Source organism: Rhinolophus sinicus, linkage group LG01, assembly GCF_036562045.2.
Source record: "Rhinolophus sinicus isolate RSC01 linkage group LG01, ASM3656204v1, whole genome shotgun sequence".
NCBI classification, from domain to species: domain Eukaryota; kingdom Metazoa; phylum Chordata; class Mammalia; order Chiroptera; family Rhinolophidae; genus Rhinolophus; species Rhinolophus sinicus.
The window spans coordinates 111,790,721-111,928,351 of record NC_133751.1 but is presented as its reverse complement, the minus strand read 5'-3'; the positions used below and the strand labels follow the sequence as shown (position 1 = coordinate 111,928,351).

At 43.0% G+C, this 137,631-nt stretch overlaps 1 protein-coding gene, 2 long non-coding RNA genes and 1 pseudogene across 17 annotated transcripts in view; 3 read left to right on the top strand and 1 right to left on the bottom strand.

Moving 5' to 3' along the window:
* Positions 1–26,247: 26,247 nt before the first annotated feature.
* Positions 26,248–102,510, bottom strand: LOC109438113 (uncharacterized). 10 transcript variants are annotated; one of them, XR_012497265.1, is made up of 5 exons: positions 101,953–102,510; positions 86,566–86,598; positions 71,594–71,819; positions 31,078–31,224; positions 26,248–29,940 (listed from the first exon to the last, which is right to left on the bottom strand). It is a non-coding gene; the product is annotated as an uncharacterized LOC109438113 (long non-coding RNA). The 10 variants fall into 10 exon arrangements; XR_012497262.1 differs by lacking the exon at positions 71,594–71,819 and having other exon boundaries at positions 26,249–29,940; XR_012497261.1 differs by lacking the exon at positions 71,594–71,819 and having other exon boundaries at positions 26,249–29,940; positions 31,107–31,224.
* On the top strand, positions 42,161–44,271 carry LOC109438106 (frizzled-5; annotated as a pseudogene).
* On the top strand, positions 53,089–79,726 carry LOC141572114 (uncharacterized). Its single transcript, XR_012497276.1, has 3 exons — positions 53,089–53,366; positions 71,730–71,804; positions 79,676–79,726. It is a non-coding gene; the product is annotated as an uncharacterized LOC141572114 (long non-coding RNA).
* Positions 102,511–117,306: 14,796 nt separating the features above from the next.
* LOC109438110 (uncharacterized) overlaps positions 117,307–137,631 on the top strand; it is a 33,347-nt gene continuing 13,022 nt past the window's right edge. The window contains exons 1-5 of one of the 6 annotated variants that reach the window (XM_019717719.2): positions 117,307–117,439; positions 119,075–119,167; positions 119,718–119,774; positions 124,770–124,896; positions 125,183–125,278. In XM_019717719.2, coding sequence (XP_019573278.1) covers positions 119,105–119,167; positions 119,718–119,774; positions 124,770–124,896; positions 125,183–125,278 — 343 coding nt within the window. In that variant the 5' untranslated portion in view covers positions 117,307–117,439; positions 119,075–119,104. The other 5 variants (XM_019717720.2, XM_074334836.1, XM_019717723.2 and 2 more) reach the window with 5 other exon arrangements.

Here is a 137,631-nt window from a genome sequence, read left to right as displayed (position 1 = left end):
AAATAGCCACACACTCTTCACTGACGATGTCATATTAAAATATTTTTATATATCTACATTTGACTGATATATTTAGAACTGATACTTTCTTATTTGGGTGAAAGTAATACAGTTGCTTAAAATTCTGATGCCATCACTGACCATCCTAAGAAACTCAGGGTAATAAAAAAAAAGTAATTTGTATTTATGTTAATTTTATGGCTTCAATGGAACTTTTAATAGTTAACTTTCTTTTTAAACTGTAAATTATTTTTTCAGTTTTATTGAGGTATCATGGCATATAAAACTATGTAAGTTTAAATTGTACACTGTGATCATTTGATACACATATATATTGTGAAATTATTACCACTATAAGGTTAGTGAACACATCCATGACCTCACATAGTTACCATTTCTTGTTTGTGTGGTGAGAACATTTACAATCTACTAAATTTCAATATTGAAAATAATCAAATGTCAATTTCTTTTTATTCACAGAGTAGTCGTTAATAGTAATTATTTTCTTTGTTTTTTTTCATCATGTGCATGGTATCATATTTTCGTGGGTTCTTTTTTCAGGACTCGTTAAGATATTAATGTCACAGGATAATTGTTACTATGATATTTGATTAAATTTCTTTACACACACACAAAAAAAAAATCAGACCAGTTAGTGTGAATTTCCCTTAGAAGGCTCAGTCCAATCTTTATAACACTCTATGTGGAAATATGCCCAAATACACATACAGACACTCAAGAAGATTTAACAAACTTTTCAGAGCAATGAGAATACCTGGTACATTTTCAAAACATACACTTAATGAGTTTTAGTACAACTGATTTGTAATTTCTTTTCCCATTTTAAATCCATATACTTTCTAACTTCTGTCACTTTCCAACTTTCTATATTCCTCACTCCAGTTGTTACTTTATATTCTACAAATACTAACTTTTGTTCTTATCATTCGCAGTGAATGGTGGTGTCTCCTCACTGTGTTTTGTTTTGAAAGACCAATCCTCAGATTCCTATAAACACAGGAATGCAGCTTTCTGTCATACTGTGCAAACATTTTGTAATGTCTCTGTCTACTCATTCAGGCTGTCCTGACAGCAGCTCTGGCTCTTAATGTAAAATTCCCCTGGGGGCGATTTCAATGTACGCTCATCTTCACTGGCAACAAGGCAGTGGCTCTCATCTTAGTACAGCAGAAGGCTTGGGGTGTATCAATGACCTCCAGAGGGACTCCTTGGGCATCACAGCCAGGTAAGGCCTATCCCATGTCTTTATTATGGCATACTTCTTTTCAAACTTTTGATAGTGAACAAAAATAAAAAATACACAACATATCTTTCCTCTCTCTCTCTCTCTCTCTACCGCTATCTCTATCCCTCTTTATCTCTAATTTGCCTCTCTTTTTCTGTCTCTCTACCATAGACAATGAACTATTTATGAAATACTTGAGTTTATGTTAAATCTAGAAAATTGCTTCTCTAAATTCTTTTCAGGTTTTCCACAATGGTGATATTTTACATAACTTTAGTACAATATCAGTGCTAGAAAATTGGGTTCAGTACATGTGTGTAATCCTTTCTGCTATTTGATCACTGGTTTGTGTAACCACTACCACAGTTTCAATACAGAACCATTCCATCACCACAAAGATCTCCCTCATGCTGTCCCTCTCTTCTCCTCACGATACGTAACTCCTAGAACGCTGATTTGTTTTCCATCACTGTAATTTTGTCCTATCAAGAATTTTATATAAATGGACTCATGCAATGTGTGGTCTTTAGAAACTGGCTCTTTACTTAGCATTACACTTTCAAGATCCATCTAAGTTGTTGCACGTAGCAAAAGTTTGCTTGTTTATAGCTGAGTAGTATCTCATGGTACACATATACCCAAGTTTGCTTGACCATTCATTTTTTGAAGGACATTTTCGGTCTTTCCAGTTTGGGGAACATGCAAAAATGTTGTCATATGCATGTTTTTGTATAAATATAAGCTTTAATTTCTCTATGATAAAATCCCTCAGTGCAATTACTGTGTCATATGATAAATGTATGTCAAACAATGTTTTAGAGAGACTGTACCATTTTACAATCCCATCAAGAATATATGAGAAGAACAGATTCTGTGCATTACCACCATTATGTGTACTCTTAGTATTATTTATATTGTTCTTGTCAGTGTGTAGTGATAGCTCACTGTGGTCTAATTTGCATTTTGCTAAAGCAACTGATATGAAACCTTTTTTTATGTGTTCATTTATTTGCCTTCCATATATTTTCCCTGGAGAAATGTATGTTCATGTTTATTGTCCATTTTCTAATTTGGGTTGTTTGTTTTTCTATCATTCAGTTTTGAGAGTTTCCTTATAAATTCTAGATATAAGTCTTTGTCAAATACGTGGTTTGCAAATACATTTCCTAGTTGAGACCTTGCATTTTCATCCTCTTAAACAACCTATTTGCAGAGCAAAATATTATAATTCTCATGAAGTCCAATGTGTCATTTTTTCTCACGGACAAAGCTCATGAAACTGGCACGTTTACCAGAATGCCATGTCAAGTGATGTATAAAATAATAACAATAGGGAGTTCCGGAAAAATGGCGGAGTGAGGTGAGCCTCTGTAAAGCTCCCCTGGAATTTACAAAGAATCGAACAACAAAAACTCCACAAAGGACTCCCTGCACAGCAGACAGGCAAGACGAAGAGGCCCACTACCGACTGAAATCACCTACAGGTGGGAGATTCGCGCGCGCGAGCGGGGGGAGGAGGAAAGTGAGAAGCGGGCGGAGACGCAGCTCCGCGGGCGCAGGACTCAGACCCAGCTCAGTGCGCCGAGCTCGCTGCTTCCCGGAACTACCGCAGCTGCGGGAGATCGGACTGCTAGGGCTCCGCCAGGGCTCCACAGGGCTGAGGGGACAGCATATAACACGGCTGAACCCAACGCTCACGGCAGAGACCTCGGAGAAAAGACTGAGGGAAAAAGGCTGAAAACGGTGGTTTAAGCCCGCACTGCCGAGCAGAGAACGGAGCCTTAGGCACTGAGACTAGCCGCCCCCTCCCTCCCCTCTCAGAGCTCGCCCCGCCCCCACCTGCCCGGTGCTAGAAGCGAAACAGTAGCAGTGTCAGATCAAAACAACAGAAAATTTGCTATATTTGAGAACTGTGGCCCACAAACACAAATCCACAGCCCAACTAGTTCCGGCAAAGGGAAGAGAGCTGTGGAAGCAGGACAGGCTGTGGTGGTGGTCGCTGCCATTGCTCTGGGCCACCTCTCACAGCTCACCCCGCCCCTGGCCCCACCTATCTGGGCGGTTCCCTGCAGGAGTAAACAGAACTGCTGAACAAAAGAAAGACCTCTTCCTATCAACTTGTTGCAGAAGTCACTCCTGTAGATGTCTAGGAAGAGAAATAGTAAACCAGTAATCGCCATGAGTAACCAAGGCAACAAGATAGCTCAGAAAGAAAGTGAAAAATCTCCAGAAAAGGCACTTAAATATACAGAAATATGTGACTTAAATGACAGAGAATTCAAGGCTGCAGTTCTGAAAAACTCAACGAGATACAAGAAAACACAGATAGGCAGTTAAATGAACTCAGAAACTCAATTAAAGAACAGTATGAGCATTTTACGAAAGAGATTGAAATTTTAAAAAGAACCAAATAGAATTTCTGGAGATTAAGAACTCAATAGAAGAAATTAAGAATGAAATAACCAGCTTAGGTAGTAGAGTTGACCAGATGGAGGAAAGAATCAGTGACATCGAAGATAGAAACCTGGAAATGACACAGATAGAAGAAGAAAGAGTCTTGAGACTTAAAAGAAATGAAAAAACTCTGCAAGAACTTTCTGACTCCATCAGAAAGAGCAATATAAGAATAATGGGCATACCAGCAGGAGAAGAAAGAGAGAAGGGAACAGAGAATATATTCAAACAAATTGTCGATGAGAACTTCCCAAATTTGTGGACAGAACTGGACCCTCGAATCCAAGAAGCAAATAGAACACCTAGTTACCTCAATCCCAACAGGCCTTCTCCAAGGCACATTGTATTGAAGCTGTCTAAAATCAACGACAAAGAAAGAATCCTCAAGGCAGCCAGGGAAAAGAAGACGGTAACTTACAAAAGAAAGCCCATTAGATTATCATCAGATTTTTCAGCAGAAACTCTACAAGCCAGGAGGGAGTGGAACCAAATATTCAAACTATTGAAAGAGAGAAATCATGAGCCAAGAATAATATATCCAGCAAAGATATCCTTTAGATATGAAGGAGGAATAAAGACCTTTCCAGACATACAGAAGCTGAGGGAATTTTCTAATACACGACCTGCACTACAAGAAATACTAAAGGAGGCTATTCGACCACCATCAACAGGGACAATTTGTGGCAACCAAAACTCAAAAAGGGGGAGAATAAAGGCCTGAACCGGAATATGGGAATGGAGAAAGTAAGCGTGCTGAAGAAAATGGAATACTCTAAATATCAAACTTACTTTTACATAAACTTAAGGGTAACCACTCAAAAAAAATCCAGAACTGAAATATATACTGAAATAAAAGAAGAAACAGAGGGAAACATCATAGAATACCACCACACAGAAATAATAGACAACAACAAAAAGGCAAAGAAACAATGGAGACACAGCCTTACCAGAAAACTAAAGATAGAATGACAGGAAATTCTCACATATCAATAATCACCCTAAATGTAAATGGACTGAACTCACCAATAAAAAGGCACAGAGTAGCAGATTGGATCAAAAAACTAAACCCAACCATATGCTGTCTCCAAGAGACACATCTCAGCTACAAGGACAAGCATAGACTCAAAGTGAAAGGGTGGAAATTGACACTCCAAGCAAATGGTGCCCAGAGAAAATCAGGTGTAGCCATAATGATATCAGATGAAACAGACTTCAAGGTGAAAAAGATAACAAGAGACAAAGATGGACATTTCATAATGGTGAATACACCAAGCAACTACTAACAGAACTAAAGGGAGAAATTGACCAAAACACAATTATACTAGGGGACTTAAATACATCATTGACAGCTATGGATAGATCATCCAAACAGAAAATAAATAACGAAATAGTAGCCCTAAATGACACATTAGATGAAATGGACATAATTGACATTTATAGAGCACTTCATCCTAAAACATCAGACTACACATTCTTTTCTAGTGTACATGGAACATTCTCAAGGATAGACCATATATTGGGACATAAAATCAGTCTCAACAAATTTAAAAAGATTGAAATCATACCATGCATATTCTCTGATCACAAGGCTTTGAAATTGGATATCAACTGTAAAAAGAAAGCGGGAAAAAACACAAATACATGGAGACTAAACAACATACTTTTAAAGAAGGACTGGGTCAAAGAAGAAATTAGAGGAGAGATCAAAAGATACATAGAAACAAATGACAATGAAAATACATCCTACCAAAATTTTTGGGATGCAGCGAAAGCAGTTTTAAGAGGGAAATTTATCTCATTACAGGCCTATCTCAAGAAACAAGAAAATTCCCAAATAAATAACCTCATGTTACACCTTAAAGAACTAGAAAAAGAAGAACAGGTAAAACCCAAGGTCAGCAGAAGAAAGGAAATAACAAAAATTAGAGCAGAAATAAATGAAATAGAGAACAGAAAGACAATAGAAAAAATTAATGTGACAAAGAGCTGGTTCTTTGAGAAGATTAACAAAATTGACAAACCCTTGGCTAGACTTACTAAGATAAAAAGATTGAATCAGTCATCCAAAACCTTCCCAAAAGCAAAAGTCCGGGACCAGATGGCTTCACTAGTGAATTCTACCAAACCTTCAAAGAGGATCTAATACCAATTCTGCACAAACTCTTCCAAAAAATTGAAGAAGAAACAGTACTCCCCAACACATTTTATGAGGCCAACATTACCCTGATACCAAAACCTGGTAAAGACAGCACAAAAAAAGAAAACTACAGACCAATATCTCTGATGAATACCGATGCAAAAATCCTAAATAAAATTCTAGCAAATCGAATACAACAATGCATTAAAAAGATTATTCATCACGACCAAGTGGGGTTCATCCCCGGGGCACAAGGATGGTTCAACATACGCAAATCCATCAATGTGATACATCATATAAACAAAATAAAGGACAAAAATCATATGATTATATCAATTGATGCAGAAAAAGCATTTGACAAGATACAACATCCATTTATGATTAAAACACTTAATAAAATAGGTATAGAAGGAAAATACCTTAACATAATAAAAGCCATATATGACAAGCCCTCTGCTAATCTCATAATTAATGGAGAAAGACTGAAGCCCTTTGCTCTACGTTCAGGAACACGACAGGGATGTCCCCTATCACCTCTGCTTTTCAACATCGTGTTGGAAGTCCTTGCCAGAGCAATCAGGCAAGAGAAAGAAATCAAAGGCATCCAAATTGGGAATGAAGAAGTTAAATTATCACTCTTTGCAGATGACATGATGCTATATATAGAAAACCCTAAAGACTCCACCAAAAAGCTATTAGAAACAATCAACGAATACAGTAAAGTTGCTGGCTACAAAATCAACGCACAAAAGTCCATTGCCTTCCTATATACCAACAATGAAATCTCAGCAATTCCTTTTACAATTGCATCAAAAAGAATAAAATACCTAGGAATAAACTTAACCAAGGATGTGAAAGACCTATATGCTGAAAACTATAAGACTTTTCTGAAAGAAATTGAAGAAGACACAAAGAAATGGAAAGACATTCCGTGCTCATGGATTGGAAGAATCAACATAGTTAAAATGGCCATATTACCCAAAGCAATATACAGATTCAATGCAATCCCCATCAAAATCCCAATGGCATATTTTAAAGAATTTGAACCACAAATCATCAGATTTGTTTGGAACCACAAAAGACCCCGAATAGCCAAAGCAATCTTAAGAAAAAAGAACTATAATGGAGGTATCACACTTCCTGACTTTGGCTTGTACTACAGGGCCACAATAATCAAAACAGCATGGTATTGGCAGAAAAACAGACATATAGACCAATGGAATAGAATTGAGAACCCAGAAATAAAACCACATAAATATGGACAGATAATTTTTGACAAAGAAGCTAAAATCATACAATGGAGCAAAGACAGCCTCTTCAATAAATGGAGCTGGGAGAATTGGATAGCCACGTGCAAAAGAATGAAACTGGACTGCTATTTGTCACCATGTACCAAAATTAATTCAAAATGGATCAAAGACTTAAGCATAAGACCTGACACAATAAACTGCATAGAAGAAAACATAGGTACTAAACTTATGGACCTTGGGTTCAAAGAGCATTTTATGAATTTGACTCCAAAGGCAATGGAAGTAAAAGCTAAAATAAACAAATGGGACTATATGAAACTTAAAAGCTTCTGCACAGCAAAAGAAACCATTGACAAAATAAAGAGGCCACCAACTGAATGGGAGAAGATTTTTGCAAACAGTGCCTCCGATAAGGGGCTAGTATCCAGAATATACAAGGAACTCATGCAACTGAACAACAAAAAAACAAACAACCCAATTGAAAAATGGGCAGAGGACTTGAAGAGACATTTCTCCAAAGAGGACATACAAATGGCAAATAGACATATGCGAGATGAGGGTAAGGGGGATCGAATATATGGTGATGGAAGGAGAACTGACTCTGGGTGATGAACACACAACGGGATTTATAGATGATGTAATACAGAATTGTACACCTGAAATCTATGTAATTTTACTAACAACTGTCACCTCAATAAATTTAATAAAAAAAAAAAAAAAAAAAAATTGAAAAAAAAAAAAAAAAAAAAAAAATAATAACAATAGCAAATCTTTATAGGCCAATTCTGTGTGTCGCATACTATTCTAAGCATTTATATATCTAAGTTAACTCTCGCAACACTACTATAAGTTAGAAATTCATACCATTCCATGTTATAAATAAAGAAAAAGAAGCACAGAGACATTAAAAATTGCACCAAAATCACACATCTAGTACATGCCATAGCTAGGATTTAAACCCCACAGTCTGACACCCAGCTTAGAGTGTAAGAAAGAAAGAAATTTTATTTATTGCAATGAAAAATATATGATGCAGAGTGCTAGAGAAATGACACTCTCATCCTTGTATTCTTTCTTTGTTAAGATAGCAACAGGGAAGCTAAGCCATAATCAGAAGGAATCTTGGGGAGCAAAGATGCGGCATATTTGCCAAATAGTTAAAATGTGTCAGTGGCACCTGAAGGATGCTGGACCAGGGTGCACAGTGCCCTAGTCACAGATTCAGTAGGCAGTAACAACATTAGTTTGAGACCAACCTTGTCTGAATGGTGTTTGTTTTCTTCATGTACAATGCCTGCATTATGGGTATAGACAGACCATATTGGCCTCAGATTACTTTCCGTACATTTTCTCATCATTGGGAAAATCTCAGATGGAAATGATATTTCTGTGATTTCTAAATAGCTAGGGGCAAGGATGACCATGTCAATATAAGGTTCATATGCTCTCCAACAAAGGAAAAGGATCCAAGCTCAGACAATTAAGTTCGTGAACTAATACTAGAGAAAGTGCTACATACCTCATTGCTGAATATCACGACTGTCACCTTCAAAGTACTCCCCTTGGGAAGCTATGCACTGACACCAGCGCCTAGTCCACCTTCAAAGCAATTTTAGAACTCTTTTTCTAGAATGTCCATCACAGCTGTCGTCATATTACCCTTGATGTCCTGAATGTCATCAAAATGTCTTTGTTTCAATATTTCCTTTATCTTTGGGTAAAGTAAGAAGTTATTGGGGGGCCAGATCAGGTGAGGAGAGAGGGTATTCTAATACAGTTATTTGTTTACTGGCTAAAAACTCCCTCAAAGACAGTGCTGTGTGAGCTGGTGCATTATCATGAAGCAAGAACCATGAATTGTTGGTGAAAAGTTCAGGTCGTCTAACTTTCTCACGCAGCCTTTTCAGCACTTCCAAATAGTAAACTTGGCTAACTGTTTGTCTAGTTGGTACACAATCATAATAAATAATCCCTCTGATATCAAAAAAAGATTAGCAACATTATTGCAACAAGTTCACAAACTAAATTGTAAGACCTTGTATTCTGAAGTTTAAATGATATTTTAATGTATTGGGTGGCACTCTCTACTTATGAAAGCAGGAAGTGTGGAAGTGAATATATTTTCAGTATGTTTGATTTTATTTTTTATACAAGCATAATTTTACATAGCTATTAAAGAATGACCACTTACATTTTTCTAATATTGTTTTCTTTCTGTTGGATTGCTTTCTCTCCTCAGCTCACTGCTCCCACAAGAAACCAGTTCTGAAAAAACTAGGTTCGGGGGGATGTCTGGTCAATATGGCAGAGCAGATTAACACTGTGTTTGTTTCCTCTCCCAAATACATCAATATTAGAACTATAATACAGAGCAACCATCATTGAGAATTATCCACTGTCTAGCTGAACTGAAGTCTCATCTTTAAGGACATACAGGAGAAGCTGCCTTGAGACTAGTAGGAGAAGGAGAATGCAAAACAGGCCATGCCCACATGCACCTGTGATCATTAAAAACTGGGAGGGATATTTCAGCTGTGGATGTTTACCCTGGATGAGGAGGGGTCCCAGCTCCTCATCAGGCTCAACAACCCAGGGTTCCAATGCCAGGGAGAGAAGTCCACATTTCTTCTGGCTGTGGAAACCAGCAAAGATTGTGGCTGGGTGATACGAGGGTAGGTCGAGTCCCAGAGAAGTTTCTTGAAGAGCTCATGCACAGACTTGCTCACTGACTCACTCCCTCTGAGCCCCAGCAATTGGGCAGCAGCTTGAAAAGTGCTGGAGACATATCTAGAGGAAGTAATTTGTCTGGTGTAAGGTGAGGTCTGCAGGGGCATCTTTCTCCCATGCAGAAGGGGTGGTAGAATCCAGGGTTTCTGTATTGATCCCTCCCCTCTCCCAGCTTGCAGACCAGGTGTCTGTCATATCTGAGACTCCATCAACCTGGCTAACACTGTTCCTCCACCCCACCCTGGAGATTCCGTGAGACCCCACCCCACCCTACCTTGCATGCATACCCAAACCATTTCCAGTGGCTTTTCCATACAAAAGGCCAGTTTTGGTTCATGCTGCAGAGTTTTCTAAAATCTGTCAAAGTGTCACATATCCCAAACAAGCAGCATCAGGCTTCAGCAGGTCCCATACCTCTTGCTGAGTAGTCCTAAGCCCAGCACTAGTTGCAGCTGTCTTTGGTTCGTGATTGTTCTCTCCAGGAAACTCTAAGGCCAATGCAGGTGGCTCCATTTATGGATTGCTTTGTGGCTCATGTCAGTAGGCCCTCACCAGGGCACCAGCTGTGGCTAAACTTGGCATGTAGCGTGACACCTCCCTGGAGGCCCCAGGCCTGGCATTACCAGTGGCTGCCTAGAGACCAAACCAGAGCATCACCAGATCTCTCCCAAGGATAACACACCCTAAGGGAATATTGGGCAGAGCCTTATTAATGTGAATCCTACTTCGTGGGATCATCCTCGAATAACAGCTTCTCCACTATACTCACTACCAGTTTTCACAATCAATCAGCCTGAAGTGAATCCCTCTCATTGATTTGAAAGAGCAACCAAGTCTCAACTACAACAGGAGGGCACACACAACCCACACCAGGGACACCTGGAGCACTCAGCTCAGGTGCCCCAGGAGACTGCACCACTGGAGCCACAGCACACCTACTACATAAGGCTAATCTGCTAAGACTGAAAGACAAACCAGCCCTACTTAATACATAGACACAAACACAGGGAGGCTGCCAAAATGGGGAGACAAGAAACATGTCCCAAATAAAAGAAGAGAACAAATCTCCAGAGAAAGAACTAAACAAAATGGAGACAAGCAATCTTCCTGACACAGAGTTCCAAACACTGATTATAAGGATGCTCAATGATTTCAGGAAGAACTTCAACAAAGAGATAGGAAACATAAAAATGATGAGTAAAAAAAAAAAAAAAAAAACATTAAAAAGAACCAGTCAGAAATGTAGACTACAATAGAGGGAATCAACAATAGATTACAGGAACCAGAGAATCAAATCAGTGATTTAGAAGATAAGGTAGCAAGAAACACCCAACCAGAACAGAAAAAAAAAAAAATATAAGGGGCCTCTGGGACTACATTTAGCATAACAACATTCATATCTTAGAAGTACAGGCAGGAGAACAGAGAGAGCAAAGCACTGAAATTTTATTTGAAACAATAATGATGGAAAACGCCCCTATACAGTGGACAAAATAGACATAAAAGCCCAGAAAGTGCAGAGAATCCCAAACAAAATGAAACCAAAAGATTCACACCAATACACACCATAATTCAAATGCCAAATGTTAAAGAGAAAGAAAGAATCTTAATAATAGCAGGAGAAAGACAACTAGTCACTTACAAGCGATCTCCCACAAGTCTGTCAGCTGATCTCAGCAGAAACATTGGAGACCAGATGGGGTTGGCACAACATATTCAAAGTGATGAAAATTAAGGACCTACAACCAAGGTCACTCTACCCAGCAGAACTGTCATTTAGAATTGAAGGAGAGCTAGAGCTTCCCAGAGAAGAAAAAGGTAAAGGAGTTCATCAAAACCAAGTCAGTATTACAAAGATTGTTAGAGGGACTTCTTTAAGATGGAAAAAAAAAAGGATTCGAAATATGAATAATAAAATTTATATATACGCATATATGTGTGTGTGTATATATATGTATATATATAATATATATGTGTATATATATATATTCAATTACTTTCAATGCAAATGAATTAAGTATTCCCATCAAAAGAGGGTGGTGGGGCCGGCCCGGTTCCTCAGGTGGTTAGAGCTCAATACTCCTAAATCCAAAAGCTGCTGGTTGGATTCCCACATGGGCCAGTGGGCTCTCAACCACAAGGTTGCAGGTTCAATTCCTCGAGTCCCGCAAGGGATGGTGGGCTCCGCCCCCTGCAACTAAGATTGAACATGACACCTTGAGCTGAGCTGCCTCCCGGAGGGTTCATTTGGTTGGAGCACAGGCTCTCAAACACAAGGTTGCCAGTTCGATTCCTCGACTCCCACAAGGGATGGTGGGCAGCGCCCCCTGCAACAAAGATTGAACACAACACGGGACCTTGAACTAAGCTGCTGCTGAGCTCCCAGATGGCTCAGTTGGTTGGAGCATGTCCTCTCAACCACAAGGTTGTCGGTTCGACTCCCACAAGGGATGGGGGGCTGTGCCCCCTGCAACCAGAAACGGCAACTGGACCTGGAGCTGAGCTGCGTCCTCCACAATTAAGACTGAAAGGACAACAACTTAAAGCTGAACGGCACCCTCCACAACTAAGATTAAAATGACAATAACTTGACTTGGGAAAAAAAGGCCTGGAAGTACACACTGTTCCCCAATAAAGTCCTGTTCCCCTTCCCCAGTAAAAACTCTAAAAAAAAAAAAAAGACAGGGTGGTGGCAGTTGCCGTCCTACTGCCTTGTCCACTATTTTGGGAGAGTACTCCTCATTTACTTTAATAAATCACCTGCTTACTTGGCTTTCTTTGCATGACCCATTTGGTATTTCCTGGAATTCCTTCCTGTGATGATACAAAAACCTTTCTTTTCTTGACTGGCCTCATCTGTAGCAACCAGGCAGGGATTATTCTTCCCTGATATCAAGACTGAACCTTTTGCCATACTAACAAAGCTGCAAGCCAATTTTCTCCTTTCCACTTTCTTTCTGAGGCTGTTCCCCCTGCCTCCATTCATTTTTACAACCGCTCTAGGAATTCCTTAGCTGCATTGCGGGCATGGGTCGGGCACTTAAAAGCCAGAAAGCTCCTGCTACTTGAAGTCTCCCATGACTGGATGAATAGGTCAGTTCAGGGTAGGGCACTCGGCATCCCTGCCGAGTGGAAGACAGTATCTGTGAACTGAGGTACACAGTTCCACACCATACAATAAACACACACACACACACACACACACACTGCAATTTCCAATGTTAAGGTTAGTATAGCCTCCCAGGAGCAGGTCCTCTCTCAACTTTATCTCCGCCTTCCCATATGTGAACAGGCACCATTCAGCTTCTTGCCTTGCCTTTGCAACTGAAAAATCACACTTACTTTGCTGATCTTTTCCCTTACTAGTGGGGCTCTGAATCTGTCTCACTTTTCCGCAGGCTCTCTGCAAGGACCTGCCCTTCATGCTGCCTATGGCTGGGACATAAGATGGGAAACTGTCCAGATTGACTGAGAGTTGTTCCAGGATTTGTGCCTGAGAAGCCAGGGGTGGCAGGGGTGGGGCACACTGGGTGGCTGAGTGCAAGACGGGGTTTATGAGACTTACTGACCCGGAAGACTCCAGCGGTGGGACACAGAGGAATCGAAGGGAGTTTCCTTGAGCCGCACCCAGCACTGGGGGACGCCTCTTCCTTTCAATAGCCACTGTGCTGGTCAGCTTGTATCAAGGCCAACTCACACACAGGGCCATGCTCCAGGGATGCATGCCCCTGTGGTGGCCTGGCGGGATGCTGTGGTGTCACCTGCTGTCACATGGACATTGAAGCATGGGAGACATGCCTGCGGGAAGGGGGGTGCACTGTCCCAGAGAGGGAAAGTCAGCTGGCAGGGCCTGTAGGCTGCTCTCAGTATGCAGCATAGGTGAAGGAAGGAGATGTTGACTGCCTGCCAGCTCATCTCCTGCTGGGCCACGAACCCCAAACCAAGGGAATCCAGACTATGGGCTTGTTTAATCCACCATTTAATTAACTGCCATGAGGTACACACCGGGACTGCCTGTAAGCAGAATGAGGTAAAGGATTTCCTCCACGAGGGGAGGAGGGAGCTCTCCTTTCCCCCGAAACCACATGGCCTGTTTGAAACTCATAGGCTCTGTTTTATCCAGGGGGGAATGGGACCTACAGAGGTCCTGGAACTCTAACAGTGCCAGGTCATAAAATCTGTCGAGTTGCTATGGAGTTCACTGAACCCTCGCCTCACCAATGAGGCAGCAAACCCAGCTTCCAGGGCTATAACCAACAGGTAGGGACTAAACTCCAGGGCACTGGAGCCGCTCAGGGTCACATGGCAACCGGCAATCACTCATAGCGGTGGTGAGGAAGGCCAACAGCAAGGGGCCTGGGAGGCTCAGGACACCTCCCACGTTTGTCAGACTCCCCAGGAGAGTCATACTCCCTGCAGGGCTCCACAGGGAGAGCCCCTAATCCCTTCTTTTCCTGTTTCTCTGGATTGCTCCTGAGGACCTGAAATGGGTAATAATCTCAGTTCCTAGAGACTCCCCTTTCGCTTGTGATCTTCATAACTGGACCACCTTAAAATACAGTATTACCGTGTTTCCCCGAAAATAAGACCTAGCCGGAAAATGAGCTCTAATGCGTCTTTTGGAGCAACAATTAACATAAGACCTGATTATATTATATTATATTATATTATATTATATTATATTATACCCGGTCTTATATTATAGTAAAATAAGACCAGGTCTGTGGGGACAGAGCCCCAAAGAGCAGTTTCCAGACTCTGGGCCTCATATGGAGGGGTGCTGGTTCAGGTGGTAGATGGCCGTCAGCTGTAACCACTGAGCCATTGGCCACTAATATAACTGCTGTGGCTACGGAGGACAGTAGAGGAGCAGAGTCGAGGAGAGTGGAGGAGAGTTGAGGAGAGTAGATGAACAGAGTCGAGGAGAGTGGAGGAGAGTCGTCGGTTGGTTGGCAGAAAAGCGGACAGCAGGTCGCATGTCCTGTGAACCCAGCCTCCAGTGAGACCATAGCGGTATGACTTCCCTACTTATGGCTCCGTGGGTGTTCCTTTTGGGCCTGGCCACATCCTGTGTTCTTATGTGGGGAGCGGGAGCAAAGACCCCACAGGCCGCCCTGCACGACACCTGTGTTCTTGTGCAGGGAGCGGGGGCAGAGACCCCGCATGACTCCCCAAACGACAAATGGCGCAGCGAGCAGGGTCCCCTGCATGACAAGGTCTTATATTAATTTTTGCTCCAAAAGACGCATTAGAGCTCATTGTCTGGCTAGGTCTTATTTTTGAGGAAACACGATAGAAAGAAAAAGCTTATTTTCTTTTGTAACACTGCCTGGCACTAGTATAAACTAAAAGAGGGCATAGCTTGACCTATAAATAGAAGCCTAAATTATAAAACCATCTTACAGTTAGATCCCTTCTGTAGAGGACAGAAAAGGTGGTCAGAAGTCCCATGTGTCCAAGCATCTATATACTTAAGAGGGAAGTCCAGAGCCTGTGGCCCTGTGAGCTGGCTCACTGCCATGTAGACCTCAGTCCTCCACCCGCTTACGTCCTCTGTCTCACTTTCACTCGGGCCACCTTTGGGATGCCCAGACTACGCAGGAAATTTTGGACCCTATTAGGACAACTGAGTCTGTCAAGGGACCCATCTGGGGAGCGCCCGGGATTTAGGGTCCAGGTGTCTGTCACCTCGTCCTTAAAGTGTCACTGGTCAGCATCCCCACTGTGAGTCACCAGTTTTGCAGTCTAGACTTCCTGTTTTCCTCCTCCCCATTTCCTACAATACATGCTGTACATCGAGCCCCCTGCAGACTTTGTAAAGAGGGTCAAGGGTCATTGTTGTCTTTGTTCAGGCGCTGAGAGGAGCTGCCTCTTATCAGTTTCCCAGGACTCGGGACTCTCTGGTTCCCTGAGTCCCTGTCAGACTATCAGCCCATTTAGTGCATTCTCCATCATTGCCTGGGAAGACGCCAAAGGGACCTGATGTTTAGAGAAGATTTTGTCCTTTATCATTAGTACTCCACGGGTCAATTTTGCTCAAACTTTGCTCTCCACAGTTTTCATCTGACCATTTGGGAAGAGGCCCTTTGGTACCAGGGATGATTCAATAAATTTTGGTGCTAAAAAGGGGAGACCCAGCTATCTGCTTGTCCTTTTATGATTGGACACCAACTCTATGTTCAGAAATTTGGCAAAAGTAAAAGTCTTAAGATTTTTCTAACTCTCAGTAACTTTCAAGGTCTTACAGAAAACCAGAAATGTAGACACAGCCACAACTGCTTGAGGCTGAGGTCATTGGAAAAAAAGGGGGTGGGGCAATGAGGGAGGAATTTTTAAAAAGAAACATGCCTAATCTCACAAGCCAGACACCCACCCATTTTCTCCAGTCTACTGAAAACTGTCAAGGTCAAATGGGAAATCGTAAGTCCTCTCTACAATTATTGGTAGTTCTCTTTATGTATATGATCTCTGATATCTGAGTTCGTTTGTGTTTTATATGTGACATAGAGCCTCTGCCTCCAGATGGTATTGCTAATTGCTTACTTATTGGTTGTTAGGAGAAATTAAGGTTCTGAGGGTTATAAAGTCTAATTTATACAAAAGAAAATGATGGGTGTTTTCAGGAAAGGAAGATATAGGTATGGAAGTACATTTCTAAAGGAATTGAAAGAATACAGTTTGTCCTAAGGTTGGTTATTTCTGAATGAGTAAGAAGAGACAAACTAAGAGAGACTAGGAAAGTTGTAGAAGGTTAGTGAAGGAAAGTCTTGAGGAAAAATTTTACATATATTTAAACTAAAGATTAAATGCTGAGTAAAGATTAAATGTGTGCTTCTCAATGTCAGATATAAGCCAGTGTAAAGAACGATTGAACCATTTTTACCAAAAACCTGGATAAGTGTAGGGTTAAATTCATCAAGCTTTACCTGATGTTTTCCCTCACCTGGTAAGGTGTTTTAGTAATTCTGACCCATTGTTACATATCTGATGAGAAGGCTCCAGTCCTATGGCAAGTCAGGGAATAAAGACATTTCAACGTCTTTAACAACCGAGACAGGGAAAACAGAAAAAAGGAACAGTGAGACCAGAGATGAGACCAGAGACAGGTGAGACTTGTGGCCTCAGTTACATACAGATCAAGGACCAAACCCCCTCAGGGCCACCCCGGCAGCCCCCGAGGAGCAACACCAGGTAAGGGAGCCTGCTTTGCATGTGCAAGCCCAGACCACTGGGGTAAGGAGTGCCCTAATCCTCCAAAAGAGCCGTGTGCCCTGTGCAAACGAAAAGGGCGCTGGAAAAGTGGTTGTCCCATTCCGAAGAAAGTAGGGACCAACTCCTTCCCTGCAAATGACAGTAATAAACTGATGGGGCCCAAGGTTTCCAATGCCTCCCAAGATTACTCTCCCCAGCAAGGCTATCATTTAAAATTGAAGGAGAGATAAAGTGCTTCCCAAAAAAGAAGCTAAACGAATTCATAACCACAAAGCCAGGACTGAAAGAAATGTTAAAAGGGCATATTGTTGGAGAAGAAAGATGAAAACTGACAAAGGAAGACCAGAAATGCAAATAACAAAGTGGCAATAAATACGTATCTATCAATAGTCACTTTAAATGTGAATGGATTAAATGCTCCAATCAAAAGACATAGGGTGGCTAAGTGGATGAGAAAACAAGACCCGTGCATATACTGTTTACAAGAGATTCATCTCAGATCAAAAGACACACACAGACTGAAAGTAAAGGGATGGAATAAGATATTTCAAACAAATGGAAACAAGAAAAAAGTTGGGGTAGAAATACTTATATTGGACAAAATAGACTTTAAAATGAAGACTATAATAAAAGACAAAGAAGGACATTACATAATAATAAAGGGATCAATCCAACAGGAGGACACAACCCTAGTAAACATCTATACACTCAACATAGGAGCACCTAAATATATGAAACAAATATTGACAGACATAACGGCAGAGATCAGGAGAAAGATAATCATACTGTGTTTCCCCAAAAATAAGACCTAGCTGGACAATCAGCTCTAATGTGCCTTTTGGAGAAAAATTAGTATAAGACTCAGTCTTATTTTACTATAATATAAGACTGGGTGGTATAATACGATACGATACGATACGATACGATACGATACGATATAATATAATATAATATAATATAATATAATATAATATAATATAATATAGCATAACATAGCATAGCATAGCATACCATAACATAACATAACATAATACCGGGTCTTATATTAATTTTTGCTACAAAAGACACATTAGAGCTGATTGTCCGGCTAGGTTTTATTTTCGGGGAAACACTGCTTTAGGGGATTTTAACAAACTGACACCAGCAGAAAGATCTTCCAGGGAAAAAAATCAACCCGGAAACACCCTAAATGTGTCTTAAATGACACAGTATACTAGAAGGATTTAATTGATATTTTTAGAGCATTTCACTCCAAAGCAGCAGAATATACATTCTCTTCAAGTACACATGGAACATTTTCCAAAATCGATCACATTTTAGCCCAAAAATTCTCAGTAAATTTAAGAAGATTGAAATCACATCAAGTGTCTTCTCTGACCACATTGCTATGAAAATAGAAATCAGTTACAAGAAAAAAACTGAAAAATACACAAACACATGGACACTGAATAACATGTTACTAAATAATGAATGGGTCAACAATGAGATCAAGGAAGAAATTGAATGATACCTAGAGACAAAGAAAAATGAAAACTCAATAACCTGAAATCTATGGGACACAGCGAAAGCAGTCCTAAGAAGGAAATTTATAGCAATGCAGGCAAACCTAAAGAAACAAGAAAAATATCAAATCAACAGTCTATCTTTACACCAAAGGGAACTGGAAAAAGAATAGCAAATAAGCCCAAAGAGAGTACAAGAAAGGACATATTAAAGATCAGAGTGGAAATAAATGAAATAGAGACCAAAAACAAAACAAAACAAAAACAAACAAACAAAAAACCCACAACCCCCCCCAACAATACAAAGGATCAATGAAACCAAGAACTGTTTTTTTGAAAAGATAAATTAAATTGACAAACCATTAACCAGACTCACCAAAAATAGAGAGAGGACCCAAATTAATAAAATCAGAAATGAAAGGGGAGTAGTGACTAAAGACACCACAGAAATACAAAAATTAAAAAAAAAAAAAATACTACAAGCAAATATACACCAACAAATTAGACAATCTGGAAGAAATGGATACATTTCTAGAAACATGCAATGTTCCAAGACTGAATCAAGAAGAAACAGAAAATCTGAACAGTCAGATTACTCTCAGTGAAATTGAATCAGTAATCAACAATCTCCCAACAAACAAAAGTTCTGGAACACATGGGTTCACAGATGAATTTTTCCAAACAGTCGAAGAAGAATTGACACCTATTTTCCTCAAACTATTTCCAAAAATCCAGGAGGGAAGCCTCCCAAACTCATTTTACGAGGCCACTATTACTGTGATCCCAAAACCAGACAAAGATATTACAAAAAAAGAAAATTGTAGATCGATATCCCTAATGAAAATACAAGTAACCCCCATATAACACGGTTGTTAGGTTCCTAAAAAAATGCCGCGTTATGTGAATCCGTGTTATACGAAACAAAGAACTAGTACCAAAAAGGGGGTTAGGTTCCAAAAATTTTAAAAATATACTATTATATTTTTATAATTAAGAGAAATGTCTTTATTAAAGCAATTTTCACCAAAAGTATAACATATTAATGTGTATTAAATAATGTTTTCTTCATCATCACTACTAAGCACCATTAACCGAGGGCATTTTCTTTCTGACAAGATATCTTCATCCTCTGAACTTAATACTCCATGAACAAAATGCATTTAAAATTCAAATATATTTTAAAATTCTGCAGTCACATCTGATATGACATCCATGCTCGAATGAAAAATTTCAAATAAGCTATCTTTTGCCCTTAAAACCTCTTATTACATTCCGTGTTCTTTGGGGATTTTCCTAATTTTGAATGAGATATTTTTTGCTCTTAAAAGCTCTTATTACGCTCCGTGTTTGGGGAGATTTCTCTAATTCTCAAACTATGTTAGAATGAAACCGTGTTCTAGGATGCCTTGTTGTTCGAGGGTTTTCCCCAATTCTCGAACTGTGTTAGAATGAACCCGTGTTATAGAAGTGCCATGTTATACGGGGGTTACATGTAGATGCAAAAATATTCAACAAAAATATTAGCAAACAGGGCGGCTGAATGGCTCAGTTGGTTAGAGCTTGAACTCTGAACAACAGGGTTGCTGGTTCGATTCCCACATGGGCCAGTGAGCTGCACCCTCCACAACTAGATTGAAGGACAACAACGTGGAGCTGATGGACCCTGGAGAAACACACTGATGTCCAATATTCCCCAATAAAATTAAAAATATATATATTAACAAACAGAATTCAGCAATACATTAAAAAGATCATACACTACAATCCAGTGCGATTCATTCCTGCTATGCAAGGTTGATTTAATATCCACAAATCAATTAATCTGATATGCCACATTAACAAAATGAAAAATAAAAATCACATGGCCATATCAATAGATGTAGAAAAAGCATTTGACAAAATCCAACAATCATTTATGATGAAAACTCTTAGCAAAATGGGAATAGAGGGATTGTATCTCAGCATAATAAAGGCCATATACAATAAACCCAGAGCTAACGTCATACTCAATGGGGAAAAGCTCAAAGCATTACCCTTAAAATCAGGAACAAGACAAAGTTTTCCCCCTTTCACTACTTGTATTCAATATAGTACTGGAAATTCTAGCCACAGCAATAGGCAAGAAAAAGAAATAAAAGGCATCCAAATTGAAAGAGCAAAGTAAAATTGTCATTATATGCAGATGACATGATACTATATATAGAGAACCCCAAAGATTTTACTAAAAAATTATTAGAACTAATAAATGAATTTAGTAAAGTAGCAGGATACAAAATTAACATTCAGAAATCAGTTGCCTTTGTATACACCTATAATGAACTTTCAGAAGGAGAAATTAAGAAAACAACCCCATTTACAATTGCCTCAAAAACAATAGAATACTTAGGAATAAATTTAACCAAGGAAATAAAAGACCTGTACTCAGAAAATTATAACACACTGAAGAGAGAAATTGAAGAAAACACAAATTAATAGAAATATATACCATGTTCATGGATGGGAAATAATTAATATAGTTGAAATATCCATACTAACTAAGGCAATATATAAATTCAATACAATCTCTATCAAATTACCAATGACATTTTTTTCACAGAACTAGAACAAATAATCCAAAAATTTATATGGAATCATTCAAGACCTCGAATAGCCATAGCAATCTTGAGAAACAAGAACAAAGTGGGAGGTATCATGCTACCTGACATCAAAACATATGACAAGGCTATAGTAGTCAAACAACATGGTATCGGTATAAAAACAGATACATACACCAGCAGAACAGAATAGAGAGCCCATGCCTATATGGTCATTTAATCTATGGCAACAGAAGCAACAATTTACATTGGGATAAAGGCAGTCTATTCAATAAATGATGCTGGGAAAACCGGACACATGTATGCAAAAAAATGAAACTGGACCACTTCCTCATGTCATTTACAAGAATAAATTCAAAATGGATTAAAGACGAGCAGGGCGCACTTTTTGAGTTCTCCGTCTGATCTTATCACAAACGGGAAGCTTATAACCCATCAAAGGACTCTCTGCTCATCACGCAGAACAGCGAAGAGACTCACGCAGGGATTACTTGCAGGTGGGGAAAATTGGGCGAGCAGGGGAAGAAGGAAGGGAGTGCAGTGGAGACGCACCGCACCTGCGGCGGTGGGGATGCGGGGTGGAATCGCGGTCCACACCTGTGCTGTGGGGACTTGGTGGCTGTAGAAATACAGCCCGCACCCTCGGGTTGTGGAAATCTGCCCAACACCTGTGCTTGAGAAAATCCAGCCCACACCCACGGCTACAGATACGCAGGAGATCCCAGGACGAAGGAGAGCGCGGAAGCCAGGAGATAGGCTCTTTGCCCTGCGTCCCACAGCGGACCTCTCCTGCTGTGGGGGCAGCATATCCAGCATTTGAGGCAATAACCTCAGCTGATACCTCCAGTTAAGCTTTAGGCCAGACAAAGGACACAAACTCAATACCTGGGCCCCTCTCCCCACTCTTCCGACCCTACCCCCGCCTTTCTAGAGACTTGATCTGGCCCCGGCACTAAGGAGCAGTGGCAGATTACAGAGGAGCCTTGGCGCTCGGGCTCTGAGAAGACTGGCGGGAGGCTCTGGCCCAGGGAGGAGGCTGAGAGGAGTGTGGTTTTTGCTGGCTAGGAGAGAGGGACTCCTCTGTCCCCAGCCACCACCATTTCTGGCCTGCGGGAAGGGTGTGACACAGCTGTGCTGAGAAAGAGAGGACCCTTCCTTCCGTCCCCAGCCCCCACCCTTTCTGGCCTGCCTAGGGCGGGGCAATTACATCCACGGAGGCACTCCCAGGGATCAGCAGTAAGCTGCAGACGCAGCTCCCAGCTTTCAGCAGCTGAGAAATCTCCCACCAGCCACACACACAAACAGGGAAGAGGTGCCCTAAGACTCAGGAGAATTGGACACAGGGCTGGTGATGCTACTCTCAGTGTGCATATGTGCAGGCAAGGGCAGAAACTGCACTGGCTTTGTAAAAACTACCGTCCAGAACCCTCAGCCCCACGCATCTAAAGCTGTAGTCCCAAAATCACTCTGGGCACCAGGTGACCGGCTCTACCTGCACAATACGCAGGGGACTCTGTGCTACAGCAGAGAACAACCTGGAGATTACTTGGTGGGCTTAAGCCACGACTGGCGCTGCTTTTTGTTCTGTTTTGAATTGTCTTTATATCTTTGACATCTTTGCCTGTGTTGAGTGGGGGTTGTCGGTTGTTTTTTACATGTGAATGTATTTGATTTTTTCTTTGTTGTTGTTGTTGTGCTTGGTGATGTGCTTTGTTCTGAAATTGCCCTACCAGGGCCCAGCTTAAGAGGCACGAGATTCAACATACCCAGAGGCCAACTCCAGACCAAACCAGAGTACTACCGGGTTTGACCTACCAGGGTGACACACCCAGGGGGGATTCTTTAAAGGCACAAGAGCCCATAGAGGCCAAAACACATCTAAACGGTCAACCCTCATGCAGCAGAACACCCTGCGGTGGGAAGAGCCAAGTCTCACAACTAGTCAGCCTAGGAGTTAACCCCATCTACTCACAAGCGAAAAGAAATTAAAGATCTTCTTTAACAGGGCAATATACACAACACAAGAGTCACTTTTGGAGCACACGCAGGGGAGAAGAACGAAGTAGTGCAAGTGAAATATAAAGGACACATATTACATACGAACCCAGCAAGAACTAAGAACTCCAGGGCATCTACCTAATACGTCGAAGCAAACATAGAGAGTCAGCCAGAATGAGGAAACAAAGAAACATATCCCAAATAAAAGAACAGAAGAAACCTCCAGAAATGGAACCAAATGAAGCAGAGGTAACCAAACTATCAGAGACAGAGTTCAGAACACTGATGATAAGAATATTTACAATAGTCAAGATATGGAAACAACCAAAATGATCATTGATAGAAAATTGGATTAAGAAACTAGTACATTTATACAATGAATTATTACTGGGGTATAAAAAAAGAATGAAATCTTACCATTAGCAACAATATGGATGGACATTGAGAATATTATGCTAAGTGAAATAAGTCAGACTGAGAAACACCAATGCCACATCATCTCACTTATATGTGGAATCTGAGGAACAGAATAAATGAGCAAACAAAACAGAAATAGACTCAGAGATATAGGAAAAAAACCTGTTGGCTGCTAGATGGAAGGGAGAGGGGATGGGATAGAACGTGAAAAGATTAGAAAATGCAAATTAGTAGACACAATATAGTCATGGGATATGAAATACAGAATGGGGAATCTAATCAACAATGCTGTAAAGATTATGTAAGGTGTCTGATGGGTACTGGACTTATCAAGGGAATCACTTCATAGACTGTGTAGATCCCTGACCAATGGACTCTACAACTGAAGCTGAAGTAGAATTATATTGTATGTTAACTATAAGAATATATATATATATATATATATATATATATATACACATATATATGTGTATATATATATTCACAGGAGGTGGAGTGTAGAATGAGGAAGATAGTTAATGATATTTTAACAGTTATATAAGAGGTCAGAGGGTAGTAGCTTGGGGGAAGGGGTTTTCACTTTGTGAGAGGTGTAAATGTCTATTATGTTGCTTCATAAACCTGAAATAAATAAATAAATAAATAAATAAATAAATAAATAAATAAATAGGAAACTCTGGTGTCCACAGGCAGGGACAATGCCCCTGTTTAGTAGGAAGCAGTTTCCAAAGACGGACCTTCATCCCAAATCCCTTGTAAGATTATAAAAACACAGATTTCTTGAGGGAAGAAGTTTACCATAGGCAGAAAGAACAGGGCAATGGGGAGATAGCAGGAGGAAAGGAAGATGTGAGGGGAAACACAGGAAAGAAAGGAGATGAGATCATTCTTAAGAAAAGGAATAGCTACAGCTAATTGTAAGGAATTATAATGCTATTACCATTGGGGGCAGGGAAAAATCTCTACCAGCTGTGTAGCCATGACAGTTCTCATGAGGGCCAAGTGAGGACAAGGTAATCCCACCACCCTATGGTAAGGCGTGGTCAGAGAGGACAGCGGGGACCTACCCCGGGAACACCTGGGACTCCACCCCTTAAGCTAGAGTATTTGGCGCTCTCATTTGAATAAAATCCTAAGACTTTGTTCTTCAGCACAGTCTCTCTTCTTCTGGGTCTGCTCACTCTCACGCTGTCCTGAGAGTGTACCTCACTCTTTTCTTTCTCTTAATAAATCTACTGCTTGTTCAGCTCTGTTTGCATTACTTGTTGTGTCCTGCACGACAAGAGCTGTGGGAAGCAAGAAGGGCAGCGAAGGGTTAAGAAAGACAGTAGCCAAGAATAAAGTGTAAAGGGGGGGGGGGCAAGGGACTCAAGCCTCAAGGGCTGAGCCCCAAATCAGGTCAACACATAGCTTTTTATTCCTTAAAAAATGAGGAAGTAAAGCTTGTTAATCTCAAGGTCTGTGAGTTCCGTGCCTGCTGGCTGTTTTCCCGAAAGTCCCCATTGTGCTCCAGCACATACTGTGCCTTCACACACACAGGCACAACCCCGGGGGATGGAGTCATTGTTCTGAAACCATCCATTGAAGGGGAGTGTGGGGACAGAGCCCCAGAAAGTAGTTTACAGGCTCTCGGCCTCACGTGGAAGGGGGCTGGCTCGGGTGGTAGATGGCCGTCGGCTGTGGCCGGTTAGCCAATTGGCCACTGGTATAACTGCTGCAGCTACGGAGGAGAGCCGAGGATTGCCGAGGAGCCAAGGAGAGCCGAGAAGAGAGGAAGAGAGTAGAGGAACAGAGCTGAGGAGAGTGGAGGAGAGTTGTCGGTCGGTGGGCGGAAAGGCAGACGGCATGTCACGCGTCCGGTGGGCCCAGCCTCCAGTGAGACCATAGTGGTATGACTCCCCTACCTATGGCTCCGTGGGTGTTCCTTTTTGGCCTCACCATATCCTGCGTTCTTGTGTGGGGAGCGGGAGCAGAGACCCTGCAGGCCGCCCGGCACGACAAATGGCTCAGCGAGCAGGGTCTCCCGCATGACAGGGAGTGACCAATATCATTCCACTGGGTCTCAGTTTGCTGAGACATCCCCTCAAGAAAACTTTACCAATATCTTTCCATCAGGCCTCAGGTTGCTGAGGCACTCCCTTGTGATATTCTGGGGCAGGTGCAGGAGAACAAAGGGTTCGGCAGCTGTAAGACAACAGTTACTTATTTGGTTTTGTCCTGAAATTCCTTCCTGCGGTGATATAAGAACCTTTTTCTTCAGTAAAAAACTCTTCTATTTCCTTGCAATTATCTTGTTGAAGATCCTTTGTTATTTTATTAAGAGGTAGAATAGCACAAGGCAAGCTCTCCGGAGTCTGGCTGCACACGAGGCCCCACCACCAGCCTTGTGGCTACTTTATCAAGTGAGTTAACCTCTCTCAGCACAGGGTACTGGTAGATGTTTAACAATCAGCTCTCTGGGGGGGAGGGGCTAAAATATAAGCCCTGATTTGTACACTTGTCAATTTCTGTGGTGTAAATATCCCCACCATAGCAGATTTCAAACTGCCAACCTAATACCATAAAATGGAGAGTTGGGGAAACAAGAATAGCAGCTCACTATAAGACAGTGTTTCTGCCATACAGATACGACAGACATCAATAACCTCTGAAGCACAGACGCTAATGAAATGCTTTTGATGATGAATTTTAAGTATTTATTACCTTTGTTTCTAATATAATTTATTTACTTATAATTTTGTGTAATCAAATTTTTAACAAGAGTCATGATTAACCACTAGGTTGCCGAATTCCTGGAAGTTTTACATTTAGCGCTGGCTCCTGCACACAGCAGTCTCTGAGTCTTACCTTTCTCACCTGTGAAATGGGAGGCATAAAAACAATAACGCTTAGTGGTGAGGATGAAAGAAGACCATACCTTGGAGCACACAGTAAAGATTCAGTGATGTACTTGGTCCAGTGAACATCAACTAAAGAGTTCCTCTCTCCCCCAGGCTGGGTAGAGAAAGCAGTGAATGGGGCCGGTATTGGATCTCTACATACAGGGGAAGCCAGTTTTAGAATTCCAGGGTAAGAAACAGTCAGAAGAGTATGAGCTCACCACCCCTAAGCCCAGGAATTGGAGGTGCTGTAATTAGTTTAACTCTTCCGTACTGATGGTCATTTAGGTTATTGCCAATATTTTGCAGGGAAAGTAAATGCTGCTATGAATAATTTTGTACACGTGTGCATATTTCTGTAGGATAAGTTTCTCAAACTAAAATTGCTAGAACAAAAGGCATGTTTATTTGTAGTTTTGAAATCTATTTTCAAATCACCCTCCTTGAGGAGCTATAACAATGTAAAGTTTGATAGTCATTACATTTAATGTTTTCAGAGTATTCCACTGAGTAGAAGAATCAGAATTGATTAACACATTCCCTTATTTTTGTAAGTTTAGGCTATCAATAGGGAAATCTCCTTCCAAAGTTCTATACACTGAGAACTTGATCCTCTGACTTATAAACCTTCTCAGCTCTCCATGGAACAACAGAAGCTCAAGCACCTAACTCTATGTACAACAATGTATTCCTTAAGCAAGTGTAAAACTAACATTTTTATAAATAAAATTGAACAACTAACAAAAGGATACAGCAGAGTTCAGTAGAAACAACTAAGATTTTAGGGTCAAAAGGCATAATTTTTCATCTTTCTCTTATAACCTGTGTGACTTTCAATAAGCCACTTAGACTTCCTGAGATATATTATAATTTAACCCTCTACAAATGTATCTATTAGTATATATTTTGACATGAGTGACAATGTATGAAAAATCCATTGAACTGAGTTGGTACCAGTTCAGGAACCATGTCTGAATACTGTTTCATCCCCCGTGTCCAGAGTAGTTCCTGGAATGCAGCATGTAATCAATACATAATGAATGAATGAACCATATTTCATCCTCTTGTCCAATGTCAGGTAATACACAACCAAGAAAACTTAAAGGTAGCTAAGGGAGAGCTCTTACAGGTACGTCAAACTCCCAGTCTGGAGTACTATCTCTCCATGTGATCAAAGATATCATGATTGTCCCCAGCTTTACTTTATTGCAAGTGAAGAGATGTTAGGAAGATGTCAGTCATCACCAGTGTGCAACAAACCACTCCTATCTAGTGGTGTAAACTAATGGGCGTGTTATTATGCTCATGGATGCTGTATATCAGCAATTGGGAGAGGGCACAGCAGGGATGGCTTGTCTCTGCTTCACAGCTGGGCCTCAGTTGGGACGACTTGAATATCTGGGGGTGACCCGAGGCAGGGGATGGGAATCATCTGGAAGTTTTTTTACTCTTATGTCAGACACCAGGCTTGGGCTCAGCTGGGACTATCAACTGGAGCATGTACATGTAGGATCCAACAAGGTATGTCCCAGGAAGGAACATTTCAAGAAAACTGGTGTTCCAAGAGAACCAGATGGAAGCTGCATGGCCTTTTGTGACCTCTCCATGGAGGTCCCGTAGCATCACTTCCAACATATTTTATTGATCAAAACTATCACTAGCACACTGAGAGTCAAGTGAGGGGCTTAGGACCTCCTACCTTCTTTCCCCCATGGGGAATGGCAAGATCACATTGCAGAAGAACACTTGGGATAGATTTGCAGCCATCTTGGAAAATACAATCTCCCAAGGAAGGGGTGGGGCATACAAAATTGCATGAACACGCAAACTAGTGGGAAAAAATGATAGATAAACAGATAATCACATAAAAATAAAATAAATCGCAAGGTAGTTATTTCTCTCTCTTTTAAATGCTTCCATAAGAATTATTTCCCCCCCTTTGATAACAGTCATCACATTTACATGTTTTCATTTATTTTCTGTCTTCTCACTAGACTGAAATCTCCATGCACCTAGTTCCCTGTGCCTAAAATATTACCAACTTCATAACAGGTACTTAATAAATACTTGTTGAATTTTTATCTTGATTAGATGTTGAATTGATAATATTTTGGAGATATTTGATTAAATAAATGTATTGGTAAAATTAAAAACATAATAATAAATATTCGTTGAAAGAGTGGATGAATAAAATGTTGTTCTCCAATAGTTGTGGAAAGGCTGTGGGAGTCCAGGCAGTAACAACTCAGTTTGAAAGAAATGACATTTAAGTGAGTCTTGAATGATTTAGAAGGATGAATAACAGTTTTCTGATGAAAAGGGTAGGGGATATATTTTTGTCCTTAAATCTCTTTCAGAGACTTCTGTTAGCTAAGTTTAAGTAGGCATAGCCTCATCGTAAGTCTATAGATGGCAGCAGTTATGATGTTTTGGGTTGCAAGTGACAGAAAACAGTGACTGAGCTGGCTTCAAAATAAGCATTGTATTGTATCACATCACAAGAAGTCTGGAGGGGGGCAGATCGGCCATCCTCAATGCCATCCTGCCTCAGTGTCAGCTCAGGTCTTTTATGGTTGCAGGATGGAACCCACAAGTAGTAAGCATCACATGCAGACAAACAATACCCAATTGAAACAACACTGTTTCTCCTTTTGAGTAAAAATGTTCCCATAAGCCCCTTGTCAGATTTACCTCACATTGGTGCACTCCGTTATTGGCTAGTTTCCAACGCACATGTGTAACCTAAATACTGATAAAAAAAAAAGGGAGCAACAGGATCAGGTGGGGCAGTCACAAGTTGCTTCTTGGGACTTGGACTGGAGCTCCTGCCTCGCCTGAAGCACATGGCTGTGCGGAAAATGGTTGATTCACAAACAAAACAAAACAAAAACCTGGGGTTCTGTTGGGAAGGAGAAAGGGGAGATGACTCTTGGGTAGGTAATCAACAGTGTTCACAGCATTAAGCTTTAAGAAGGTGATAGTTCTGTCTTCTTTGTAGATGACTTTCACCTAGCACTTTTGTCTATTTTCTTTTCTGTCTTTTGCTCATTTCCTTTCTCATTCTGCATTAGATTTATTCGTTGAATAAATCCCATGCTACATCAATGAAAAGGTGTGATGTATAGAGTACATGTATGAATCTAATTAATTAAAAGTACAGTGCTTAGATAGAGTTTAGTTTCAGGTAAAAACCTTGATCCAGATTCTTCTGTTACTCCCTGATCGCCTAGTCACACCCAGCTGTCTGTTACTCATACTGGGCTCTTAGGAGGTCTTGTGCTTCTACGTGTGCTGATGCCTCTGCCGTGAAAGACCTTCTTAGACTTCTCATCTGTAGTGGATACTGAATATTGCCTCTGCAGGCCTCTTTCCTTTATGAAGAGATTTGAAACCTCGAAACGACATTTCCCAGACTCCCTTGCAGTGAGGGTGTGGTTCTGAAATAAGTTCAGTCAAGCAGGCGTACTCCTTTGAGATTTGGCAGGCAGATGCAAGGAGAAGGCACCATTCTGCTGGGGTTGCTGCTGGAAAGCAAGATTTGAGAGGGAAGGTTAATAATAGCTGTTCAACGCTGCTGGCCTCAGTGTCCTGTTTCAGTGTCTAGTCATAAGTTTCATAGGTGTGAAGGGCAGTTGCAGCAGCAACACTATTCTGACTTTCGGAACATAGCTCCTGTAGTGGGCACTTGAACTCAGTATTCCCGGGGTAGGCCCCTCACTTCTGCCCCTCCAGACCTCCCATCAATTTTGTAAGATCCTGCTTCAGTTTCAGTATTAAATCATTCTCTGCTTGCAGACCACCCATGGTGGTTTCTGTTTCCTGTACTGAACCCTGAGTGACAGATCACCTAACTCGTATTCAGCCTTCCACGCACAGCTTGGGTCCTCCTTGAGCCACCAGGTTGGCCTAAGTGACTCCTCTGCACTCCGCTTGTGCCCTGCCTGTTAAGTCCACGCCTCATCATGTTTGCACCCCTGGTGCCAGTGCTTGGCTCACAGCATGTCCAGCATCAGTATTTATTGAACTGAAACGTCCTCTGCCAGGATACCAGGAAATCTAGCCTGAGGGGCATCCCAACTCAGATCAGGACTGCAAAGCCCAAAAACAAGTTGGCTCTACACTTATACTGGATTCTACATGAATTCAGAGCCCTCAGTTTTCACACACTTTATCCTACCCTGCACACACACAAGAGGCCACACAGAATTGAAGGTTTGACCTGGTCCTCAGGAAAGGGATGCTAAGGTACAAGGGAAGTTGTTCATCTCAAGGTTTACCATCTGGTGGTTCTCAGGGCCGTCTATTGCTGGGACTACAGTGGCCTATAATTGATGACAGCATACGGTTTGGAGTCAGAAAAATCCAGGTTGGAAGGTGTGTAATCTTGGCTCACAAGTTACCTAACTTATCTGAACCTCAGTTTCTTCATCTATAAAACAGGGAAGACAACATCAGTCTTACAAAACTCTTTGGGGTAAAAGAGAGTATATATGTAACATGCTAAGCACAGTACGTACACATTGGAAACGCTCCATGTCCATCACTTGCTGTTACAATGGTCGTCATTGTTGTTATCTATACCCACAATTCTGTAGCTTTACATAATTTTTCCTTCACCTCAGACTCCCATGGAATTAGACTAAAATACACTTCTCTAATACCTTCTCCCAAGGTGTTCCATTGTACATACTGATGTGATTAACGCTTTTTGCAGACGATCCAGCCAGGCCCAATCTGAGGCTGTACTGAGGAAATAACAAAACCAGCCGTGTCAGTGGTTGTCCACATGAGTTGAAAATCAGAATCTCCTGGAGAGTTAAAAACAAAACAGCACCAAAGCCATTATGGAAGGCAGTGTGGAGGTTCCTCAAAGAATTACGAATAGAATTGCCATATGACCCAGCAATCCCTCTCCTGGGTATCTACCCAAAAAATCTGAAAACATTTAGAGATAAATACACGTGTGCTCCAATGTTCATTGCAGCTTTGTTTACGGTGGCCAAGACATGGAAACAACCAAAATGTCCTTTGATAGATGAATGGATAAAGAAGTTGTGGTATAGATACACAATGGAATACTATTCGGCGGTAAGAAAAGATGATATAGGAACATTTGTGACAACATGGATGGATCTTGAGAGAGTAATGCTGAGCGAAATAAGTCAGACAGAAAAAGCAGAGAACCATGTGATTTCATTGATATGTGGTATATAAACCCAAAACAACAAAAGAACAAGACAAACAAATGAGAAATAGAAACTTATAGACACAGATAATAGTTTAGTGGTTGCCAGAGGGTAAGGGGGATGGGGGGTGGGGCGTGGGAGATGAGGGTAAGGGAGATCGAATATATGGTGATGGAAGGAGAACTGACTCTGGGTGATGAACACACAATGGGATTTATAGATGATGTAATATAGAATTGTACACCTGAAATCTATGTAATTTTACTAACAATTGTCACCCCAATAAATTTAATTTAAAAAATAAATAAATAAATAAATAAATAAACAAAACAAAACAAAACAGCACCAAACACAAATGAAACCAAACAACAATGTCTGGGGTCCTCAACCAGAGACGCTGACTTAATGGGGCCCGAGCACCAGTGTTTCTTAAAGCTCCCTGGGTGACTGTGACGTGCAGCTGAGCGCCACTGCTCAGTGTGGGAAAGAGGAGTACTTCCATTATCTCTGGGGGAAAAGAAAGCAGCTTTCACTTTTCTATACTCTCCCCGTGGTGGGGGAGCACAGAGGACTAAAAGATTATAGTGGGATTATTCCACTTCTGATGTGAAGAAGACATTCTCATTATGAACCTGGACAAATGACTCATCATGTGAACCCTCTGGTTGGTATATTGATTTCTTGGCTAGAGGTGTCTGATCTGATGAGGAGTAATCAGAAATGCTCTAGGAGCCAGTCTGGAAATACTTGTGAGGGATTCACTCTGGGTCGTGTGTGTCTTTCCTGTGCCAGCACTGGGCATGCTCATGGGCTGGTTGCCCATGTCCCATGAATGCACTTTGATCCAAGGCAAGTGAAAGGATCCCTGTTTTGGCATCAAATTTAGCTAATAATTAAGTATGAGAGATAGCTGGCCACAACTGGAGGTTTGCTTAGACATGAAGTATATCTAAAAATGTAAGTTTTATTTTTCATCTTTAACGTGATATACAAAAGGCAATATACAAGATTGGGAAAACAGAAAAATAGAATGGACCCTAGTAGAAACTAGTAATAATAAGACTTATACAGACTTACCAGCTACTAGATGTGACTCTAAACCCTTTACCATAGAAATTCATTTACCCCTCACTACATCTCCATGTGGTAGAAAACTATTTGTAACTCCATCTTACAGACAAGGAAAGAGGACCTGGAGCAATTAGGCGATTTGCCTGAGGTGGCACAGCTGGCTAGTAAAGGCAGAGCCAAGATTTGGACTCTTGCTGCATTTAACAGGGTACAGTCTACTCACCTAGAGCTCATAAGGTAAGCTGTATTCAAGGATTCAATGCCAGTTGCTAAAGTTTTTAAAGCTCATCTCAGTTGTCATTCATTCATCCATTTATTTCACGACTATTTCCTGAAGGCATCATACTGTCAGGCTTGATTATCAAGATATGGAAGGGGATACAAAAGACTACAACCCATTCATTCCTATTCTAGTATTGAACTCTTAAGGGTCTCAACAGGATAATACAAGTATAATCAACACAAGTCTAGTGAGATTAAAAATGCTCTAACTATTCCCCGATGACAGACTCTAAAACCAATACTGTAAAACTTTTGGAAGGTCACACGCTTACTGATGGTTAGCATTATTGTCTGTCTTTTCATCAATTAACAAACACATCTTGGACAATAATTTCAGTTAAATTTCATGAATTTGGCTTTGTAGAAACATGTTTAATAGAGCAGTATTGTCTTCAATCAGACTTTTGGTGTTTATCGGATGGATGGATGAATGGATGGAAGGCTAGATGAGTAAATTCAAAGACTACAATGCACAGCAATGTTCTAGGTGCTTAAATACATCTTAAAAGAATTTAGTGTTTTCTAAAACTATTTCTTATTTATGAATAAGAAATTATGACTCAGGAGAAAATTTTGATTTCTATCCTTTCCAGTGACAAATAAGTAATTAAGTAAGCAAGTCATTATGGTGTCCGTTTTATCTGATTGTTGTGAGGATTACATGAACTAATGGAAATGAATTATCTAGCACCCTTAATACATGTTAAACAGTCAGCATATTTTCAACTGCCTTTAAACTGAAATAATATATGTAAAAAGGCAAAACTTCAAGTGACACAAAAAACTATACAATGCAAAATAAGTCTCTTGTAGCATTTTCTACTATTATTACTTCTATTATTAGAGCTCTCCAAGCACAAGTAACATTTCTCTATTGGCTAAGAAGACAGAGGTTTATAGTCCAGTAGATAACATTGAGTTAGAACCAAGTGAAATACTGATACCGTGCTAAGGTCTGGATGCATGCCGCCTAAAAAATTTAAAACTGAGAGACATGGTTGGTGGGGGAAAAAAGCAGGTTTATTCAGAGTGCCAGCATTCTGGGAGGATGGCAGACTCCTGCCCAAAGGCCTTTGTCGTGCGGGGCGGCCTGCGGGGTCTCTGCTCCCGCTCCCCACACAAGAACGCAGGATATGGTGAGGCCAAAGAGGAAAACCCACGGAGCCATAGATGGGGGAGTCATACCACTATATTCTCGCTGGCGGCATCCGCCTTTCTGCAATCCGCTCTTTCTAGCCCAGCCACCATCTTCTTGCTAGCCCCCATTCTTCTCTCTTTTTGCTAGCGTAGCCACAGCAGTTATATTAGTGGTCAATGGCTCACTGGTTACAGCTGACGGCCAACTAGCCACAGCTGATGGCCATCCCATCACAGTTGATGGCCATTTACTACCTGAGCCAGCACCTGTCTATGTGAGGCCGAGAGCCTGGAAACTACTTTCTGGGGCTCTGCCCCCACACTCCACCCCTACAGGCTCTCGCCTCACAATCTATGTGACAAGCGTCTTCCGCGAGGGGCCCTGTGCGAGGAGCCTGGAGGTGCATGCAATATCCTGGACACAGCCAGACTCTCTGGGCACAGCCAGGGTTTCTCAGGGCACCACCAGTACTTCTGGGCATGGCCAGACTTCCTGGACTTCTTAGGGTACCACTAGTTTTCCCGGACACAGCCAGAGTTTCTCAGGTCACCACCAGTACGTCTGGGCACGGCCAGACTTCCTGGGCTTCTTAGGGTACCACCTGTCTTCCCAGACACAGCCAGGGTTTCTCAGGGCACCACCAGTACTTCTGGGCACGACCAGACTTCCTGGACTTCTTAGGGTACCACTAGTTTTCCCGGACACAGCCAGGGTTTCTCAGGGCACCACCAGTGCTTCTGGGCACAGCCAGACTTCCTGGACTCAGCCAGGGCTCTCAGGCCACTGCCACTCTCTGTGGGCACAGCCACACTTCCTGGACACAGCCAGGGCTCTCAGGGCACTGCCACTCTGTGGGGACAGAGCCCCAGAAAGCAGTTTCCAGGCTCTCGGCCTCACATAGACAGGTGCTGGCTCAGGTAGTAAATGGCCATCAACTATGATTGCATGGCCATCAGCTGTGGCTAGTTGGCCGTCAGCTGTAACCAGTGAGCCATTGGCCACTAATATAACTGCTGTGGCTGTGCTAGCAGAGAAGAGAGAAAGAATGGGGGCTAGCAAGAAGATGGCGGCTGGGCTGGCAAGCGTGGATGGCGGTTTGCGGACGGTGTGGATCCAGCCTCCAGTGAGAGTATAGTGCCGCCAGAGAGAATATAGTGGTATGACTCCCCTACCTATGGCTCCGTGGGTGTTCCTTTTTGGCCTCACCATATCCTGCGTTCTTGTATGGGGAGCGGGAGCAGAGACCCCGCAGGCCACCCTGCATGACAAATGGCGCAGCGAGCAGGGTCTCCCGCATGACACACTCTCTGTGGGCACAGCCACACTTCCTGGACACAGCCAGGGCCTCTCAGGGCACTGTCACTCTCTCTGGGCCTCTCGGGGTACCCTGCTGGAACAATAGCGACTCACAATCAAGGTGCTTACATATTCTCAATGGCGGCCAGTCAAGACACAAAAGCAAATATCCTCCAGTTCCACTACATGGTGGTATGTTCCCAATTAAACAGTTAAGCTGTCCATTAAATTAGGGATGGAAGGCAATTCCCCATAGTCCATAGTCGTTCGCCAGGGCTGTCCTGGGGGTGAGGGATGACCTTGACCTCACCCTCATCTCCCACGGAGGACTCAGCAAGCGTTTCCTCCTGGGACTATAAGTCCTGCATCCGGGCTGCCTCAGCAAGCACTTCCCAGCCCACAGGGCCGCAAAGACCTTTGCTTTCTCCGGCCTGTGCTGGTTGGGGAACCATCCACATCTTTCCACCTCTCCACGGGGCTCCATCTCTCCAGCAGCTGCATGACTTTTCCTGTGCTGGTGGGAGAACCGTCCACGTCCTCCCACACCTCCACGGGGGTCCAGCTCTCCGGCAGCTGCTCCTCCTGGTCTTCCTGAGATGAGTGTTCATACACACAAACTGCTCCACCGTCCTTTGGAGAGCTTTGGCCGGCACCATACCCTGCTCGCTGCACCATTTGTCGTGCGGGGCGGCCTGCGGGGTCTCTGCTCCCGCTCCCCACACAAGAACGCAGGATATGGTGAGGCCAAAAAGGAACACCCATGGAGCCATAGATGGGGGAGTCATACGACTATATTCTCGCTGGCGGCATCCGCCTTTCTGCAATCCCCTCTTTCTAGCCCAGCCACCATCTTCTTGCTAGCCCCCATTCTTCTCTCTTTTTGCTAGCGTAGCCACAGCAGTTATATTAGTGGTCAATGGCTCACTGGTTACAGATGACAGCCAAATAGCCACAGCTGATGGCGATCCCATCACAGTTGATGGCCATTTACTACCTGAGCCAGTACCTGTCTATGTGAGGCCGAGAGCCTGGAAACTACTTTCTCGGGCTCTGCCCCCAGAGCCTCCCCTCCATTCCTAGACCTGTGTGGGGACAGAGGCAGGAGCGCAGTTTCCAGGCTCTCAGCCTCACATGGAAAGGTGCTCATTCAGCTAGTAAACAGCCGTCAACTGTGATTGCATGGCCATCAGCTGTGGCTAGTTGGCCGTCAACTGTAACCAGTGAGCCATTGGCCACTAATATAACAGCTGTGGCTACGCTAGCAGAAAATGGGGGCTAGCAAGAAGATGCTGGGTGAGCTAGCAAGTGCAGATTGCAGTTAGCAGGGCAGATTGCAACTAGCAAATGGGGAGTCGGTCGGTTGGCAGAAAAGCAGACAGCAGGTTGCATGTCATGTGAATCCAGCCTCCAGTGAGACTGTGGTGGTGTGATTCCCCTACCTATGGCTCCGTGGGTGTTCCTTTTTAGTCTCACCCTATCCTGTGTTCTTATGTGGGGAGCGGGCCCAGAGACCCCCCAGGCCGCCCCACATGATAGCCTGTCAGAAGGTTTTATTAATATACAAGAATAACAAAGGATAGGGAGTCGGTCAGGTCGTCTGAGGGCTGACATGGATTCCTGGGGTCTGGTTTGTTTTAAGATGATGTTATCTCTAAACTCGGGGCTGGGGGCTCAGCCACCGGGACTTGAGGCTTTATGTGTATTCTGGTGTCTGGGAGCTTGAGGATTAAGAATTTGCCCTTTCCGGGTGAGTATTGTCTTAATTAAATGGATTAACGAGGTATGAGTCCTTTGCGAAAGGGAACAAAACAGAGTTCTTCAGTTAATCAGTGAGGGGAGAAATTAAGAGGGAATATCAGGGCGGCTATAACTGCAAACTAAGTTTAAGTACCAGTAGCTAGATAGAGAGCTATTTGGTAAGACAAGCTGCAAACGAGCTAAGTCTAATTGCATTATTGATTTACCAAATTTCACCCTTAAAATAACAACTGTATTCTGGGTAAATTCCAGCAGGAGTGATTAACATTCTCCAAGTTCAAAACATTTTGTTATTAGTCAAAACTTGTTCCATCATCGATAATACAGAAGTTGCATAAAGGGCACAGAGTGAGACAGCCCTCTCCTGGTACATTCACAGTCTGCAGGTATTTTCCACAGAGCGTTTCCCTTCCTTTTTGACTGTTATTCCAGGGCTTTTGAACTCCCACTACTCTCAACCCTGGGAACTTTGCCGACGCAGAGTGGCAAGTATCTCCAAAAAACAGGAGATAAAATAGGAACACCTGTAGGATTTCAGGGAATGAAAGATGTAATGTATTTGTAAAACATATTGATTACTAGTTTTGATGTTTGTGAAGCCATTGATATTTATTTTCACTTTTAACTCTGAGGCTGGCATTAATGCAGATATTCTTCAGTATTTCCCACAAAGCCTGTTGATGAGGGGAAGGGAGAGGGCTATTCTGCCACTTAGCCTCCCCGTCTGTACAAATGCGATCCAGGACACAAAAGCGACGATACCGGCGGCCTATCTCACCCCTTTAGTCCAGTTCTGAGTCCTGCCGGTCCCCTGGCCCTTCAGCATCCTTTTCGCTTTCTTTCAGAAGGAACAGATGGGGAGCAGGAAACAATTCAACCCCTCTTTTGTAAGCCTGTGAATGAATTTCAAGTATGCTAAACACCTGTCTTCCAACCTTAATAGAACACGAAGAAAAGCGGCACTTTTAGGACATTTAAAACTTGCCGCATGAAAACCCACCTGGAGAGCGCCACGGGGTGTCGTGACAGTCGAAGCGTCCAGCAGGTGCTCCTGCCAGACTGCTAGCTAGGTGGCCCAGCAGGCACTCGGCGGTGTGCAGGGGCGAGGCTAAGCAGCCAGCAGCCCCAGGGGGCCGGCGCTCTGCTCCTTACAGAGCCCAAAGCTGAGCGTTGCTTCTCTCCGAGGGGAACTGCCATGGATTTTCAATCTCCACTGATAAAGAACTAACCTCTCTGGAGACTTCCAAAGAGAAAGAAAATCTTTCTTGTCACAACCATATGATTTTCTCAGGAAATGCAAAAGTAAAGGTTGAGGGCAGGGAGATACCTGTTGTATTATGGGGGCGTGCTTAAAATTTTGCATGCGCTGGCCCAACTACCTGGGTTCAAATCCAGGTTTTGTCATTTGAGCGCCTACTATGTGCCAGGCTCTCTGAATACCGCAGGGAACAAGATGGTTCAGGTTGCGGTTTTCTTGGGGAACTATCATACCCTCGGTTACCTTGGTCAAGTTTCTAAACGTGTTTCTTCACCTGTAAGGAGTACCTGCCTCATTGAACTGTTGCAAGGATCTGAGATCTTGTATTAAAATGTAAACGATTCACGCTGTGTCTGGCACACAGTGAGGGCTCCGTAAGCATTCGCTGTTCTCTCTGGTCTCTCGAGATGAGCTCCCCTGGAATGAGGACAGCACAGAGGGGAGACAGGTGCCACGGTTAAGAATGATTGAGCTGTTCTTTTAAAGAAGCGCGGGCCTTTGTAAGGATTCTTAGCTGCGGAGAGGAGAACTGGTAGGGGCCCTAAGAGCAAAGGTTCGGAAGCTAGTACGTTACAGGAAAGTGAGTCCCGCAACCAAGGGCGCCAACAGAGAACTCTTTGGGATGTCCAGCTAGCGCTTCCCGCCCCGGGTGTCAGGAAAGCGTGATTAGCATTCGCTCCACCCCCGGCGCTTCCCGGCCTGCGATTGGCCGGCATTCCTCGGCTCCACGCTGGGGCGGGGCTGTGGGAGACAGGCGGAGAGGTGAAGCCGAGGGTTCAGTGGGGTCCGACGCGCGGAGTGCCTAGTGTGGTAACCCACCAGCCCAGCCCCAGACCTGGAACACTGCGTGGGCCCATGTCTCATGGCGGGCTTTAGTTGCAGCTGAACCCACGAAGAAGGGGAGGGCAGTGGGCCGGTGGCCATCAGCTCGCCACTGCTGCCGCTGTCGCCACCGAGCGCCCTCAAATGCAGCAGGAGTTGGGCGACCGGGTGTGAGTTTGCGGGGGATGCCCGAGCCGGTCGCGTCCCAGGAGCGCCCCCTGCGCCCCCAGGAGTCCCCTGGAGCGAGGAGCCCCCTGCAGGGGAGGAGGAGAGCAGCGGGCGGGAGGCGGCCGGTGTGTACCTTGCAGTCCCCGAGCTGTGAAGTGGCGGGTACCCCGGCCTCCACACACCGCCTTCCTCTCCGCTAGCTGCTGCAGGCGCACTCGCCCTTGGTCTGGCTCCGGGACCCCGGTGGAACGCACGGCCGTCCCCTTAGGAACGTGCCGGGAGGTGGGTGCGGACAAGGAAAGGGCGAGCGTGTTCAGGGGGCGACCCCCTTTCTGAAACTCCCCCACCTGGTGCCATGCGCCGCCACCACGGATACCAACCCCGCTGTGGGGGCAGAGCCCCAGAAAGCAGTTTCCAGGCTCTCGGCCTCACATAGACAGGTGCTGGCTCAGGTAGTAAATGGCCAACTGTGATTGCATGGCCATCAGCTGTGGCTAGTTGGCCGTCAGCTGTAACCAGTGAGCCATTGGCCACTAATATAACTGCTGTGGCTACGCTAGCAGACAGAGAGAAGGAGAGAAGAATGGGGGCTAGTAAGAAGATGGCGGCTGGGCTGGCAAGTGTGGATGGCGGTTTGCGGACAGTGTGGATCCAGCCTCCAGTGAGAGTATAGTGCCGCCAGAGAGAATATAGTGGTATGACTCCCCCATCTATGGCTCCGTGGGTGTTCCTTTTTGACCTCACCATATCACCATATCCTGCGTTCTTGTATGGGGAGCGGGAGCAGAGACCCCGCAGGCCGCCCCGCACGACAAATGGCGCAGCGAGCAGGGTCTCCCGCATGACAAATGGCGCAGCGAGCACGGTGTGGTGCCGGCCAAAGCTCTCCTAAGGACGGTGGAGCAGTTTGTGTGTATGAACACTCAGTCTCAGGAAGACCAGGAGAAGCAGCTGCCGGAGAGCTGGACCCCCGTGGAGGTGTGGGAGGACGTGGACGGTTCTCCCACTAGCACAGGAAAAGCCATGCAGCTGCTGGAGAGATGGAGCCCCGTGGAGAGGAGGAAAGATGTGGACGGTTCCCCAACCAGCACAGGCCGGAGAAAGCAAAGGTCGTTGCAGCCCTGTGGGCCGGGGAAGTTCCTGCTCAGGCAGCCCGGATGCAGGACTTATAGTCCCAGGAGGAAACGCTTGCTGAGTCCTCCATGGGAGATGAGGGTAAGGTCAAGGTCATCCCTCACCCCCAGGACAGCCCTGGTGAATGACTATGGACTATGGGGAATTGCCTTCCATCCTTAATTTAATGGACCGCTTGACTGTTTATTTGGGAACTGTTGTTAGTGGAACTGGGGGATATTTGCTTTTGTCTCTTGACTGGCCGCCATTGAGAATATGTAAGCACCTTGATTGTGAGTCGCTGTTGTTCCAGCAGGGTACCCTGAGAGGCACAGAGAGAGTGGCAGTGCCCTGAGAGCCCTGGCTGTGTCCAGGAAGTGTGGCTGTGCCCACAGAAAGTGGCAGTGCCCTGAGAGCCCTGGCTGTGTCCAGGAAGTCTGGCTGTGCCCAGAAGTACTGGTGGTACCCTGAGAAACCCTGGCTGTGTCCGGGAAGACAGGTGGTACCCTAAGAAGTCCAGGAAGTCTAGCCGTGCCCAGAAGCACTGGTGGTGCCCTGAGAAACCCTGGGTGTGTCCGGGAAGACAGGTGGTACCCTAAGAAGTCCAGGAAGTCTGGCCGTGCCCAGAAGTACTGGTGGTGCCCTGAGAAACCCTGGCTGTGCCCAGAGAGCCTAATTGTGTCCAGGATATGGCATTCACCCCCAGACTCCTCGCACAGGTCCCCTCGCGGAAGACGCTTGTCGCGTAGATTGTGAGGCGAGAGCCTGTAGGGGTGGAGTGTGGGGGCAGAGCCCCAGAAAGCAGTTTCCAGGCTCTCGGCCTCACATAGACAGGTGCTGGCTCAGGTAGTAAATGGCCAACTGTGATTGCATGGCCATCAGCTGTGGCTAGTTGGCCGTCAGCTGTAACCAGTGAGCCATTGGCCACTAATATAACTGCTGTGGCTACGCTAGCAGACAGAGAGAAGGAGAGAAGAATGGGGGCTAGTAAGAAGATGGCGGCTGGGCTGGCAAGTGTGGATGGCGGTTTGCGGGCAGTGTGGATCCAGCCTCCAGTGAGAGTATAGTGCCGCCAGAGAGAATATAGTGGTATGACTCCCCTACCTATGGCTCCGTGGGTGTTCCTTTTTGGCCTCACCATATCCTGCGTTCTTGTATGGGGAGCAGGAGCAGAGACCCCGCAGGCCGCCCCGCACGACAAATGGCGCAGCGAGCAGGGTCTCCCGCATGACACCCGCCTATCGCCAAACTTTCCGGCGCCATCTTGGCTCTGAGTCTCCTTTTTGAGCAGAGTGTGCCAGGGACGGGGGAACCAGTCTGGCTGGGGACATCTGCCTCTCTCGGGATTCAGGGACGTGGGAGCCCCGCGCCTTCACTTCTCCGGGTTCTTCCAGGCTCTTTGCCCTTTTATGGGGGGGGGGGCTAGCGCTAAGACCCATGGTCCAGCCTTTTAGAGTTTTAGAAGTGGCGGGAGAGAAGGGAGAGAGGTTAATCTAGAGGTCTGGTGAACGCTTGCGGGGGGGGGGGGGGGGGGGGGGGGAGTCAGCCGTGACTCCCCTCTGACTGAAAGTTGTTAGTTTTTCTTCTCCCCCTCACTTCTTTATAAAGAATAAGTTCCGTGCAGTCGGAATCCTCACGGCCCCTCCCGAGTCCTATCCTGCGAAATGCTGAGCGCTGCCTGCGAAGGGAGGCAGCGCCTTCAGAAACAGTTTATCTTTGAAGTGAGAAAGAAACCAACAAGTCGCCAGCCCCAGCGCCACAGGCAAGTCGGAGGAGAGGAAAACCCCACTTCGCTTTTCCCTTCTGGCCTCGGCCCAGTGCGGGCTGCAGGAGGCGAGGGGAGAGAGGGGGTCTTGGCTCCGCCTGACCCGTGGACGCCGGCCTTGCTGCTGCTGCTTCCCACGCAGCTGCATCCTCCATTGTGCCAGGAAATCTCGGTACCCATGTGCCGCTGCATCCGCTACGCCTGACAGACGCACATGCCCAACGAGTTTAACCACGACATGCGGGACAAGATGGGCCGGGAGGTGCACCAGTTCTGACCACAGGTGGAGATCCACTGCTCTCTGGGCTTGCTCTTTTTCCTTTGCTCAACGTACACGCCCATCTATCTGCCTGCCTGCCTCAAGCAAGGCCCTACCGTCCTGCCGCTGAGTGTGCCAGAGCGCCAAGGTGGGCTGCTCCCTGCTCTTGCCCCAGTAGAGCTTCGCGGACCACAGTTTAGGAGCGACCCCTCTCGGTGCTGGGCCGCTACACAGAGGGCCTGTGCATGGATTACAACTACAGCCAGGCCGCCGTTGCACCCCCAAGGGCCTTCCCTGCCAACCCATCCTCTCGGGTGCGCCAGCCCCAGGAGGAGAGGGGAGAAGGAGAGGGAGGAGGCAAGTGGGCCACGAGGACCCATCCATGTACAAGTGCCAAGAATCCTTCATACCCATCCTGAAGGAGTCGCACCCGCTGTACAACCAGTGCTACAAGCCAGATACCCAACTGCCAGGTTCCCTGCCACCAGCCCACCTGCTCCTCCCCGAGCGTGCCTTCACCACCTTCTGGATGGGCTTGTGGTCTGTGCTGTGCTTCATCTCCACCTCCACCACAGTAGTCACCTTTCTCATAGACATGGAATGCTTCTGCTACCCTGAGCGCCTCATCACCTTCCTTCCAGCCTTCTACTTTCTGGTGCTCCTGGTCGTGGGTCCTGCCAGTGTTTCCTGCAACTAGGAGCACAGCCATACTCACTAGGACGGTCCTGCGCTGTGCACTGTTGTCTTCCTTCTGGTCTACTTCTTGAGCATGGCCAGCTCCATGTGGTGGGTCACCTGTCGCTCACCTGGTTTTTGGCGGCTGGCATGAAGTGGGACGAGGCCATCATGGGGTATGTGCAGTACTTCCACTTGGCCGTGTGGCTCATCGCCAGGGTCAAATCCATCACCGCGCTGGCACTGAGCTCCGTGGATGGAGACCGGTGGCTGGCATCTGCTTCGTGGGCAACCAGAACCTGAACTCACTGCACGCCTTCGTGCTGGGCCCTCTGGTGCTCTAGCTGCAGGTGGGTGGGCACGCTCTTCCTCCTGGAGGGCTTTGAGTTGCTCTTCCACCTGCGCAGGGTCATCAAGCAGGGCTGCACTGAGACAGAACAGCTGGAGAAGCTCATGACCCGCATGGGCATCTTCACGCTGCTCTACACAGTCCCGCCAGCACAGTGGTGGCCTGCTCCCTGGAGGAGCGGCACTGTCGCAGAGCTGGGAGGCTGCACTCACCACCTGCGGGTCCAACACTGGCCCACCGCGCCCCAAGCTGGAGTACTGGGTACTCAAGTACTTCACGTGCCTCGTGGTCAGCATCATGTAGGGCGTCCGGCTTTGGTCCCACAAGATGGTAGAGTCCTGGCTATGCTCCAGTAGCTGCTGCTGCTGCGTGGTTCAACGGGCCACAAGAGCGGAGGTGGGAGGGTGGCCGGGGACTGTGCCGAAGCCAGAAGCCAGCGCAGTGCTCAGGGGCAGGATTGGGCCTCTGGACCCCCACCCCCACCCCCCTGCAACTACCTACCACAATCAGGTGTCCCCCATTGTCCCTGCATTAGGCAGCGGTGGAGGTATGGGCCTGGAGTGAGGTAGGGGTATTGTTTTGCTTAGTAGCTTTGCCTGCTGCACTTGTGTTTACCTTCCTGGTGCTGGTGCTTCCCCCAAACCCTCCCCCAACTTGGAGAGAGGGGAAAAGAGCCCTTTGAAGGGAGCAGCAGTCCCAGGACTTCTCAAGGGGACTCAGCTCATCTGTATTCTGTTTTGGGATTCTTGCTGCCTTTTTTAGGGGAAGGCTGTTTTTAATTTATGTGTATTTTTAAAAATTTTTGACTTTGTTGCGTTTTGGCAACAAAATTTACCTTTGCTTTGTGGTCTTCACAGTCTTTAGGTTGGCATTCTAATGAAGTTCCCCTTAGTTCAGGTTTCTTTGAACTGTGTGGTCTAAATTGGAAAAATGTATTTCCTATACTTGTCTCTTTAAAGAAGATGTAACCAGTGAAAATTTGGGTTGCTGTGACAGGGAAGTTGACAGCAGTGCTTCTTCAGCTTGTTTCTCCTTCCACTGCTTAAAGTGTCCAAGATGGTTTTTCCTGCTTATAGTCCTGCCTGAGGGGAAACTCCAAGTCACACCAAGTGGGGGGGGGGGGAGTATAATGGGGTAGGACCTCCGCATAGTGACAAGGTTAGGGCGTGTTGAGCGATTTTCTGTTTCTTCTTATTTCTTTAGCGAGCTTGGGTTTCTTTTCTGTGGTACTTGTAAGCACCCTCCTTCTTAATAGCACAAGCATTTGAATAAGTTAGAGGTGGCATCATACTGTCCGGTATCAACAGTTGGAGCAGTGAGGACCTATGGGGTGGCAATTGGTTAAGCTTGAATTCTAGATGGTTCAGATGGCAGTTCTGTGCCAGAGGAGTGAGTGGTACTTAATACTAGGTTTCAGTGATGCCAGTTTTTGTGTGTTTTTTTTTGTACAAAACAACTTGTGTTAGAATTTGGGTACACGTAAACCCAGTCCTGTTCTGGAAGTACTTAGTGATAGTTGCTAAAGGGAGCTGCTTTGTAGATTTAAGAACTATATGGCTATACTTCCAGTAATTATATAAATTTCCAACATTTATGGGCTCCACCCCTATCCCACCTCCTTTATCCTGTGAAACAGTCTTTTCCGCTTTTCTTATTCCGCCTCTCCTGGAGAGCTGTGATAAGAAACCTCCTCACCCTTGAATGAGGTGCTTGAAGTGGGGGAGGGAGGCTGGCTACCTGTGAGCAAACACAGGCAGCCATGAGCCAAAGTCCCTGGACTTTGGACTAGTAGTACAGCCAGATATTCAAAGGCAGCAAGACACTGTTCTGTGCAGTATCAGAAATGAGACCCGCAACTCATTTGCATAAGCTTTGGAAATTTGGATCAGTTAACTGCTATAGCAGGAGGAAAGCTGTTTCCCACACCACCACCTCAGTACATTTTTTCTCTCTTTTTCTGAGAAAGCTTATATATTGATGAGCGCCCGTGTACACACGCAAATGCACCCCCCACACATACACACTAACAAACACACTTCACTATTCAAAAATTCAGTTTGCTTTACTAATTTGTTTAACCACTCATTCATGAACAGTGTGAGGCCTTTACAGGGAAGGGGGTGACAGTGCTATGGCCACCAAAATGCCATTGACCAGGGTTGAGTGGTGACTAAATGTAGGAAGCTCAAATGGCAAAAGCAATTAAAATTTGAGAACGCCTCCTTAGGAAAACATCTAGGCATTTGTGCTTCATTTATACCAAAGTTAGAAAAGTAAGATTGAAGCCCAGGTCAATTTTTCCTTCATGGATATTAAGTAAACAAATACATAGTTCCCATAGTGAATTTAAACACTGCTGTGGAGAGAAGCTTGGTATTCTGGGTTTAAGGACGCTTAAAACCTGTTCACGGTTATAAAAATGTGCTGTTCTTACACTTATCTTCTGAATCAAAATGGACACTTCAGTGGACCCCACCAAATCTAGCACACATGGCCTAGAGAACTCTGCACATGATTCCTCTGTTACGGATACCAGGACCAGAAAGAACCCAAGCAGCACTCAGAGAGTTAGGAGAGTCAGCTTTATTACTCCTGCGGGCTCAGCGGGATCCTTCCCAAAGACTGAGCCCCTAGCAAGGTTTTGAGCAGGTTTTTATGGGTTGGGGACTTCCTGGAGTCCGGGAAGGGGTAGGTGTCATCTGGTGATTGGCTCGGGGTGTGGTTATGTGGAAGTGGGCAATGGCTTAGGCTGGGGACTTCTCTCTTTGCTCGGGCCACCATTTTAGGTCAGTTCCCCCATCATGTCCCCCCTGTTGACCAATCGTAAGTGGTAACAACTTGGAGATCATCACATTAGCTAAGAGGACGATAACCCCGCAGGGCAAGGATCCGGGCTGTAGCCCCACAGGTGACGGAGGTCTCTGTGAAACGTACGACAGCGTTAACTATGCATGGCCCGATGGTAGCAAGGAAGAGGATCGTGAGGAGTGGGCCGGCCAGGGGTAGGAGCCAAGAGGACCAGCAAAGGCTAGAAATCGTAGGAGTCCAATGACAGCGAAGACGGAGGCCGGGCAGACGACAGTGAGACTCATCCAGGCTGTTTCTTGAGGGTCAGACGGAGTTGACGGGCCGGGTCAGGTTGGGCGATCCAGGTGTCCTCCTCCAGCTGGGCTCTTTTAACCCAAGTGTGATGGATCTACGGAGCAATGCCTGAAACTTTCAGAGCAGTGGGAGTAATAAGTATGACAGTGTGAGGACGTGTCCACCGGGGTCGGAGGGGCTCGTGCTTCCAATCTTTGACCCAGACTTGGTCTCCCAGGATGAAGGAGTGTACTGGGGCCCCGAGAGAAATGGGGACCCTTTCCAGAATGTAAGCACGTACATCTGTGAGGACCTTGCCTAGCGCGGGCATCTGGTTTTGGAGGCTGGAGAACCCCAGCTGGCGAATGTCGCCAGGGAGGCTGATTAGCAGGGGAGTGGGCCTCCCGAACCTAATCTCGAAGGGAGAGAATCCAGATTTGCCAAGAGTGCAGCGCGCCTGAAGGACGGCTAGTGGTAGGAGGTCCACCCACCCTAGGGAGGTCTGGTGGAGTTTAGCTAATGTCTCCTTGATGGTACAGTTTATGCATTCAGCTTTCCCTGAGCTTTGTGGTCGGTATGCTGTATGGAGTCTCCAGTTGAGGCCCATGGCTCTGGTTACCATCTGGAGGAGTTCTGCTATGAAAGCTGGCCCATTGTCACCGTGGATAGAAAGTGGAATCCCGTAGCGGGGGATAATCTCCCTGAGGAGGGCCTTGGCTACTTCGTGGCTCTTCTCAGTCCGAGTGGGGAAGGCTTTGACCCACCCGGAGTAGGTACAGACCAGGACCAGCAAGTAATAAGTACTGTGGCAGTTTGTCGAGGTCCTCAAAAGGTGCGGTACCGCTTCTCTGAATCCTGGGAATGGGACTAGGGCCAGATTTTGGATTGTTCTTTGCACAAGTGAGGCAGAGTTCTCCGATTGACTTGCAAAGAGCTGACAGCCGGCTAATGTTGAAGATTTTGGCTAGGAGGCCTTCGAAAGCAGTTATTCTTAAGTGGGTTAACTTGTGATATTCAGCGGTTACTTGAGGACCTAGCAGGGCTGGGATGAAGAGTCTTCCGTCGGGCAATTGCCACCACCCTTGTAGCAATCTGGTGGCCCCTTCTGACTTTGCCCATCTGAGTTCTTCTTCTGTGTACCGTGGGAGAGATGTGGTGGTAGTGTTAGTGATCAACAGTAGTTCACTAGGGCTTCCCACCGCCGCTGATTTAGCCGTGGTGTCAGCGAGCTGGTTCCCGACTGCTGAGGGCTCGTTGCCTCTCTGGTGGCCCCGACAATGGATAACTGCAACCTGCTGGGGAAGCCAAATGGCTTGTAGGAGCTTAAGGATTTCTTGTTTATTTTTAATAGTTTTTCCCTCCGTGGTCAGAAGGCCTCTTTCTTTGTATATAGCCCCATGGATATGAACGATTGCAAAGGCATACCGAGAGTCGGTGTAGATGTTGACTTTTCGGCCCTCGGATAGAGTGAGGGCTCTTATTAGAGCCCATTGTTCTGCCCGTTGGGCCGACCATCCCAATACAAGTGCCCCTTCCTCGAGTACCTCATCTGTGGTAGTTACTGCATACCCTGCGTGACGTTTGCCGTCCCTTAGGAAGCTGCTGCATCAATATACGGAGTAAAGTCCCGGTTAGGATGTGGGCTGTACCGGAGGTCGGGTCTGGTGGTGTAGACCCCGTTGATAACTATACAGTCATGTTCCGGATCCCCTTCCTTGGTTGGCAGGAAAGTGGCTGGGTTCAGGGTGCGCACAGTTTCTAATGAGATCCGAGGGTTTTCCAGGAGTAGCCCTTGATACTGAAGCAGCCGTGCATTCGACAGCCATCTGGGCCCTTGACTGTTCATTAAGGTAGTGACCAAGTAGGGTACCTTAACTATGAGTCTCTGGCCTAAGGTGAGCTTATCTGCCTCTTTGATGAGTATCACAGTGGCTGCTAGGGCCCACAGCCATGGTGGCCAACCTGCTGCTACCAGATCTAGTTTCTTTGAGAGGTAGGCAATGGGACGGAGCCATGGTCCAACTGTTTGGGCCAGCAGTCCTAAGGCTATTTTGTCTTTTTCATGGACGAATAAGTGGAATGACCTCTCAGCATCAGGTAGCCTGAGGGCTGGGGCCTGTCCAAGTGAGCTCTTGAGCTGCTGGAAGGTGTGTTCTTGATCTTCTGTCCATAGCATGGGGACCTTTTCTTGACCAACTAGAGCCTCATATAAGGGCCGGGCTATTGCCAAAAAGCCAGGAATCCAGATCTGGCAGAAGCCGGCTGCCCCGAGAAACTCACGGAGCGCTCTCTGGTTGGTGGGCTGAGGGAGGGAAGTGATGACTTTCTTCTGCTCGGTGCTGAGGGCCCACTGTCCTTTGGAACAAAGCCCAAGTATCTTACTTGTTTTCTGCAGAGCTGGACTTTCTTCCAGGAGATTCTATACCCCGTCTTGGCTAAGTTGGACAGGAGTGCCCATGTCACGGTTTGGCAGTCGGTCTTGGTGGCACAGGCTAAGAGCAGATCATCCACATATTGCAATAGAGTGCAGTGGTATTCTTCTCGAGGGAAGGTGGCTAAATCTGAGGCTAGTGCTTCCGCGAAGAGGGTTGGGGAGATTTTGAAGCCCTGTGGGAGCCAAGTCCATGTCAGCTGGAGCTGCTGGCCGGTATCAGGTTTAGTCCACTCGAAGGCGAACAGTGATTGGCTCTGGGGCGCCAACTGAATGAAGAAGAATGCATCTTTCAGGTCCAGGCAGGTGAACCATCTGGCCTCCGGGGGCAGCTGACTGAGGAGAGTATACGGGTTTGGGACTACGGGGTGTAGGGAGCCTGTGGCTTGGTTAACCACTCTCAAATCTTGTACTGGCCGGTATTCTCCATTAGGCTTCCTTACCAGCAGGAGGGGCATATTCCATGGTTACTGGCACTCTACGAGTATCCCTGCTGCTCTGAGACGGGTGAGGTGTGTTTGAATCCCTGCCCGAGCTTCCCTGGAGATGGGGTATTGGCATAGCCGTTGGGATTGAAAAACTGGCGCCTTACATTTTGCTAGCCCAGGTGGGTTATCTTCAGCCCAAACCTCCGGGAAATCAGTAGCCTTCTGGGTTCTGTTCTACACTGCCGGTCCTGTAGAGCCTCCATTCTTCTTCCCTCGGGGTGGTGATAGACAGAATAAGTCCCTCTGATGGGGGCTGCAGTGACATGGTAGCTTGGCCTGATTGTTCAAAGGAGATTTGTGCCCCTAACTTGGTAAGGAGGTCCCGTCCCAGGAGCAGGATTGGGCAGTCTGGTAAGTAGAAGAACTCGTGCAACACGGTGTGTCCTCCTAATTTACAACTCCGAGCCTGGCAGAATGGTCGGCTCTTAGCTTGATCCCCGGCAGCTCCCGTTATGGTGACTGCGGTCCCCGAGCAGTGCCACCGGCGTGGTGACTACCGAGTGTTCTGCTCCAGTATCTACCGTAAAAGTCACTGTTTGGCCCCCTACATCTAAGTCAACCATGGGCTCTTGGGGCCTGAGTTCGAATGAGCCCGGTCTTCCTCAGTCTGACTCAACTCTCACTAATCCTATGAAGTCGGGCTCCGCGCTGGTTGGGTTGGGACCACAGGGAGGCCGAGGCTGGAAGCGGAGTGTCTGGAAGCGGTGGGGCTGCGCCAGCCGTTGGCTGTGGTGCATAGGGAGGTGGTGGCGGCTCTTCGTCGGGAGTCTCCCTGGTAAATGGTCTTAGTCATGTGTTTCTGGGCGTGGCCCCGTGGGTTCTGTGCAACGAGGACCCTGGACTGTCCCTTACTATTGGAACAGAACCGTACCCAAGGAGGAAGGGGTCGGGCTATTTCCAACCACGAGTCAATGTAAGGGAACTGGTCTGGATGTCCTGGGGTCCTGGTGACAACTATGTAGACTCGGCGAATCGTGGGGAGGTCAAGAGTGCCTTCTGACAGCCATCCCACGTCAAAACTTGGCCACTGTAGTTCACATTAGGTGCAGAGACGTCCGGGGGTCATTTTGACCCTGTAGTCACCTCCGAAACCTTTCCTGAAATTCTTTAACATGCAATCTAGAACCGTGGGCTTCCCCTGTTTCCCTCCCATGATGTTCGGTGTTGCATAGACAAGGGAAGGGTCTCAATTAGGTGCCCGCCTGTCCGTTTCCCTCGTGGGAACTTTGGCTACGTCTTGGCTAAGGTGTGCCCATATAAGCCCCGGGCTTGGTCGCACTCCGAGACTGCGAATCATCATTATGCCGTGGGACGCTACCACGGAAGCACAGGTTGGGGCTCACTCGAGCTCTGTAGCCGACAGGCCATGGATCCACACAGAGTCCCCTTCGGGACCAAGCACACACACACATTCATTCAGGGAGGAAAGACGCCCTCCCCCGGAATGGCCCTAACTGGAGTCCGAAGTGGGACTCAGCGGGAGGTGATCAGGCTCCCGTGGGTCGGGGCTCCAGGGTCTTACCGTGTCCAATGTCCTGGTTGACTGTCCGTCCTTTCTCTCTGCTGGGATCCAGCAGGGAGTCACGGGCTGGAGCCAGCGGGAGGTCACCAGTCCATGGCCTGCCGAAATCAGCAGGGTGCGTCTAGCCATGTCTCGGTTCTCCTGCCACCCTACGGCCCGCTCTCGCCCAAACCAGGGGCTCAAGGGGGCAGCGTGGTTGGGTTTCCCGGTCAGGGAACCAAGAATGTGACAGATACCGGGACTGGAAAGAACCCAAGCGGCACTCAGAGAGTTAGGAAAGTCAGCTTTATTACGCCGACGGGCTCAGTGGGATCCTTCCCAAAGACTGAGCCCCGAGCAAGGTTTTGAGCAGGTTTTTGTGGGTTGGGGACTTCCTGGAGTTGGGGAGGGGATAGGTGTCGTCTGGTGATTGACTTGGGGTGTGGCTTGGAGGGGGTTATGCGGAAGTGGGCTGGGGCTTAGGCTGGGGACCTCTCTCTTCGCTTGGGCCGCCATTTTAGGTCAGTTCCCCCATCACCTCTACTTATTCTGAAGCTTCTTCTCATATTCTTGAATAGTTCCCCTAAGGGCCAAATCCTCCTCTATTTTTCAAATGAGGAACTTTTCTGATCACTTTGGGGTCTTCCCTCATATACCCTGTTTCCCCGAAAATAAGACCTAGCCAGACAATCAGCTCTAATGCGTCTTTTGGAGCAAAAATTAATATAAGACCGGGTCTTATTTTCCTATCATATATCTTCCCAGAATGTACATAGATTGTTCTGCTGCCTTCAGTCACTGTGTCTAATCGGACTGTCCCCCTTCTGTCTTTCTCTTTGTGGTGGAATCTAGAAATGGTACACAGTGTATCTAAAAGTTGTAGAGTGAGTGGATGAAAGTGATTGAATTCTTCATTTAAAAAAATGATTTTTTCATTCTGGCAACATGGCAAAGCTAAAAACAACCACCAATTTACTTGAGAAAATAAGACAGTTTACACAGAGGATACTAAGCCAAGGACAGGCAATATAGGCCGTGCTTATTGGGGTCTACTATCAGAGCTGCCTCTTTGTTTGCAGTCTCTGTTCTCACCCTGCTATCCCTCTCCCTTCCCTGGAACATAAAGCCCACCTGTTTCCCTAATCTTACTAATATCCACTGCCCCACCCTTACCCAGAGGAGAGAAGCCAAAGCTATTCAATGTCATCCCCTATTTCCCCCTAGTTTGCATTTTTATTATGCAAACAATCCATACACTTGAAAATAATTATAAAATGAAAGATTGTGTAGTGCTTTGACTTCTCAGTGAATCAGTTGATGTGACCTTAGGAAGGCTTTTGAATTTATATTATTTCCCTCCTCACATTTTGAAGTTGTCTAAATTGGCTGAAAATCATTTTTCTTGGCGCCTTCTTGTTTATCCTTGCAATCCTTTGCTATATTTCCCCATGACGTGTGTGTGTGTGTGTGTGTGTGTGTGTGTGTGTGTGTGTAACTGTAACTGTGCATGTGGATGAGCTGAAATAATGTGCCCACAGCACTGTTTCCAAGTCAGTATTCATTAGGCTGTTTCCTCCTGGGTCAGGGCAGCACTAATCCTGCTACTTGCTGCCAGGAGCAAACCTCATGGATCCCACATGGAACCTTCATAACAGCATCTGTGATCTGAACTCTGTCCACTAAACACTGACATCAACTAGGCAGTTCGTTAGCAGAAGGATTTATTTGGGGAAAGAATAAAGGGCAAAGGTGCTGCCAGAATTAGAAACCGTGGCCCCTGGCGAGCCACATGCATATTTGACTGTGTGCCAAGATGGAGGATCTCTATATGGCAGTGAGCCAGGAAGTTAGAACCATAGAGTTTTATAAAGAGGAACTTAGGGCCTTAGAGTTTAAGGAGCCCAGCTCCGCCCACGGACCTCCCAGCCTGATCAGTTTCCTTCAGTCCCAGTTCATTCTTATCGCCTCTCAAGTGCACACTGGGAACCCCCGCTCCTCCCCCCAGCTAGGAAATGTAGTTATATGTTTTAATGAACTGCTCCCTCTGCTAAAGAGGCTTCTTCCACTTTTGTGCTCTACAGAACAACCAAGTGTTGTAGGAGGGACAAAGCTTTGAATAACTGCTTTCTAACACCGCCTGTGGCAAACAGGACAGAACACATGACAGATATGGGCAGGGCTGAGGGGCAGTGGCTGAGAATGGCCTGCTCCCTCCACAGGCCCTTGTCTCCAGACTCTTGTGGATGGAAAACGAGCCACATGTTAACCCTGACGAGCTCAGGAGACTGAAAATGACCACATAAGATGGCGTGAGTATAAAAAATTTCATAACTAAGTGGACGATAGCGGGAAGTCATATCTTCAGCCAAAAGTTTCCTTCATAAAGTTAATCTGTGCCTTTAAGTGGGCCTGTCTATTTTCTTTTTACACCTAAAATTACATCCTTGGAATGTCAGTAATCCCTTTTTCTGGACCAGAGCAGGAAAGTACAGAATCCCTGATTATTATTCTTTTCCTTTGATTAACATCTCTATGTGAACTATTAACTATCTTGTACCCACCAATGTAAAAGAAGTACCTGTCTCTCCAGTTTACTTTTATCTAATCCCAGAGATTTTCCCGCTTTGCTTTCTCCCACCCCCTTAATCAATCACCAATGGATTTCATGTAACCTTCCTCCTTTGATTCTATTGTATAAAATAAATTGCAAAATGGCTGTTTTCTGGAGCATTTTCTCAATCGTTGAGATTTTGCTTCCTGACAATCGTCAGTTTGGCTCAAATAAACTCTGAGAAGTTTTTCTTAGGCTGGATGTTTTTTGATGACATTACTTGGCGTAGTCAGGCAGGATTCCATCGGGCAGGATTCCAAAGAAGCCCACCTAGGGACACCTTGCGGACCCAGATTTGGTACTAGGTACCAGCAGGGGCCATTGTGCCCCATACGCTCTGTGCTTCACAGTGGGTGAACTTGGGTGAGTATTTCTTGGAATCCTGGACCTCCCTGATTTAAGGTCCTGACTTCATCTGAGCTTTTTTTTTTTTTTTTTTAATTCTCTAGGAGTCGTTAAAGATTAAAGGTAGAGATAATCCAGGTTAAGGACAAGAGTTAAGATAACTCAGAGACAGGAGAAAAAAAATGGGTGGCTGATTTTCATTTTGGCTTTTCAGTTTTGTTTACTGCGAATCTGAACAAAACTTTGCTGGATAAATGAGAGTCTGAACTTGTTCATCTATGAAGATAAGGGGCATTTGCTTCCTCCAGGTCAAATTTCAGGTATTCTCAGGTGACTAAGAATCTATGTGGAGGTGTTTGAGGGTATAGCAGCAAGAGGCTATGTTTTATGTGGCCACAGAATTTGGAGATTGTAATATTGGTCCTGATACAAGTGGGGTCTTAACAAAGCCATCAGTTAATTCCTCTATTATATCATGTAATTTAGCAACCCCTCCTTTCCCTGCTTTTGCTCTATTCTGGATATGCCATTTCCTTTTGATTACACTAGCTCCTTGTGCATGCCCTATTTTATGGGACACTGGGTCACTATTAACCCAGGTCATAATGGGAATACCGGGCCTTAACAGGATATCGTGTCCTATTGTGAGTTGTTCAGTTCCAGTTAGTGCCCAGTACACTGCTAAGAGCTTCTGTTCAAAGGGGGTGTAAGGTTGCCCGGCCTCTGGAAGCTTTCGTGACCAGAAACCGAGAGGCACCCTTTTCCCCGATTGCATCTGCCATAGGCTCCAGTTAGCGTATTGATCAGAGGCAGTTACATGCAACTCAATTGGTCCGTCTTGTGTGGGCCAAAGATCTGAAGCTGTTTGGATTGCCATTTTCACTTGTTCAAAAGACTTTCTTTTTCCCTGCATTCAAATTTGTATTTCTTCCTAGTAACTTTGTATAATGGCTATAAAATTATTCCCAGATGGGGAATGTGGGCTTGCTATTAGCCAAATAGCCCTATAAATTTCTGAGCTTCCTGTTTAGTCCTTGGGACTGGGAAATCTAAAAATTTCTGCCTAGCCTTTGGGAGGATTTCTCTATGTCCTTTGTTCCAATTAATTCCTAAAAATTTCACTTGTTCAGCTGGCCCTTGAATCTTGGCTGGATTAATTTCCCAGTCTTTGTTTCATATGCTGAATTAAATCTTCTAGAATGACCTGTATATGCTGTTCTAACATAACCTGTGTATGTCTATTAAAATACCATCAATGTAATGCGTGATCTGCACCTCTTCAGGCAGAGGAAACTCATCTAAATGTTCTGCAACAATCCGGTGACAGATCGTAGGGCTATGGAGATACTCTGCGGGAGACGAGTGAATGTATATTGTCTCCCATTCCATGTAAAGGCAAACTGAGGCCAAAACTTACTATCAATTGGAATAGTAAAGAATGCATTAGTCAAGTCAACAACAGCATACCAGTTGCCTGGGTATTTTTGGACACGTTCAATTAAAGTAATAGTATCGGGTACAGCAGCATATAAAGGCAGAGTGACTTTATTTACTCCCCTGTAATCTACAGTCATGCGCCAGGACCCATCTGTCTTTTTCACTGGCCAGACTGGACTATTCCAAGGAGAGGTGGTGGGCACCAAGACTCCACCTTTTACATAATTTTGTATTGTATCCTCAATTTCTTGTCCTCCAGGAATCCGATATTGTTTTAATGTCACAATTTTAATAGGTTCAGGTAATTCAACTGGAGTCATATGTAGGTGCCCCACAGTAACGGGCAGAACTTTAAGAGCCCTCACTGCAAATTAATATTTCCCATCTTCTAAATTTAGGGACATCCCTCTAAGCATGTCTATCCCAATTATGTATTCCTTAATGGGAACTATTACTACAGAATATTCTCTTTTGGGAAACTGCCCAATCTTCATGGTAAGAGTAACTTGTTTAGCTGTAATTTCGGCACCCCCAGTGCCAGTTATAGGCAAGGGGCGGTCTTTACATTTCTGTGGATTCCCATAGACTAAAGAGGCCTCCGCTCCGGTGTCAATCAAAGCTCTAGCTACAGTATGGGACCCATTTTTCCAATAATCAAATCAATGTGTGGGCGATAATCTCTCCTAGCAATGTTAATTGACACCAGAGTTTGGCCTGATCCCTATGGGGCAGCCTGGAGAAAAGGGTTCAAATCAGGGTATAAACCCTGACGTGGGGGTAGTGGAGCACTAGATTCCATAAGCTCCGGTTCTCTCTCGTGTTCTCGCTCTCTCTCTCTCTCTCTCTCTCTCTCTCTCCCCCCCCCCTTTCTGACGTCTGTCTTTCTTGCGTGCTTTACCTTTTTCTTATATAGCTTCCATATATCTGAAGTTGGAATCCCATCTATTTGCTCTCTTTTTGCTCCAGCCTTTAACAAGGCCTGAAACATGTCTCTTCTAGAGACCTTGCTGGGATTTGGGGGCTGCTCTTTGGAAGGCTGTGCGCTCTCTCTCCAATCCCCTGTATCCCCTAACTGGGTCATCCTATCAAGGACGGCTCCCAGTGTATTCCGTTTCACTTAGGAGAAAAGTTATCATCAAATTTCGGTTAGCAGGCGGAGCGGTGCGCACCAACACATTACGATGAGGGACCTCTCTCTCCCATGTGGGTCTCAAAGTATGCATCCCCGTCCAACCATTACAGCAGTTTTCATGCATTCTTCCTTTAATTCCATAATACCGTCTCGCAGCGTATACCACGGACGGTCACTAGAGGGCCATGAAGTGTCAGTTGGATATTGCCGATTACAACCCTGTGCTGCAAGGGCTAACAGATTAGTCTGTCCGCCCTGATCCTGAGCGGGATATTCCCTAAGAGCTGCCTGCACACGTGGGTTGGAGGTTACAGTTACAAATTTCAAGCAATCAGTGGAATCTAACATTATTCCTCCAGCCCCTTGATCCGCTATTCCAGGTGATTAAAGCTTCACCTGGTCTTTGGGTGAATCTAGATAATATGTCATTAATCTCTTGTTGGGTAAAATCTTCAACAGTTGTTTTCCCTGCTACGTGGCCTGTAACCATATCCCTCTCTTCCCACCAGCGCACAAAAGGACGTGCACCAAATGGAAGTTTTCCTTCGTCTCCCTGTTTAGCCTCTTCCTCCAGTTCATCCCAATCCTCTTGGTCATCATCTGTATCTTCCCAAATATCCCGATCCCAGGTATCAGGATGCCAACCTGCCTTAGCAGAGGCTATGACAGCATGTACCTTCTTAGAATTTACCTTTCCTCTCCTTCTTTTATATTTATATTTTGCAACCCTAACAGCTGCAGTCTCAGCAATGGTCTGGTAATTTCAAGCCTGATCAGCCAAAATATAATTCTGACATTGTAATGGACAAACGACTTTGTAAGTCACAAATTTCTTTTTCCATTTCCAATTTTTTCTTAAGCAGGCTTTCCTTGTTTTCTCGCGTCTTTTGGTAGGTAGTTAGAATTGCCTAACCGCAGTGACTTCTTATCTGTAGTGCTGACAGCCTGCAGGCACGGCAGCAGCTGCGGAGGCTCAGCATTAGCAACCCGTGTAACCCAGATTTCAGCGAGGCCAGAGCGCCGAGCCCATTCCTGGGCCAGCTGAGAATACGGGAGTTCTTCCCAATCTGGCACAAGGGGCACAGGAACCTCAGGATCTCCTTTCTTCCCAAATGGCATGGTGGTCGCGTATCCTGCTCACAGCGCCAAAATGTAGCAGCAAGGGGCTACGTTTTATAAAGCTACAGAATTTGGGTGTTGAATACGCATTCACCATGCACACTGAGACAGAGACGAGGCAGCAACACACTATTTATTAAGTGAGGCAATAAGTAAGATAGACAGAATAAAGCAATGTAAGAGAAAGAGCAACAACGAGTTCTCACCACCTGAAGAGTGTTTCCAAGGTGTTGGGGTACCGAGACAGCATCTTGGCTTCAGGTGTGTCTGGCGAGCATCCCGGTCGGAGAGTTATAACTAGGACTCCCCCGGGACACTAATTTTATAGGGTTTTTTCAAATAGATTACCAGTCTGGAAAGAATGCTAGGCCATAATGATTACTATCAGCAAACATGGGGACAATGAATCACAACTTTCAGGGTAATTATCTAGGGTAGAAGGCAGGGGATATAATTTCGGCAGTTTCACAATGTACATGAGGGTACTATGGCCACAGGGCAACCAACGTGATCCTTTTCATGTGTTCCACCTGTGGGTCAGCTATTGTTCATTCAGGAAGGCTGGTGAGGTCTTCCCGAGTTTACTCCTGTTGACTGGGGCGTCAGTGTCCGGGTGGCACCTGGACAGAGCGTTCCCCTGACACAACAATTGGAAGGCACAAAAGGGCACCTAACTAATTATATTTACTTTACAGAGGGTACTCCTCGAAACGTGCTGTGGTCCCACAGGGATTTCCAACACAACTGTGTTTACATAGTTGACTCGTCCGGGGATGCAAACATAAAGATTGGTTACCTAGCTCTCCAAATCTTCATGGTTGTACTAGATAGCTGGGGAGAGAAACCAAGGCACATAAGAGGGTTGAAGCGATTTGGGAGGTAACAGCCCCTTGGAGCTCAACCCATAAGCAGCATACTTCAACCCACTACACAATATCACTAGAAACTTGTTCCGACTGCAGATCTCAAAAGAAAACTAAAAATTAACATGGGAAATTGTGCCTTAAAGACCAAGAAGCTCCCAGACCCCAGCCCCATTCATACTCCTGCTGATGTACAATTAGATCCTAGGGGGTCTTTACTTGCAAGTACTTATAGACACGGAAAGATTTGTCTAGAAGTGATATCAACTTAAGATGGCCAAAATGGAGCTCTTTTGACATCTAAATTTTTTGTGTGCATGATTAGAAAAAGCCGGCTTAAAAATCTAACTAAACAATATGGGAGGCTTAACTCAATTGGCAAATAGAACCCTCTGAAATGGTACAAAGACATTCTCTCCAGAAGTTAATAAGAAAATTTTAGAGACTATCTCTGAACTGAAGAAGGTTTCTGCCGCTGCTCAATGCCAACACCCCACTTTTCCCTCCTCTCTGGCTGTCCCACCGTGTGCTTTACTTGTCTGGACTCGCTCTCCTTTCCTCTGTCTCTTCTGTAGCTCTGTTGCAGCTCCCTTTGGAGAGGAGCTGGTCTTGGGCGGAGGGGCATTAGGTTGTACGCAGGCAGGACTGAGGAGTCTACTAAAGATTCCCCCAACACTCTCCAGGACCCTGATGAGTTCGCAAAAAAAATTGAATTAACTGTTAGAACATACAATCCTGGCTTTCCTGATTTATTCCAATTAATGCATCTCCTGGTTTCTGAGAGCAAACCAAAAGATTAAAGGTTTGCTAGGGAAACTCCTGTAGAGGAATCTGCCTTTATTGTAAAAAGTCACCTTAAGGATTGTAGAAAACTAAAATAGGATTTAGAAAAAGAAAGGAAATAGAAGCAAGCATACGGCTGCTCCAAGGACTATGAGAGCATTTTCCCTTCTTACTAACACTGGGGCGACTTTATCTGTTAACACCACCCGGCTAAGTTGCCCTCTCCCTTGGAATAAAGCTTCTGTATAAATGGTAGGGACATCTAATCAACCAATGTCTGTTTAAATCAGAACCTATTCCTCTCCAGCTAGGAAATGTTAAGGGGCAACATCTATTTTTACTACTCAAATCTGCCTCAATTCACCTGATAGTGTAAGACTTTCTAACCAACGATGCTCACATATCCTCCCAGAAGGGTTAAATGTATTTAGGACTAAATGAATCAGATTGGGAAAATAATGATTTTAGAAGAGACAAACTAAGAGGAGCTGGGAAAGTTATAGAAGGTTTGTAAAAGAAAATCTTGAAGGATTTTTATGTTCGTTAAGCTAAATGGGATTAATTAAGTAAATTTATCAAAAGTAAGCTGGTGCAAAATTAGTTACATTTTCTCTCAGAAAAGATAAAGTTTTGTTACAAGACGGTTGGTCTGCTACTGATACTATGAAAAAGTTTTCTGCCTGAAAAGCAAAAATTATGTGTCATCAATATTTTCTGTGTTTTACATTGTCTTAATTAGGTCTTTAGTTACTCAAGAGACCTAAATCTAAAAACTAAGTTTTGCTAATAGTTATGTAAACTTCTGGATTTTAGGACTGCAGGAGTTCATGTGCCCTTGGTGTCAGTATAGGCCAGTGTAAGGGAGCTTAGCCTAATGGGTATTGCAATGGTTATGACCCACTGTTACATCCATGATAAAGAGGCTCGGATCCTAGAAAAGGCCAGAAAATTTGCTTAAATGTCTTTAACAACCTAGACAGGGAAAATGAGAAAAAAGGAACAGTGAGACTGGAGACAAGGCCAGAGACAGGCCAGAATTTTGGCTACTGTTAATAGACAGGCCAAGTCCAGGGCCACCTCAGGGTCACCCCACCAGCCCCAGAAGAGGAAACCAATCTTGATACTGATGGAATGTTTGTTACAGGATGTTCTAATACAATTTTAGGATTTTTCCAGTACAGATATTGATTGGCACTATTAGGTCAACCACTCCTATTAAAATAACTATTGATAATAATTTGCCTCTACCTAATATTTGCCAATATCCTTTGAGGCCTGATACACCAGCTGGAATTAGCTCATTGTACAAAATTACCTTTAAAAGGGGGACTTATAATTCTATGTATGAGCACCTGTAATTCTCCTATCCTTCCAATAAAGAAACCTAATGAGAAAGGATGGATATTTGCACAGGATCTCAGAGCTATAAATAGATATCCTGTGGTTCCAAATCCACATACCCTATTATCAGCTATTCCTGTGTGTACTGTCAGTATTTTTTCAGTGATAGATTTATGGAGTGCCTTTTTCAGCATTCCTCTAAACAAACAAACAAAAAAAGACAGGAAATACCTCTTTGCTTTTCCACCTGGGAAGATCAGAGTTTACTGGACAGTAATGTCCCAGAGAGTCCCACCTATTTCTCTCAGATACTAAAAGCGGATTTGAATAATGTTGAATTTCCCAGAAATTCTATTCTAATCCAGTATGTGGATGATTTATTCTTGGGCTACATGCAGTAACTTTCACGGTAAACATAAATTTAAATTTCTTATTTACCAGTACTTGAATAAGATCAGCCCAACAAGCTGAATTAATTGATATGACAGGAGATTGTAAATGAGTCAAAGATCAAATAGCTAGCCAATATTTACACTGATAGTTGCTATACCTTTGGTGTAGCTCACAATTTGTTGTGGAAGCAGTGAGACTTCTTAACTTCTTCAGGGCAGCCCATAAGAATGGAAAACAGGTTGCAGAATTTAAATTAGGTAACATATAGCAACCAAAACAATTGGTAATTATCAAAATTCCAGGACATTCTAAGGCTTCTGTCATAGAAGGAAAAGAAAATAATTTAGCTGATACTGCAGCTAGACCAACAGCAAGAAACAGCCAAATTATCCAGAATTGAGAATGTTTCTTCTCCCTATTAAATCAATAAAAGACTTTTACAGTTCCAGTGGGCAGCTGCAGAAGAAAAGAAAATATGGCAACAAAAGAAGGAACGTTGACCCTTAGCATGTATCTGAGCTAACTGCACTTGGGTCTTAGAAAGGTGGTTTCATGGAATAAAGAAAACTATTAGAAACCTCCTACTGTAGCTTATAAGGTATATAGCAGATGTTTTATCTGTCCAAAATATAACCCTGGAAAATCACTCCATGGGTCCCAAGGACATTTTCCATTTCCTTTAGGTCCATTTGAGGTATAATAATTGGATTTTATTATCATCTTAAGGATACAAATATGTATTAGTCATGATTTGTATGTTTTCTCACCAGGTTGAGGCATTCCCTTACAGGACAGCAACAGCCTTAATGGTAGGGAAGTTATTTATAATAACAACAATCCTCCAAGAATTTCCTGTGAGTTACATAGTAACTGAGGGACTCATTTTAGTGAGTCAATAATATAATCTATTTGTAATGTTTGGCTTATTTTACAGCAGTTTCATTGTGTTTATCACCCCAGTCCTCTGGATTGGTAGAGTGTACAAATGGTAAATTAAAACTCAACTAGGTAAATTTTCAGAAGCTCTTCTTAATCTCCCTTGGCCAAAAGCTCTCCTTATAGTGCTTCTCAACCTGAGATATATTCCTTTTGGTAAACACAGGCCTTCTCCTCATTAGTCATTGTTCACCCTATGTGAAGGGACATATGAACCAATCTTACTAAAAGGAGGCATCCTGGGGCAGCTGGATGGCTCAGTTGGTTAGAGCCCCAGCTCTGAACAACAGTGTTGCCGGTTTGATTCCCACATGGGATGGTGGGCTGCGCCCCCTGCAACTAAAGATTGAGAACAGCAACTGGACTTGGAGCTGAGCTGTGCCCTCCACAACTAGATTGAAGGACAACGACTTCGAGCTGATGGGCCCTGGAGAAACACACTGTTCCCCAATATTCCCCATTAAAATTTAAAAAATTAAAAAAGTAAAAGGAGGCATTCTACTTATTATCAAGGACATCAATTATCTTAAAGAAATTAATAAATTAGTAACTGATTCACTTCAGTGAGTTCCTGGGAGATGGAGATGAAGACTTCAAAGACCATGACTCACAACTAGGAAGTTTGTCCATTGGACAAGACATCAATTAAAGACTCCTATCTTGTTGGAAGGGACCTATCAGTGGATACCAAAGACTCCTCAAGGATGAGAAGCCTCCGACATCAGGGGTAGACAGCTACCCCAAGACATCGAGAAGGCCTGTACACCTGCATAATTGATATTGAACTTAAAATAAACATTTGTTTGATTGTCTTTACCTGTCTGCTAATAATGATAATTATACTTGTTCTTTAGGCTTTTCTTGAACTCTGTGCTTACATAGCTCAACTGTTAATAATTGCTAAAGGTATATAAGATAACTTCTTTATTATCCATAATATTTTTATGGTTTCGAAATTTAGAAGAAATATTATTACAGAAGGAAGAAAAGGGATGTGTGTGTATTTTTGAGAGAAGTTAAAAGGAAGTAGTTTGTCCTAGTAAGTTATTTCTGAATGAGGAAAAGGAGACAAACTGAGAAGGATGAGTGAAGTTGTAGGAAGGTTAGTGGAAAATAAACATTGAGAAAGGGATTTTATATATAACATTAGAACTCAATTATGCTTACTCCCTAACTCAACATAGACTACTATATTAATGCAGATAGAAACTGAAGTGAATGTATACTATTTTTTTTAAGTGGCCTTCTATAATGGCTGCTGAGACACAGAAAATTTATTTATGAAACTCTTACTGTTCTGGCCTCTAGAAACGTTTAGGTAGTAATTGTAACTTACACTATTATGTTCTTACGACCTTGGCCCCTATTAAACCTTACAGTTCCCAGTTATACAACTAGCAGAAATCAGATTAATGAATGACACTTGAGTGCTTCCAATGTAAACTAAATAGGCCATATTAAATCAAAAAGGTGAATGGTTAATGTCCCCAGTCTATATGGAATTTTGAATTCACCCAATCCTAGCCTGTCATATCCACCCCAACAAACAGTGATATATGGTATATGGGAAGGGGATGTTTTTTATTGGGAAGCGTTAGAAAAATTCTTCTGTCATACTGATTTCTACTGTAATGACACCAGGTTTACAGTAAATGCTATGGGAATATGGTGTAATACTGAAATCATAGGCAAATTAACTTTGCCTGAGGTGAATAAAACCCATGACAATATTGATACCGAAAATGCAATGTATTGGGAAATTGAACTTAATCCTCCCCATAAAGTCATTTCTATGGACGCTAATTGGCAAAAAGAAAAATTAGAGTTTCTAGATCATGAAATAATAGAAAATCTTCATTCATCTAGCCAAACTTATCATAAGGTACAAATAACAGTAAACAAGGGAGGAAAACATATTAACTTAATAAAAATTATGATAATGCATATAAAGGGTTCCTTGGTTGCCTAGGATGTTTGCTCCCCTCAGACTCATACTTGTCTAATATTAGACATTTTCTGCTCTTAATTGTGTTATTGGTCCTAGTTTGTACATGTTATACTAGATGAAAAAAACAAGAAAAAAACATAAAATCCCTCAGATCATGATAGCTCAAAGATGAGAAATGACCCAGAATATATTTTATTTAGACATATAGGATCTGACTGCCTCCCATTTGCTCACATTTTCTTTTAAATATAAATAAATAACTCTGCCGTGACTGCCATCTAAGGTTATGGTCTTGCCCCACCCCCAATGGTCCAACATTCAGCAAGACAAACACTGACACTAAGACTTCCTAGGTATGAGCCGTGGGACCACACTATCCAACCAAAAGGTTGGTCATCAATATATCCTTCATATTGATTTATGACCAAAAGGGGGAAATATGGATGGTAAGGGACCACATTTTAAACCTGACAAGCGGTTCCGGAAGAATGGCGGCGTGAGGTGAACCTCTGTAAAGCTCCCCTGGAATTTACAAAGAATCGAACAATAAAAACTCCACAAAGGACTCCCTGCACAGCAGGCAGGCAAGACGAACAAGCCCACTACTGACTGAAATCACCTACAGGTGGGAGATTCGCGCGAGTGGAGGGAGGAGGAAAGGGAGAAGTGCGCGGAGACGGAGCCGCGCGGGCACAGGACGCAGACCTAGCTCAGTGCTCCAACCTCGCTGCTTCCCGAAACTACCGCAGCTGCGGGAGAGGGAAGAACTCGGACTGCTAGGGCTCCACCTGGGCTCCACAGGGCTGAGGGGGCAGCATATAACACGGCAGAGACCTCGGAGAAAAGACTGAGGGAAAAAGGCTGAAAACGGTGGTTTAAGCCCTCACTGCCGAGCAGAGAACGGAGCCTTAGGCACTGAGACTAGCTGCCCCCTCCTTACCCTCCCAGAGCTCGCCCCGCCCCCACCTACCCGGTGCTAGAAGCGAAACAATAGCAGCGTCAGATCAAAACAACAGAAAATTTGCTGTTTTGAGAACTGTGGACCGCAGACACAAATTCACAGCCCAACTAGTTCCGGCAAAGGGGAGGGAGCTGTGGAAGCAGGACCGGCTGTGGTGGTGGTTGCTGCCATTGCTCTGGGCCACCTCTCACAGCTCACCCCGCCCCTGGCCCCCACCTATCTGGACGGATCCCTACAGGAGTAAACAGAACTGCTGAAACATACGGGCTCTGAATCAGGAGCTGGAAGAGCTTTGGAACATCAAAAGCTCTCCGCATACCCACCGGGACACTGCGCCCTGTGACCTAGACGAACTTTTAACAGAGGAGAAGCCCGTCTCCCAGGGAATCCCCCCAGTGTGTGAGAAGCTGGAATAGTGCAGAGAAAACATAGCACTACCTTGTGAGAGAGGAAAAAAAAAAAAGCCTGCAGTCGGAGAAAAAGTAAAACGTTCTACCAACAAGTACTGGAAAACAAAAGAAAGACCTCTTCCTATCAACTTGTTGCAGAAGTCACTCCTGTAGATGTCTAGGAAGAGAAATAGTAAACCAGTAATCGCCATGAATAACCAAGGCAACAAGATAGCTCATAAACAAAGTGAAAAATCTCCAGAAAAGACACTTAAAGATACAGAAATATGTGACTTAAATGACAGAGAATTCAAGACTGCAGTTCTGAAAAAACGCAATGAGATACAAGAAAACACAGATAGGCAGTTAAATGAACTCAGAAACTCAAAGAACAGCATGAGCATTTTACAAAAGAGATTGAAATTTTAAAAAAGAACCAAATAGAATTTCTGGAGATTAAGAACTCAATAGAAGAAATTAAGAATGAAATAACCAGCTTAGGTAGTAGAGTTGACCAGATGGAGCAAAGAATCAGTGACATCGAAGATAGAAACCTGGAAATGACACAGATAGAAGAAGAAAGAGACTTGAGACTTAAAAGAAATGAAAGAACTCTACAAGAACTTTCTGACTCCATCAGAAAGAGCAATATAAGAATAATGGGCATACCAGAAGGAGAAGAAAGAGAGAACGGAACAGAGAATATATTCAAACAAATTGTCGATGAGAACTTCCCAAATTTGTGGACAGAACTGGACCCTCGAATCCAAGAAGCAAATAGAACACCTAGTTACCTCAATCCCAACAGGCCTTCTCCAAGGCACATTGTATTGAAGCTGTCTAAAATCAACAACAAAGAAAGAATCCTCAAGGCAGCCAGGGAAAAGAAGACGGTAACTTACAAAGGAAAGCCCATTAGATTATCATCGGATTTTTCAGCAGAAACTCTACAAGCCAGGAGGGAGTGGAACCAAATATTCAAACTATTGAAAGAGAGAAATCATGAGCCAAGAATAATATATCCAGCAAAGATATCCTTTAGATATGAAGGAGGAATAAAGACCTTTCCAGACATACAGAAGCTGAGGGAATTTTCTAATACACGACCTGCACTACAAGAAATACTAAAGGAGGCTATTCGACCACCATCAACAGGGACAATTTGTGGCAACCAAAACTCAAAAAGGGGAGAGTAAAGGCCTGAACGGAATATGGGAATGGAGAAAGTAAGCGTGCTGAAGAAAATGGAATACTCTAAATATCAAACTTTCTTTTACATAAACTTAAGGGTAACCACTCAAAATAAATCCAGAATTGAAATATATACTGAAATAAAAGAAGAAACAGAGGAAACATCATAGAATACCACCACACAGAAATAATAGACAACAACAAAAAGGCAAGAAACAATGGAGACACAGCCTTACCAGAAAACTAAAGATAGAATGACAGGAAATCCTCACATATCAATAATCACCCTAAATGTAAACGGATTGAACTCACCAATAAAAAGGCACAGAGTAGCAGATTGGATCAAAAACTAAACCCAACCATATGCTGTCTCCAAGAGACACATCTCAGCTACAAGGACAAGCATAGACTCAAAGTGAAAGGGTGGAAATTGACACTCCAAGCAAATGGTACCCAGAGAAAATCAGGTGTAGCCATAATGATATCAGATGAAACAGACTTCAAGGTGAAAAAGATAACAAGAGACAAAGATGGACATTTCATAATGGTGAAGGGGACTGTACAACAAGAAGACATAACAGTCATCAATATTTATGCCCCCAATCAGGGAGCACTGAAATACACCAAGCAACTACTAACAGAACTAAAGGGAGAAATTGACCAAAACACAATTATACTAGGGGACTTAAATACATCATTGACAGCTATGGATAGATCATCCAAACAGAAAATAAATAACGAAATAGTAGCCCTAAATGACACATTAGATGAAATGGACATAATTGACATTTATAGAGCACTTCATCCTAAAACATCAGACTATACATTCTTTTCTAGTGTACATGGAACATTCTCAAGGATAGACCATATATTGGGACATAAAATCAGTCTCAACAAATTTAAAAAGATTGAAATCATACCATGCATATTCTCTGATCACAAGGCTTTGAAATTGGATATCAACTGTAAAAAGAAAGTGGGAAAACACCACAAATATATGGAGATTAAACAACATACTTTTAAAGAAGGACTGGGTCAAAGAAGAGATTAGAGGAGAGATCAAAAGATACATAGAAACAAATGACAATGAAAATACATCCTACCAAAATTTTTGGGATGCAGCGAAAGCAGTTTTAAGAGGGAAATTTATCTCATTACAGGCCTATCTCAAGAAACAAGAAAACTCCCAAATAAACAACCTCATGTTACACCTTAAAGAACTAGAAAAAGAAGAACAAGTAAAACCCAAGGTCAGCAGAAGAAAGGAAATAACAAAAATTAGAGCAGAACTAAATGAAATAGAGAACAAAAAGACAATAGAAAAAATTAATGTGACAAAGAGCTGGTTCTTTGAAAAGATTAACAAAATTGACAAACCCTTGGCTAGACTTACTAAGATAAAAAGAGAAGACACTGATTAACAAAATCAGAAACGTAAAAGGGAAGTTATCACGGACACCACAGAAATACAAAGGATCATCCAAGAATACTATGAAGGACTATATGCCACCAAATTCAACAACCTAGAAGAAATGGACAAGTTCTTAGAAACATATAGCCTTCAAGGCTGAACCATGAAGAACTGGAAAATCTAAACAGACCGATCACCAGTAATGAAATTGAATCAGTCATCCAAAACCTTCCCAAAAGCAAAAGTCCGGGACCAGATGGCTTCACTAGTGAATTCTACCAAACCTTCAAAGAGAATCTAATACCAATTCTGCACAAACTCTTCCAAAAAATTGAAGAAGAGACAGTACTCCCTAACTCATTTTATGAGGCCAACATTACCCTGATACCAAAACCTGGTAAGGACAGCACAAAAAAAGAAAACTACAGACCAATATCTCTAATGAATACCGATGCAAAAATCCTAAATAAAATTCTAGCAAATCGAATACAACAATGCATTAAAAAGATTATTCATCACGACAAAGTGGGGTTCATCCCCGCGGCACAAGGATGGTTCAACATCCGCAAATCCATCAATGTGATACATCACATAAACAAAATAAAGGACAAAAATCATACGATTATACCAATTGATGCAGAAAAAGCATTTGGCATGATACAACATCCATTTATGATTGAAACACGTAATAAAATAAGTGTAGAAAGAAAATACCTTAACATAATAAAGGCCATATATGACAAACCCTCATTAATCTCATAATTAATGGTGAAAAATTGAAACCCTTTATGTTCAGGAACACGACAGGGCTGTCCCCTATCACCTCTGCTTTTCAACATAGTGTTGGAAGTCCTTGCCAGAGCAATCAGGCAAGAGAAAGAAATAAGAGGCACCCAAATTGGGAATGAAAAAATTAAATTGTCACTCTTTGCAGATGACATAATACTATATATAGAAAACCCTAAAGACTCTACCAGAAAGCTATTAGAAATAATCAACGAATACAGTAAAGTTGCTGGCTACAAAATCAACGCACAAAAGTCCATTGCCTTCCTATATACTAACAATGAAATCTCAGAAAAAGAAATACAAAAAACAATTCCTTTTGCAATTGCAGCAAAAAGAATAAAATACCTAGGAATAAACTTAACCAAGGATGTGAAAGACCTATATGCTGAAAACTATAAGACATTTTTGAAAGAAATTGAAGAAGACACAAAGAAATGGAAAGACATTCCGTGCTCATGGATTGGAAGAATCAACATAGTTAAAATGGCCATATTACCCAAAGCAATATACAGATTCAATGCAATCCCCATCAAAATCCCAATGGCATATTTTAAAGAAATAGAACAATAGAACAAAAAATCATCAGATTTGTTTGGAACCACAAAAGACCCCGAATAGCCAAAGCAATCTTAAGAAAAAAGAACAATAATGGAGGTATCACACTTCCTGACTTTGGCTTGTACTACAGGGCTACAATCATCAAAACAGCATGGTACTGGCAGAAAAACAGACACATAGACAAATGGAATAGAATTGAGAACCCAGAAATAAAACCACATAAATATGGACAGATAATTTTTGACAAAGACGCTAAAAACATACAATGGAGCAAAGACAGCCTCTTCAATAAATGGTGCTGGGAGAATTGGATAGCCTCTCCCATGCAGTATTTTCACTGTCATGTCAAATCCAGAACTCACAAATCTGAGCCAGAGACGTTTTATATGTAGACAGCCAACTTGAATCTATAAGTTATCACTGGCAGGTGATTATAATTCTGAATGCATCCCACTAAGAAAGGAAAACCCAGAGTCGTGAGTTTTCTGGTTTTGCTCCTGAAAGTCACTGAAACAGCTGTGTGTGGTTATGTTAGTCTCTTGATCCTTAATTTGCTGACCTTACTATTTCAGAAAATTTTTGTCTGTATTATATTTGTGGAAAGGTAAAAATGGTGATTTGACATTTTTATCCAATTATGGAGAATAGTTATTTATGAAAAACAAAGAAATGTCTGTATTTGTTTCCTAATTAATGTAGATGAGTTTTAAAGTGCATTAAAACAATGGTAAAGAAAATAAAGAGATGCTGTACAAGTCTTTTGCTCCTCAGGCTTTTATGGAAACACACATGCATTTTCAGGGTACCTGAGGAGATCTGTGGATTCTAACTTCATAAACAGGTTTCTCACATGCATTTAAAATATAAATGGTAGGATTTTTATTAGTTAAAAAAAAATCAAGCCAATTCCAATCACTAGAAACAAAACTAATGAAAACTTGTCTTACTTGAATGTACTTAATAGGTTTCTCCTGCTTATCCCGTTATTGTTTCATGATTCACTTGAAGGAATGAAGGCAAATACACATGAGAACAGAGACATAGGCTGAGACCCTGTTCTGTTTCATCAACCCTCCGTCTATACTCTGTACCAAACCTATGTGAGTCCATGCTGGTGCTGTTCTGTGTCTGGTTGGGGAGCAGGAATTCCCCAAAATGTGTATCATTCACCAGTTAGATCCACAACTTGACAGTCAGCTGACAATACCAGCCAGAGAGCCCAGATAAGAGGATAGAGATTGATTTAGACTTGGTACCTCCCGGGTACTCTGGACAGAAGCTTAGGGAACCTGAGATACTATCATCAGAGCACTTTCTCACTGGCTGCTGCTTTGGCAAAATGCAGATGAGCTAGCAGTCTGCCAGCCAGCATCTCCTGTGAGCGCCTGGTGTGCCCGTGTTCTCCAGCAGTTCTGTGAGGCCTGAATATGTGGAAAAGGTAGGGGAGTAGGAGCTGACAGTGCTGCTTGGGGAGATGAGACCAATCTGATACTAGGTGCATTACAACATGACACTATGTCATTCAATGTCAGAGCTAGTGCAGGGAACATGATTAGGTGGGTTCCTAAGTTCGGGTAGCTGGGGGAACAGAGAACACAGTAGCAGGGCTGGTTCTGACAGAAGGGCATCTGTACCTCACCTGGACAGGACCCTCTAGTGGGCACACCTCCCAGGCTTTCTCATTGCTCATTTCCCCCCAGTGGGAGAGGAGGAAAGGACACAGTCACAAGCTGGAGCAAAGGGACGTAGAAGGTGGGAGAAAAGGGTGGGCCAGAGTATTATTGGTAATGATGCTTCCTTTAGTGACTTAATTACAGAGCTCTTCAGTGTGTCACACATGGAAACATGACTGAGAGACCGTAGGATGGTTATGAGCATAGACGTGGGAGTGAGACTGACTAGGGACCCAAAGCCCAGCTCCCCGATTTCAGGGCTGTGAGATCCTGTACATGTTACTTAACCTGTGCTTCCTTCCGTTTTCTCATCCGTGAAAGTGGGATCACACTACTCCTCATATATCAGGGTGCAGAGGATCTAAAGGATTACATCAGGCTGAGGCAAGGTCAAGGTAAATAAAGCATGGAGGAAGCAGCTGCTCAGGATTGGACTGGAAAGGGAAAGAAAAGACTAGATTTTTATATCTCAGTCTGAGGACCGTCCTGGGGCTATTAATGTCGATTCCTAGGCTTCAGCTCCAGGAAATGAGATTCTGAGATGTGGGGCTGAAGAAACTGCTTGCTATTGTGTTTGTTTGTTTGTTTGTTTGTTTGTTTTTTAATTTACAGAGAAGTTGTAAAGATAATTCAGGTTTCCTGTATACCCGACTTACCTATTCTTTCCAATGTTAACACATTGTCTTAGTACATTTGTCAAAACCAGCAAGTCAACATTGATACATTGCTATTAAGTCCAGACTGCATTTGGATGTCACCAGATTTTCCACTGCTGTTCTTTATCTGTTCCAGGATCCAATCCAGGATTCTGCATGACATGTAGAGAAGCTTCATTTTTCATGCGGACTTTCAGCTGATCAGAGGCAGGTAATCTGGGGATGTCTTGAGAAACACAAGGACAGGGAAAGGACTGAGCAAAGCCAAACTGCCCCATCCCCACATTAGGGCAATGAACGCAGTTCTGAGTCAGGAGGGAGTAAGTTGGTGGGGGGGGGGGGCACTGGATATCAGTGGATGACTTTAGAATTGGAAGGAATCCCGTCCATGAGATGAGAGGGGTTACTACTCCTAATGTTAGAGGGGAGGAGTTTTGGAATTTGCACTGTGGGGGTGCTGCTTAAACTGAGGAGACACATATAGGGTTGTGGGGAGCTCAGGGGCTTGTGATGTTACAGCCCCTCATTTCTCCCTTAAGAGATGATGGCACTGGAGCACTGAAAACCTCTGTGCTCAAAGACCTCAGAGCCGCTCTGCACAGTTCTGTTTAGTTGTTGTTGGTACATAACTTGGAAACGGCTTAGGAAAGGCAATCAAATACAACACAGGTACAATGAAAAGAAAAAACATAAGGTCCCAACTTTATAAAAAAGAACACATCCCTGATGAGCCACATGGCTGCCTGCTTCAGAGAGTTCACAGTTCCTGCTGCTTTTGGGGGGCTGAAGTCTACACTGCCAGGGTTTGGGGATGCTGCTTCCCGCTAATTCACTAAGGGAGATCCTCTGGGTCTCTGATGACATTGCCAGAGCAAAGGGAAACTGAGAATTATTTAAAAATTGGGTTCCCAAAGATGTGGGAGTCGTGTGACATGTGCCTCATAGCAATGCCATCTGTTACTGTACGCTTGCTCCTTAAACACGATGAACGTGCACTTGGGCGACATCAGTATTTACTCAGCGGTGCCAGCGCTATCCGCTCTCATTAGTTACTGGGTCCTCTGAGCACATTTGAATGAGGCAGGCGTGTGCTGGACTTATTGAAAGGTAGGAAGGAAAGGTCTAATGGCTGAAGCACCATAAGGAGCTATTTTACTTGCACATTCATTATGGTAGAAAACGTCTTATTCTAAAGTAATGCCAAGGGACCACAGCAAGTGTCCATGTGAAACGTGTCCACTTCAGTTGCGAATAATTTTGCTGTTTACTCAAGACTCGTAAGCCATAAATCTTACTTGGTCCCATGTATGTTACCTTTTTCATTAAAACCCCATGTCCCCTCTACACCCAGTATTTGAAACTCACATCACACGTTCTCAGTGTAGGGCTCTAAGGTGAGCCACTGATGCTTTTGTCTGATAAACTCCTGGGACTGAACTGTGATAGATACAGAAAACAGGGATCTACAAACTGAGTAAGACAGTTTAGAGTGGTAAGTTCATTATGTATGTAGAGATGATCAGTCATACAATTGTAAGAAATTATTCATGTATGATTATAAGGAAGGGTAGAGGTTCAGATGAAAAGCATTAACAGATTACATTTGATTGAAAATATTCTAAATTCTGGTCATAGAACAGATACCATAAAAGACACCGAGAATGGGACACAGAAAGGTGAATAAGCCGTTCAATGTGGTGATTTAAAAAGCTCTCCATTTTCCTAATCACTACATAACATGATTTACCCACAGATGTTGGCATTGGTGACTGACAGAAAACAGCACATGGTGATTCTACAGCCTTATCTGTAGGTTTTGAGCTGTCTTTACTAAGATGAGAGAATATTGAAACCATATCATTGTCACCTGCCAAGGAGCAAAGGCCAAATTAGTATTTGGCATAAACACTGGCAGGAACATTAATATTAAACTTACATAGCTCCAAAAAACACCTTTTCATCCCCATTGCTGAGGGAGGACACAACACAACCAATACAGAACAAGGTTAGTGAACTGGGTTTCTTCAAAAATATCATCCTGAGCTACTCGATGGCTCTCAATTTTGCTTTAAACAAATAAAGACGACCCAGCTGGATCAATGCAGTGATGTTCCCACAAGGCACAGCTTTTGGTGGTCCTTTCTGTATCCCAGCACGTTGAGCTTGGGACGAGTGAAGAGGTCATGGCCTCTGCTACCCTCGTGTTCTGACTCGGGGCTCGTTCTTCAGAATTCCAATGTGCAGCTGTGTGATTCAGGCTCCACGCTCACTCACCAGGCACCACACACAGTGATCAGATGACAGGAACGATGCACGCTGCGTATTAGCTCTGAAGACCGTGCAAACATTTTCACCCAGCAGATACCAGGAAGGGGCTTATTGAGGTAGAGATCCCTCAACAGAAGCAGTGGGCACATCCCCACGACAACCACTGGATCCATGGAGAACCATGGCTGTGTTCTCTGGGGGGACAATCTCTTGAGGCCACAATGATTCATCTAAAATAAATAAGCTTCATGGGCTAGGAAAGGGTACCCCTCCCCCTGTCCCAGGGCACAGGGCTGATGTCAAAGTCACCAAGCAAGTTTCAGTTCCCCTCATCTCAATGGGGTGAGTGTGGGGACAGAGCCCCAGAAAACAGTTTCCAGGCTCTCGGCCTCACATAGACAGGTACTGGCTCAGGTAGTAAATGGCCATCAACTGTGATTGCATGGCCATCATCAGCTGTGGCTAGTTGGCCATCAGCTGTAACCAGTGAGCCATTGACCACTAATATAACTGCTGAGGCTACGCTAGCAGACAAATTGGGGCTAGCAAGAAGATGGTGGCTGAGCTAGCAAGAGCGGATTACAGAGAGGCGGATGCCGCCAGCGAGACTATAGTGATATGACTCCCCTACTTATGGCTCCGTGGGTGTTCCTTTTTGGTCTCACTGTGTCCTGCGTTCTTATGTGGAGAGCGGGAGCTGAGACCCCGCTGGGTCTCCCGCACGACAGTGAGAAAGTGTCACCACAACAGGACAGTAGGCACTTTTTAAACCTTGGAAGACAAAACGATTAAAGATAGCTGTCTTGGCTGGACAAAACCTACGTTATGATGTGACCTCTGATAGAGCCCAGGACTCAAACAGTGTTTGTCCCGTGGTGGGACTATGACCCCGAGATGCTCAGCACCCACTGCCCCTCCCAGAACAGCCCAGGAACACACCCCCAGGGGGCGAGTTCAGCAAAGTGGGAAAGGAAGACCTGGGAGGTGTCCTTTGCTGTGTGACCACACTGCTGTCACCTACAAGTGTTTAAGTAGGTATTAAGTCAGCGTCAACCGTACCACGTGCACAGGAATCCCTTTAGAGAGTTAGTGTCATGCGGGGAGGCCTGCAGGGTCTCTGCTCCCGCTCCCCATACAAGAATGCAGGATATGGTGAGGCCAAAAAGGAACACCCACGGAGCCATAGATGGGGGAGTCATACCACTATATTCTCTCTGGCGGCACTATACTCTCACTGGAGGCTGGATCCACACTGACCGCAAACCGCCATCCACGCTTGCCAGCCCAGCCGCCATCCTCTCGCCAGCCTCCATTCTTTCTCTCTCCTCTTCTTTCCTCTTTCTTCCGTAGCCGCAGCAGTTATATTAGCGGCTAATTGGCTAACTGGCTACAGCTGACAGCCAATCAGCCACAGCTGACGGCCATCTACTACCCGAGCCAGCACTCCTCCACGTGAGGCCGAGAGCCTGTAAACTACTTTCTGGGGCTCTGCCCCCACACTCCACCCCTACAGGCTCTCGCCTCACACCCACGCGACAAGCGTCTTCCGCGAGGGGACCTGTGCGAGGAGCCTGGGGGTGAATGCAATATCCTGGACATAGCCAGGCTCTCTAGGCACAGCCAGGGTTTCTCAGGGCACCACCAGTGCTTCTGGGCACGGCCAGACTTCCTGGACTTCTTAGGGTACCACCTGTCTTCCCGGACACAGCCAGGGTTTCTCAGGGCACCACCAGTGCTTCTGGGCACGGCCAGACTTCCTGGACTTCTTAGGGTACCACCTGTCTTCCCCGGGCACAGCTAGGATTTCTCAGGGCACTGCCACTCTCTGTGGGCACAGCCACACTTCCTGGACACAGCCAGGGCTCTCAGGGCACTGCCACTCTCTGTGGGCACAGCCACACTTCCTGGACACAGCCAGGGCTCTCAGGGCACTGCCACTCTCTCTGGGAACAGCCCAACTTCCTGGGCACAGCCAGGGTATCTTCAGGGCTCAGCCAGACTTCCTGGACTCAGCCAGGGCTCTCAGGGCACTGCCACTCTCTCTGGGAACAGCCCGACTTCCTGGGCACAGCCAGGGTATCTTCAGGGCTCAGCCAGACTTCCTGAACTCAGCCAGGGCTCTCAGGGCACTGCCACTCTCTGTGGGCACAGCTACACTTCCTGGACTCAGCCAGGGCTCTCAGGGCACTGCCACTCTCTCTGTGCCTCTCAGGGTACCCTGCTGGAACAACAGCGACTCACAATCAAGGTGCTTACATATTCTCAATGGCGGCCAGTCAAGACACAAAAGTAAATATCCCCCAGTTCCACTAACAACAGTTCCCAAACAAACAGTCAAGTGGTCCATTAAATTAGGGATGGAAGGCAATTCCCCATAGTCCATAGTCATTCACCAGGGCTGTCCTGGGGGTGAGGGATGACCTTGACCTCACCCTTATCTCCCACGGAGGACTCAGCAAGCGTTACCTCCTGGGACTATAAGTCCTGCATCCGGGCTGCCTGAGCAGGAACTTCCCCGGCCCACAGGGCCGCAACGACCTTCGCTTTCTCCGGCCTGTGCTGGTTGGGGAACCGTCCACATCTTTCCACCTCTCCACAGGGCTCCATCTCCAGCAGCTGCATGGCTTTTCCTGTGCTGGTGGGAGAACCGTCCACGTCCTCCCACCCCTCCACGGGGGTCCAGCTCTCCGGCAGCTGCTCCTCCTGGTCTTCCTCAGACTGGGTGTTCATACACACAAACTGCTCCACCACTCTTCGGAGAGCTTTGGCCGGCACCGTACCCTGCTCGCTGCGCCATTTGTCGTGCGGGAGACCCTGCTCGCTGCACCATTTGTCGTGCTGGGAGGCCTGCAGGGTCTCTGCTCCCGCTCCCCATACAAGAATGCAGGATATGGTGAGGCCAAAAAGGAACACCCACGGAGCCACAGGTAGGGGAGTCATACCACTATATTCTCTCTGGCGGCACTATACTCTCACTGGAGGCTGGATCCACACTGACCGCAAACCGCCATCCACGCTTGCCAGCCCAGCCGCCATCCTCTCGCCAGCCTCCAGTCTTTCTCTCTCCTCTTCTTTCCTCTTTCTTCCGTAGCCGCAGCAGTTATATTAGCGGCTAATTGGCTAACTGGCTGCAGCTGACGGCCAATCAGCCACAGCTGACGGCCATCTACTACCCGAGCCAGCACTCCTCCACGTGAGGCCGAGAGCCTGGAAACTACTTTCTGGGGCTCTGCCCCCACAGTTAGTTACATAAAAATGATAAATACCTCCACAAACAAGAGATAGGCTTATTTTTAAAACACATTTGGTTTCTTAACTTTCAAGTATTAATATTTTATCCCTTGGCTAAGCCAACAAAGGCTTGATATTCTCCTGTATGGAGAACAATCTGAACATGAGCAGAGATGAGGTTTTCTCATTTGTTCAACTTTAAACCCAACTGAACCGCCTTCCAAAATTAACTTCCTGTTCATATGGCCATACCTCTATAGAAATACAAATCACATGTTTTGATAATTAGCTAATCAGGACTTAATTTTGTACAGAAATAAAATGTACTTTACCATCCCTATTATATTTTCTCCAGTTATACATTTTCATTGTATAGAAATACAGTACTTTGGAAGGTTACTATGTGTATTAATAGAGGTTTAGTCACTGAAGAAAAGCATTATGCCTCCACAATATGCATCTTCTGAGGGTTTGGTTTCTCAATGGCTCGATAGCTGAATAGCAGACCATTTACAGGCACAGCAAATTTTCTGAATAGCAGCTGCTCAGTTTAACTGATTCTTTTGATGGAAATGTGTTCTAAGAAGGCTCATAGACCGATACTGAAATGTTTTAAGGAAAAGGTGATAAATACCAATTGTTAAATTTGGACTTAAAGGTGAGATCATTACAAATAGTAGTCAACAGCAGGGGGAAACCAATGTACACTAAACACTGTCATAATGTCTTCCAATTTCCAAAGATCATAAACAAAAGCAGCCTATTATAAACGTCAGAGTTTTTGGTGTTTCTCTGTTCACACACAGACAACCAGGGTTTAGAGCTTGTCTTACTGTAGCTATGTTACCTTAGGCAGAAAGAACAGGGCCGGGGAGGCAGAGAAGGAGCATGTGATGGGGACAAGGAAGGAGGAGAAGAGGAAATCCTTAGGAAAAGGTGTAGCTACCAGACTGGCCAGAACTGGGTGCCGGGGGCCAATAGCAGATCCAGGACACCGTCTTGCCCCTCAGGTGACCTTCAGCTACTTCTAATGGAGTCTAATATTATTAGCATGGCAACCGAGAAAAATCTCCATCCCCTGCTGCCATGACAGTTCCCACAAGGGCCAAATATGGACAAAAATCCCTCCTCCCTATGGGAAGGAGTAGTCAGCAAGGACCCGTCCTGGGAATGCCTGTGATGCCACCCCTAAATCTTTAATATTTTGCGCCCTCATTTTAAAGGTGATAAAATCCAAATCTTCCTTGTTCTCTGGGGCAGTTGCTCTTCTTCTGGGCCTGCCCACTCTCACACCATCGTGTCCTGTGCTATTTCCTTTCTTTTCATAAACCCACTGCTTGCTCTGCTGTTTGTGTTGCTTATTCGGTTCATCCCCGAATTCCTTCCTGTGACGTTTACCAAGAATGCTTCCTCCCTGTGACAGTGAGACACAGCCACCAGTGCTCCTGGAGCTCACATCTATGAAAACCCACACATTTCCCTGTGTGTTCTCTGATGGTATAACTAGAACCAGAGCCCCAGCCAGCTTAGTTGCAGGTTTTGAGAATCTTTCAGCTGCAGCATGGCGGGGCTAGTGTTTGTGATTACAAATTTTCCCTCCTCAAAGAAACAGTTTGAAAACTGATGACAGTAATGATCAAAGTCACTTCAGCTCCCACAGCAAAAGTACTTTCGTTTGTTTTGAATTCATCATTTGCTGTCACACTGTGGTCTAAGATGGCTACAAGCAGCATGACCATGACCACTCACTTTACACTGTTACCAAAGTGGGCACTGTCACCAAAAGCCACTTCGACAGCACCTGACAAGAACTGGTCCCTTCCCTTAGTCACCAGTGTCCTCACTTCAGTTGTGAATATGCACGTGGGGAATTCTGAATGACAGTCTTGTCTAGAGTCACAGGCAAAGGTAACAAAAACACCTCTCGCTACCGCCTGCTGTGACCTTGATCTTCTGATGCTGTTCAATACCATCAAGAGCTGTTCTTTCCTGTTTTCCTAAAAGCCACCCACAAAGACATTTCCCCTGTCCACTGGGTATTTTTGCGTCTGCAGGAAATACCTCTTTAGCCATCCTGGCCACCGGCTGCAGGGCTCTTCCCAGCATCCAGGGAGGCCAGATCGAAAGCCCTCATTATGTTTGCTGTCTCACTCCCACGTGAGCGAGCTGAGGAGCAGCACCACATGGCTAACCTATGGCCCACAACTCACTGCTGAGGTTGCTGAGCGCCCCGGGGAACTCTCTAATGGGATGGGCCTTGGGTTGATGCCGAGTGATGCTTCTTGGACGGACTGACAGGCAGGAGCTTCTGAACTCATCAGACCTTATCTTTTAACAAATGTAATTCTATATTTTAATCCTATAATTTAACACATGTAATTAAAGGAGAGTAGAGAACACAGTGACCTGAACCTTTTATACATGGCTGTACTTTTTATCCTCGTTTCTGTAACAACAGAACTCGAGAGAAAAAGACAAGTAAAAGGCAATATACGATGTGTGACTTGGCATTAAGCTATATATAACCACTCAATTGTCTAGACACCCGATGACCTGAACAGTGATCAAACATTTATTTCAAAGGCCACGTGGATGTCCCTTAAAAACGGACTGCACCTGGGAGACGGCTTTAAGGAAGCCATGAAGGTATGTACCGCACTGCTGTTCTGGTCGTGAGCCTGTAAAATGTTTGCCCAAACCACAGAGAAAGACACTTCAAATTATCAAGGAGACGATTACAACAATAACACATCAAGACCTACCGATTAATGATGAGGAACATGAATTGTTACACCAAAGGGGAATAGAATAACATGTAATTTTATGCCTATTTCAGTTCTTGGCACAATTTCACCTCTAACAATACTTCTTGAAATGTAAACTTGATGGGGGAACATGAGGAAAATGGTTAGGAAAGTTCACCGAAACCTTACAAACTCATAATGTCCTTGAGGGTCTTGCAGCAGTCCACATTTCATAGAGCCTGACTGTCCCAAAGCTTGGAGGCAAGAATGGCTCCCAAAACTATTCTTTTCCAGTTAGTGGGACAAAGGGTGATCTCAGCACAAGTAAAAAGCCTTTCCAGGAAAATCTGAAAAAGTAGAGCCCTGGTCTTTGACTTTCACTCATTTTAAGTTCTGTGATAAATAAGAACTGGTAGGAGAGACAGACTTCATGTGTTTTTTACATGCCTTTTATTCCTAGGTGTTACAGAGACTTGCTTGGCCAGCCACAGGCCAGGTCACAACTGCAAGTCACACACATCTGCTGCCTACTCTGCCTTTGCCCTATTTCCAGCCCAGTTTTGGTCACAGGAATGAATGGACATCTTAGCAAAGGCATCCTAAAGTCACGCATTGTGTTCTCACCTGTCCACATAGAAAGGGCAGCACATACAGGTCCAGCGCAGAGTCAAGTTGTTCACTAAATTCTGGAGTGCCTACCATGCGCTGTGCATCACACCTGGCTGGGAGATCTCTGGTGCTTGTACATGATACTTGAATGTGTAAATCTCTGATGAAACTGAGCATTTACCTCTTTTTGGTGGTCACAAGTGCCTCCCTGCAGCTGAGGTGCAACAGGACAGGTGGTATAGACGGGTGTGCCTGAGCCCAGGCTTTCCAACTGTCCAGCATCCCTGCACTTAGTGCCTTTTTAAGAAATACACATGCACACAAAGTACAGTCCTTCTCACACCCCCGCATTCTCACACCTCCATTAGCATTTCGTGAACTTCATCTCTGTCTTACCTAATCTGAAGCTCAGTCACTCGTGGTTTCAAGGCGGGAACAGAGCTGCCAATCTCTGTACCTCTGGGACTCCTCTCAACTTGCCAGGCGGCTTGTGAGATGTCGTGATTTCTTTTCCATGTATTAAATGTCTATTCTACAAAGAACTGAGTGAAGTTCCCAGCTGAGTCAAGACTACAGAGGGAAGCTGTGATTTGGTGTTCGCTAAGGGTGCTCTGCAGAAGAGTATATATGTCATTTGACAAAAAGAAAAAAGTCCTGCTCTTCCTGCCATGTGAGGATGCAATAGGAAGTTGACAGTCTGTAACTCAGAAGAGGGTCCTTCCCAGACACTGAATCACTGGCACCTTCACCTTGGACTTCCCAGACTCCAGAACTGTGAGAAACAAATTTCTGCTGTTTATATGCCACAGGCCTGTTCTGTTATGGTACCATGAACTTATCAAGACAAATGCCCAGTTGCTATAGCAGCATTTGTTGAAAATACTGTCTTTACTCAATTGTTTTTGACATTTGTTAAGAAATTACCAGGGTATTTTTATGTAGACCTATTTCTGTGTTCTCAGTTCTGTTCCATTGGTTTGTGTGTCTATTTCTCCACCAATCCCACACTAGCTTGTTTACTGCATTCTTAAAATCAGATAATGTAAGTCCTCCAAATTCGTTATTCTTTTACTAATGTTTTGGCTATTTTAGTTACTTTAAATGGAGAGACTCAAAACTTTCTTCCTTTAAAATATTTAAGTAGTAAATATTTTGCAGGCCATATGCTTTCTGTTTCAACTATTCAACTCTGGTGTTGTATCACAGAAGCAGCCATAAACAATAAATAAATAAATAAATGAGCGTGGTTATGTTCTAATGAAAGTTTATTTTTGAACATTGAACAAAAAAAAAGAAAAAAGTCCTATTTAAAGAGCATGTTTACTGTCTGAAAGTTATCAGACTGACAGGTCAGATTGGCCAATGTTCTCCAAACTCAACTGCATTTTCAAAAACACATGTTTATTGACTATTTTCTGTTCTAAGTGAAATTTTGTCCCCATTCCCCCAAAACTCAGCTCTCTCAGGTATCTCAATGAACCTCCTTACATGGCTCAACTCTACGGGAATAATTAGAGCCGTGTAGACGACACTGGCAATCTCTCAACTTCCTGTCATCTCTACTGGCAAACCTGGTATGTGCCATTCCTCATTCACGGACACCAGTGGTCCCTGAGTAGGTGGGGTTGTGATTTCTCCATCTTCTCACTGAAGCTAACTCTTCTATCAGTGAAGTTGATCTCACCCCACTTCTGCAGAACACTGGGCCCCAAATTACCTTTTTGAAGAATTTCTCCCACTCTGCCATAGATTTTCCCCATTACTAACGTGTTTACGTTGTCCCATCCTAATGGCTCACAACCCCTAGAATGCTTCCTCTCATTTTCTTACAGTAAATGCCCTGATGCTGGCTTCTCATCTCCCATTCTCTCCTTAACCCACTTTAGTCTGCCCCCTACCCCTATCACTCCATGGAAAATAATCTTGCTGAGGTCATCAGTGCCTGTGTACATACAAACCAGAGTTCTCCATCCCACCTCTCCAGTCCCCAAGCCTCCTTAGTAACATAAAGGGCACTGCCGTTTGCCTGGTTGCTGGGGCAAAACCTTCCAATGGGGTTAGCCTACTCCAATCCATTAGCAATTCTTGTCATGTTTACCTCTCACTGCTTTATCTGGCCACTTGGTATTCTATTTGTCACACTCACTGCTATCTCTGTTATTGCCTCCTGACTTCTCTGCTTCCATCCACTCTGCCTCCCAACAGTCTACTCTCCCCAAAGCAGCCAGCAGAGCCTCTTTAATTAAGAACATTTCACTCCCCTGCCCAAAACCTGCAAAAAGTTTCCCATCAAACAAATACAAATTTAACTTCTTTCCGCGACCTGCAAGTGACGAAAATAAGACCTAGCCAGACAATCAGCTCTAATGCATCTTTTGAAGCAAAAATTAATATACGACACAGTATTATACATCATATTATATTACATTGTTATATTATATATTATATTATATAAGATCCACTCTTCTAGTAAAATAACACCAGGTATTATATTAATTTTAGCTCCAAAAGATGCATTCGAGTTGATTATCTGGCTATGTCTTATTTTCGGGTAAACACGGTATGAAGCCAGACATTAAAGAGATTTGCAAAAATGAGAAGAGTGACACACTTTTCTTTTTTTTTCAAAGCATGAGAATTTATCTTTGTTTTACAAAAGGTCTTGATGGGTGATTTCTTTTAAAAATTAAAGTTTATTGGGGTGACAATTGTTAGTAAAGTTACATAAATTTCAGGTATACAATTCTGTATTACATCCTCTATAAATTACATTGTGTGTTAACCACCCAGAGTCAGTTCTGCTTCCATCACCATATGTTAGATCCCCTTTACCCTCATCTACCACCCCCCTCCCCCCCTTATCCTCTGGTAACCACTAAACTATTGTCTATGTCTATGAGTTTTTGTTTCTCATTTGCTTGTCTTGTTCTTTTGTTGTTTTCAGTTTTATATACCACTTACCTGTGAAATCATATGGTTCTCTACTTTTTCTGTTTGACTTCTTTCGCTTAGCATTATAATCTCAAGATCCATCCATATTGTCACAAATGGTCCTATTTCATCTTTTTTACCGCCGAATAGTATTCCATTGTGTATATATACCACAACTTCTTTATCCATTCATCTATCGAAGGACATTTTGGTTGTTTCCATGTCTTGGCTACCATAAACAAAGCTGCAATGAACATTGGAGCACACGTATCTTTATGTATAAATGTTTTCAGATTTTTTGGGTATATACCCTGGAGAGGGATTGCTGGGTCATATGGCAATTCTATTCGTAATTTTTTGAGGAACCTACATACTACCTTCCATGGCGGCTGCGCCAATCTGCATTCCCACCAACAGTGTATGAGAGTTCCTTTTTCTACACAGCCTCTCCAACACTTGTTACTATTTGTCTTATTGATGATAGCCATTCTAACCGGGGTGAGGTGATATAGCTCATTGTGGCTTTTATTTGAATTTCTCTGATGGTTGGTGATGTTGAGCATTTTTTCATATGTCTATTTGCATTTGTATGTCCTCTTTGGAGAAATGTCTCTTTAGGTCCTCTGCCCATTTTTCAATTGGGTTGTTTTTTGTTGTTGTTGAGTTGCATGTGTTCCTTGTATATTCTGGATATTAGCCCCTTATTGGAGGCACTGTTTGCAAAAATCTCCCATTCAGTTGTTTGCCTCATTATTTTGTCGATGGTTTCTTTTGCTGTGCAGAAGCTTTCAAGTTTCATATAGTCTCATTCATTTTAGCGTTTACATCCTTTGCCTTTGGAATCAAATTCATGAAATGCTCTTTGAACCCAAGGTCCATAAGTTTAGGACCTATGTTTGCTTCTATGCAGTTTATTGTTTCTGGATTTATGTTTAGGTCTTTGGTACATTTTGCTTAATTTTGGTACATGGTGCAGACAGCAGTCCAGTTTCATTCTTTTGCATGTGGCTTTCCAATTCTGCCAGCACCATTTATTAAAGAGGCTGTCTTTTCTCCATTGTATGTTTTTTGCTTCTTTGTCAAAAACTATGTCCATATTTATGTGGTTTTACTTCTGTGTTCTCAATTCTATTCCATTGGTCTATGTGCCTGTTTTTCTGCCAATACCATGGTGTTTAGATTATTGTTGCCCTGTAGTACAAGCTAAAGTGAGGGAGTGTGATACCTCCAGCATTGTTCATTTTTCTTAAGATTACTTTGGCTATTCGGGGTCTTTTGTGGTTCCAAATAAATCTGATGATTTTTTTGTTCTATTTCTTTTAAAAATGCCATTGGGATTTTGATGGGGATTGCATTAAATCTGTATATTGCTTTGGGTAATATGGCCATTTTATGCTGATTCTTCCCATCCATAAACACGGAATGTCTTTCTATTTTTTTGTATCTTCTTCAATTTCTTTTAAAAATTTCTTATAGTTTTCAGCATATAGGTCTTTCACATCCTTGGTTAAGTTTATTCCTAGGTCTTTTATTCTTTTTGTTGCAGTTGCAAAAGGAATTTTTTTTTTTTTAATTTTTTCTGAGATTTCATTGTTAGTATATAGGAAGGCAATGGACTTTTGTGCGTTGATTTTGTAGCCAGCAACTTTACTGTATTCGTTGATTGTTTCTAGTAGCTTTTTGGTGGTCTTTAGGTTTTCTATATATAGCATCATGTCACCTGCAAAGAGTGATAATTTAACTTCTTCATTCCCAATTTGGATGCCTTTTATTTCTTTCTCTTGCCTGACTCCTCTGGCGAGGACTCCCAACACTATGTTGAAAAGCAGAGGTGATATGGGACAGCCCTGTCATATTCCTGAACACCGAGCAAAAGACTTCAGTTTTTCACTGTTAATTATGGTATTAAGTGAGGGTTTGTCATATATGGCCTTTATTATGTTAAGGTATTTTCCTTCTTTACCTATTTTATTAAGTGTTTTAATCATAAATGGATGTTGTATCTCTGCATCAATTGATATAATCTCATGGTTTTTGTCCTTTGTTTATGTAATGTATCACATTGATTCATTTGCATATGTTGAACCATCCTTGTGCCCTTTAGGATGAACCCCACTTAGTCATGATGTATAATCTTTTTTTTTCCTGTTCCTATTTATTTTTTTATTTTTTTAAATTTATTGGGGTGACAATTGTTAGTAAAATTACATAGATTTCAGGTGTACAATTCTGTATTACATCATCTATAAATCCCATTGTGTGTTCATCACCCAGAGTCAATTCTCCTTCCATCACCATATATTCGATCCCCCTTACCCTCATCTCCCACCCCCCACCCCCCGCCCCCCTTACCCTCTGGCAACCACTAAACTATTGTCTGTGTCTATGAGTTTCTGTTTCTCATTTGTTTGTCTTGTTCTTTTGTTGTTTTTGGTTCATATACCACATATCAGTGAAATCACATGGTTCTCTGCTTTTTTTTTTTTTTAAAGATTTTTTTATTGGGGAAGGGGAACAGGACTTTATTGGGGAACAGTGTGTACTTCCAGGCCTTTTTTTTTCCAAGTCAAGTTGTTGTCCTTTCAATCTTAGTTGTGGAGGGTGCCATTCAGCTTCAAGTTGTTGTCCTTTCAGTCTTAGTTGTGGAGGGTGCAGCTCAGCTCCAGGTCCAGTTGCTGTTTTCTAGTTGCAGGGGGCACAGCCCACCATCCCTTGCAGGAATCGAACCAGCAACCTTGTGATTGAGAGGACGCACTACAACCGAGCCATCCGGGAGCTCAGCAGCAGCTCAGCTCAAGGTGCCATGTTCAATCTTTTAGTTGCAGGGGGCGCTGCCCACCATCCCTTGCGGGAGTCAAGGAATTGAACTGGCAACCTTGTGGTTGAGAGGCTGCGCTCCAACCAACTGAGCCATTCGGGAAGCAGCTCAGCTCAAGGTGCCGTGTTCAATCTTTGTTGCAGGGGGCACTGCCCACCATCCCTTGCGGGACTCAAGGAACCGGCAACCTTGTGGTTGAGAGCCCACTGGCCCATGTGGGAATCGAACCGGCAGCCTTCGGAGTTAGGAGCATGGAGCTCTAACAGCCTGAGCCACAGGGCCGATCCCCAGATATACTTTTTTTTTTTTTTTCCCAGATATACTTTTAATTTCAAATGATTTCTTACTTAACTTTTCAACTGTTTACTTACATGGTTCAAATGCTTCCTTTCTATTTTCTTGCCCTAAGAATAAAAAAAAAATTTCATATGGATCAATTCTGATAGAAACGCCATAGAAAAATATAAACATTGGCTAATTAACTGACAGATTATCAACATACAAAATGAGACAAAATTCAGTTTTTCATTTCCTTGAAATTTCGAACAAAATTCGTCATTTAAATCACCTGGCAAGATGAATCCCATAAAGTAAAATGTAAAAACTTAGTTTTACTTTTGGACCTAACATTCTATACTGGGTACAAATGAAAGACTGTCCATGTGCAAAAGAAAAGGGCAAAGCAAATGAGGCTGGGGAGAAACTTAGCTGAGAAAATGGTTTACCTGTGGCCCATCTGAAGAACCTCACAGTATCTCTAATTTGCATTTCTTTCATTACACGTGTGACTATTTCCCACAGTAATCAGAGCTTTTCCCACTGTAATGAGTTACCTGTCATTTGCATGTATGGTCTGTATTGTACCCACTATGAAAGGGAGAGGGTGATGACCAAGAAATTATTGATAGAGGCAGCGTATTTCAGAAAAACATAATTTCAACATATTGATTTCCATCCATTCCAATTCTACAGAAATGTCAGCAGTTTCTGGGTCAGCTGCTGGGCTCCTGTTTACTTAAGGCTTCCTGCATTTACTGAACTGCTCCATCATCCCAATCCTATACACTGTATTAGTTTTATGGCCTGTGACACAAACATTCAGAGCCTCGCAGCTACCACACACTAATGATGTTATCTCTACGTTCACACCCCACCCCCCCACCCCCCCCAGTCAGGTAATTTCTACCTGGTGGCCTTGAGCTGGCCTGTCTCACCACAGGGCACACAGCAGTGCCTGTCTCCCCCAGTCTACTGCTCCCTTGAGCCTTGCTTCTGCTCTCCTGGCCTCAGATAATCCTCCTCACCCAGGCTTCCAGTCCACTCCTGCAGCTGCCTCTACTCGGTTCTCAGTCTTGCCTTGTTTTAATCCTGAATCCATGTTTTAGTGACTGCGACTAACATGTGACATTTCATAGAGTGAAGCCCACCTTTCTTCTAGTATGTATTTCTAAACAGTACTTTACTCACTTTCTTGGACGTTTAAGAACATTTCTGCATTGCAATTTACCTCCATATAATTTCACATTATGCAGTGTTACTGTTTTATCCCTAAAACTTAATTGTTTTAACACACTAAAAATGGAGATGAGAAAAAAGGTAGTATCCCCAAAGCTGCTATTCACATCATGCATAATTCTGTAAGTTCTTTTCATATTACTAGATCAAACAGATACATCCCTATGCTACCTAACTCAAAACACTGTGAGGATCCAATGAAATGCAGGAGCACTCTATATAGTATATACAAAGCACCATAAATGACAAAACAGAGCTTTCCCCAATAAGTTCAAAGGCAAAAAGGGAACATTTAGCATTTCATTGGAAACTGTATGAAATGCCCCTCATTACCCACACCCAAATATCATGTTAAGGAAATATGTACTTTGGCTACCCACGAAAGGGAAGGAATAATAGTCTAATCATTAGCAAGACTTTCTCCTGGTGTTTTTTTTTTTTTTCTTTAACAAGCCAACGCACAGATCCCTGTTTCTGTCATATAGAACACTGTATGAGGTGTAAAAAAGTGCTACATACCTCATTACTGAATATCCCTACAGTCACCTTCGAAGTATTCCCTTTGGGAAGCTATGGACTGATGCCAGCGCTTAGTGCACCCTTCAAAGCAATTTTGGAATTTTTTTGGAATGGCCATCAGAGGTGTCGTCGTATTACCCTTGATGTCCTGAATGTGATCCAAATGTCTTCCTTTCAATATTTCTTTTATCTTCGGGTAAAGAAAGAAGTCATTGGGGGTCTGATCAGGTGAGTAGGGAGGGTGCTGCAATACAATTATTTTTTTCCTGCTAAAAACTCCCTCACAGACAGTGCTATTTTAGCTGGTGCATTGTCGTGATTCAACAGCTATGAACTGGAGAAAAGTTCAGGTTATTTTCATCTAACTTTTTCACACAGCCTTTTCAGCACTTTCAAATAGTAAATAAATGGCTGTTTGTCTAGTTGGTACAAATTCATAATGAATAATCCCTCTGATACCAAAAAAGGTTAGCAACATCTCTTTGACTCTTGATTTGGATTGACGGAACGTTTTTGGTCATGGAGAATTGGCTGAGTTCCATTGTGCACTTTGACGCATTGTTTCAGGGTCGTATTGGTACACCCATGTTTCATCATTAGTGATAACATGGCATAAAACATCGTCTTGCCTCTCCAAAAGTTCTTGGCAAACTTCAACTCTCCTTTGCTTTTATTTCTTGGTGAGCTCCATTGGGACCATTTTTGCACACATTTTCTCATGCCAAGATTTTCAGTTAAGATTATCCTGTTTCTCTATCTATATTTACTTGGTCTGCGATGCTTCTCACAGTTAGCCGACAATTTTGATGTACAATTCAATTAATTTTTGCAATTTTTTCTTCAGTTCTGCTCATTACTGTCTGCCCTGACCCCTCTTCATCAGTGACATGTTTTCTCCCCTCAGAAAACCATTTAATTCATTGGTAAACTGTCATTTTCTTCATGGCATTATCTCCATAAATTTGGACTAACATGTCCCTGATTTCACTTCAACTCTTACCAAATTTGACAAGCAATTTAATGTTTATTCATTGCTCTAATTCATGCTTAGACATTCTCGCGACAGCACACAAAAACACACAACAATAATGAACACCACTCACAGCAAGACACCACCACACATCAACACAAACACAGCATGAGACACTGACATACCAACGTTATAAAACCTTACTGAGCTGTTTATACGGAGTTACCAATGTATGCACACGGTGGCTAGTTCATGAACTTAATTGTCACACCTCTATGTCCTTTCCTGGACTTCTTTATTTAACTTATCCTGGAGGTCACTCCATAGCAGTAAACAGAGATCTTATTCTTTTGTACAGCTCCGAAGTTCTCTACTGCATGGATGCACCAGGTTATTTTACCAGTCCCTTACTGGACATGAGTTATTTCCAATATTTTTCTTCTGAAAATAATGCAACAAATCTTCGTGAATATGTGGATTCCTATTTGTGGGGTATGTCTTAGGGATAAATTCCTCAAAGTAGGATTTCTTGATTAATACATCTGCATTGTTGGGAGATTATGCCAATGTCCCCTTCATGGGGTCGAACCATTTTTCATTTTTATCAGCTATATACAAGGATAACCCTGTCTTCACAGCCTTACCAAACAATACAAGTGTCAAGTTTACTCATTTTCTTCCAATAGGAGAGAAACCACAATATACTTTTATTTTGCATTTCTCTTATGTGTGAAGACATGTTTAAATGTAATCTGCATTTCTTTTTCTGTGACTTATCCATGCATATCTTTGTTACTTCTTCTAGATTCACTTAATTGCTTTAAATCAGCGTATTTTAGGACTTTGTTTTTTTTTTCCCCAAGCCACCGTTGGCTCTCACCTGAACTACTGCACCAGCCTTCTACCTGGTCTCCCTGCTCCCACCCTCACCTGCATGACAGTCTGTCTCACACAATAGCTTCTCTCTTTTTCACTTTCTTTCTCCCCTTCCTTCTTTCCTTCCATCCATTCTTCTTTCAAGAATTAATATTATTTCCCTGCATATGATCCTACAATGGTTTCTGTAGGAGCCTGACTCAGAGAAACTATGCTATCCGGCAGCACATGACCTAATTCCTGGAACCGTCAGTTTGCCCTTAAAAGGTCACGTCTCTGATAAGTAAAGCTCCTTCCTCATTCCGCTCTCTCCTTCCTCATTCACTCCCCGCCCAGTTTACCCTAACCCATATAAGCTTGTAGCTACAATAAAAATTTTGAGGCTTGATCAGAACTTTGTCTTGCCTCCATTTCTTCGCGCCTCCTATTTTCTCTTTTCAGGGTGTCTCCCTTCGGTCCCTGTTGAATGCCCCGCTGGTCGGGGCATTTCTGGCGCCCAACGTGGGGCTCGAAGATCCCAGACCCCTTGAAAAACTGTCTGCCTTAAGTCCGGCCGGACACATCGCTGAGTCTCCGCACGATTTTACCGCGCGAGCCTGACTCGTTTCCTGATCTCCGCGGATACAAGCCGATCCGTGAGCCTGATCTGATAGAGGTAAGCAGACATACGAAAATAGATGTTTTGGGATGATTTTAGATTTAATATTACCCCTCGGTCGAATGAATGTGTGAATGAGTGATAGTTCCACGACTTCTCGTCACGGAGCTTGCTTGGGCCCTAATCTGCGGTTCCGGTTCTGTCATACGGCATAACGGCGACTGGACTCCGGTCCACCAGTTCGGGGGTTTATACCGTAGCGCCTTAGCCAAGACAGATTTAGTCCCACAAGGGGCACGGCCAGATGGGCATCTGATTGTTTCGCTTGTTGATTGAAGGGCCAACAAGGGGACCATGGGTCAGACATTAAGTTCTCATGAACTGTTCATTTCTGGGTTAAAGAGTTCCCTCAAGGTGCGTGGAATTAAGGCTAGAAAAAAGGATCTCCGTGAATTTTTCGAGTTTCTGACAGATATTTGTCCCTGGTTCCCCCAAGAAGGAACGATTGATATTAGGATTTGGAAGCGCGTCGGTGATGCGTTCCAAGATTTTTATAAAGCCTTTGGGCCTGAAAAGGTCCCCGTTTCTACTTTTACTTACTGGAATCTTATAAATGACGTCCTCAGGGTTCACTCTCGTGACCCGGACGTTAGAGAGGTTATAAAAAAGGGGGAGAGCCTCTTAAAGGAATCGTCCCATCCCCCGTCTGAAAATGACTCCATGTCTATAGATATCCCTATTACTGACCCTAAGCCCAAGCCCTGTCTCGAGGAAGGCCCTACCCAAAATTCGGCTAAACCCCCTAGTCATCCCTCATTAAGACTTTATCCCTGCCTTAAAAACCTTCCCCAAGATTCGGACACAACCCTCCCTCCCGAGGACCAGGCTACCCTTGAGGATGCGGCCGCTCATTACCATCAGAAGGACCCCTCTGTATCGTCTCCTCCACCCTTCCGGCCACCTCCTTATATCATCCCTCAACACCCTCCATTCCTCGCTCCCATCGTCCACGGTCCCCCTTCTACTATTCCTCACTCCAATCCCCCTACTCAAACAGCCGCTTCCCTAACACAACAGATTGCCTCTCTTCGAGAGGCCCTCCAGGAAAAACGCCAACACATTAGTCTTCTCAAAAAATTCCGTGCCCTTGAGGCTGAACTCGCTGCACTCTCTGGGCTGCCCTTTTCCCCCCGTCTACCCCTAAAACGAGCTCCTAAACAAAAACCTGTCCTCGCTTTTCTGGTCACTCGCAGACAGGCTGCAGAGGTAGGTCCCGATACTCAGACCCCTGAGGACCCCCAAGAGGAGAATACCGCGGAGGAGTCCGATAATGAAGCTGAGGAACAGGATAACCCCCCCTCAGAGGAAGAGACAGGGCCCCTAAGAGACAGACAGCGCTACCGCCCTTTAAACATTAAGTATTTAAAAGACTTAAAGGCTGCGGTCCACGCTTATGGCCCTGTGGCTCCCTTCACGGTAGCCTTGCTGGAAAGCCTCACCGACCGTTGGCTAACGCCAAATGATTGGTTCACTTTAGCTCACGCCGCCCTGTCTGGCGGTGATTTTGTTTTATGGCGCACAGAGTATGCGGAAATCGCACGAAAAATGGCTGAACGAAATACTCAGAGCCAGTCCTCCCGCTCCTGGACTAGAGATCGCCTTCTCGGCCAACCACCCTATAACACCAATGAGACTCAGGCCACCTTCCCCCCAGGCTTATTAGCTCAAGTCCAAAATGCCGGCCTCAAGGCCTGGCGTAAACTCCCACCCAAAGGGCCCGCCAGCACCTCCTTGGCCAAAATCCATCAAGGGCCTGACGAATCCTATTGCGATTTCATCAGCCGCCTAACTGAGGCTGCCGAGCGTTTAATTGGAAAAGAAGAGTCAGATAGCACCTTTATTAAACATCTTGCATTTGAAAATGCCAATGCCACCTGCCAAGACGCCATCCGCCCCCATCGCAATGGCTCCCTCTCAGACTATATTAAACTTTGTTCTGGTGTCGGGGCGTCTCACGCCATTGGTCTAGCCATTGGAGCCACACTAAAAAGCTTCACACAGGACAATCAAAAATCCTGTTACAATTGTAAACAGCCTGGTCATTTTGTCCGGGAATGCCCTATAGACAAACAGCCCCGTCAGCCACCTTCCACTATCTGTCCTCGCTGTAAACGCGGCAAACATTGGGCTAGAGACTGTCACTCCAAGGTAGATGCTATGGGTAACCCAATTCCCCCCAGGTCGGGAAACCCCCAACGGGGCCAGCCCCTGGCCCCAAGTCCCCAGAACAAACCAGGGGCAATACGGTTTGTTCCTCAGTCCCAGTCTCCATTACCTCCCTTTGCAGAGCCACCCCAGGCAGTGCAGGATTGGACCTCTTGTCCCCCACCCCAACATTATTAACCCCTGATCAAGGCATACAACTCCTCCCTACCAATGCCCATGGGCCTCTACCACCCAATACCTTCGGGCTAGTCCTTGGGCGCGGTAGTTCAGCTCTAGCGGGGATTAATATTATCCCGGGAGTAATTGACCAAGATTACACGGGGATCATTACTCTCCTGGCCTCAGCGCCTAACGGGCCGGTTACTATTCAACAAGGCCAGAGAATAGCTCAACTTATTTTACTTCCCTTAGATTCCTCCACTAAGTCTAACCTCCCTCACCCCAGACTACACTCTGCCTTTGGGGCCTCGGATACCTACTGGATACAACAAATTACCCCTGACAGACCCCTACTCACCCTAAAATTAGACAATAAACCCTTTGAGGGACTCATTGACACTGGGGCTGACGCTACGGTCATCGCTTCTCAGTTCTGGCCTGCCTCGTGGCCTACCACTGTTGCCTCCACCCATCTAAAGGGCATCGGTCAGTCTACTAACCCTAGACAAAGTACAAAACTTCTCACTTGGACAGACAGTGAAGGTAATACCGGCCACGTCCAACCTTATATCATCCCAGGGCTGCCCGTTAACCTCTGGGGACGCGATATACTTTCCCAGTTAAAGCTTATCATGTGTAGCCCCAATGAAGTAGTCACACAACAAATGCTCAACCAAGGCTTTGTCCCAGGACAGGGGCTTGGAAAGTCGGGACAAGGCATCAAACATCCCATAACTGTTATAACCAACAATAATCGGACAGGTCTGGGACATCCCGACCAAAATTTCTCCTAGCAGCCATTGACTTCCCTGTACCCCATGCAGACAAAATAAGATGGAGATCGGATGAGCCTGTATGGGTAGACCAATGGCCACTTAATTCAGAAAAACTCACAGCCGCCACACAGTTAGTGCAGGAACAACTGGCGGCCGGCCACCTTGAGCCTACCACCTCCCCGTGGAACACTCCTATATTTGTTATTAAAAAAAGAGTGGAGCCTGGAGACTTCTCCAAGACCTCCGTGAAATTAATAAAACTATGTTTGCCATGGGGGCCCTTCAACCTGGCCTCCCTTCCCCTGTTGCCATACCAGCCAATCACGCCAAAATTATTATTGATCTAAAAGACTGCTTTTTCACCATTCCCCTCCATCCCCAAGACAGAGATTTGCCTTTAGTCTCCCAGTCATTAATTTCAAAGGACCCATGCCTCGCTATCAATGGAAGGTCCTTCCACAAGGCATGGCCAATAGCCCTACACTTTGCCAAAAATTTGTGGCCCAAGCAGTTGACCCTCTTCGCACTCGGTGGCCCTCTATTTACATCATCCATTACATGGATGACATCCTTTTGGCCGGGCCATCCTCCGAAAAGGTTCTCCAATGCTGCCTGGAACTTACTAAAAATCTTGCCCAATTTGGTCTCCAAATCGCTCCTAACAAGATTCAAATACAAGATCCCTACTATTATCTTGGCTTCGAGCTCAATTCCAATCTTATTACCACTCAAAAGATTGTGCTAAAAACATCCCATCTCCGTACGCTCAATGATTTTCAAAAATTCTTGGGAGGCATTGACTGGCTCCGGCCATATCTCAGGCTCACTACAGGACAGTTAAAACCATTATTTGATATCTTACAGGGAGATCCTAATCCTCTCTCTCCGCGTTCGCTTACTCCGGAAACTCACCGATCCCTTCAAATAATACAATTAGCCATTGAACAGCAACAGATTAAACACATATCTTACCACCAACCCTTTTCTCTTATCATATGTGCCACCCCTCACTCTCCAACGGCGGTACTATGGCAAGAGGCCCCCCTATTGTGGATTCATTTACCCTCCTTGCCTGCCAAGGTTCTTACTCCCTATCCCACATTAACAGCCAACATCATCCAAATAGGGAGAGAAAAAAGTCGACTATATTTTGGGAAAGACCCTAACCGGATTATCCTCCCTTATACTAAAAATCAAATTAATTGGCTCATGCAAAACGATGATAACTGGACAGTAGTACTTTCTTCCTTTCTGGGTACTATAGACAACAACTATCCTGCCAATAGGTTGCTCCAATTTACACGAGTTCACCCATTTATTTTTCCAAAAATTACCAGTGCCAAGCCCCTATTAGCGGCTGCCTTAGTCTTCACTGACGGCTCCTCCAACGGTCAGGCTGCCTATGTTATCAATGGCCACACTTTTACAGTCCCCTCACCCTATCAATCTGCACAGCTAGTTGAACTGTTTGCTATCCTACAGGTTTTTATCCAACTCCCAGATACTCCATTCAACCTATATACAGATAGTGCTTATATCGCCTTCTCCCTTCCCCTTCTAGAAACTGTGCCCTACATCAAACCCTCCAGTAATGCAGTCCCTCTTTTCTGCCACCTTCAACGGCTCATTACCTCAAGACATCACCCCTTCTTTGTTGGACATTTACGGGCCCACTCTGACCTTCTTGGCCCTTTAACTCAGGGCAACGCCCTTGCGGATGCCGGCACCCGACTCATCCTCTCCGTTCTCACCGACCCCCTAACCAAAGCTCAACAGTGTCACGCCCTCCATCATTTAAATGCCCGCACACTCCACCTCATGTTCAAAATCACTAGGGATCAGGCCAGAGAAATAGTCAAGAGCTGCCCTGGATGTGTTATTCTTCTCCCAACACCCCACTTAGGGGTCAACCCTCGGGGAATTCTCGCCAATGAAATCTGGCAAATGGATGTTACCCATATCCCAGAGTTCGGGTCCCTCAAATATGCTCATGTCACCATCGATACTTACAGTGGGTTTATCTTCTCCAGCCTCCATACAGGAGAAGCGACAAAAAATGTTATTGCCCATGTCCTCCAGTGTCTAACTGTGCTCGGAAAGCCCCAAAAGATAAAAACTGATAATGGCCCTGGGTACACTTCCCAGGCCTTTAAACAGTTTTGCGGCCAATTTCAGATTCAACATGTCACTGGTATCCCGTACAATCCCCAGGGACAAGGAATTGTTGAACGGGCTCATCAAACCTTAAAAAACACCTTAAATAAACTCAAAACATCCACTTCCTACCCCACTAAAGGTTCTCCTCGTAATATTCTAAATCACGCCCTGTTCGTCCTCAATTTTCTACAACTAGATGACCAGGGTAACTCCGCTGCAGACCGCCTTTGGCGTCAAAAAACAAAACATCAATACGCCAAGGTCATGTGGAGAGATCCCCTCACGGCAAAATGGAACGGGCCCGACCCAGTTCTCATCTGGGCGCGAGGATCTGCCTGCATATATGATACCCAATAAAACAATCCCCGTTGGCTACCCGCTCGTCTGGTTAAACCCATTAACCCCCCTATCACTAATCCATCACCACCAGGGACTTAATCCCTGAGAAAATTTCTTTTTCCCTTCTTCCACAGATGTTCCACCCAATCATTCTCGCTGGATATCTACTCCTGGTGACTTCTTGCGTTTTGGCTGGCTATTGTTAATTCCACTGCTCCTGCCTGCCCCGCTCCTAATCATGTTTTCATCTGCGGCAACGGCCTGGCCTTCACGGCCCTCCCCACCAATTGGACTGGCCTCTGTGCACTGGCTTTTCTCTTACCAGATATAGATATTCTACCCGGAGATCAGTCACTTCCTATACCAGCCCTTGATCTTTTCCCTGGACGACAAAAACGGGCCCTCGCGTTCATTCCCCTTATGGCAGGACTAGGTATAACCGCCGCTATGGCCACAGGTGCTGCCGGGGTAGGAGTGTCCGTAGACACTTATCAACGGCTCTCTCTCCAACTTATTGATGATGTTACCACACTATCAGATACTATTAATGACCTTCAAGACCAGGTCGATTCCTTAGCAGAAGTAGTACTCCAAAACAGACGAGGGCTTGATCTTCTAACGGCGGAACAAGGGGGGATCTGTTTAGCTTTATAGGAACGATGCTGCTTCTATGCCAACAAATCCGGCATAGTGTGAGACAAGGTCAAGAGACTCCAAGAAAATCTTCTTCAACGCAAAAAACAACTTCTTGACAACCCCTTTCTAACCAGTTTTAATGGTCTCTTGCCTGTCCTCCTCCCCATCCTTGGCCCCATTCTAGGATTACTCCTACTTGTCTCCCTCGGACCTTGTTCATTTAATAAACTAACAGGATTCATCAAACAACAAATAGACAACATTTTGGCCAAACCTATCCATATTCATTATCAACGTCTGTCCACAAATGACCATTCGGAAGGTAATCATACGGGCTCCAGCTATATAAACTTGTAGCAGACACGGTGGCTGAAAACGTGTCGGCCCGATCTAAAGGGCTTGAGCACCAGACGGCTGCAGCGACTGGGTACTGCAAGGGAGGGTCCCGATTGACCCAATTTCAGCTCTCCCTGAACTCATGTCCAGACTGCATAGGGGTTGGTGTCTAAGTCAAAACAATTGCCTCACCCCTGGTCCAAAATGGACACCAGAGGCTACGCCTTGCGCGTTATTCGGGCCGTCTGAGACCCCTGAGTTCCCGTCTCGGTTAAGGCTCACTCTCTTAAAAAGATAAAGAGAGAGGAGATGTAGGAGCCTGACTCAGAGAAACTATGCTATCCGGCAGCACATGACCTAATTCCTGGAACCGTCAGTTTGCCCTTAAAAGGTCACGTCTCTGATAAGTAAAGCTCCTTCCTCATTCCGTTCTCTCCTTCCTCATTCACTCCCTGCCCAGTTTACCCTAACCCATATAAGCTTGTAGCTACAATAAAAATTTTGAGGCTTGATCAGAACTTTGTCTTGCCTCCATTTCTTCGTGCCTCCTATTTTCTCTTTTCAGGGTGTCTCCCTTCGGTCCCTGTTGAATGCCCCGCTGGTCGGGGCAGGTTTCCCATTACAACTAGACTACAGTCATATTTTTGACAAGGCCCACTAGGCAGGAAGCTTAACCCACCACATTCCTCCTGGCATTCCTCTCACTCTGCTGCAGCAATCCCCGTGTCTCTCTGTCCTTCACTGGCATCAGTGTATCCCATCTGAGGAACTCTGCGTAGAAGCCACTTCTCCCACATCCTCACAGGGCTCCCTCTCATTGTTAGGACTGCTCAGTGTCACATAAAGAGATTAGCTGTTACCAGCCATGTAAACTGCCCTCCTCCCCAGTCCATGACCCTCTGTGACTTTCTTCCCAGCAGGTCACCACCTGACTTTCTCGATGGTTCATGTGTTCTCTGCTCCTCTAGAACATAAAGACCTGAGTTAGGGTAGGGGCTTTGTCTTATACACCACTGTTTGTTCTGCATGTGGAATGGTGCCTAATAAACACCTGTTTCAGTGGACCCCAGACCAATTAAGTTTCTCCCCATTTTCCCATATCTCCCAAGATTTCATCAAATGCTGTCTTTTGACTTGTTGTCTAAGGCCAGTATTACTTTCTGATCGCTTAGTATAGAGTTTATTCAGAATTAAAGACACGGACAAGCTACTGAGAACCACAAAAACCTAAAAGAGGAGTCCTAGTGTCCTGGGAAAAACCAATGGTAATTTTAATTTGGGATAAGAACATTCAATGTTAAAATACCTTAACTAGAAAATAACATTCTAATTAGCTTACATGAAAGGATTCCGTCTGATCTACAAGGAGGTACAATGTGTTTGTTTTCATCTGTGCAGCCAGAATAAAGCATTAGAATGGGATTGTGTATGGTGTCCCTTTAAAAGATGCCCAACCATAAAGGGTGGGTAAATGAATGATGCTCCAACCATTTGCTGGGACACTATATAGTTATTAAAGGCATGCTGTAGGGTTCCAGACAGGTGCACCGAGACATAGCCTGGGGAACTCTCTAGGTGTCAAGCACAGTTCCAGGAGCTTTGTGTCATTACTTCTCTTTATAACAAAAATGTATAAAGCAGCACATAAAGAGTGACCTCATTTTCATAAAATATACAAAATGTGTTTATATGCATACAAAAGATTCAGGGAGAGTCAACACCAAAATACTAATTAAAATTCCGGATATTCTGAGCATTAATGACTTTTCTGTATTTTCTAAATCTTTTACATCAAATGCTTAATAATACTGTCACCCAAAAAAAATCACAAGTAAAAAAAGACAGAGGGGTTAAAACAACTGTAGAAAGAGGAAGGATCTGATGCTCAGAAGGTTTTCCACATAATATTGCCAATTCCCTGTCTACTCACTCTGGGGAGAAGGGGAGAAAAGGGTCACTTGACAGAGCACCTGTAGCCAGCAAATGAGTAAAGCTCATGAGGTCAGAACATAAAAGGCTGTATGAGAATTGATAGTTAAAAACAATATTGGATCACAGGACCTTAGTGTCTTTTTTTGTTACGGATACTATCATCAGGTATGTCAGTTATACTGCTGGATAAAGGTGAGATAGTAGAAAAATTCTTTAAGTCTATCTGAAATCTACACTAGGTACTTAGGAATACCTTTCTGAAATCAATTGAAGATACCACGTTCTTCTGTTTCAGAAGAACGAGGCAGAGAATCATTCACGGATGATTTTGTGGCAACAACCAAAATAATGCAGTTCTCCATTGTAGAAAAGCCAAAATGTTTCCCATGCAAGGAGGTCTTTCTTAGTTTGCAGGGAAACTAAAATAAACTTGTCTGAAACAAATACATTAAAAGCAAACTTTCAGTGTGCTTATACTTTATAGTCGGTGTTCTGATCTTGTTTCTATGGAAGCTGAGTAATAGGCAAATGCTGAAATTGAGGTTTCTTCAAAAGACAAATTGAAATGAAATTTTAAGTATCATATAAAACATAAAAAGGTAAATTCTGTCCTCTCAACCTCTGTTTTCAACTTTTCTGATTCAAACTCCTTCTCCCAGTCCTTTGCTTAGTCCTTCTTCCCTTACCTGCCTCTTTTCAGCTTCTCCCAACATCCCTGTGTCCAAGGCAGTGGGCTTCAATTTGAGGTCACCAGAACAAACTCTTTAAAATAGATCAACTCGTTTACCTGGTAAATGGATGCCATTTCATGACTTCTAGTTTTACTCTCATCCATCGTAATAAGTTTACAGACATAAAACAGAGAGGTAATGTTGCTTCTGAGTTGTGTACCTCACTTTGAATATAAGTAAGACTGGAGTAAATTAAGATAAGCCTAGTTTATGGATCAATGATAAAACATAAGTCATATTCTGAAGAGTTTTGTCAGCACCTCAGTAACTGAAATTGGCATGCCCATCACATCAGTCTCTTCTGTCCAGTAGGCAGCTGCATTACACAGTCATTTCAGATCTCTAAGTCTCGGCTTCTTCACTGGCAATAGATAGAGACAGTATACCGGCCTTATTTGTACTTAGAAGGGCCAAGTGAGATATATTGAAAATGTATTGTCAATCTTAAAAGAATTATATAAAGGTCCTATTTTGGTCTGTCATCCAATAGTACCCATTTGCTAACAGGTTTGTAAAATCGCTCAGAGGCTTACCTTACAAAAAGCAGAGCACAATTTTTCACAAATACTTGCTTTGGGTTTCATGCTACAATTAAACTTTGCATTTAAAGGTACAATTAATCAATTCACATAATCTGTTCTTTTTTTCACAATATTTTAATATGCTGAAAACTGTACTTCCCAGCTACAAAGCCATGTCCATCATCCGGGTGTCTTAATTATTATTAATACATAGGCTTATTATTATAACTTCTAAAGAAATTATGAGCTCAACTAAAGTTTAAATACATAAGAGCTACAAGATACTAATATTCCTTCTATAAGATAATGAAATAATCGCTGGCATTTAAATGAAACAAATGGACCAATGGGGCCTTAACAGCTTTATGACACAACGTTTCCTACTTCAGAAGACAATCTTCATGAGCCCGTTGTACCCAGAATTACTGGAAATCAAACATTTCCTCCCTTCCCCCCCACCCCCCCAGCCATTTACCTCAACAATCTTAAAGGAGAACAGGGTTCTATTAGCAGGAGGGGGAGTCACGGAGGCAAACATTCTAGTGCAGAATCTGGCATCTTAACTCCCAAAACTTTACATTACAAAGTAAACTCTAAAGGTATGTTTTCTTCTCTTTTGAAATTTTTGACCAAGTCTCAGGAACCACCCCACCTCTCCTTTAGAACAGGCAACGTAAAAGTGAAGTCACTGAAGTAAGATTCAAGACATTTTGTGGCAAAATGGTACTTTTCAAGGAATCGGAACTCCGTGGGTTCGTTCTCCTTTGGGTAAAAACTATCCTCCGCAGCGCTGGCAGTAACAGGTCATCGCTCAGTTATTTTAAGTTCCCTTTCCCACCATTTTCTTTCCTTCTGTGTTCAAATTATACTCGGAAGGAATAACGCGGCTTCTATCCAGGCAAATGGAAAGAGCTCAGTGAAGAACTCTATTGGACTCTCCTACGTCATCAATTTCTAGTTTGAATTTCAGTAACAAACCCTAAAATGTTTACGTTTGAATGGTCCCGCGGAGCAACTAACTACCTTAATGGGTGGGAGCAAGGGTCTTACCCGGATAGGTCAGCACAGAGAGATGGGATGGGAACTCCGAAGTAGGGGTGCTCAAGTTTTCGTTGATAAAAGGGAGAGAACACACCCCAAAGTCTTTATAAAGTCCCACGAAACGTTCCACAGAGCCATAAACAGCAAGGGCCGAGGCCAGGAGGGTCTCAGGCTGGGGTGGGGGTGGGAATGGGGCAAATAACTGGGCGTTCGGGTAGTGAGGAGGGAAAGAACCTAGCGGGACCGATGGGGAAAGAGAAGGGGAGGGGACGCCAGGCAGAGTGAGCCTTCGTCGCCGGTGCCCAACCCTGGGACAGCCGGCTCCGGGCAGGAAGGAGCCCGAGGCGGCGGCGCCCTTCCGAGACCCTGGGGGCGGCCGCAGCTAGAGGTCCGCCCGAGCGCGAACGGCGCCCGCCGCCTCCTCACCTTCGGGCATCTCCGGGTCGCTCCTGTGTCGCAGGCGGTGGCCATGGCGGCTCCGAACTCCGGGCTCGGCGGGCTCCAGCGCAGCAGGCGACGGCGCTACCACCGCGGTATCCCGGGTGTGCCTCTCGCAGACCTCGGACTCGTAGTCCGGCTCCGCCCACCCCAGCGCGGGCCGCGCTGCGGCGGGTATTAGGGCAGAAGCAACAGGTCACCAGGCGCTTCACTCCTCGGCCGCTGTTGGCGCCCTAGCTCGCCCCCCAGCTCCACCGCGCTCTGCGCTCCCCTCTCCCTCAACAAGGACGCGGTCGGCACCGGCAGCCCGAGGGTATCTATGCCGGGACTACCCAGTCCTCCGGGCCGCCCGCCCGGGCAGGGCCCCAGGCCCGGCCGAACGCCCGCCGCCCGCCGCTACCGCCTCCCACCAGCGGACTAGTATGAGGGCGGCGACCAGCCTGGGTTATTTCCAAAGGGTGGGGACGCGACACGCACGGACAACTACAGCCACCGCAGGGACAGAGCGCAGCCTGAGCCCCGCCTCCTTCTGCAGCCGCCTCTGGACTGACAGCCGTTCTCCCGACTGGCACCTGCCAACCAGAACGCGGAACGCGAGGGACCAATCACGCCCAGAGTTCCCTCCACATGCCCCGCCCCTGCCCCGCCCCGCGGGGCGCTCGGGCCTCTGGTTGCGGTTTACCGCGCGCGGCCCAGAGCTCTCAGGTCAGAAGAGAAGCGCTGAAGGCGTTTGTTAATGCGAGCGCTCCTCGGTCAGTGGGCTCCATACAAAGTCCTGTTAGTAAAGAACCGATTCCTTTAGCAACTCGGTTTCACCGGGTCTCACCGCTGCCCACAGAATTTGGTGACACCCCAGTTGTTGACCATTTTTGTAATGAAATGCTCCTCTCCTGTCTTCCAAAAAGTGCTAGTTTCGTCCGCAACTTGACCACAGGAACCCCCGGGCCCCAGTCCTACTCTCAATAAACAGCTGTGACTGTGAGTCTTGAGTGAGACTCGAGGACAGGTCGCCCCGCCCCTTTCTCGTGGGTAAAATTGGGACCCAACACGTCCCTCCTTCCCCTGAACTTGGAAACGCAGGGATCCACCAATTTGCTTTTCTCGCCTGTATCTCCCTTCCACCGCAGGTGTTTCCAGATTTTAATTTTTTCTCCAACAACGTGTAAAGCATGATTTTCTCATACAAAAAGGAGAACGACAAAGTAGAGGACCACGATCCTGACTTGATGAAGATGATGATAATGATAGTTAACATGCGGCAAGGCCTCACTCACTATGCGCAGGGGCGCATTCCAAGAGAGGTGTTCATTTCACCGTCCAAAACAATCCTCAGTTTACAGATTTTACCGGAAGAAGTTGAAACGCAGTAGTTACCTAAGTCCCCCAAGACTATTTTATTCCAGATGGTGTGGATTTCTCCACAGGCATCTTATTGTGATTATCAGAAAATAGAGGTGTTTGTCATAACTGGGAGGTAGTGACGTTGTGTCAAGATTTTTGTTAAGAAAGCACAATTTTTTTACATGGATTTAAAAATATTTTATCTTCATCCAACATTAAGTCTCTCCTATGTGCCAGGCACTGTATGTGTGAAACACTCCTGCCCTCAGTGAGCTCAGGCAGATGAGAAAACAAAGGCTCAGACAGTCCAACCCTGTGAGGTCACACTGTTGGAAAGCACTTAAACCTGGGATTCAAATCAAGATCTATCTGACCCCAAAGTAGATGTGGGGGTAAAGAGTGTGAATTTTATCCTGGAAACATAAACCAATGGAATGATGTGAAGCTGAGGAATCACTATCAGATGGTTTGGAGTGGAATCACTCTGGACAATAAGGCAGACTGAAGGAAGCTACAAGACTAATGAAGACATTTTACGTTCATCCAGGGGAGAAATGAGGGTTCAAACTAAAGGCAGTGACTGGAATGGAGGGAAAGGACTTGTGATCATTGGGGAGGTAGAAGAGAAGTACTTGGTGACTAGAGGGAGAAGTGAAGAGGGGAGTCAAGAATGGCGCCTACGGTTCTGGCTTGGGGACTGTTTAGATAGCAGTGACTTTCTCCTAGACAGAGAATGTAGAAAGAAGAATGGGTTTGCAAAGGAAGATAAGTTTTGGCTTTGCTAAGAGGAACATCAAAATGGAGCTCTCTTGTTCAAAGTTGGATATAAACCTCTTTTGGCTAAGCCTGTTTTTGTGATATTCCAACTTACGTTTTCAAAAACAGCATACACGTTAAATCGAACCACGTAAGTATTTGAGGAAATTCCCTAGAGTTGACACTAAGCATATCACTCTTTATTGTGATTACTTTCATACAGCAACTTGGAATCTATGGCTTTAGTAAATGAGACATCCTAAGTAAAATAATACTTTAAAACATTTAAAATTGTATTGTCACTAGAGTATATAGGAAGTGATTGAAGCCATGGGTACAGAAGTAATTGCTTTGAGAATATATGGATAATAAGAAAGAAAAGAAAAATGAAAAAGCAGGAGACTCAGAGAATAGATTTAAGTGGCATTGAAATGAAGTCTGCAAAGGTGAGCAGTGGAAGTCAAGAGACGTGAGCATTATCAGGAATGGCTGATCAGGTGAGTCCCATCAGGGTAGGATCACACCTGCCTTTCACTTCTGTTACTTCAGCACCTGCATCAGTGCGTGGCTGGTAGGAACTACATACATGATTCCCTAAACAGAGTCAAATATCCAGAGGGCAGCAAAGCTACAAATGCCACTAACTGTGGCACCTGGGTTATTAGGGATGTGTGCCAGCAGGATGGCAGGCAGTGAGTGAGTAAAGAAGTGATTGGAGGTGAGAAAGTGAAGACAGGAACTGAGGACTCTCTGCCCAAACATTTTGCTGAGAAGACAGATGTGGTGGTAGTCAGAGGGAGATACACTGTTAGGATTTTTTATTTTGAGATGGTAAAAAATGTCAGTATATTTCTGTGTTAAAGGGTGAGAACCAATAGAGAAAAATAAAAAAACAGTGTGAAGTCAGAGGAGAAGGTTGGAGGAACAGAGCAAGGTCCTTAAGAAGGCAGAAGGGGATGCTCTCCAGAGCAGATAGATGAGCTTCAGGCTAATGGAAGAGAAAGAAGGACAAAGGACCTGTGTGGCCACAGACACATTTCTGGAGGAGGAGAGATTGAGGAAAAGCTCATCTGGTGACCTCTATTTTTCTCAATTTTCATAGGCTTCTATTTGGAAAGCTACGCTGGGAAAGAGGGGGCCATGTGTAGAGAAGTGTACACTTCCAAAAAGCTCAATATGCCTAACAAAACCCAAATAATATAATCCATCAATGGAGGGCAAGTTGAAAAGAAGTTTGAGCAAAAACCAAGGAGCTCTGGTATGAATAAGTATGTCACCAAAGCATGAGATGAGGCTAATTATTTCCCCCAAATAGTTAAGAGAAATAGCAACGACTTCTGTGGAAGAGTAAAGAAAAAATTATGAAGGAAAGATATGTAATTTCAAAAAGTGTGAACACTTACAAATCCTTTAATCACATAAGATGCCAAGAAAAGGACCTGAGGGAATGTTCTCCTTTATTAAGAGGATAGCAGTAGGAAAAGATCACCTCAAGAATCAGAGAAGCAGGGATGATTAATATTTAATTTAATAGCTTAAAAGATACAAGTATGGTCAGGTGACAGAAATGGGCAATATATTAAAATGTGGGACACCACAGTAGAATGGAAAAGGATTTGATGAAGTTCAGTTTCAGTAAACAACAATGGGCTGGCCCAGTGGCTCAGGTGGTTGGAGCACCATGCTCCTAAGGGCCATGGCCAGGAGGAGGGCAACTACTGCTACTCTGTCTTTTGATTGGATGAGCACTTAATTCATTTACATTGAAAGTAATTGTTATAGATATATAGTTATTGTCATTTTATGATTTATATTTTGATGCTTTTTTTTTTTTTTTTCATCTTAGGGAATTCCCTCTAATATTCCTTGTAATACTGGTTTGGTGGTGATGAACTCCTTTACCTTTTTCTTCTCTGGGAAGCTGTGGTATCCCCTTCTATTCTAAATGACACCTTTGCTGGGTAGAGTAATCTTGGTTGTAGGTCCTTGCTTTTTATCACTTTGAGTATTTCCTGCCAGTCCCTTATGGCATGCAAAGTTTCTGTTCAGAAATCAGCTGACAGTGTTATGGCAGCTCCCTTGTAGGTAACTAGTTGTTTTTCTCTTGCTACTACTAAGATTTTTTTCTTTGTCTTTAACATTTGGCATTTGACTTATGATGTGTCTTGGTGTGAGCCTCTTGGGTTCATTTTGTTTGGGATTCTCTGCACTTCCTGGGCTTCTATGTCTATGATTTTGCCAAGATAGGGAAGTTTTGCATCATTATTTCTTCCAATAGGTTTTCAATTCCTTGCTCTCTCTCTTCTCCTTCTGGTACCCCTAAGATGTGAATGTTGTTATGCTTGTTGTTGTCCCAGAGCCCCCTTAAACTATCTTCTTTTTTCTTTTTCTTTTTTTAAAGTTATATTTGCTGTTATGAGTGGGTGTTTTCCGCTACCTTATCTTCTAAACTGCTGATGTGATCTTCTGCTTCTTCCAATCTACTGTTGATACTTTCTAATTCATTCTTCATTTTTGATATTGTATTATTTCTGACTGCTTCCTTTTTATGTTTTGTATTTCCATTTTTGTTTCCTGTGTCTATGTTGACATTCTCCCTCAAATCTTTGAGCATCCTTATAACCAATGTTTCGAACTCTGCGTCTTGCCTCTATTTTGTTTCGTTTTTTTTTTTAATCTGGAGGTTTGTTCTGTTCTTTTATTTGGGACATGTTTATTGTCTCCCCATTTTGGTAGCCTCCTTGTGTTTGTTAGTGTGTATTAGGTAGGTCTGGTAAGTCTTTTTGTCTTAGTAGAGTGGACTTTTGAGGTAGGTATGCTGTGGGGCCCAGTGGCACAGTCACCCTACTCAACTGAGCTGGGTGCTCCAGGTTTCACTTGTGTGGGTTGTGTGTGCCTTCCTGTTGTGTTTGAGTCTTGGTTGCTCTTTGCACATCAGTGGGAGGGATTGCCTTCAGGCTGATTGGTTGTGAGGACTGGCCCTGACTATAGAGGAGGAGCCATTCTGCAGGAGCTGACATAATGGAGTGGTATTCACATTAGTAGGGCTCTGGTGCCTACCCAATCTTTCCTTTGGGTGTGTCATCCTTGGAAGAGACAAGATGATGCTCTGGTTCAGTCTGAAGCTGGCCATTGGGAATGCCAGGCCTGGGGCCTCCTGGGAGGTGTCTCTCCACAGGTCAACTTCAGCCACAGCTTGTGTACTGCCTAGGGTCACCTGGCATGAGCCAGAAAACAATCCATAGATGGAGCCACCTGCACTGGGCTTAAGAGATTCCTGGAGAGGTCAAGCCACAAATCAAGGCCAGCTGCAACTAATGCCGGGCTTAAGGCTGCTCAGCAAGAGGTATGGGACATGATGAAGCTAGATGCTGATTGTTTGGGGTATGTGACCCTTTGAGAGATTTTAGCAAAGTCCGCCGCATGAGCCAAGACAGGCCTTTTGCATGGAAAAGCCACTGGAAGCAGTTTGGGTGGGCTTGAAAGTTGGCTGGGGTTGGGTCTCAGGGAATCACTAGGGCAGGTCAGAGGAACAGTGTTCGCCAGGTTGGTGGAGACTCAGATATGATAGCTTCCAGCATCTGCATGCTAGGAGTAGGGAGGGATCAATAAAGAAACAATGAATTCTACCACCACATCTTCCTGGAAGAAAGATGTCCCTCCAGACCTTGCCTTAAATCCAGACAACTAAGTTCCTACCCATATGTCTCTGGCACTTTTCAACTGCTGCCCCAGTGCTGGAGTTCAGAGGGAGTGAGTCTCTCAGCAAGTCAGTCTATGTGGACTCTTTATGAGTCTTCCCTGGAACTCTAGCTGCCCTCATCTCACCCAGCCACAATCACTGCTGGATTTCACAGCCAGAAGTAATGGGGACTTTCCTTCTTGGAACTGGAAACCTGGGATGTGGAGCCTGGTGAGGGGTGGAGACCCTTCCTCATCCAGGGGGGACACCCACAGCCGAGATATCCTTCCTGGTTTTTAAAAATCACAGGTGGGTGTGGGCCCAGCCTGTTCTGCGTTCTGTTCCTCCTACCAGTCGCAAGGTGGCATCTTCTGTATGTCCTTACAGGTGGGACTTCGGTTCAGCTAGACCTGAGACAATGTTCAATGATGGCTACTCTGTATTTTACTTCTAATATTGATGTGTTTGGGAGAGGAGGCAAGCACAGTGTTCCTCTGCCATGTTGATCATAAATCCCCCCATACCTGGTTTTTTAGAACAAGGTTCTTGTGGGAGTGGTGATATTGGGAGAAAAAGCAATCAAATAGAAAGAAAAATAATAATGTATTAGAAAAGTGTAAATGATAATACTTTAACAGCTATGTAAAATTATACTTGTATAAAAAATAAAATCAAACACACTAAAAATATATTCATACTTCCTGCTTTAATAATTAGGGAGTGCCACCTGACACATTAAAACACCATTTGCTCTTCAGAATATGCTTTTCCTTTGTTGGAGAGCATATGAACCTTGTATTGAAATGGTCATCCTTGTCCCTAGGTATTTGGAAATCACAGAAATAACATTTCCCTCTGAGATTTTCCCAATGATGAGAAAATTTACAGAAAATAATCCTAGGCCAATGTCGCCTGGCTGTAACCCTAGTAAAGTCACTGTACATGAAGAAAAGAAATACCATTCAAAAAAGGTTGGTCTCAAACTAATGATGTTAGTGCCCATTGAATCTGTGACTAGGGCACTGTGCACCCTGGCCCAGCATCCTTCAGGTGCCATTACAAGGTGCCATTTACACATTATAAATATTTGGCAAATATACCACATCATTGTTCCTCAAGATTTCTTTCAATTACAGCTTAGCTGCCATATTGCTATCTTAACAAAAAAGAATGCATGGACCAGAGTGTCATCTCTCTAGCCTTGTGGATCACATATTTTTTCATTGGAATAAATAACATTTCTTTTTTTTCAGACACTGTAAACTGGGTGTCAGATTGTCAGGGTTTAAATCCTAGCTATGTCACTTACTAGCTATGTGATCTTTGGGCAATTTTGTTAATCTGTGCCTCTTTTCCCTCATTTATAATACAGGAATGTATGAGTTTTGTTTGTAGTACTTTGTAAGAGTTAAGTTAGATAAATAAATGTTTACAATAGTATGTGGCACACAGAATGGGCCTTTAAATATTTGTTATTGTTGTTATTTTATACATCACTTGATATGGCATTATGGTAAATATGTCAGTCTCATGAGCTTTGTTGATGAGAAAATGACAAATAGGACTTCATCCAAATTATATAATTTTGCCCTGCAAAATACGTGTTTAAGAGGATGAAAATATAAGCTCTCAAATAGGAAACATATTTGCAAGCTATATATTTAACTAAGGACTTATATCTAGAATACATAAGAAAACTCTCAAAACTCAACAATAGGAAAACAACGCAATGAGAAAATGGACAATGAACATGAATATATTTCTCACTAAGGAAAATATATGGAAGGCAAATAAATGAATACATAAAAAGAGGTTCCATATCAGTAGCCATTAGTAAAATGCAAATTAGACCACAGTGAGCTATCATTACACACCGACAGGAACTACTAATAAAATAATATTTAGAGCACAGATAATGGTGGTGATGTACAGAGCCTGGGTCTCTTATACATTCCTGTTGGGAGTGTGAAATGGTACAGCTTCTCTAAAAAATTGTTTGACATATATTTACATATGAGTCAGCATTGCATTTCAGTCATTTATAATAGAAAAATTTAAATTTATATTCATACAAAAACATGTGCACAACAACTTTATTTGTATTTCCCCAAAACTGGAAAGGCCCTAAATGTCCTTCAATAGATGAATGTTGAAGCAAACTCGGGTATATGTGTACCATGTGTACTCGCCATAAACAAGCAAACTTTTGATACGTGCAACAACTTGGATGGATCTTGAAAGTGTAATGCTGAGTAAAGAGCCAGTCTCTGAAGACCACACATTGCATGTGTCCATTTATATAAAATTCTTGATAGCACAAAATTACAGTGATGGAAAACAAATTAGTGGTTTCCGGGAGTTACGTATTGTGGAGAAAAGAGATGGATAGCATGAGGGAGATCTTTAGGTGATGGAATGGTTCTGTGTTGAAATTGTGGTCATGGTTACACAAACCTGTGATGAAATAGCAGAAAGAATTACACACATATGTTCTGAACCCAATTTCCTAGCATTGATATTGCACTAAAGTTATATAAAATATAATCACTGGGGAAAAGCTGAAAACAATTTATAGAGAAGCAATTTTCTGCATTTAATGTAAACATAAGTATTTCATAAATATTTAATTGTCTATGGTAGATAACAAAGAAAAAGAGAGGAAAGAGAGAGAGAGAGAGAGAGAGAGTGAGAGGAGATAGATATGCTGTGTATTTTTTTATTTTTGTTCACTATCAACAGTTTGAAAAGAAGTATGCCATAATAAAGACATGGGATAGGCCTTACCTGGCTGTGATGCCCAAGGAGTCCCTCTGGAGGTCATTGATACACCCCAAGTCCTCTGCTGTACTAAGATGAAAGCCACTACCTTGTTGCCAGTGAAGATGAGCGTACATTGACATCCCCCCAGGAAAATTTTATATTAAGGGTCAGAGCTGTTTTCCTGACAGCCTGAATGAGTAGACAGAGACATTACAAGTTTGCATACTATGTCAGAAAGCTGCTTTCCTGTGTTTCTGGAAACCTGAGTATTGGTCTTTCGAAACCAAACACTGTGAGAAGACAACACCATTCATTGGAAACAATAAGAACAAAAGTTAGTATTTGTAGAATATAGAATAACATCTGGAGTGAGGAATATAGAAAGTTCTAAAGTGAAAGAAGTTAGAATGTATATGGATTTAAAATGGGAAATGAAATTACAAACCAGATGTATTTAGAACTTGTTTAGTGTATAAACTGAAAATGTACCATTGCTCTAAAAAGTATGTTAAATCTCCATGAGTGTGTATATGTGTGTTTGGGCATATTTCCACATAGATTGTTATAAAGATTGGACTGAGCCTTTGTAATGATGAGCTGGGAAAAGAAGGAGTAGGAACACACAGTAGGTTGGGGCTAATGAATTTATTTAGTAATATCTAATCAATTTATTTAGCAATATGTAATAGCAAAAGACAAGGGTAATTAATAGAATATGCTAATGACAAAAAGTAAAGGTGGTTAAGACTAAACTATATACATTGATAACAATGTCAGGTCAAAGGAATATACATATAAGTTTAAGAGATCTCAACATCTGTTTACTATTGATCAAAAATCACTTGGCTAAATACACAAATAACATGAGTAAGGAGTATCCAAAAGCAGTAATAAGCTCTATAGGATAGTAACTATTACAGTAGATGTCAAAAGCTCACCAAATTGGGGGAGAACAGTACTGGAAAAGTCATAAATCAAAACCTTTCCAGGTCTGCAACTGAGAGAAACTCGGGTGTCTCCCACACCACTGCTTGCTAGTTCCCAAGAATTTTGTTGTTGTTAGAAGTCAAGGCGTAAGCTGATGCTTCAAACTGCATATAAGTTTTCAAGGTGTTAACAATCTGAAAGATGTTGCTGTTGTTGTCATTGTTGTTGTTGTTGGAAGTTAAGATGTCTTCTGACACAGCAAGCTGCAAGCTGCATACAAGTTTTCTAGCTGGTAACAAGTTCTCAAGAAGGCTAACCCTGGGGAACAACATAGGAGAGGCCAGGAACCAGCCAGCCCTCACCAGGTTCGCGGCTGAAAGTCAGGACATCCCCTGGTCTTGTAAGCTACATGTTGCTGGAAGCCATCAAAATGTTAGAATGATGAGAAATCACCAATGAAAAAATGACCAAATGATGAAATAATAATTAATAACACTGTCAACTGAGGTCTGTCTGATATATTTTCTCAGATGTACCTTAGAGCCAAGTTTCTTGTTCCTGCCTCCCACTCTGGGAATGGCCAGTTCCGGGAGGGTCCGGCAGTTACTGATATGAATGTTGCCTGTCCGGCCAAAGGGCCAATTCATCCGGATAAGCAATATCTATTGTTCTTGCTTGGGACCATCAGCCAAGGTTTTCTAAAGCCTGGCAACGTGCCTGTCACGTCATCCTGATATAACTTAGCTACTTCTTTACTTCATCTGCTGATGTGGGCGAAACAGACAGAACAAAGAGGGAATTCTCTCAACCTCTGACAAAGAATTTTTTTAACCCTAAGTTAACCATTACCTCACAACACGGACAGAACAACAAACATCATCTCATATCTCCCCTACTCGAGAGAATGAGACCAAACAGAAAACCTCATCTCATGTCTCCCCTGCTTGGGAGAATGAGACCAAAGGTGGACAGGAAAGCAACCTCATCCTATATCTCCCCTGCTCGGGAGAATGAGACCAAAGGGGGAATTTACTCAACCCCTGATCACAGCACAGAAATCATCTCACATACAGGAACAGATAAAAGCTAATAGACAAAAGCTCACATAAACCAATGAAGGCAAATTTCCCTCAACATCTACCCTACAGCCTTCTAAGAAATTCACACTAACTTGTCTAATTTTTTTGTATAATGCAATTTTATCAAATATACTAAGAATTATTCTTTCACATTAATATCTTAACAACTCCTCAAAATAAAAGAACCCACCAGAATATTAGAACATAGCACATAGTGAAAAGAATGAAAAAAATTACAATTAAAAACAAACTTGTAAATAAAAATAAGTGGACATTTGATTATTTTTAAAACTGAAATTTAGTACATCGTAAGAGTTCTCACCACACAAACATAAAATGGTAACTATGTAAGGTCGTGGATGTGTTCACTAACCTTATTTTGGCAATAATTTCACAATATATATGTATATCAAATTGTCACCTTGTACGCTTTAAACTTACATAGTATTATATGCCAATTATACCTCAAAAAAACTGTACAAAATAATTTACAATTAAAAAAGGAAGTTAAATATTAAAGGTTCCATTGCAGTCATAAAATTAACATAAAATACAAAGTACTTTTTTCCTTTATTACCCTGAGCTTCTTAGGATGGTCAGTGATGGTACCAGAATTTTAAGCAACTATATTACTTTGACCCAAATCAGAAAGTATTAGTTCTAAAATTAGTCAAAAGTGGACATACAAAAGTATGCTAATGTGACATAGTAAGAGAAGAGTGCGTGGCTATTTTGGTTATTTTCTTACAATTCCTATAGGAACAGAAATATATGGGAAAGAAAAATCATGAAGAAATTGTGAAATAATTGGAAAATAGACATAGCAGTTATATTTTGCTGAGAAATGGGAATATTGGATGGTAGTTTAAGGCATTTTCTTGAGTTAAAAAAATCAAAAGAAAAGCAATAAAGAGATCCAGACCTTACACTTTCACAAATATGAACTCAAAATGGATCACAATCATCTTAAACATGAAACACAAAAGTATAAATCTTCTGGAAGATAACATAGAAGAAAACATAGGTGATCTTGAGTTTGGCAATGAGTTTTTAGATAACATCAAGAGCACAATCATGAATGAACAAGCTGATCAGTATGACTTCATTAAAATTATAAACTTTTGCTCTGTGGAAGAATGTCAGGAGATTGAAAAGAGAAGTCACAAACTGAGAGAAAATATTGGTTGAAGACTTATCTGATAAAGGAATTTCATCCCAAATGTACAAATAACTCTTAAACCTTAACAATAACAAAGTGAACAATCATATAAACAATGGGTGAAAAAGTTGAAGGGACACCTCAAAAAAGAAGGTATACTTATGGCAAATAGGCAATAAAAAGAAGCCCAGCATCGGATGTCATTACAGAATTGCAAATTAGGAGGTAACAGTACATACCTATTAGAATGGCCCAAACCCAAAACATTGGCAACACTTAATGCTAGAGAGGATATGGAGCAGAAGAACTCTCTTTCATTGCTGGTGAGAATGCAAAATGATACATTCACTTTTGGAAGACAGTGTGGCAGTTTCTTATAAAGTTATGCAAAAGAATGAAACTAGATTGCTATCTGTCACTATCTACCAAATTAACTCAAAATGGATTAAAGACCTAAACATAAGACCTGAAACAATAAACTGTATAGAAGAAAGCAAGGGTACTACACTTACGGACCTTGGGTTCAAAGAGGATTTTATGAATTTGATCCAAAGACAAGAGAAATAAAAGCTGAAATAAATTAATCAAACTAAAAGCTTCTGCATAACAAATGGAACCATCGACAAAATAAAGAAGCAACTAACCAAATGGAAGAAGGTATATGAAAACAACGCCTTTGATTAGGGGTTAATATCCAAAATATATAAGGAACTCATACAATTCAATGACAAAATAACAAAGAATCCAATTAAAATAAACAATCCAATTAAAAAATTGGAAGAGGACCTGAATAGACATTTCTCCAAAGAGGCCATACAGATGCCCAATAAACATATGAAAAGATGCTCAACATCGCTAATCATCAGAGAAATGCAAATCAAAACCACAATGAGATATCACCTCACCCCAGTCAGAATGGCTATCATCAACAAGACAAATAACAAGTGTTGGAGAGGCTGTGGAGAAAAAGGAACCCTCATACACTGTTGGTGGGAATGCAGACTGGTGCAGCCACTGTGGAAGGCAGTGTGGATGTTTCTCAAAAAATTAAGAATAGAATTACCATATGACCCAGCAATACTTCTATTATGTATATGAGTATACCCCCCAAAACTGAAAACATCCAAAAAGATATATGTGCTCCAATGTTCACTGGAGCTTTATTTATGGTGGCCAAGACATAGCAACAACCAAAATGTCTTTCAATAGATGATTGGATAAAGAAGATGTGGTATATATACACAATGGAATACTACTCCTCTATAAAAAAAGATGAAATAGTGCCATTTGCAATAAAATGGGTGGATCTTGAGATTATTATGCTAAGTGAAATAAGTCACACAGAAAAACTTGAGAACAATTTGATTTCAATGATATGTGAGATATAAAATAGAAGCAACAAAGGAACAAAACAAACAAACTCATAGACACAGACAATAGTTTAGTGGTTCCCACAGGGTATGGTGGGGAGAAGATGGTAGATGAGAATAATCGGGGTCAAATATATTGTAATGGAAGAACTGACTTTCGGTGGTGAACATACAATGTGATAGATATATAGATACTGAAACCTATGTAATTTTACTAACCATTGTCACCCCAATAAATCTTAATTAAAAAAAAGTTAAACCTAGTTTCTACTATACAATCTAGCAATTCACTCCTTTATATTTACTCAAGTGATTTGAAAACTTATGTTCCCACAAAAGCCTGCACAAAATGTTTATAGTTGTATTCACAGATGCAAACAGTTGGAAGCAACTAAGTGTCCTTCAATAGATGAGTGAATAAACAAATTGTGTACATCCATACAATAGAATATTATCCATTGATAAAAAATGATCTAGTATCAAGCTACAAAAAGACACGAAGAAAACTTAAATGCATATTTTAAGTGAAAGAAGCCAGTCTAAAAGGGCTACTTACTATATACCACTCTAACTATATGACATTACAGAAAAAGTAAAATTATTGAGACAGTAAAAAGATGAGTAACTAACAGGAGTTCAGGATGGGAAAGCAAGTGGGTAGTGGATGAACAGACAGAGCGTAGGAGATTGTTAGGGCATGAATCTACTCTGTATGATAATGGAATGCTGGACATTACATCATTTACCTATGTATTAGGTAAAACCCATACAACAGTACAGCACAAAGAGTGACTGCTAATTTAAACTAGTTTTGACTTTAATTAGTAATCTTAAAATTCCTTAATTATACAAAATATTCCACATTAAACTAAGATGGTAATAACAGCAGAAACTGTGTGTGGGGTGATGAGAGGGGCTATTGGGAACTCTTTATGTTTTCTGCTCAATTATTCTGTAAACTTAAAACTGCTCTAGGGCCGGCCTGCTGGCTCAGGCGGTTAGAGCTCCATGCTCCTAACTCCGAAAGCTGCCGGTTCGATTCCCACATGGGCCAGTGGGCTCTTAAACACAAGGTTGCCAGTTCAATTCCTCAAGTCCCGCAAGGGATGGTGGGCTGTGCCCCCTGCAACCAGCAATGGCAACTGGACCTGGAGCTGAGCTGCGCCCTCCACAATTAAGACTGAAAGGACAACAACTTGAAGCTGAACGGCACCCTCCACAACTAAGATTGAAAGGACAATAACTTGACTTGGGGGGGAAAAAAAGTCCTGGAAGTACACACTGTTCCCCAATAAAGTCTTAAAAAAAAAAAACTGCTCTAAAAATGTCTACTGGAAAGAAAAATTATGTTATTGTGTCCATATATCTCTAATTTGATGTGTGCACACATTAAGTTTCAAGGAAGGTTTACCTGTGGTAATGCAAAGTTGATACAATGATAATTTCCTTATTTGGGTTGTATATGTTTTCATGTATTACTTGTTATTTGACTATTGCCTCCCTACCACCACCCTGCTGGTCACAGATGTTAGTTACTCATTTATGTTGATGCTGGCTCCATTTTGTAGTATCTGTTGTATTACACAGGTGTGAAAGACATAGTGGAGTGTATCTTTACTTTTCTTGTCAGCTTGATTTTAAAAGTTACATTTCTGGAGGGTCATTAAACTCTCTAACCTCCCACCATCCCTCCACATTCTAAGTCATTTCCTGTGTATTAAAAAGAAATTCAAACATTCCGAATAATAGAAATAGTAAAATAAGCATCATACACACATATTACCTAGATTTAACGATTCTTAACCTGTTGTCATATTTGCTTTCCCTGTTTTTGCTTAATTTTTAAAAACTGAATTATAAACACATGATTTCATAATTGTAAAAATATCAGTATATCTCTTTAAAAAAAATAACAGTTTCCTACATCGTCCAAATATTATCGCACTTTCCAAGGGAATGGTTAATTTTCCTTAATATTTCTAGTATCTAGTCCATACTCATGCTTCCCCAACTGTCTCTTGCAGCTGTTGTTTTTCCAACAAGGATATGATCGAGGACCACGATTTACAACGTGTATTAGGTCCTAAAGTTAAAGTCTAGCCCCAAACCTCTGCAGATCCTGGAAAATTTTCCAGGGTTCAGGTCCAATTGTCACGACCTCCAACTGGCCAATGAATCGGAAACGCTTCGGAAGTTACTTCCTGCGGTCTCAACGTTTCATGGGAAATGTAGTCCTCAAAAATGTGGGTCCGCCGCGCAGCCCTCTGGGAATGGGTCTTCGGCTCTTGCTCTGCGCATGTGAGTTTCGTAACGCTTCCTCCCATCCGCTCTCTCGGCTTCGGAAACGGTCCGTCTCAGCGTCGCTGGGATTTTTCCAGGAGCCGAAGCTGCGAACCCGGGGGTGAGAGCACTGGGCCCCTGCGGTCAGGTCGGCTGGTGTCTGGGTCACGGGAGGGGCAATCCCGGGGACCTCCAGTGTGTCCTCCCCTCCCCCTGCCCCGTGTGCGTGCGGGGTGGGCCCGGGCGGACCCGGCGGCGCAGTGGGGCTGAGCCCCGGTCAGGAGAAGGTGCTCGGTGCGGCGGGTGTGGGGGCTGCAGACGGCGGGAGGGGAATGCACCTTTATGACGTTCACATTAAACTTGAGGCTACTAATAGGGCATCGCATTGTGACTCTGAGAATTAGATAAGGTGTGATGTGCAATAAATACATTTTGTCAAATGCTTGTAATCACTGTGTAAAGTGCTACCAAAAGACACTTTGTTCCCTTCGTTTGTTTCATTTAACCGTCACAACAAGCCTACTTGTCAGTATAAACATGCCGTTTCCCACAGTGAAAGGACTTTCATGGGGTGAAATGATGTACCCCGAGGGCACAAGCTGGTAGGTGAGAGAGGTAGGACCAAAATACAGATTTTAACTACCCATCTCTTGCTCTTCCTAATATCCTCCCTGCCCCAAACCCAGAGCTCCAACCTTTGGAGCACTTAGCAGAGTAGCCTGTCCTCAAATTCCCAGAGACATCATTGTGAAGTAAATGCGGACAGAATCTTGCCACGTGGTAAACATATCCTGGGATGTGTGGGTTTTCTCCAGAGCCCCTGGGTGGGACTGTGAGGCTCTCGTGCCTTCCTGCACTGTCCAGGCTGCCTCCATCCTCAGAGGCCCAGTCTGACAAACCAGTGCAGTGCTGGCCGGTAGCAAGGTAATGCAAATGTAATATAAAAATATAATTTAGAAATGTTCAGTAACAAACAGTACAAAGAAGAGATGAAGCTGATTTTACTGATTCACTTAATGCAGTGCATTCAAAGTACTATTTTGACTCGTGGCACTAGCCACACTTCCGGTGGAGCAGCTGCGTGCAGGGAATGGGTACAGTGCTGCACAGTCCAGTTTTCGCGAATTCCAAAAGGGTCAGGTTTAGGTGTTAGATGAAGGTTTTAAATGAAGTGAGTTTGTTTCTCAGGCTCAGGTCCCAGCCCCTCTGGAGCAAAGTAACTCTTTTAAGTCAGGAAGAGGGAGGTGCCCCAGGAATAACTGCCCCTTGGGGGAACAGCTGTGCTGACAGACTTCTCACCAGAGCTGTAGAGTAGAGGCAGAAGTGTCTAGAAGGAGTAGATCCTGATTTGCTCCACCAGAAGCAGTTCTTGATACCCGGGGAAGCCTGAGTGAGACTTGGGGTGTCACCACACCCAGAAGCCATCACAGACTGTGACGGTGGATACTGTGGACCAACTTGCAGAAGGTGGTACGTGGGGTTGAGAGGGATGGGTGTCTGCCAGGTGCACAGGAAAGGTCACCTGACTGGATGGCTGGTGAGGACTGATGTCCAGGGAAGGTGTAAGCAGCCAATGCTGACGAAATCCTAAACAGCACCTTATTTCCTTTGTTCTGTCCTCACGCTCTCTGAGCTGCTCTCACACCATGTCCGTCACCTCATGTGGTATCTAGAGTTATGCTGATGTTCCCTCTTTCCTGAACATGGACTTAACAGGATGAGACTAGAAGAAAGTTTTTCTGTTTTGGACATTTAGGGGAGCCCCAAAATATTCGGCTTGAAGTGAATGATTTTCGTAGTCACCCCGGGCAGAACCCAGCCAGCAGCACAGGGCTGTTTACTCTCACAGGTAAGTTCCATAAACATCTTACCAACAGATGTTTTTTAGAAACCGCAACCAATTTAGAACAAAAAAGTTAAGCAGTATACTTCTTGCATAAAGTATCCCACCTTATTTCAGTTTTCTGGGAGAAACTCTTAAGGTGTAAAGACAGTAAGAACTCGATGAACAATCCAGCCAGAGTCATGTTTTGACATTAGTTTTAATGAAGGAAGGGGGATCTCTGGCAGACCTGAATTTGTTTAACCAATTCTCTGTTTTACTTACATTTTCTTTTTTCAATTAGTCAGAAAGGGACATCAATTGTGAATTCCTTGACAAAAGGCAGTTGACCTCCCTCGGTGAAAATGCAAGGTGAAGCCCACGTGCTCATATCAGAGATGCACGTGAGCAGGTGGTGCTGCTTCTTCCTGTTCCTTCTCCAGAATGTCAGAGGGACGTGCTCCCGCACGGAGGCTTTTCCTCCAGGTGGTGTTAGGAGATTTGTAGGCAGGTGAATATAGGAGTTGTAAGGAAGACCATGTTTCTCATGACCCCATTTCTCTTTCCTCCTCCCCAGTGGAACCTTCAAGTATTTCACCTTTTCCAAGAGCAGCAAAAAATGAACATGGTTCAGGTGAGTTCAGTTCTTTTTTTTTTTTTTTTTTAATTAAATTTATTGGGGTGACAATTGTTAGTAAAATTACATAGATTTCAGGTGTACAATTCTGTATTACATCATCTATAAATCCCATTGTATGTTCATCACCCAGAGTCAGTTCTTCCATCACCATATATTCGATCCCCCTTACCCTCACCTCCCCCCCCACCCCCCTTACCCTCTGGCCAGGTGAGTTCAGTTCTTAATACCCTTTTTATTTCACAATGCAAATTAAAAAGTTGCAAGTGTCTGTATGTTGACATGGAAAAGTAGAAATAGAAATGGATCATGTAGTCAGAGAATTTGTAGAAATAGAGATGAACAGCAAAGCAAAGTGGCATGTTGATAGATGCAGATTCTGTAATCCTACAAATTTACTAAATTGGAGCTCCAAATTTATTTGTGAGACTTTTCATGTCCATATCAATGTCAGAAAATACTTCTTTAAAGGCTGACATTGGTGAGAAGATAAAGGAAACTCTTTCCTTATGGAATGTATGGACAGTGGAAGATAAAAAATCTTTGTTGATTTCAAGTTGGTGATTTACTTAACAGCCTTCCAGTAATAACCCTAAAATTATGTAGAAATTTGCCTCTACTTGTTCTACAATAAAAATAGAAGACTTAATGATAAATATATACTCTGTCAATACTATTTTTCAGAAACCCAAACATAGGTTGAGTTAAGATATTTACCTCATGAATCAACTGCATATACTTGAAATTACCCTGCATAAATATTTCGAGTACATATGATATTCAGGTTGCTCGGCAGACAGTTTAAAATTCTGTTCTCTTTCAAATAGTTCATCATTTCCCGTTGATACTTCAAGTCTCTGCATGATGCCTTGGTTTCTCTCCCCACTTGCCTGTGATCTTGTGATCAGAGATTTGATTATAATCAAATCCATTGGACCTTGTCTAATCTTTTCCTTACCTGACTTCTCTGTATCACGTGCCTCTACTTCTCTTTTCCTTCTGGAAAGTTTCTCTGTTAGTGTCTGTGGCACCCTCCACTGGCACTGCCCTCCCCCTGCTGCTATGTTCATGGAGTCATCTTCTCTTCCTTTTCCTTTCACACGGCTCACCCCCGGTTTCCATCCTTGGCCCTTCAATCTTTTCTATTGTCCTGTATGGATTTCATTCTCTCATTTTTTTAAAACATCTTTATTGAGATTCAATCCACATACCTTGCTAGTCACCCATTTAAAATGTAAAATTCAATGATTTTTAAAAGTGTACCCACATATATGCACAAACATAACTACAGTTAATGTAGAGCATTTTCATCACCTTAAAACAACTGTAAATTTAACTGTACTTTCCCATCATCCCATTTCCCCTCCTAAGCCCCAAACAAAAACTAATTTACTTTCTGTCTCTATAGATTTGCTGAAGTACTGTCTATATTATTTCATGTAGGGCAGTTTTGCCTTTGACAAATTGTGTTTTTATTTCGGAAGTTTTTAATTTTTACATTTTTGCTGCGTATAGAATTCTTGGTTGACAAGAATTCTTGCTCTGTAGCAGTTGAAGTCTCCTTCAGCACTTTGAATAGGTCATCTCACTGCCTCCTGTCATCCATGGTTTCTGTTTAGACATCAGCTGTTACTGCTGTTATACATGATGAGTCACTATTTCTTGGTGCTTTTAAAATTGTTTGCCTTTTTGACAGGTACATTATGTTTGGAGATGTGGCTCTCTTACTTCAAGTTTATGTTACTTGAAGTTTCTTGTGTTTCTTGGATGTGTAGTTTAATGTTTTTCATCAAATTTGGAGACTTCTTTGCCATTATTTCTTTCCATAGTTTTTCAATCTACCAGGTGTGCCAAAAAAATTTATACATGTGACTTGTATTCATCTTTTGTTACTGGTACATATAGAGTTACAGTTTTAATACAGTTTCTTCCTTCTTAAAATGTGTATACATTTTTTTGGCACCCTCTGTTTTTCTCCTCTCTGTCTGGGATTGTCATTATGCATATATTTGTAAACTTGATGTTATCCTGTACTTATTTTCCATCATTGTTTTTTCTTTCTGTTTCCCACACTGCATAATTTCAATGGACATATTGTACAGTTTGTTCATTCTTTCACCTGCTCAAATACACCTCTAGTGAAAGTTTGTGTTTTTTTCCAGTTATTGTACTTTTCAACTCTTGAGTATTTAGTTCCTTTTTAAACTGTATATCTCTTTATTCATGCTCTCTATTTAGTGAAATATTATTCTCATATTTGCCTTTAGTCCTTTGATATTCTTTCCTCGAGATCTACTTCTTTCTCCATATTTAAAACAGCTGATTTAAAGTCATTGCCTAGTAAGTCCAACATCTTTCTCAGGAGCAGTTTGTATTGATAACACTTTTTCATGCATGTGGGTCTTGCTTTCTTGTTTTTTTCAACTTGCTTAGCCGCTTTTGTTGATAATTGGACATTTTAAATAAAATAACATGGCAACTTTAGACATCAGAATTTCTATTTTCCAAAGGGGTCACTCTTGAAATGTATTTATTTAGTGATGTTTCTGAACTAATTCCATGAGCCTCTATTTGTTGTGCTCTGTAGCAGTTGAAGTCTCTTCAGAAATTTCCCTCAATGCCTGGAATCAGTACGTGTCCCAGTCTTTGCTCTGTGCATGTCAGGCATTCCTTCAGCGGTCAGTCAGGCAGTTCACAAGTCTGCAGTAACCTTCACTTCCTTCTTATGCCAAAGCTCATGGTCACCTAGAGGTGACAGCTTAGGGCCATCGCTCGTGTTTCCTGAGCGTGGTCTGAGCCCTGGGTACATGCACAGCTCTATTCTTCTATGTAGCCTTCTAGATTCTCACAAATAGATCAGATCTTTATTAACATCATTCCCCAGCATTTCTTTTTAAGCTTCTTGATTATGCCATTGTTTGCCCCTGCTGTTACCAGCACCTCAGGTAGCTCCTAAGTTAAACAAATGCCTTTAAATGTTTTGACAAATGCTTCTGAGAGAAGTCTTTTCACACATACTAAGTAACACTCAGGTTACACACTCCAAGTTAGCTCAAATAACGACATCCTTGTTAAGTAGGATCTTTCAGAGAACCAGGAACAGGCGAAATTATGCCAGTTTTCTGGGAATGAGGCTGTGATGGAACCTGAACGCAGTGCTGCCCTGCCTGTAGTTGCCAGGCTGTTGGCTGCAGACCGTTGGTTCTCAAACTACCGCAGAGTTGAAGAGGGAGAGTGATGGGAACTGGGTAAATTAAAAGGATGTAGTATCACTGTTTGTAGTATGAGTCAGCCTTTTTCTTGCATATTTCCACAGATTGCCTATGTTAACTTCTATATATTTTTTCAGTTTTTTTCATTGTTTTTGTAGAGGAGAGAATTTTCTGGGACCCCTACTTCAGCATTTTCATCTCCATCACTTACTAGCTTAACTTCTTTTAATCCAGGTGATTTTTATTAAGCCAGATATAAAAGAAATTGGCAAAAATAAAAGAAGAATAATATTCCTTTTCTCACAGATTTTTAGTTTTGGAAAATATAGTTAAATTTTCTTTATTTTTTTTTGGATCAAAGTAAATTAGATGAGATGAGTTCCTGTTCTTTTGTTCATTTGTTTTAGTTCCCCGCTACTAGCACTGAGCTACAAAGAGAGAAGGTATTCACTCAGTAATACTGAAGACATTAATGAACATATAATTGGATACATAACACTAGAAAAAAGCACTTCTTTCTGTCCTCTTATTTCTTAATCTGCTTTTTATTTTTTTGTTGTGATAAGAACACTTGACTTGAGATCTGTTCTCTTACAAATTTTTACATGTCCAATTCACTATTGTTAACTAGTGGCACAAGATTGTACAGCATTTCTCTAGAAATTAATATTTTTCTCAAGTGAAAATTTATATCCATTGAACAGCAACTCCCCACATCTCCCTTCTCCAAGCTCCTTTGAAGTGTGTTGTGGAAAGTTTCCCTTTCTCAGTTTCCAAGACTCTGACCTCTCACGGTTCTGTTATGACCTTTTAGAAAAGTTCTTCTCTGGCTTTGTGAGCTGTACGTTTTCTGCCCGCCTCTTTAATATCCACAGTCCCTCCAACGCTGGTTTTGGTACTTTGCTTTCCGCCATCCCAGTGTGCTCAAGGTGCTGTCTGATGGCCTCTGATACCTTCAGTTACCACCCAAAGCGCTCCTAACTCCTTAATGCTTGTCTTCATCCTGGACCCCCCTCTGTGTTCTACACCCGTGTGTGTGCTAGTTTAAGGGACAGTTCCAGCTTCATGTTCCACAGACGTTCGGGAGCAACAAGACCAGATCTGTCTCACTGAAAATCTACCACTGTTTTTTCATTTTATGGCCCCATATCAGTCTTTGCCCCCAGCATTGAAGAAGCTGCTCTTGTTGCTTGACTGGGTAGCTGTATAAGAAAGTAGTTACCACATTGGGTGCTGCCTCTGCTCTGTGATTTCATCCCTACCTTATATCCACTGCTGTTACTTCACTGTACACAGTTGTCTTATACAGGTTCTGTGATTCCAAGGCCTTGGTAAGTTGTGCTTTGCTCTTCATAAGCTCTAGATTTATATATCATACATTCATTTAGACAGAAGTTCAGGCAGGTATGTTATCTCTATAGCTTCCATGTGTCTCATGGCTCTGATCATTGATGGCAGTGGTGTCCATGGAGGGATTGAATGTCCTAGAATTCTCTAGGACAGTCTCTTGAGATGTAGAAGAATTGCAGGACTTCTCTTTGTACTGAATTTTTTTTGTCTTAAAAATCTATAGTTCATAAATGTATATGTTAAGTATGTTACATTAAAAAGCTTTTTAGCTAATTGAGTAACTCCAAAGATCAAGACAAATTACGTCAAAAATCGACATTCTTTGTATGTATTGGTTTAGAGCCTTAAGTGTAAACAGGAAAATAGTAATTCTCAAAGGTATTTTCACTGTCATCTAAATTCTGACCTTTCAAACAAAATGTTATCACAGGGATCACTGTCATTCGAAGACGTGACTGTGGAATTCACCCAGGAGGAGTGGCCGTACCTGGGCCCTGCTCAGAGGGCCCTCTACAGAGATGTGATGCTGGAGAACTACAGCCACCTGGTCTCCGTGGGTGAGCAGACCTTACCCCCTGACTCCCTCTACAATACAATTCCTTTTTTAAAATTATCAATCACATTCACACTTTATGGAGAATAGTGTTATTCAGGCTTTTGAGTAACAGGCCCAGGTAACTGAAACCTTTAGAGAAACAAACATCGTTTGTATCATTACTTTCCCATTGAAGGCAGCAAATTGCTGCTTTTATTTTGCTGTTGCTGCTGCATCTTTCTCCATAGTCAGAAACTAGAAACCCACTGGATCTTGCCTAAATATATCCTCAATTGTTACGTTCACAGGGTATTGCATTACCAAACCCCAGGTGATCTTCAAGTTGGAGCAAGGGGAAGAGCTGTGGTCCTTAGAGGAAGAATTCCTAATCCAGAGGTACCCAGGTGAGTGACCACAGGCAGAAGGATTCTCCAGGGGTAGTTAGGCCTTAGAGGGAACACTTCTGACAGTTGTTTTTCTTTTTAAACAACTTTGACATGTAATTCATGTATCACACAATTCACCCATTTAAGGTGTACAGTTCACTGGCTTTTAATATATTCATAGATTATATGTAAATATCACTACAGTCAATTTTCTCCATCTCAGAGAAACCCCATACCCTTTAGCTGTCATCGCCCTATGTCCTGTCCCCTGCAGCCCTAGCAACCATTGATCTTTCTGTCTCTAGATTTGGCTACTCTGGACATTTCATATAAATGGAATTAGATGTGTTTTCTTTTGTGATTGGTTTCTTTTTACTTTTTACAAGGTTCATATTATAGGATGTATTAGTACTTCATCCTTTTAATTGCAAAATAATATTTCATTGTCTTGATAGACCACATTTGTTTGTCTATTTATCAGTTATTGGACCTTTGGGGTTTCACCTTTGAGTAATGCTGATATAATCATTCATTTACAATTTTTTGTATGGACATATGCTTTTGTTTCCCTTGAGTTCCTAGCTAGAAGTGGAATTGCTAGGTGTTAACTCTGGAATGCCAGACTGTTTTGCAGAGCTGTACCATTTTACATTTCTAATGACAGTGTATGAGGGTTCCGATTTGTCCACATCTTCACCAGCACTTACTATCTGACATTATGATTGTTGCCATGCTAGTGGATGTGAAGTGCTATATCATTGCTGTATTAGTCAGCTGGGCTGGCATAACACAATACCATACCCTGGGTGGCTTAAATAACAAATTTATTTTTCACAATTCCGGAGGCTGAAAGTCCAAGATCAAGGGGCCAGCATGGTTGCTCTCTGGTGAGACCTCTCCTCCTGGCTCACCATGTCCTCAGATGGCCTTTCCCCTGTGCACGCATGGACAGAGAAGGAGCTCTGATGTCTCTTCCTGTTTTTATAAGGACTCCGGTTCTGTGGAATTAGGGCCCTGCCTTTCTGACCCCATTTAGCCTTCATTGCTTCCCTAAAGGTCTCATCTCCAAATACAATTACATTGGGGGGTTAGGGCTCAAAAATAAGAGTTTGGGGAAGACACAGTTCCATAATAATTTTCCTGATAACTGATGAGGTGAAGCACTTTTTCATGTGCTTATTGGTCTTTGTCTAAATTAATAAAACAATTCCAGGAATTTCAAAAGTTAAAGTTTCAATGTAATTCCTCAAGCAGAAAATTAAAATCATCTCTAGTAAATGTTCTCACTGAAAGTTTTTGTTATGAAGCCATTTAAACAGGGTAACATAAAATATGACATAATTTAGATCAAGCATATTTCCAGGTCATTAAATGTAAATGATTGAATCATACTGATCGGCTAAAATATATCCACAAATAAGTATGTTAGAGAGATTGTAATAAAAGACTGCTAAAGTTATTAAGTCAACAGAAAAAAAAATTCTTTAAGATTTAGTGTTCTGTTATCGTTCAGGTTTGACAATAAATTCATTAGCTTAAAGAAGGCTCCTAGCGCAATGGCACAGGTTAACATGAACCTGTAAACATTTGAAAGACTGCACCAAACTATATGATGTCAGTGGTCATAAAACACAAAGTAATGGGTTTCTAAGAACTTAAAATTCACTTGAATTGGGAGATCCTATTTAATAGACCTTAAGTATCCCATTAACATTGTCGATAGGTTCTTGAAAACTAACTTTGAGCGAAATGACCTATAATGAACCCACCTGTATCGCAGGCTAATTAATATAAACAGTATTTAATTTCCTATAGCAAAAATCACTGAACATCTACATAAAGATCCAAAACAGTTCTAACATTAAACATTCATGTAAATGTGAGTTATACATATATTTAGGAAAAATTAATCATTATTTCCCAACCTGCTTATGCCAGTTCAGCATGGCAGGTGGCCAGAGCCTATCCCAGCAGCTCAGGGCTGAAAGTGGGGAACCACTGTGGACAGGACACCATTCCATTGTAGGGTACATAACGTACACCACACTCAGTCAGATTGGGGGCAGTGTACACACGGCACTTCACATAACATGCACATCTTGGGGTGTGATTGGAAACCAGAGTACCCAGAGAAACCCCACACAGACATGGGGAGAAGGTGCCAACTCAGCACAGACAGCGGCCCTGGCTGGGATTGGCTTTTTTGTTCTCACTAACATTGTCATGAAACAATGTTTAATGAAGGAAGTTATTTGAGTACCTGCTGTACCTCATCTGATGAGATAAATACTGTGGATATTAAATAGTATGTTTATAGTGGATACAAATTATATTTGTATTAAAGTTAAATATATATTTGTATATATGTGTATGCTGAACTCAAAGGACAAGACTTTCAAATTCCCATGGAATAATAAGATTGTAAAAATATAATTTTAGTCTAAAAAGAAAACAGTAAGTGCAACTAATTAGAATCACCACAAATAATATTCTCTCAATCTAGTTTGATAAATCTAGTAATCATAAAATGAGTAAAAAAAACCACTTTCAATATGGAAATGTAAAAAATTATCTCTTTTAAACAATGTATAGCAAAGGAAATCAATTCCAAAATTAGATGACATTTATAAAATAATAAGAATAAACATACATATTAGAAATTTTAGGATAAAGCTAAATTCGGGAATAGAGGTAAATGTGTAGTATACTCATAAGTAAGAACAATAACAAAAGTTACTAATGAGAGAAGAATTTAAAAGTGAAATTAATAAACTGAAAAACTGAGAAATTGTAGAATATTCTTAAAATAAAAAAATAATAAAATGGGTGAAACTTTAGTTAACCCTAACAAAGACAAAAGAAAGAACACTTTTTGTATAAAAAATTCAAGGGGGATAGATTTGTGAAGATTTAATGCATTAACAGACTAAATCCCATTCATAAAATAAAGTGAACTCGCTCTACCAGATATCAAGGATTTATGTAAAATTCTAAGTAGTTAAGTCACATGCAGCTGGGGGTGGGATAGTTTAATAAATTGGTGAAACAGAAAAGAAACCTCAAGAAAAAAACATGTGCTTTTATAGACAGTTGGTCTTTGGCACATGGCATTATCCCCACAGAGCAATGGGAAAAGAATGCTGAGGTAACCTTATGGATCAAAAACAAAAAATTGGATTCAGGTGCCTTAATGCTCTGGTTTTCAAAACAAAACTAGAAATATTCTGTATGATTATAAGGAAAACATATTCATGAGTGTGTTTACGGAAGGAATTCATAAGATATGAAAGGGCTTAACCAGGGAAAAGATGGAGTAAATATATTCCCTCCTACTTCACCCACTAAGTTCAGTTAAATATGTACTTGTACATATAGTACATCTATGTGTGTGTGTGTGTGTGTGTGTGTGTGTGTGTGTGTGTGTGTGTATAAAGATTCTGAAATATGGAAAAGAGTGAAGATGAGCTACAGATGTTGACACCTGATAAAACACTGGGTGCCAATAGGAGGCCTGTGGGGGCCTGATCTCTTACCCCTGCCCAGTGTTAAAGTGGCATCTTCTCCAACTCCTGGGTGTCAACAGAGGTTTGGTGGGGAATCTGGACTTCTCTCCCGACTTGGCAGTAGTGAAGCTACACCCCACTTCTTCTGTTGGCGTGGTTTCAGAGGACGCTGGCTAAAACTGAACATCCACTTTCATAAAGTCCAATTCTTTAGTTTTCTCTTAAGGACCATGGTTGTTTTGTTGTGTCTAGAAATATCAGAACCAAAGGAACACAGATTATTCCTATGTTTTTTTAAGATATTTAAAAATTTTACATTTTATACTTTGTAATCTATTTCCTGTTAATTTTTGTAGAAAATGTGAGGTTTTGGCAAGTTTAAATTTTTGAAGAGGGGGTCCAGCTATTCTAGCATCATATGTTGAAGAGATAATCGTTTTTCCATTGAACAGCGTTTGCTAGACCTTAGAAAATGGGAGTATATTTGCATATTTCGGCATATGTATATATTTTACATATTTCTGTGTGTCTAAGATTGTATACTTCTGTGGCATTTTTTTTTTTATTCATCAACATATCCTTATGCCAGTAGCACATTAACTTTATTACACTAGCTTATTAATATTCGAGATCAAATAGTATGAGTTCACCAGCTTTCTTCTTTATCAATTTTAATATGAGCTTCTTGATATTTACAAAAAATGCATGACTTGACAATGACTTTCAATTGGGATTACATTGAATCTATAAGTGAAATTAAAGACAATTGATGTCTTAATAATTTATGGCTTTCAAATCCATAAATAACATATACCTTCCATTTATTTAGTATTTCTTTGATTTCTTTGGTTATGATTTCTTTCATCACAAGTTTTCAGCCTAGCGATACCAAGTGTATGTGTGTACATGCACACATGTGTGGTATGGTAAATTATGTTTATCGGATTTCAAATTCCAGTTTATCATTATTTGTATATTCACTTTTGTATATTGGCTTGGTATTTTGCTTTTGCTGAAAACACTTATTAGTTCAAAGAGCTTTTAAAGATCTTTTTGTGATTTTTCTATGTAGACTTATTTTGTATCTTTCATTTTTATTTTATTTTATTTTTATTTTTTATTTTTTATTTTTTTAATTAAATTTATTGGGGTGACAATTGTTAGTAAAATTACATAGATTTCAGGTGTACCATTCTGTATTACATCATCTATAAATCCCATTGTGTGTTCATCACCCAGAGTCAGTTCTACTTCCATCACCATATATTCGATCCCCCTTACCCTCATCTCCCACCCCCCACCCCCCGCCCCCCTTACCCTCTGGCAACCACTGAACTATTGTCTGTGTCTATGAGTTTCTGTTTCTCATTTGTTTGTCTTGTTCTTTTGTTGTTTTTGGTTTATATACCACATATCAGTGAAATCACATGGTTCTCTGCTTTTTCTGTCTGACTTGTTTCGCTCAGCATTACTCTCTCAAGATCCATCCATGTTGTCACAAATGTTCCTATATCATCTTTTCTTACTGCCGAATAGTATTCCATTGTGTATATATACCACAACTTCTTCATCCATTCATCTATCGAAGGACATTTTGGTTGTTTCCATGTCTTGGCCACAGTAAACAAAGCTGCAATGAACATTGGAGCACACGTGTCTTTATCTCTAAGTGTTTTCAGATTTTTTGGGTAGATACCCAGGAGAGGGATTGCTGGGTCATATGGCAATTCTATTCGTAATTCTTTGAGGAACCTCCACACTGCCTTCCATAACGGCTGCACCAGTCTGCATTCCCACCAACAGTGTATGAGGGTTCCTTTTCCTCCACAGCCTCTCCAACATTTGTTACTATTTGTCTTGTTGATGATAGCCATTCTGACTGGGGTGAGGTGATATCTCATTGTGGTTTTGATTTGCATTTCTCTGATGATTAGTGATGTTGAGCATTTTTTCATATATCTATTTGCCATTTGTATGTCCTCTTTGGAGAAATGTCTCTTCATGTCCTCTGCCCATTTTTCAATTGGGTTGTTTGTTTTTTTGTTGTTGAGTTGCATGAGTTCCTTGTATATTCTGGATACTAGCCCCTTATCGGAGGTACTGTTAGCAAAAATCTTCTCCCATTCAGTTGGTGGCCTCTTTATTTTGTCGATGGTTTCTTTTGCTGTGCAGAAGCTTTTAAGTTTCATATAGTCCCATTCGTTTATTTTAGCTTTTACTTCCATTGCCTTTGGAGTCAAGTTCATAAAATGCTCTTTGAACCCAAGGTCCATAAGTTTAGTACCTATGTTTTCTTCTATGCAGTTTATTGTGTCAGGTCTTATGCTTAAGTCTTTGATCCATTTTGAATTAACTTTGGTACATGGTGACAAATAGCAGTCCAGTTTCATTCTTTTGCACGTAGCTATCCAATTCTCCCAGCACCATTTATTGAAGAGGCTGTCTTTGCTCCATTGTATGTTTTTAGCTTCTTTGTAAAAAATTATCTGTCCATATTTATGTGGTTTTATTTCTGGGTTCTCAATTCTATTCCATTGGTCTATGTGTCTGTTTTTCTACCAATACCATCCTGTTTTGATTATTGTAGCCCTGTAGTACAAGCCAAAGTCAGGAAGTGTGATACCTCCATTACTGTTCTTTTTTTCCAAAGATTGCTTTGCCTATTCGGGGTCTTTTGTGGTTCCAAACAAATCTGATGATTTTTCGTTCTATTTCTTTAAAATATGCCATTGGGATTTTGATGGGGATTGCATTGAATCTGTATATTGCTTTGGGTAGTATGGCCATTTTAACTATGTTGATTCTTCCAATCCATGAGCATGGAATGTCTTTCCATTTCTTTGTGTCTTCTTCAATTTCTTTCAAAAATGTCTTATAGTTTTCAGCATATAGGTCTTTCACATCCTTGGTTAAGTTTATTCCTAGGTATTTTATTCTTTTGCTGCAATTGCAAAAGGAATTGTTTTTGTATTTCTTTTTCTGAGATTTCATTGTTAGTATATAGGAAGGCAATGGACTTTTGTGCGTTGATTTTGTAGCCGGCAACTTTACTGTATTTGTTGATTGTTTCTAATAGCTTTTTGGTGGAGTCTTTAGGGTTTTCTATATATAGCATCATGTCATCTGCAAAGAGTGATAATTTAACTTCTTCATTCCCAATTTGGATGCCTTTTATTTCTTTCTCTTGCCTGATTGCTCTGGCAAGGACTTCCAACACTGTGTTGAAAAGCAGAGGTGATAGGGGACATCCCTGTCGTGTTCCTGAACGTAGAGCAAAGGGCTTCAGTTTTTCTCCATTAATTATGAGATTTGCAGAGGGCTTGTCATATATGGCCTTTATTATGTTAAGGTATTTTCCTTCTATACCCATTTTATTAAGTGTTTTAATCATAAATGGATGTTGTATCTTGTCAAATGCTTTTTCTGCATCAATTGATATAATCATATGATTTTTGTCCTTTATTTTGTTTATGTGATGTATCACATTGATGGATTTGCGGATGTTGAACCATCCTTGTTCCCCGGGGATGAACCCCACTTGGTCGTGATGAATAATCTTTTTAATGCATTGTTGTATTCGATTTGCTAGAATTTTATTTAGGATTTTTGCATCGGTATTCATCAGAGATGTTGGTCTGTAGTTTTCTTTTTTTGTGCTGTCCTTACCAGGTTTTGGTATCAGAGTGATGTTGGCCTCATAGAATGAGTTAGGGAGTACATTCTCTTCTTCAATTTTTTGGAAGAGTTTGTGCAGGATTGGTATTAGATCCTCTTTGAAGGTTTGGTAGAATTCACTAGTGTAGCCATCTGGTCCCGGACTTTTGCTTTTGGGAAGGTTTTGGATGACTGGTTCAATTCGTTACTGGTGATCGGTCTGTTTAGATTTTCCACTTCTTCATGGTTCAGCCTTGGAAGGCTATATGTTTCTAAGAACTTGTCCATTTCTTCTAGGTTGTTGAATTTGGTGGCATATAGTCCTTCATAGTATTCTTGGATGATCCTTTGTATTTCTGTGGTGTCCGTAATGACTTCCCCTTTTACGTTTCTGATTTTATTAATCAGTGTCTTCTCTCTTTTTATCTTAGTAAGTCTAGCCAAGGGTTTGTCAATTTTGTTAATCTTTTCAAAGAACCAGCTCTTTGTCACATTAATTTTTTGTATTGTCTTTTTGTTCTCTATTTCATTTAGTTCTGCTCTAATTTTTGTTATTTCCTTTCTTCTGCTGACCTTGGGTTTTACTAGTTCTTCTTTTTCTAGTTCTTTAAGGTGTAATGTGAGGTTATTTATTTGTGATTTTTCTTGTTTCTTGAGATAGGCCTGTAATGATATAAATTTCCCTCTTAAAACTGCTTTTGCTGCATCCCAAAATTTTGGTAGGATGTATTTTCATTCTCATTTTTTGTATGTATCTTTTGATCTCTCCTCTTAATTCTTCTTTGACCTGGTCGTTCTTTAAAAGTATGTTGTTTAATCTCCATGTGTTTGTGGTTTCTCTTGCTCTCTTTTTGTAGTTGGTATTCAATTTCAAAGCCTTGTAATCAGAGAATATGCTTGACATGATTTCAGTCTTCTTAAATTTGCTGAGACTGATTTTATGTCCCAATATATGGTCTATCCTTGAGAATGTTCCATGTACACTAGAAAAGAATGTGTAGTCTGATGTTTTAGGATGAAGTGCTCTATAAATGTCAATTATGTCCATTTCATCTAATGTGTCATTTAGGGCTACTATTTCATTATTTTCTGTTTGGATGATCTATCCATAGCTGTCAATGGTGTATTTAAGTCCCCTAGTATAATTGTGTTTTGGTCAATTTCTCCCTTTAGTTCTCTTAGTAGTTGCTTGGTGTATTTCGGTGCTCCCTGATTGGGGGCATAAATATTGATGACTGTTATGTCTTCTTGTTGTACAGTCCCCTTCACCATTATGAAATGTCCATCTTTGTCTCTTGTTATCTTTTTCACCTTGAAGTCTGTTTCATCTGATATCATTATGGCTACACCTGATTTTCTCTGGGTACCATTTGCTTGGAGTGTCAATTTCCACCCTTTCACTTTGAGTCTATGCTTGTCCTTGTAGCTGAGATGTGTCTCTTGAAGACAGCATATGGTTGGCTTTAGGTTTTGATCCAATCTGCTACTCTGTGCCTTTTTATTGGTGAGTTCAGTCCATTTACATTTAGGGAGATTATTGATATGTGAGGATTTCCTGTCATTCTATCTTTAGTTTTCTGGTAAGGCTGTGTCTCCATTGTTTCTTTGCCTTTTTGTTGTTGTCTATTATTTCTGTGTGGTGGTATTCTATGATGTTTCCCTCTGTTTCTTCTTTTATTTCAGTATATATTTCAGTTCTGGATTTTTTTTGAGTGGTTACCCTTAAGTTTATGTAAAAGAAAGTTTGATAATTAGAGTATTCCATTTTCTTCAGCACGCTTACTTTCTCCATTCCCATATTCCGGTTCAGGCCTTTACTCTCCCCCTTTTTGAGTTTTGGTTGCCACAAGTTGACCCTGTTGATGGTGGTCGAATAGCCTCCTTTAGTATTTCTTGTAGTGCAGGTCGTGTATTAGAAAATTCCCTCAGCTTCTGTATGTCTGGAAAGGTCTTTATTCCTCCTTCATATCTAAAGGATATCTTTGCTGGATATATTATTCTTGGCTCATGATTTCTCTCTTTCAATAGTTTGAATATTTGGTTCCACTCCCTTCTGGCTTGTAGAGTTTCTGCTGAAAAATCTGATGATAATCTAATGGGCTTTCCTTTGTAAGTTACCATCTTCTTTTCCCTGGCTGCCTTGAGGATTCTTTCTTTGTCGTTGATTTTAGACAGCTTCAAAACAATGTGCCTTAGAGAAGGCCTGTTGCGATTGAGGTAACTAGGTGTTCTATTTGCTTCTTGGATTCGAGGGTCCAGTTCTGTCCACAAATTTGGGAAGTTCTCATCGACAATTTGTTTGAATATATTCTCTGTTCCCTTCTCTCTTTCTTCTCCTTCTGGTATGCCCATTATTCTTATATTGCTCTTTCTGATGGAGTCTGAAAGTTCTTGTAGAGTTCTTTCATTTCTTTTAAGTCTCAAGTCTCTTTCTTCTTCTATCTGTGTCATTTCCAGGTTTTTATCTTCGATGTCACTGATTCTTTCCTCCATCTGGTCAACTCTACTACCTAAACTGGTTATTTCATTCTTAATTTCTTCTATTGAGTTCTTAATCTCCAGAAATTCTATTTGGTTCTTTTTTAAGATTTCAATCTCTTTCGTAAAATGCTCATGCTGTTCTTTGATTGAGTGTCTGAGTTCATTTAACTGCCTATCTGTGTTTTCTTGTATCTCGTTGAGTTTTTTCAGAACTGCAATCTTGAATTCTCTGTCATTTAAGTCACATATTTCTGTATCTTTAAGTGCCTTTTCTGGAGATTGTTCACTTTCTTTCTGAGCTATCTTGATGCCTTGGTTATTCATGGAGATTACCGGTTTACTATTTCTCTTCCTAGACATCTACAGGAGTGACTTCTGGAACAGGTTGATAGGAAGTGGTCTTTCTTTTGTTTGCCAGTACTTGTTGGTAGAATGTTTTATTATTTCTCCAACTGCAACTTATTTTTCTTCTCCCACACGGTAGTGCTATGTTTTCTCTGCACTATTCCAACTTCTCACACAATGGGGGGATTCCCTGGGAGACGGGCTTCTCCTCTGTTAATAGTTCGTCTAGGTCACAGGGCGTCGTGTTCCGGTGGGTATGCGGAGAGCTTTTGATGTTCCAAAGCTCTTCCAGCTCCTGATTCAGAGCCCGTATGTTTCAGCAGTTCTGTTTACTCCTGCAGGGATCCGCCCAGATAGGTGGGGTCAGGGGCGGGGTGAGTTGTGAGAGGTGGCCCAGAGCAATGGCGGCGACCACTACCACCGCCGGTCCTGCTTCCACAGCTCCCTCCCCTTTGCTGGAACTAGTTGGGCTGCGAACCCGTGTCTGTGGTCCACAATTCTCAAAATAGCAAATTCTCTGTTGTTTTAATCTGATACCGCCCCTGTTTCGCTTCCTGCACCGGGCAGGTGGGGGCGGGGCGCACTCTGGGAGGGGAGGGAGGGGGCGGCTAGTCTCAGTGCCTAAGGCTCCGTTCTCTGCTCGGCAGTGCGGGCTTAAACCACCGTTTTCAGCCTTTTTCCCTCAGTCTTTACTCCGAGGTCTCTGCTGTGAGCGTTGGGTTCAGCTGTGTTATATGCTGTCCCCTCAGCCCTGTGGAGCCCTGGCGGAGCCCTAGCAATCCGAGTTCTTCCCTCTTCCGCAGCTGCGGTAGTTCCGGGAAGCAGCGAGCTCGGTGCACTGAGCGAGGTCTGCGTCCTGCGCCCGCGCGGTTCCGTCTCCGGGCATTTCTCCCTTCCCTCCTCCCCCCACTCGCGTGAATCTCCCACCTGTAGGTGATTTCAGTCGGTAGTGGGCATCTTCGTCTTGCCTGTCTGCTGTGCAGGGAGTCCTTTGTGGAGTTTTTGTTGTTCGATTCTTTGTAAATTCCAGGGGAGCTTTACAGAGGCTCACCTCACTCCGCCATTTTTCCGGAAGCCATTTTTATTTTTGTCGTATTGCATTGGTTGGAACTTCCATTACACTGTTATGTAGAAATGGTGAGAGTAAACACCCTTGTCTTTTTTCCCAATCTTAGGATTAAGGATTTCATTCAGTCTGTCACTCTTTTTTTTTTTTATTTTTATTATTAGTTTCAGGTGCACAAGACAAAGCAAAACTTAGACGTTTATCATTTATATCCCTCACACTGTGTGAACCCCCCCTCTCCCCATCCACTATCCCTCTGTATGTTCCCCAAATTAATTTTCAAAACCCCATGACCATCTTGTGGTTACCGACTATATTCTAAACCTCTCACCTTCCCCTTATCCCCACCCCCCCCACCCCTTTAGCAACCCTCAGTTTTTCCTCCATGTTTCCAAAACTGTCTCTGATTAGTTCATTCACTTATTCTTTTCTTTAGATTCCGCATATAAGTGAGATCATATGGTATTTGTCTTTCTCTGTCTGACTTACTTCACTTAACATAATGTTCACTAGGTCCATCCATGTTGTTGCAAATGGTAGCATTTCTTTCTTCTTTATGGCTGTGTAATACTCCATTGTATAAATGTACCACAGTTTCTTAATCCAGTCATCTACCGATGGGCATTTCGGTTGTTTCCAGGTCTTGGCTATTGTGTATAGTGCTGCAATAAACATAGGAGTGCATAAAGATTTTTGAATTGGAGTTTTGGATTTCTCCGGATAGATACCTAGGAGTGGGATTGCTGGATCATAAGGTAGTTCCATTTTCAGATTTTTGCGATACCTCCAAACTATTTTCCATAGTGGCTGCACCAATCTCCATTCCCACCAACAGTGCACCAGCGTTCCCTTTTCTCGACATCCACGCCAGCACTTGTTGTTTGTTGATTTATTGATGATAGCCATCTTGACTGGGGTGAGGTGGTATCTCATTGTGGTTTTTATTTGCATTTCTCTGATGGTTAGAGAGGTTGAACATTTCTTCATATGTCTGTTTGCCATCTGTTTGTCCATTTTAGAAAAATGTCTCTTCATGTCCTCTGCCCATTTTTCAATTGGGTTGTTTGTTTTTTTGTTGTTGAGTTGCATGAATATACAAGGAACTCATGCAACTCAACACCAAAAAAACAAACAACCCAATTGAAAAATGGGCAGAGGACTTGAAGAGACATTTCTCCAAAGAGGACATACAAATGGCAAATAGACATATAAAAAAATGCTCAACATCACTAATCATCAGAGAAATGCAAATCAAAACCACAATGAGATATCACCTCACCCCAGTCAGAATGGCTATCATCAACAAGACAAATAGTAACAAA